Source organism: Trematomus bernacchii, unplaced genomic scaffold, assembly GCF_902827165.1.
Source record: "Trematomus bernacchii unplaced genomic scaffold, fTreBer1.1, whole genome shotgun sequence".
Classification (NCBI taxonomy): Eukaryota; Metazoa; Chordata; class Actinopteri; order Perciformes; family Nototheniidae; genus Trematomus; species Trematomus bernacchii.
The window spans coordinates 4,813,080-4,946,217 of NW_022987698.1; the positions used below are offsets into that span (position 1 = coordinate 4,813,080).

The 133,138-nt window shown below is 40.5% G+C and overlaps 3 protein-coding genes across 6 annotated transcripts; all 3 read left to right on the forward strand.

The window, feature by feature from the left end:
• The first annotated feature begins 982 nt into the window (after nucleotides 1-982).
• LOC117489390 (sodium-coupled neutral amino acid transporter 3-like) lies at nucleotides 983-33,107 on the forward strand. Of its 4 annotated transcripts, none has more exons than XM_034138616.1 (17): nucleotides 983-1,294; nucleotides 14,293-14,526; nucleotides 15,227-15,259; nucleotides 15,391-15,484; nucleotides 15,591-15,706; nucleotides 20,138-20,211; nucleotides 21,132-21,224; nucleotides 21,340-21,421; nucleotides 24,176-24,258; nucleotides 25,557-25,615; nucleotides 26,002-26,148; nucleotides 26,967-27,046; nucleotides 27,486-27,586; nucleotides 28,128-28,252; nucleotides 28,352-28,496; nucleotides 29,476-29,579; nucleotides 30,170-33,107. In XM_034138616.1, exons 2-17 carry the CDS (start codon nucleotides 14,396-14,398, stop codon nucleotides 30,272-30,274), a joined length of 1,572 nt encoding a protein of 523 aa, XP_033994507.1. In that variant the 5' UTR covers nucleotides 983-1,294; nucleotides 14,293-14,395; the 3' UTR covers nucleotides 30,275-33,107. The 4 variants fall into 4 exon arrangements, with proteins under 4 accessions (XP_033994507.1, XP_033994508.1, XP_033994510.1 ...); XM_034138617.1 differs by having other exon boundaries at nucleotides 15,400-15,484; nucleotides 30,170-30,274; XM_034138619.1 differs by lacking the exon at nucleotides 15,227-15,259 and having other exon boundaries at nucleotides 30,170-30,274.
• Nucleotides 33,108-34,241: 1,134 nt separating this feature from the next.
• On the forward strand, nucleotides 34,242-86,250 carry LOC117489391 (guanine nucleotide-binding protein G(i) subunit alpha-2). The gene is made up of 9 exons (XM_034138621.1): nucleotides 34,242-34,969; nucleotides 72,104-72,146; nucleotides 76,483-76,624; nucleotides 79,095-79,255; nucleotides 81,726-81,854; nucleotides 83,755-83,884; nucleotides 84,039-84,192; nucleotides 85,021-85,237; nucleotides 85,326-86,250. The coding sequence occupies exons 1-8, from the start codon at nucleotides 34,852-34,854 to the stop codon at nucleotides 85,209-85,211; spliced, it is 1,068 nt and encodes a 355-aa protein (XP_033994512.1). The 5' UTR covers nucleotides 34,242-34,851; the 3' UTR covers nucleotides 85,212-85,237; nucleotides 85,326-86,250.
• A 5,225-nt stretch (nucleotides 86,251-91,475) lies between these two features.
• Nucleotides 91,476-94,323, forward strand: LOC117489359 (PAK4-inhibitor inka1-like). Its single transcript, XM_034138575.1, has 3 exons — nucleotides 91,476-91,601; nucleotides 91,721-91,754; nucleotides 93,238-94,323. The coding sequence occupies exons 2-3, from the start codon at nucleotides 91,737-91,739 to the stop codon at nucleotides 94,204-94,206; spliced, it is 987 nt and encodes a 328-aa protein (XP_033994466.1). The 5' UTR covers nucleotides 91,476-91,601; nucleotides 91,721-91,736; the 3' UTR covers nucleotides 94,207-94,323.
• The last annotated feature ends 38,815 nt before the right edge of the window (nucleotides 94,324-133,138 follow it).

Below are 133,138 nucleotides of genomic sequence, written 5' to 3' on the forward strand. Positions count from 1 at the left end.
AATGAAGCCTGGATTAAAGCACATGCACTTCCTTAGAGTCTCTCTTTGAACTATAGCATACATCTGTTGAGCTGCTCTGCTGACCTCCAGGACGCACCAGCCACTTTCTCAGCATCTCTGGCCCTTTCCTCGATGGGTAGCCATTCCCCACTGGGTCAACCTCAGAGCAGATGCTGCGCTTATATGTCCCCAAGGTTAAATGTCCTTAGTTTTCCACAAGTTCAGGTTTACTGCCACAGCTTCAAAGGAAATGGTGGTTGCTGGGTCATTCTGGGGTGAGATGACAGTATGGTATTTGTGGGAGAAAGTGCAGGATGTATCAGCATTGACGTAAAAAGACAAGGCACGTTTTAAAAAAGTACATGTATTATGTGCGTGTTTGTGTGCATGCCATATAAATGAGTCCTTTTCTTATGGAAAATGTGTTTGGCTCTACCTGCCCCCCATGAAGATGAAAGTTCACAGGATTAGGGGACCTGTTCGTATTTGACTGCAGGTTTGTGTGTCATCCTCTCGTGATCGTGGGCTAGAAGAGAGAGAAAAGAGACCCCGAGCGTAGTGACATCAAAACGCGCTCCCGCTCATGACCTAGAAATGGAGCGTGCGTATCCTTTGTGCGTAAGCAAACAGTGAGCTTTTGTGGCACATGGGTCAGGCAGCTGTTTACGTTGTTGACGTTGATGCTTGCCAAAAATATAAATTAAATTGATTTTTCAAGAGAGCCCGGGTACGTTTTTTTTCTTGGAACCAATTAAACGGGAGACAATCGAGTAGATGAAATAAATGCTAGTGTGTGTGGTCTCCTCGCGACCACTCAATGTCTCATAATGCGCGCTCAAGCACGACGATAAACCCGTCAACAAGAAATGCACACGACCCCCTTCACCGTGTGAAAAATAACATGTTAAGAGCAGCGGGCACGAGCCTTTGAACGACCGACGATATCAACGCAGCTTGGGTCCTAATTTTCAAACGATTTAAACGGGCGCATGCCAAATAGTAGGGCTCTCGTGACCCTGTGCGCTGGCTTCGCCACAACACACACACATTGGGGGGTCGTTGTGCGTGCGGTAGGCGGAACCTGGGCACTCTTCACATCCCACTTTTGAGAAGATTACGAGGACAATTGTAGTGGGAAACACATTACATTTACGCAGTTTGGAGGGAAGGTGGACGGACGTAGCGGGACAGAGGCAGGACGAAACGCCACGGGAGGAGGCAGACCCAGCAGCGAGCAGAGGATAGATCTGTGTGGAGATATTTGGAGTTGGAGGAGGACACTGGCACTTCACTGGTAAGGCACTGAATGCTGCTCGTTGACGAGAATAGCACCCACAATGTCTGAAACTTATCAATGAGCATGTTTTTCACAGAGACAGGGACCTTAAAATAAAAAACATTAGAAAAAAAACGTTCCTTCGTATGTGCAGCATCAGCCTGCTTGCTTAGTCCGACTGTGACATTTAGCCTACTACACGGGAGTAAAAGTAAGGTCAAGATAACGTTGTTTAGGGTTGTTTCATTCAGGCAAGGTCCTTCGTCGTCAGATAACCATCCATAGAGAGATGCAATATTACTAAGCTCGCTGCACTTGATCTTCATTTGTCTTTTGAGATTCCCTTTGCACTCCAAAGATCTCCTTTGTAAGTGATTTCTTCATTCGGGCTTATTTTATCAGCTGGAATAATTTGATACACAACTAAATAAATGTTCACTCTGCCCAGAGTGCATCCTCTGATTTGAACAGTGATTCCAGTCATTCCCTCTCACTGCCATGAATGACAGTAGTAGCTCAGTGATCACATTTGTGTTTCAAATGACCACTACGCTTTGTAATTTGAACAGTTGTAAGGCACTCAAGACTATAATGACAGCATGAGGCATCGTGTGCCCGGATTGCTACCAAATGCTCATGCAGGTACATTGCATTACACTTCACTTTTGGATTGTCTCTCGTGTTTTTAAGGATTTGCCTGAAGCATCCACAGCTGGCTCACACCACGTCACAGCTAGGCTACAGGTGCTATCAAGTCTGAAGCACAAAATCAGGCTTTTGGTAGGATATGTCCAACTATGCAAAAGAAGCCCTCAAATTAAATACATCTAGGCTTTGTGCACAACATGCCATAGACTGGATAAAACTCCTAACAGTGGCATGCTTTCTGGAGACACCTTCAGTCAGCAAGGTCCAGTTATTAACTCCTCCACGATGAGTCACCTCAAGGGCTTGTGAGCAGCAGGTGAGACAGTGGCAGATTTGACGGTTTGGAGCTGGTGAGAGCTCGTGTCAAGCCCACATGGCCTCTTTCGTTATAATTGAGTGACACACCTCTCTGCTCATCGCTGGCCTGTGTGCAGCCTCTCTACAAACTCCATCCCACAATGAAATCACATGTGTAACAGACTTATCCAGCCTCAGCTTTGAGGCGTGCTGAGTTTTTGATCTGCTGTGAGATTAACGCCTGCATTTGTGTGTTTCAGACTGTATCCTTGCACACGTGTATGAGAGGGAAAGCAAATGTACATGTTTTTGATCAGGCACATGCGTACACAGCTGGTTATTTGAGTGGAGAATGAAAGGTGTTATTTCACAAATGTCATCTTATGGCAGGTTGATAACAAAATTGATCGATTGACAAGAAATTAGTAGTGAGCGCTATGCAACAAAGGTCATAGCCATCATTCACATCACTATAGTGGTTCATGGCCAGCAGAGAATAAGCAAATATATTCCTTAGTATTTGTTTCTTCTCTTTAAATCTGCAGTTAGTGGATGAGAAGTGTTCATGACTCCTCCTGCTGACTCCCTTTTATCCACCAATGGCATTGACACAGACAGAGATACTCAGTAAGTTCCTATTTGATTTGATCAAAGCCCTATTTCTATTTTAGATATCCTGTAGCAGTATCATCACCCCTTGCCAAAAATACCAACAAACTATGTGCAATACAGTATGTGCAATATATACATGCCGTTAATAACTGTGTAATATATACCTGGCTGCTAAATCCTTAGAACTGTTACAAGGTGTGTATTTTGTATTTTGTAAATTGTGTAACTTGCTGCTGTTAAATACCAACCACCTATGTGCAATATGTGCTAGATGTGCAATATATATAGATGCCGTTAATAACTGTGTAATATATACCTGGCTGCTAAATCCTAAGAACTGTTACAGGATGTGTATTTCTTTTAAATGATGTAACTTTTTATTTTTTATTATATTTTTTATTATATCATAACTTAGTACTTTTTTTTAAATGCATGTCACATTTAACATATGCAACATTAAGCTGTCTGTGGCTCTTTTTCCTGCTGTAACTACGCACATTTCCCCTCCGTGGGACTAATAAAGGTATTCTGATTCTGATTCTGATTCTGTATTGATTTACATCTGTAGGAATGAAAAGAAAACATGAAGGGATTGTTCAGCCATGGAGTGCAATGTAGTTCACTGTGAGAAGAAAGGAACACCCTGCTGTGACTTTGTTGATTGTATTAATCTATGAAAGGCCATGATTTTTCTGTCTGGAGTTGAGGTTTCAAAAGGGATTTAATAAAAGCAAACTGAAGACATCCCTTAACCCTCTCCTCTCACTGGTTACAAAAAGCAGTAGTTGTAGTTGTATTGGCACAGTAAAGCGGATGGATTAGAAAGTCTAGGCCTACAGTAAGGTAAATCTATACTTTTGGCTCAAGTCTTTTCACAGTATTTCTACATTTTGAAGAAGAATTGCGGATTAGGTCACACCACTTAGAGTTCATCTGACCATTGGCTGGCATATACGTAGAAAATGATTTTACCCTCAACACTTTGCTCAATCTACTGCTGATAACTGGACAGCAGAGTCTTACATCACCGTCTTACAGAAACAACTGCTTCATGTAATTGAAACTGCATAATGGCCGAAACAATTTTGAAATGGATCCTCACAGTGTCCATGTCTATGACATGTGAGCTGTTTAAATCAATAGTAATTGTTGAGCTTGATTGATTGATCAGCCACAATACTTAACAACTGTGAACCACTTTTATAGGGCATTTCTTTTTCATTTCTTCTCCTCATAAGAAAGTCAGAGTAAAGGGTTGGTGTGTGAGGTTCTTGTTGGTCTCGATTTATTTGCCAAAGACATTTCAGTAGGACGGAAAGTGTTAAGTCTTACCATTGGGTCAAAATTAAACTGCCCAAAAGCTGAAAACAATCTTCTGAGTCTCAGCTATACTTGTATTTTTGCTCATTATCCATCGTTGGCTTATTGTACTCAGCACAATTCCTAGTTCTATAAGGGATTTGATGCTTAAGCCTTACATTGATCTGCTTACAGTCGGTGCCCGCTCTGATTGGGATTTGGACGTCCGTGGTGCTGCGGCATGTGACACAGTCAGCAGTGCAACATCCAACAGGGTGGTCAAACACTGCGTGAGTTGTACTTCCAGCTCAATGAATGCATTCGCCCCCATGATGTACTCTCTTTCTTTTGCTCTCCTCCCATGTGATCAGGAGGAAACAGGAGTGAGCCGAGTGGCAGATGCCAGGAGAGATGGTACTTTGTTTGAGGGCGCATGATTGAGGGAAGACAGAGCTGGCTTTGAAAAGTGTGGTGTTGACAGAGGACGTCTGAATGAAAGGCTGGTTAGCTGAGTGCTTCCTGCTGTATTGTTTCTAACCAATACACAACTGGCATACGCTTTCCTCAATGAGGTGATGTCCTTGACTGTGCCACTGCTGAGCTTTATGTTTGGTCCTTAGTCAATCTGCCTGTGAAGCCACAGTGCGAACAAAATCACAGCTGACCATCTGAGGAAGAAAAAAGTAATTTGCTTTTATATCAATTCAACATTGCCTGGTTAAACAGGCGGATCTGCAATAATTAGTCGATTTATTGATCAAAATAAAATGACATTTCTTGAATATTCATTGATTTTTTTCAAATCAGCATATGCTACTTTTATAGGTCTTGCATTATGGTTTATTTAATATTTGTTTTTTTTACTGTTAGTTGGACAAACCAAGACATTTCATCACCTCACCACTTGTGCTATAAGATAATGTGATTTTCTGATGTTCAAGAGACCGATCAATGAAGCCATGAATTGAGAACAATTCACTGATACAGATACAAAATAACTGTTAATTAAAGCTCTATAAACTGGCTCTTTCTAAAGCTAGAAGAAGTACAGAAATGTAATATATGTTTTGAAACAGTCCCCATTTCATAGTTTGTTGAGACTAGTGACAAATATACATATATTTTTGGTGTATACTGTATGTATTGTCACATTTGTATAAAAAAGAAAGGGAATAATATTTAAAACCATATAAATATATGATCAATTACGTATAGAAAATTGTATTGTCCACTGTTCTTTAAAGATACCTCAAAATTAGATCTAAGAGAAGTGTTTTATCTGTTAAATAGGAGTTTTTCAACTCCTACCAAAATATTTGTGTTTACAAATGACCTTTGCTACATTAGTATATCCGTTCAGCTGCCAAGATTTTCCAAATTAAACTGATTTGGTATTGTCATCCCGAAACTGGTTGGCAGGCAAAACACAGTAGTCTGCTGGCCAGCTTTTAACACTTTTAAAATGTGTGCACACACCTGCAGTATGCAGCAACATTGTGATAACTTATTCATATACAGTATATTCATATAGCTAAACTAAAAACATCTTGTTTTAAAGAAGTACATCTTTACTATTTTGTTTACCCTGACTTGCAGTCTTATTCATCTGGCAGTGAGTTTACTGGCCTTTGCTTTCAGGGCTGTATTTGGCAGCTGTCTGATGAGAACTGGGCACATTTGATTTGCCATAACCCTGTCAGCATTGTGTTACTACCCAGGCCAGTTCTTACCAGCCTTACTGTACCACTCAGATACAATGAATGGGGTGCATGTGTTGAAACATTTTCTCTTTTTCTTAGAAAACAAAAAAGCATTTGATCCCAGTCATTTACTGCTTTGGCAATAAGCCTTAATCTAATCACATGATTAAATCGATGTCATCACTTTTTTTATACATTTGTATAAATGTATCAATACCTAACATTGAATATACACCATATTGGGTATCATTTTCCCCCCAATTCCCATTATTTCCTTCTGCAAACAATGTGAACACAACATCACTTTGTAATTTTGCAATGAGTACAGCCCAAAATGTTAGCACCACACTATCTGGCATCTTGTAATAAAATGCGTGTTAGAAAAGTTTTAGTGCACTGTATGTGACAAAAGGTGCTTGTTAACAGTTTATTTGCAGTTTTGCACAGCATAGTGTTATAGTGTTTGTACAGAGGAGATGATGGCAGCTCGTCAGCCTGAGAGCTGCAGGGCTGAGATCACTTTCCAGTCAAGTGAATCATTTGTTCTACATTCACAGTATGTTGTTGAAACAGATGTGGGACTATACAGATTCTGCATAACCTATCATTTATTTTGAAGCAGCTGATCACCTCAAGAGCAACATGGCATAAACACCCTCGCTGTAAACTGTTTTTTTGTGATATGTTGAAAGATATCCCCTTTCTTGCCTTTTCAATCTTGATTGGGGTTTTCTCATTCTGTTTAGACACACTTTACTGCGTTTTGGTTTTCTTTTAGATGCCATACCCAACTTAAGTTTACAGTGATTTAATTTGACTATGCTTTCAGTGCATTATAGCTGCCTTCTGCACCTGGAACAGTGTGTGTGTATACAACGCCTCAAACATGCACAGCAGGATGGAGCTGCAGATTGATTGTCATCTCAAGCTAATGCAGAATATGCTGTATTGTATAACCTTCACACAATTTGCAAGAACCAGTTAAAAAAAAATATATATCTCCAAAAGATTGCACTGGAAACTGAAATATATAAGAAACTACGCAAACGTATAAATAAATAAATACATGCAGAAATAAACGGCAGTAGTAATATATAAACCCTGTATTTTATTATTTAATAGCACAAAACAAAAAGACAACTTTCACTTGGCTAATGCTCTGAATGCAATGTTTTATTGATAAGGCTCAGCTCCTAGCTAATTAATGAACATAAATCCAGCCCATACAGTCTACTTGTTCTTACGTGTTACCTGTCCCCCTTTGTCTTGTCATACAGGATATTACTTTTGTCCCCAAGCCCATCCCAGGCTGTTTGTATCGTAATCTGTCCTGTCTGCAATCTTTAAAAGAAGTCTCAGGACTTTTATGTGGGGTTACATTGCTCCCTTCCTGTCTGTGGGGTTTCCAGAGTCAGAGTTGAGCCAAAGTGACGGAAAGTGTTGTTGGATTCTATAAATAAATCACAATTTGAGTGAGTCACCAGGCTGGTGCTCCTATGCAGGGTTGTCACAAGACACTAAAGATGATCCTCACTGCCTCACTTTCCATCTAATCCCTCATCTTGTTCGGGGTCCAGACCCACGTAGTATCGCAAACACCTGTCATCTTCCAACTACAGCCTGCCAGTCAGACCTGCAGACAATACAGTACACCGTTGGCCTCTGTGAGTGAGTGAGTGAGTGAGTGAGTGAGTGAGTGAGTGAGTGAGTGAGTGAGTGAGTGAGTGAGTGAGTGAGTGAGTGAGTGAGTGAGTGAGTGAGTGAGTGAGTGAGGTGAGTGAGTGAGTGAGTGAGTGAGTGAGTGAGTGAGTGAGTGAGTGAGTGAGTGAGTGAGTGAGTGAGTGAGTGAGTGAGTGAGTGAGTGAGTGAGTGAGTGAGTGAGTGAGTGAGTGAGTGAAACAAGCAACTACATTTCTTGGAAGGGAATTGCTTCTTTCTCTCCATGGCCATGAGAATGTTCTGTGTCCTTGTGTGTCATTCGTTGCAAGTTCATACACAACGGACAAGGGTAACCACAGGGTGTAGCTATGCCTTGCATTAGTCTGGTTGATATTGATAAAATATTGTATTTTCAGGGTTTAAAACTGAGAACAGAACACAACCCATACGTTATTAAGGGCTGTGCTGAACTCCAGCTGTTTATGTTCCCTGTCAAAGCTTTCTCTTTTTATCACTGTTATTTATCACCTTATTTGGAAGGTGGAGAAATTGAGGGACATGACACCAGATTTCCACGCGCTCAAATTGCACCATTTGAGTTAACAGACCCCTAACTGGAATAATTAAGAATGTGTTGACCCCCCTGACTATTGGATAGTGAGTGATAGAACTCTGTAAATAACAGCCAATCAGATCGGTTGACACTGCTGGCGGTGGGGTGATGGAGGGTCAAGTGGCTGGAATGACAGCAGAGAGAGACAAAATAGGAAATATATCTACAGCTAAGATGATCGTAGGGTGATAGACAGAAGTGAAAACAATGTACACTAGTTAAGAAGTGGCACTCGGATGTGATGTTAAATCTGATTTACATGTTTTTTCTGCATATACTTTTCAAAAAGCTATATTAAATTTAAATAAAGAATTGGATGTGGAGTACAGAAAATCTAATAAATGTTTGGTAAAAAAAAGTGCGCAGCCATTTGTGGAACAAATATCACCAACAAACTTAAAGGACATAAAACTGCCCCCCCAAAAAAACATCCCCTACCCACAACCCTGTTCACGCCAACGTATTCAACAGCCTTGTTTTTATGTGCATATATACTTTTTTATGTGTGCCATGCCGGTCTTTACAGTACTTACACACGTCAGCATCCATCCCTTATGAAGAAATTCTGGGTTAGTAAATCATAAAAGGAGATTTGAAAGAGATATTATTGCCAAGAAATGTTTCTCTCTGCTTTGAAAATTCAGAATAATCCCGATTATAGGCTCTGTCTGAAACACTTGATTTACTGTGGGATAATACCTTCCACATGATAGTGAATATTTAAATGCACTGCCAAGCAGAGACCACTTCCTGCATCCTTTCACAGTCTCTGGCGTGTGTTTCTCACTGTAGCTTATAGGAGTCGTGATGATGAGGAGCATCTCAGAAACAGACAAATCTCTTAGTCAGACGTTAATCTCCTATTCTCCCTGTTGGTTTATCACAGTGGTCTGTAGCAGGGAGAGAGATGGCCGATCAACAGAGGGAACACACGCCATAAGGCACTGCCTATGTTCTGTTTAATGAAAGACTCGGAACATGCAGTTTCAATATAATCCTTCTCAATTTGTGGTGAATCTAATGATTTTTTTTTAAATTTACTTACTGGAGGTCAAGTAAAACTCTCAGACATTCTTTGTAGACTTTTTTTATAGATTTTGTGAGAGGCATTTTTCAGGTAAAAGGACGAGCAACAAAAGCATGCCTAAAATCCCTATAGGTTAGCAGGGAGCTCCCGCTTGTATCATTCATTACATTCATCTCCCATTTTTCCCTTTAAACTGTGAGGTTTCTCTGGAAGTTTGTCCTTGTACGATGTGAGGGTCTAAGGACAGAGGTCGTATTGTCATACTGATATTCTGTACAAACTGTGAAGTCCACTGAGACAAATGTAACATTTGTGATATTGGGCTATATAAATAAACATTGATTGATTGATTGATTGATTCATTTATTGTACATAGAGACCAGTATTCTCACCTAAATACCAGCATAGCTCTGGCCAGATGAGCAGAGCCCTACTTAGCAAGAATGATTGAAAACACTGGTGTGGTTCTGCATAGCCTTAAATAATATCTTAAAAGTTCCTCAACACAAAATAACTCCTTAGCCAGATAAAAATGTATATATATATTGTGGGCATCAGTTTTGAAAATGTCAAATCTACATTCACTTTTCATTTTTTGGTATCACAAATACTAAGCTTCCCATGAACCTGAATCTGCATTACTTTGGAGAAGAGGATTGTCCAAGATGCAACTCAGAGTTTTAGACAAAAATGCTTAGCTGTTTGGTTTGGGTGTGAGCAAAACATTGCAGTGTAGTCAATACCTACATTTCACCCAAATCACTAATTGAAGCGATTTTAGCACCATGTAAAATAAAAAGTTGCATGTCCATGGTGTCGTAGGTAAGCAGGATATGTCAGATATGGTAAACAATACAGAGATGTGTGACTCTACACTGTTCTGTAGCTGTTTCATGTGTTTCATTCATCCAACAACAGCATACCCTTGTTCTGTAATTCCACTGCATATGTCTTTGTAAGTGTGTTTGGCTTCATTTGTATTTATGTTCACTCTCGTGTGAAGAACCAGAATACAGGCAGATGGTTGTTGGATGCGTTTCCTGAGCGTTTGCTGTTTATTTCAGGCAGCTGCAGTGCTCAGTGGAGCATGCAGTTAAACACAGCTTTAAGTGTGACATGACATGGGGGCTACAGTGTGGGTATTCACTCCTTCAGAGCTATTTCTATACAGATGCAAGAGCATATAGAGTAACCTGATCAGTTTGATCCTGATTTCCTGCTTGAGAGAGAGAGAGGGACCCTAATGTGATCAACTCTAATATCCTGCTGTCAGAGGTTCCAAGTTTAAACTCACTGTTTTCCCATCAAATGTTCCCCGATAGATCTATTAGCTGCTCATCAGTGAAATTGTTGGCATGTGTAATCTTTTAATCTACTGTAAATCTCTTCCTGTTCATGGACAGAAAGGGAGGATGAGGAATTAGCTTTAGATGATAGAACCATGAAAAATCCTGCTGAAAATGAGTTTTATTTTTCAATTTAATTTCATTGCATGCGGTGAGAGAGTTTTGATTTCTTTAAAAAGTCACTTAAAACAGTTCAGCTCTGCTATTAGCATATGCATAGACCTGGCTGTGAGAACAAATTGGAAAAAGCAGTCAATGATTGTCCATATGCACTTGAGCAGATTAAGAGTCTCTGAGAAATACATTGGACACTCAATTAAGAAAGCTTTTTGGCCCAGATGACTGTGAGAATCAAGTAGTGACAGTATTACACTGTGAGATTACTCGTTGCATAAACTGCACACGCACACATAAACACACATGTAATCATTCCTAGAATTACAACGACACAAATGAAAAGCAAGTAGTGAGGATGAATCAGCATGCAGTGTGTCATTTGGTCCAGGTATCAGTTAAGGAATAACAATGAGTGGAAGCGCCTGGCTCCGTTTGCCTGCCTGTGCGATGATGACGTCTCTGAGCAGAGCTGCTTACGTCGGAGCCACTCGCTGTGTGTTGGCACACTGAAGTGATGTTTTGGATGAGGGCTTGAATAAACATAGCCTCTGCTGTTGCTGTGAAAAGACTCACTTACTCCCACCAAAAGCATTACAATGTGGCATTAACTCTTGCAAAGGATTCGGACGTTTGGATCATTGAGGGAGCATTGGATTTCTAATGATAATCTTTATTCCTTCCGGTCCTTCTGTTGTTGATTCTTATTCTTATTTCTCCTATACAACTAATTTAGTTTTAGATGTTATACATTTACATTTGGAAAGACATGTGGTTTATTCCAGGGCACTACGGTGACAATCAAACTGATTAATTAAGAAGATAAATTATCACCCTGTCAGCGTCTAGATAGAATCGGAGGGATGAAACGCATGCAGAGCACACAGCACACACAGTGAAATGTGTTCTCTGCTTTTAACCCATCCTAGTACCTGGAGTCTAGTACTAGGAGCAGTGGGCAGCTATTGTGCAATGTGTCATGGTGCAATTAGGAAAATGGGCACATCAAATAAACCAGCATTATTTATGTGGAGCTCTTAAGATGTCTTGTGCGTCTGTTTTTCTTTTGGATAAGACATGCTTGGGGTTAAGCTGCATGTGTTATTGGATGACATAGAGTCTGCAGACTACAGAGCATTACAGTGAGCATTTCCTCGTGGACATACAACCCTCCTCTGTTTCATACCACAATGGTGCTATGGTAACTGGTGTTCAAGCCTGTGGGGCTCAACTCAATGGCTGGTACTAATTTCTCTCCATTTTTTTATTTTAATATTTAGTGGTGGCTTGTCACAAAATAAATCCCTATACACCACAGCTTTGTATGTATTATTTATATTCAAGTGTGACTATGCAATGCAAAAACATGTAAGTCTAGGTTCAATATTTTTCCTTTAAAGGATTTATCTAATTGCAATCTTATCCCCATCCCAAACTGCGTCTGTCATTTCTGTCTACAAATGTCTTTATTTTGCAAATAATACATGATATCAGAATTAGTATTTATTTTGTCAGAAACCTTGTCCTACTTGTAAAGGACACTTTTTTTCCCCACAGCAATTCAGCTACCTCCCTTTCACCCTCCTTTGCTTTAAACTTGGAGAGGACTGGAGACCAAACTTCCTAAAAATAAAAGCTCTGCCTTATTTAGCGTGATTTCACTCAGCTTCTTCCAAGGATGTCATGTACTGCTTTTGTCATTGAATATATTGATCGTCAAGAGCCACAACTCTGCCATCAGGTCTTCTGTATTAAGCTTCACTGCTTGAGTCCATTGAAGAGGCACCCTTGTAGCCGGACAACCCATCATGTATTGGCCTTGAATGGCTCCCCCCAACCTCCGTGTGATTTGTAGAATTTCTGAGTGGCAGTGTGGTTCTGTGCAGTGATTTGTCCCACTAGAGGGGCCCTGCCTCTGCCATCGCTACCGTCAGCAACTCTTCTACAACTGTGCATGCATACAGGATACTGGCATTTGCTGAATCCAAGGTGGCGTCTTTTCAACCAGAACGCAGTGAAATACCTTTTCAGCCCCTCGAGTGGTCTGGCGAACTACGGCCAAGGGGGCCCCAGCAGTATAATGATGCCTGGCACAATAGTTCCACTGTTCTCCAACCCGTTCCCAGGAAACCGCACAACATGTGCCATTGTGCACTGTGCTTTGCTGCCCAACCACGTTGCCCGGCTTTAGCCAGAGACACCGAGAGTCCTGGCTGTGCAGGGCAGCTCACAGCAACGTGGTTGGTAAGACAGGTTCAGAAGACTTCTAGACGAAGACGAAGGGTTTATTCACCTCGCACTGCACTTTGATCTGTTAAAATAATATTGTATAAAGCTACATTTAAAAGGCCAGGCTGTGAAGCGGAAGAGGCCTGAGGGAAAAAGGACAGCTGAGTGGTTGCCAGGAATGGTAGTACAGACAGCCCTGAGCATTGTTGTTATGTTGAACCCTGCTCAATAAAAGAGGAAACCAAGAGAAAAGTGACAAGCAGAAAAATGGTGGCACAAAGACGGCTAGAACTGGTTCGTAGCTGGTCCTAGCTGGTTCCTCTCCTTTTATCTGATACTCGGGATTCAACCGTTTGTGTTCCTCCTCTATGGCCCCTGACGTGCTCTCCATTAAAGCCTCCACTATGCAGCAGAGCAAAGGAGATCTTTCAGGGCCGGCCAGATAGGGGTCTTTAGTCAACTGCATCCAGGAGATACATGTCACGAGGGCCTTTCTGGGCCCCACAAGCCAGCTGGTCACCTAAGACACCACGACGGGATATCCAGGAAAAAGAGGCCTGATGCAAAGCCCAGTGTGTCACAGTTAACTGAAAGCTCCTCTGAGCGTAGACATGTCAGTTGATGTGTCAATTATTCACAGGATTTGCCAAAACATCACTTTATTGTCAACTCAGTGTTAAAGGGATGTGTTTTTGCTTTAAGTTACAAGTGAACATGTTTATAAGCCTTACTATAATTCTGAGCTTGTTTTTTTTTTATCCATTTCAATTTTCAGACTCTTTAGAAGTTTTAGAATCTAAATCTCCAATGTGTTGTGGCGTGTTCTTAATGGGAACATTTGATCAGAGTCTTCATTCGTCACCAGTCCCATTAAGCTACAACTACAATATTGAATTCAGTTGCTTATTTAAATAAGACTGAATGAAATGTTGTGATGTTGCTCCATCTTGACCTTTGTCACCCTCTAATAGTGATTTGGAGTTCAGTCCTGTCACTGTTGGCCCTTATGGAAGATAAAGACTCACTCACATGCCCTCAGGGTGGCCTCCTTTATCTCCCCACGTGTCTCTTATTGCTGGAAACTAGGAATGAAAGCATTGATAGTGCCAATACACTCCATGTCAACTTTCAATTGAGTTGGACTTCCTATTATAGTTCATGAAACATTATCTCAAATAACAAGCAACAGTTACATATTGTTGCTGTCCAATGAAAACTATTCATAAGGGATATTTTTTATACTTCTGTTTTATAAGTGTTGGAGCTGTAATTTGGATTAAGTTGAGTCAAAACACCTGTGTGGGTTTGCATTGCCATTAATGTAGTGATGTGGTCTGTTAACAAGTTTTCAATTTAAAATATATATTCAATATGCCTAGAAAATGTAAGTTTATAGTGTATATCATTGGTGTCCAGTGATTTTGAATGTTCAGGTTGTGTTGCTAATTGCCCCTATCTTTTTCCCCCTACAGATCCCAGGAAGAAAATAGAAACTTCAGTCTCAGAGCACTTTTCAAACATTCACACGTTTGAACAGACGTGTTATTGCATACTAAATAAAGCACCAGAGCAAATATGAGTGAAGATAAACCAGCCGATACCGCGGAAACTGCTCCGGCTGAGGTGAACGCAATTCCTAATGGGAAAGGCCATGATCCAGGGGAGGAGATCTCAGCCAAAACACCACCTGCAGAGGGCGGAGGGAAGTGAGTACAATCCTCCTTAACACAGATGTATTTGTTATATTTTTTGTTTAACACAGCTGACAGATAAATAACTAGGATTTTCTACTGTCAACACTATTTACGGCAGGCGATTGAAGTCACAGGATGCTTTTAATCGTCAGCTTAACATGCCACTTACTGAAGGTCTCAAATGTCTTCTCTTATAGCAGAACATCAAGAGAATTAAGTGTTGGGTGTCATTTGTCTGTGCCTGTTCATTGACTCATCATCAGGGTGACTTCAGCACAAGAACTGCCTGCCCTCACCTAGAGAGAAAGAAATGACATGCAATATTTGTATGAATTGGCCAGAGGCATTACAAAACGTATTACTCAAATGAAAGGTCTCAATGCTCACATTACGTTATGGGGGAGATACAAAATTGCACATTCGCTGTGACAGCCTGGTGTCATTTACCTCCTACTTGCTCCTACTGTCATTTGTGCTGGAAAATGGAGTGAGTTAAATGCCTCAGTATTATATGACTGTTTGTCTTGCAATATTTTTTTAATACCCTCTCATTTTGTATAAATAGTTTAATTAAAATGTCCCCCTCAGATGATGATCCATGCATGGTCTGTTCTGCCGCATTTTTGACTGATTATGTTGTAACTGAGGGTGTTGTGTTTCCACTTTGTGCTCTCGTTGGGTGATGGATGGCCTCTCTCTACGCTGCTTGTAGGGAAACTGTACCCAATAGTACCCAGAATGCTAGGTATGTATGTTATGATAAGAAACAGAGAATTCAGTGTGCTATCTGAATTTAGTGATAGAAATTAGCACAGAGCATGGTAAAAAAAGAACATGTATCATTTCTGATGAATCTTGAGTATTTATTTCCTTTAGTCCCCACAGAACTGAGAATGCAGAGGCCAACCTCCCAGAGGGCCAGGAGTTTTTATCAGGCGTGGACGACAAGAAGACCACTCACTTTACAGATGTAAGTTCAAACACTTCCAATCAACAGTTCTCAATGGTATCATTATATATATTTACTATCAGATTATCTAACATGTTTGATCTTATCTGTCTTGCATGGGTTATAGTTTGAGGGGAAAACCTCGTTTGGGATGTCCGTCTTCAACCTGGGCAATGCGATCATGGGAAGTGGAATCCTGGGACTGGCGTACGCCATGGCCAACACCGGGGTCGTCCTGTTTCTGTAAGATATTCAACTGCTTTTGATACACTACATTTGTATCTCTATGATTACTGATTGGAAGAATGACGTACGGTTAACACATAAATAGCACCTACTTGTTATTCTCTTCTCTGAACCGAGCAGCAGTCGCTGAAGCAGATGACACAGGGCACATTTGTTTGATAAATAAAGGCCCCAATTAATAGCGTTTTGGCAACCATTTACGTGTTCTATAAATGACTGCAATTAGGGGTGAAGAAGATTACCACATTGTTTCTGCGTGGTTGATTTTCTGCCATGAACCAGTGGGTGTATATACTGCATGTGGCTTAACATATATAAGCCTCTGGAGAATTGTGTGTCAGGATACTGACGTCAGAGGCGACTGCAGCTTTCAGGTTGAATATTAATGTTTTCACGCAGATGCTTTTCTACCTTTTTTAAATTCACTGGACGTCTTCTGACCTATGAGCTGTAAGTGAGTGCTCACAGTTGTTTTGTTATTTTACAGTATTTATTGACAATACATATTTTTTAAATATCTATAGCCATTAATGCTTGTCAACTAGCTTGTAGCTTGCTTTCAGCTAATTTGACTGGATTCACCACTTCATTACATGCTTGTCACACAGTGTGGTAAGGGATTACATCATCAGTTTTCTTGTGGGAAAGTAGATCTATTCTGCCAGATATTACTCAAGTATCTCCCCAACATTTCAGCTGGTTGGATTTACAGTTGCTGGATTCTGCATTTACATGCAAACATGAAGCTCTAGGGTGGAATCTAATTTATACATAGTGGTTGTATGATATTGGACTAATGGGCTATTGAAGCTTAACATGCTCATGTCAAGGTCTTGCATGTGTGTTATCCCCTTCCTTCATGATGTTTTCAGCTGTAAGGTTGAACAGTTTGGTTGCATGCTTCTCAAAAGTAATCAGGGTGGTGTTTCCAGAATGTGATCTCACCAGATAGCGCTGAAAGAAATCAACACTTTCCCCATCTTGTCCCCCCGTGGGCTGTTTTGACACCTCTTCCTGATGGCGCTAGATGTGTCTGGTGTTGAAACAGGCTGAGTTAAGTATTTTTCTGTGAACATGCCCTGATGTAAGCCCCTCAGTATTAAGTTTCTTACATTTCAAGCACTGCTGTTTAACTAAGCATTACATTATGGAAATGACAATGCAGAGCTCCAGTGAGAGATGAAGCAATGTTTGATATGTCTGTTTAACTCTTGGCTTGTTTTAAGTGGATGTGCAATGGTGGAAAAACTAGATTCTCTCTCCCCTTTGTAGGCAAGACGCATTTTTCACATCTACAACAGAAAGCTAATAGCATATTAATGTTAGCTTTCAAGATTCAAATTAATAAGGGAGACATTTGAAGCCTTCCTCAAATATTATTCAAGGTTATTTTCGAGGCAGTAATGTCTTGAGGATTTTTTTTCTCGTGTTAAAGAAAGCTTCTTATTTTGAGCTGAGTTGTGTGACTGTGGTTTTTCAAGCTGTTTGAGGTCTTGCCTGGCTGAACCCTTTGTCAAGGAACACCAATGTATTTGAGACCTTTAGAAAGGAGCTGAAATCAACTCTAGTCCATTATATTATTATATATCATGAAAATATCTAATTGCATGTGAATTAAGAGTATGTGACAGAAATGTTGTACGAACAATAGAAGAGCTACTGAGAAATAAAGGCAGGGTCAGGGACATATTTGGCACAGAAATGCAGGCATTATTTATTCCCATTTGACTCCAGGCTGGTGATCGCCTGAAATTATTTTTTATCATTTCTCCTAGCACAGTGTCATTGGGACCTTAGGTTCTGCTCCTTAAGGGGACAGAAGACCTAAAAATGAGAAAACCATGTATGCTCAAACACATAGACATGAACCAATACAAAAATAAATGCTACTTGTTGCTATTTTGGTTAAATACGTCATTTTAATGTTTCTTCTCTGACTGGGTCCCTTGCTGGAGACATCTTTTATACATTCAACCTTGAAGGATAATAATTCATTATTCACTTTAACCTGAACACTGTGGTTCGGCCAGATGCATTAGTACACTCCACATACAGTATGTAAACATATGCCAACATTTGAGCATAATTGCAGATGACTTTTGATTGATAACTACATAACTATGAATATCAACAGTGATGTCGTTGGGTTATTATCAGAGTCCAGTTTATTGCCAGGTACGTTTACACAAAGAAGGAATTTGCTTTGGTATCTGGTGGTGCGTACATAAACAATCTAAAAAAATATATGAGGATAATAAAAAACAAGTTTTAAGAAACAATTTAGCATTAAAGAATGCTAAAGACAAGTATTTACACCAAATTTAAATTTAAATATACAAATAACCATAAAAGCTAAAAAACAAAAACACTTAGGACAATGCGTATATATGGCGTGAGCTGAACAATTTATGGTTAAATGTCAATCAGTACATCCTGTATCTGATCCTATTTCAGGTTGCAGGGTTCAGGCAGTTGTGAGGACATCTCTTATGTAAGGACAGTTTTAGGACTACAGTAAGAAACACAATTTGACTCATGCTCTTAAACTAGATAATCGTTTCAGAATGTCCCTTGTTTCACTTTGCCTAATGGCCTGATGTATCACACAGACTTTTGTTGGCTGGTGCAGAGGCTTCAGCAGGTCAGTGGCCCGGCTGGGGAGGAATGCAGCGGGGGGGGAAAGCTGTGAACAGAGCTACAGGGACCCAAGTGTGTCAGTCTGTCTGACTGTCAGCAGATCGGTCCTCCCACCAAACTGGACTTCCCAAATCCTCCACCGCAAGTCAGCCAAGCATTCTTTCACATAGTCCGAAAAAAACAACAACGACAAAAAAACCTGTTAACTGGCCAAGAGTTGAAGACCAGTTGAAAGACGTGATGGCTGGCTTTTCCAAACAGTGAGAGTAATGGAGAGAGTGTGTGTGAGAGAGAAAGTTAATGTCGCCACAAGCAACAATAAAAGAAGAAAAAAAAGGGAATAGTTGGAACGAGGATGATTGGGTCAGTCAATAGATCAGCGACCCATTCACAAAACGTCCTCATGCTTTGCATTTTGACAAATGTTTTAGAGGCAACATGTTTCTTAAAAATCTCCTTTATTTATTAAATATTAGTAAAAAATATAAGTCTTATATAAGCAAATTATTGAGTGTAGTAGTTTTTTTTAAATTGGTAGTTCTCTCATATTTAGTCAGTGTCTTGAACAGCGCTGTCATTTCAATGCCATTTCAATCTCCTTCAAATAAAAACGATACATTTTGAGTTATATAAACATGTTTTTCTGCAAAACACTTTAAAATTAAGAGAGCCAAAGTGTTAAAATGAACGTTGCACAACAAACAGTCACACAGGCAGCCTCATATTACTGACAGTATCAGAATCCATAATAATACCTTAATATGTTTGTGGTTCATTTTTGGTGTGTGCATTCAGGAAAACGACGGAACATGTTGGGCCATGTAATGAGCTCTCAGATCCTTTCTAGAATGTTTGTGCATTTATGTCCCCAGGTTTCTTATCCGATGTCACTCTGATTCTCATCTGGGATTATTTTAATGAAAGCCAAATAGAGTATGCTTTTCGGAAAACATTGAAAATCATCCATCAACAAAACAGAGAAATCTAATGATTGAATGGGAGAAATATGAGTCAGTGGAGAGTCGATTCCTTCTCAAGGAGACGTCTGTATTACTGAATATGGAAAGGATGCCTGTTGTTGGGACTGAATTGGGTTATTTCACTGCTAAGAAGCAAAAAGCAGAAGATTAATCTTTATAAAGGATTTTCCTCATCCTGTCAGTCTCAGCAGTAGAAAACACTTTCTATTAAAACTGTCCATCTGGTGTGTGTGTGTGTGTGTGTGTGTGTGTGTGTGTGTGTGTGTGTGTGTGTGTGTGTGTGTGTGTGTGTGTGTGTGTGTGTGTGTGTGTGTGTGTGTGTGTGTGTGTGTGTGTGTGTGTGTGTGTGTGTGTGTGTGTGTGTGTGTGTGTGTGTGTGTGTGTGTGTGTGTGTGTGTGTGTGTGTGTGTGTGTGTGTGTGTGTGTGTGTGTGTGTGTGTGTGTGTGTGTGTGTGTGTGTGTGTGTGTGTGTGTGTGTGTGTGTGTGCGTGCGTGCGTGCGTGCGTGCGTGCGCTTACGCTTACTTACTGTGTCAGAGGGCAGAGGGGCTGACAGCGCAGCCTCCTTACAATCCAGGGTAAAGCAGAGCCACAGGGACTATTGTTCTTCTACAATAATCTATGTAACCGCATCCAGACAATGTATGCCTGTGCTGCAGCTGTATAAATAGCCTACAGCCGAATGCACAGTGTATAACTGTAACATAGAATGTTTTCAAATGAGAACTTTTGGTATTAGTTACTGATACAAATTGTGTTTTCGCTGGTAAAAATATAAAATATTCATGTCTGTATTTGCTTGTCTGTTTCAGGGTACTTCTAACAGTGGTGGCAGTCCTCTCATCTTATTCCATCCATATACTACTGAAGTTATCTGGTATCGTAGGTATGTATGTATCCTGACAATATGCATCTTCTAATTCAAAACCTTAGGGAAAGGTCACATATATATTTCCATACAATAAAACTATTTATGTAAGTTTCAAAGTATACACAGCCTGCAGTGAAACAAATCTGTGTTGCATTATAAACAAGTACGAAAAATAGGTAGATTTGAAAATATAAAAAGAAAACAAAAAGAGTGGCTACAGTACCTGCCCCTTCGTTTTGCAGAAAATGAAACAATCATATTGCCTCCAAAATGAGTGGTGTGTAACTCAACGCCACAATATCGCTTACCTGATGGTATCAGTGAAAATAAGTGATGTGAGAGGTTTCTCTGATAATGGGATATCTTCTGTTCCTGCCCCTGCTCTCATAGCTATGGCTGATTGCTTGATAGGTGCTTCAGGTCAGATATCAGTTATGTTACTAAACACTATTAAACCTCCTGTAAATCACTTTCAATAGTGGACTGATATACATTGAAGAACATCTAAGAAACGTTAGCGTTATCCTGTGGATGTGCACATTTTAGTATGCAGTATGCGTTTCAAATTTAATACCAATTAAAAGTGAGAGAAAATCTTTATGCTTGAGTAATTAAACAACATCCAATGCTAGACAGAAACACCCTTAGTGTCGGAGGTCCTATTCTTTGTAAAATCAATAATCACTTGGTTTTGCACACATTGACAAAAAGGTTTTTCACAGTGCACCACAGGGAAAGCTCTCTCACCTCTATCCTGTAGGACTGTTCTTTGTCGTCCTTTATCAGGGCAAATAAAACAAACCAATATAATACCCTCTGATTGTACTCTATAAACTACGACACAACAAGTTGAGTTTATTTAGATCTAATGTCTCTTTGTTAGTAATTGTTAGTAAGGATTTCTAATATATTCTTACTTTGTTTTTGTGGCCCAGGTATTCGTGCGTATGAGCAGCTGGGCTACAGGGCCTTTGGGACCGCCGGGAAGATGGCGGCAGGTATTGCCATCACGCTGCAGAACATTGGAGGTGAGGTGACACTGCCATCTGTCCTCACACTTACATATACTCACATTTGTCATGTTCCCAGAGGTTTCTGGGGTTTTGGATTAACACTGTATGTGTTCCTATCTCCTTTCCACAGCCATGTCCAGTTACCTGTACATAGTCAAGTATGAGTTTCCTTTGGTCATCCAGGCCTTTCTGAGGGTGGATAAACCTGCAGGGTGAGTGGCCATAAAAGTTGTAATTCACACAATGCAGTAACATAAGTGACCTCAGGTCCAGGGAACACATACTGTGTTTTATAGGAAGGAGTACATGACTTAAATTAAGCTTAATCTAGATGTTATAATTTAGTAATTATATATTTATTTACAAATACTCGTATTTTTCACTTAACTTCACTCAAAAGAACATGGTTAAAGTTGTTGCGATTGGCAACACCCATGGTCACTTGTAATAAGATTGAAATACCCCTTGTACACATTTGTACAAACTGCCATGCCTCCTAAAGGTAAAAAATGTGCCTGTTCATGTCAGAAAGTAGTATGATATCTCGTCACTTCTCTGAGGGACCTCATGCAGCCGTGCTCTTCTCAGAGCAGAGGTGTCAGGCTGTGCCAGTTGGCGGCTTGGTGCGGCTCTGGATGTGCTGAGCAGCTGGCCTGAGAACAGCTGTGATAGTGACCCTGGAGGAGGAGAGCCTTGAAACACTCACATCAAAACACAGCTAGACTCCACGGATGAAAACGTAAACCATGGGATATCACTGGCCGGTGCAGGTGGCCTCAGAAACAAATAATTGGGAGTGGGATGTTCCCCCCTTACACGTCAACCCTTACCCCAGTTAGATCCTCTCCTGACATATTCTTTGGGTTTGAGAAATGTTTGTTATAGGGGTATACTATATTAGTATATATTACTGCTGTGCTGGTTTCCACCTTTATTGAGAAAAATGGATGCTCTGCAACACGCTTTGCTTATAAATGTTGAGATGAATGTGTCCCGCTACATTCAGTCACCATTCACCATACTGTAGAAGTGATATACTGTGACAACATGTCCTCCATGTTGTCTCTCTTGCTTTGTGAAGCAGTGCTGTGGGCAATGGTCAACGATCACAGTTTATTTGAAATGACAGACTAGATTGACCCAGTGACATTTTATGTGTGTTTATATTGTTAAACTGTAGGGGACATAAATAACACCTCACAAGCCAATGCAATAGAGTTAAATAGCTTTATAACTAATACTACTTTTATAATAGAACGGAATAACACTGTAATGATAAAGCTTATAACATATATGAATTACAGCTTAGCGTTTTCAGTTTTAGTCGACTGCATCTATGGATAATCATACTATATACATATTTACATTTTTATAAGACGCAAATATCCGAGTTATCCCATGTTTATTTGAAAGGTTGAAAATGTCCATTTTGAAGAAATAATTATAAATATATTTGTTCCAGTTGAATCTTTAAAGCATCTTTTCACATGCAAGCATTTCCATTCTTTGTTTTATCTACATTTGCAGTGTAGGGATTTGAGTCTACATGTGTGTTGTGGACACTGGTCAATGAACACCTGAGGCTGTCTCTTTGTGTGTGTTAGTTTAACTTTAACTAGCTTATCAGGGTATTTGCTACATTTATATTTTCTTATCAACTCACTGTTTGTGATGATTAGTGATTGTGAGCGTGTGTGTATCAGTGTTGGTGAGACTGCTCCAGATGGCCGGAGGGCAGGACGACTACAGGATAGATGTGCTCTTGTTCTTTCTGCGTGTGTGTGTGTGTGTGTGTGTGTGTGTGTGTGTGTGTGTGTGTGTGTGTGTGTGTGTGTGTGTGTGTGTGTGTGTGTGTGTGTGTGTGTGTGTGTGTGTGTGTGTGTGTGTGTGTGTGTGTGTGTGTGTGTGTGTGTGTGTGTGTGTGTGCGTGTGCGTGTGCGTGTTCAACAGCATCTCTGCTAAGCCTCCCACCTGATAGAAATCATGAAATCAATCACCCCTACTGTGTCAGTCTATAAATAGCTCACAGAGGTATATTACTTAGGCGTGGCTGTGCATGAGACAGTAACATGTGGAAGGTTGTGTCATCGGAGTCATGTTTTTTTGCCAAACATCTATTACTCATGTCCTACACTTAGTAACAATGTTTATACTTCGAATGTGAGTATCCACTTGACTCTGTGTCAGTCAGTGGAAACCAAAATAAATAGCCTCAAGGGGCATAACTAGTAAATGATATTCACTTTGGTTTAGCCAAAACCAGGAATTCCTTTCTGGTTAATATTTCCCTTTAATGGGTTCTCTCTTGATGTTCTTCTGTAAATTGATTGCTTTGCAACACATAATGATATACTGTATTAATCATGCTGTTAAACTGTGTATGGCTAGTGCAATTAATAAGTAAATAAAAATACACTCGCAGTTAGCCAGCCTCGCCATTATGAAACCACTCAATCATACCCTAGAGTAGTGTGATGGTGTAATTAAGTTCTCAACAGGGCTGTATCTAAGACTTTTTACACACTGAGGTCATAGGTCGGTATCCCCCATCGCAACACCACACCTCTTATCCATTTTTTATTAGCCCTAAAAAAAGATATTGTAAATATGTTGATAATTACTTTTACATCTCAAATGTGAACCTTTAAACACTGTTTCAAAGCCTTCTCCACACAACACAGGATCATAATTCTGGTGGACGCATGTTTGGCCTCCTTATTGTGTTTGAATCATTTTTGTAGTCAACATAAAAATAAAAAAAACTCATTAGTTAAATCCGTTTTCCACAATGTAAGCCTTATTTGTGTGTACCTGATTTTCTAGCTGTTCACCCACTTTACCCCTGTGTCTTCCAAATCAATATCTGATGCAGTGCAAATGCTCAAGAGGATTAATTGAGAGGGGTGTTTAAGCGGAGTACTTCCTAATCGATGGGTTGTATTCTTTGTGTCTTTCTGTCTCTGCAGTGAATGGTACCTGAACGGGAACTACCTTGTGATGATTGTATCTGTTGCAGTAATATTTCCACTGGCTCTCATGAAACAGCTAGGTGAGTATATAATATCACATCCTTCCTTTAGTGGGATGCTCAATAATGTTTCACTCAGGGATTCCTTGTAAATCTGCTGTTGTGTTACATTTTGTACTACTATATAACATTTAGCTAAAATGCTAAGCTATTATGACAGCAGCACAAGGCAAGGCACGTTTATTTAGGTAGCACCTATAAGGTAGTGTGGTGGTCGTCTAACAATTGGGAGCACAACATGTCCATGTATCATTGGGAAAGAGACATAACCCCATATTGCTCCAGACACCCAATAGTGCATGAATGTGTGTGCATTTGTATTACCTTGAGCAGGTGACACCTTGCATGGTGGCCCAACGCAAGGTGCCACCTGTGACTTGTATATGTTAAGCGCTTTGAGGGGTTATAAAGACTGGAAAAGAGGTATATAAATGCAGTCCATTTACCGTTAGCCACCAAAGGCAAGCAGCAAAACTTTTGAGGACAAATATGAGTAGTATCTGATATTAATTTCCCAATATCCTGCAGGGCTCGATGCAGAAAAGGTTTATTCAGCGACCTTCTCAGTAACAATTTAGAACCATGCATGGATGTGTTAGTTTTCTATTTAAGGGCTTGCTCATTTACATGTTAGAGCTAAACTTTGCCTTATTTGATGTATCTTTCCTGGAAGAGTCTTTCTCCTCCCTCTCTTCTTCTTTCCGTGACCAATTCCACTGTTGTCCTCCTGAGATGTCCCTTGGTACATGGCTTATGCCCCTGCTTCTTTAAGTCACACCTGAATTCATTGAGTAGCCATGCCGGATAATTGGCAGCAAGGTGCTAGACCGCCAAGGATTTCCTCCCTTAAAAATAATAAGCCTGCGTTGCACTTGTGACACACTGAAATGTGTTTTTGTGAGGTTGGTTGAGTGTCATGTGGCCGGTCTGTGTGACAGCGCTTCATATGAGCAAGTTCATGAGACAACACAGACGGAAAGTCGAAGAAAAGCAGAGAGAGAGCCAGTTTGGAAGTGAGAATAAGAAGGCGTACTGGCTGACCTCTTTTAAGAAGTCTGTCTCCTGCCGAGACATCACGAACAACAGCCAGTCGGTGCAGGTAGTGTCCAGTTATGAGCTCCGACACCAAGAACAGTAAATCAGTGTAGTTCACCATGAGGCTTGAAGAACATACAGCAGGAGATATAGTTCAGCAGAAATATTTTCCTCACTGGTGATTAGTTAATAGAGTTACTCTGCATGTTCTTCATATATCTGAGAATAAGCATAACCATGTTATCCTGAAGAAGAGACATGCTAATGAAGCGTTTGTGTTTTAGGATACCTGGGATACACCAGTGGTTTCTCCCTGAGCTGCATGGTTTTCTTCCTCATTTCGGTACGTCCTCTGCCTCTTGGTATACCTGCATGTTAACTAGACATGATGTCTTTCTTCTTGTTTCAATTCTGTTGGCAGAAACACCAAGGCAGCATATTCAGATGCAATGGGATCTGTTACAAGAATTCTTTCACCATCCCATCATCTCTTTAGTATTCCCCACTCTCTCCTCTCATTGCCATGGACTAGTGTTTGCACGCTGCAGTTCCAGCCTGTGTCGGTTCTCTGACCTAGATTTGGCTGTGCAGGCTGTAATCCATGAATCTCTCTCTCTCTCCCAACCCCTCTCTCTCTTTTTTTCTGTGCCATATTTTCTGCCTGTCTTTATGCTAGCCGTGTCTTAGAGCCTTTGTTTCTTCTTAACGCCTCTCGTCTGCCTTGCACAGGTCATCTACAAGAAGTTCAATACCCCGTGTCCATTTTCGGACTTTGCATTCAATAGCACTGCCAGTATGCTGAATGTCAGTGCCATGGATCCTGGTGGAGATCCGGATCCTTCCTGTATTCCAAAAATGGCCAACCTCAACTCACAAGTAGGTTTAACGCATGTCACTCAGTCTGAAAGTGCAAATCCACCTCCACTGCCATGACCACTGACAGCCACCAACTTATGTTTGAGTCATCTTCAGCATGTTGCCAGTGACAGTTCACAATGCAAGCATGGAAATCGCATCTGGTTTGAAGCACTCAGTTGAACTCAGGAGGAGATTGGGGCTTTTATCAAGCTGTTAATGGTCGACATTAGTCTGTGATTAATGCAAGGCTCAAAAAACGTACGGTGACCCCTGAGCTGTCTGCTCCTGCAGAGGAATATAAATTGCTTTGGCATTCTGTACTAACAGTGAGATCATCAAGTTTGCCCTTTGTTGACCATAAAGATGGGTAATGAATGAAGTGGGAATTACTTGACATTTCTCTAAGTACCCTTAATTGTAACACTTAGCACTTACCTTCACAACAGGAGTGGACTGTAGAAGGTCTCTCATAGCTAGATCCTTCCATTTGTTCCATTGTATCATAACATTACTTAAATTGAAACTATTGTACTTTTCAGAGCATAAACAAAAACGTATTGCTCCTATCAAGTCTTTATTAGCATCCCTTAAAGATGTGTGAGGCTTACTTAACCCGGGCTAGTGCGACCAATCCCAGCTGCTTAGCAGCTTACGAGTAAGGCATTCTTAAAAAGGCTAAAGCTGGTCCTCAGCCAGGCCCAAGTTAATCACAGGGAAACAATTAGCTCTCTGTGATGTGTCCGAGGGAGTAATGGGCTGTAAAGCGCGAGGTTGGTGGTAAGACGTCTGGGATGGTGCTGCTGTATCTATGGTGACCTGTTGGGGTTCATTTTCAGACGGCCTACACCATCCCCATCCTGGCGTTCGCCTTTGTGTGCCACCCCGAGGTCCTGCCCATCTACACAGAGCTGCGCAAGTATGTTCTCATGATGGGAAACCCCTGATACATTTTGGACAAGAAATCAGTTGCATAACAAAGATGAAAGCCACTGTTTCTGTTTTGTGCTTAGCTGATCATATTCTAGTCACATGCACTGCTTTGTTTTGAAATGTGTTGGCACTGCTTGTACAATGTAGCATGTTTTTTTAAATGTAATTTCAAATGTATCATCCTGCTTTGAACCACTGTTGCTTGTTTTCCTAAGATTAAAAGGGATGTGTTATTGAGTAATTTTCCTGCATCTAATGTAGCCTGCAGCTGAAGATGGTATTGTATTAGTAACTCGGCTAAATGCTTTCTATAAGGGCATATACAGTATTTTTTCTGTGAATGCGTGTTTGTGGGTTTGTGCGTGCGTGTGTGTTGGTTTATGTTTGCGTGTGTGACATCACATTGCAATATCTTCTGATTTCAGTCCCACCAAGAAAAAGATGCAGCATGTGGCCAACATCTCCATTGCAGTCATGTACTGCATGTACTTCCTCGCTGCTCTTTTTGGATACCTAACTTTCTATGGTGAGGCCTTGTCCTCCTCCAAATGCAGAATATCCTGTCTCTATCTACCTTATACACATCCTCATTTGCTTCTGATTTTTATTTATTTATTCTTGTGATTTGCTTTCAAAAGAGGATACAAGGATATTAGCACATTATTATAATATATATATATACAGTATATATGATAAGATACAGTAAGTCCTTGCAGAACAGTAGTCCTGAAGACTGAAAAGCATCATGATGCCTCTACCCCCTCTAGTGGTCATGTGGTAGATCTTAATGTAATCTATTGCATAAAAAAGTGCATCATGAAATAATGTAGGTTTTATTTGATATATAAGAATAGTAGTTTATTTTAACCTTTATTTTTGATGTGATTAAAGTCCAAGTTCTACATTGTTCTTATTGCTATACAGATTTAAACATACCAGTTAATATTCATATTATACTTACATACTTATATATCTTTATGAATTAATATGTATTCAGTACAAATGATGTTTTACCAGCTGTTCTTAGAAGAACCTATTCTATGTTCCTCCTCTCTGATCTCTTTCAGGTGAAGTGGAGGCAGAGCTGCTTCACACCTACAGTCGTATCGATCCGTATGACACTTTGATTTTGTGCGTGCGCGTGGCTGTGCTCACGGCTGTCACACTCACTGTGCCCATTGTGCTCTTTCCTGTAAGTACAGCTTCAGTGTTCACACTCACTTTTGGAAAAACCTTAAAGCAGTTATTTTTTCCTCATCCAATGACAATCGCCTTTTTTCGTTTTCACAAGGTACGGAGAGCAATAAATCAAATGGCGTTTCCCAACAAAACCTTCAACTGGCCACGTCACATTGCCATTGCAGTTGTTCTGCTCACTTTCATCAACCTGCTGGTCATCTTTGCCCCCAACATCTTGGGCATCTTTGGGATCATCGGTAGGTTAGACGAACCCTGGGAGATGGGTGGTTTTGATGCATTAAAACACAAACATTCAGACAGACCAAGTTACTAGTAGAGGGTGTCCAGTGATCTCCAAAGATATATTATGGAACATTTCTGCATTAAAATATATACAAATGACTAAACTATCATATATATTTTTTCGAGGTTGTGTACTTACATTATCACAAATGTTTCTAACAAACCTAGAGAAGTTACTCATTTTAAACAAGATAACTGTCCATTTCATTTGGTGGCCTCTAATGCCGTTGCGTTAGCATTGTGGTTGTCTGCCAGAAGCTGTCATGCATCTACTTTCTATCCAGTTTTAAGTCACATTTTTATAGTATCTTTTTTTTTTTTTATGTTGATTTTAACCATATAGTCATGGGATGTCTTGATCTTTAGTTATGAAAGAAACGGGACGAGCAAAAGCAGCCGAAGAGCTTGGGAGAAACACTGATTTTAGAAGTGATTTATTCAGTGGTTGGACCAGTTTCACTAAGTGGGTTCTCATGTTTTTGAGAAGAAACAAATCCATGCAGAAAATTAGACTCCCAGTAAAACTATCCTGAAGGATGAACCCTAAAGTAATCTTAATCGGAAGAAGCTGACTGTAATGTCAAACTCAAGGACACCGGCACTTGTCTTTGTTTTGATTTAGAGACCCTATTGACAACATAGATCATATTTACATTCTCCTTTATATTTTCACATACATATCAAACCTCTTTCTGTATGTTCCAGAAACAGTCTGTTTTTAATATTTTTCTCATCATTTCCAACTCAAAGAGCAGAATGCTTCCACAACAGTTGCATGCAAATAAACACATTTAATTCCCCCTTCATACTAATTTCCATATCATCACACAGTGCTGTTCGACTTGCAGCAGCAATTAATGAGAACTGAAGGGACAGAGAATTTATCGAGAATGAGTTTCATGAATAATTTTGGGCTTTTTGTCGATTTTCCAGGTGCCACATCTGCCCCTTGTCTCATCTTCATATTCCCTGCTGTCTTCTACCTTCGTATCGTACCCAAAGAAGAGGAGCCAATGACCTCATTTCCCAAAGTCATGGTAAGCATATCTTTAGAATGCCAGGAAATTAAGTTCAGTTGTATTTCTTTTAGGGTTAGCTTCAGTATTCTGTAGATGCTATGTTTAAGATGCTCTGCAGTGAATGGGAACAAAATAGACATGTAATGTGCTGAATGATCAGAATCAGCTTTAGTGGCAAAGTATTTTTAAACATACAAGGAATATAACAGTTTAGCATTAGTCTCAATGCATATACACAGAAATACACATATATTAAAAAAACATGTAACTATAACTGCTATTTACAGATATACATAAATATAAAAAATGTATAGTATATAAAATAACGGAATATGCCATTTATTTATATAATTTAGGCCTACTGTATAAGACAGTATATAGTACAACATGCTTACAGTTGTAATGATATTTATATGTTAAACACTGTACATCTATTTCTATTTAATAATGTAAGATTTTATTAAAATGCTTACACAGGTATTCAATGGTTTACTATGGACGTCACTGTAAATATTGTTATATTAGGAAAAGGATGCATCCGGTGTACTTAATGATCTCTCCATCCTGTTGTCACTGTCTTTAACTCGACCCCTCCTCCTCTCTTCTAGGCCGTTTGTTTTGCTACGATAGGCGTCCTGTTTATGATCATGAGCCTGAGCTTTATCATCTTGGATTGGACATCTGGCTCCAGCAATGCCAGCAGTGGTCACTAGGCACCACTCTCCATGTTTTTCTTTCAGGTTCTATATTGTTGATTTAGATCTATGTTGTAATGTTACAGTTTTTACTTTGAATGATGTTCAACGTTGAAGATGCCCTATCTCCTCCATTAGAGAATTTCGGCCACAGAGAAGGAGTCTAGAGTTCAGGAAGGCTCTCAATTTCTCCACAAAAGCTCTCACCCTAATGACATTACACTGTACTGTACATCCTGCCAAACAGTGACTGCCGATCCATTCCAGTAGACTTTCCTGGAAAGTTGATAATAGGTTGTTGACATTTGGAGGCTGTGCCTTGATAGGTGAATAGAAATAGGTGGATGTAAGAGAATATAAAGCAACACTTTACAAAGCTGCTGTCTTTATATGCCTTCCCCTGTGATGTTGGTTGTGAGCATATGCCGCCTCTTACCAACTCTGTGTTGTCCCTAACATGATCTCTGATCTGAAAACTGCTATTCGACACATAATACACAACCTGAGGCCCCTCCATTTTAACTGTAGATTGACAAAAATATATTGAATGATAGACAATTATTTTATGATGTTTAATTATCTATGATGTCTATTATTGTTATTAAGTTATTTCAACAACTACATGTTTGCCACACTGCAACTGCAGAGAAAAGTGAAAATGTATTTCACAGATTAGTGAATACTTTTCTTGCAGAGAAAATTCTTAACACTAGCTGCTTAGCTTAGCATAAATACCGGAAAGTGTTGAGCTGCTTCTTTTAAGTGTGCAGCCTTTAGCTCACTTCACTAAGTTGTGCTGCTGGTGGTTATTTTAAGGTTTGGAGGTGTTATCATTACCACCTCTGACAGAGCAGGGTGTACAACCACTGAAAGTATGTGGTATATAGCACATTTATTCTAACATTCCAATATGATCAAGATGTATATTTTCTTATTATTATAAAGCACTTGATGAAAACCTCAGATGATGCAGTATGGACTGATAATCCTCAGCTTGGTCTTTCTGAGGCGATCAATATGAGAGAGGCAGGTTTCAGGTTATGACCGTTGTTTAATGGTTCTTGGCTCTCTAGATCACTACATAAAACACTGCCTAGATGTACACAGTTTTCTCCAAGTATTACTGTGTAAATTAAAGTGATAAAATGGTACTGAAAACCTTATCAGGTGGATTGTATAAGTGATATATGAGAAGAAGAGAAATTACCGCTCAGTGTTCTTAATGATCGAGAAGGGAGCATTTTTACCTGTATGATGAACATGTACTGGAAGTGATCAGAGATAACAAAATAAAAACAGGGTCACTTAATTAAGTCGTTAGCAACAGTTTGGTGTCTGCAAATATTTTAGTGTCTAGCACAAGCTTGATCCCTAACACAAATGACACAGACATGGGACTTCTGTCTCGTTAACAATCTTGTTGGCTAGCAAAAGGACTTTCCGTTTGATAAGCACAACTTCTTGTAGCCATTAACAAGTTGAACAAAGCAAATGTGAGGAATTCACATATTAGTCAGATGTGATTTAAGGGCATGTATCTTTTGTAAACCGAAATCTTTGGTGAAGTAATCAATCTAATGTAGATTACGAGAAAATTAGCAAATGTTTTGATGGTATAATATGGATGTCTTCTCAAACATTACTTGAAATAACATTAAGGTTAGTGCACCTGTGAGCCCCTGCCATCATTATGTTCCCCCTTTGGTCCTTCTGTAGATACAAATAATTAATTGGATGTACTGTTGGAGGTGTTCAAGTGTCCGTGTTGTTAATAAAAGAAAACATGGCTCCAATGTAATTGAACTATAGTACCTACGTATATGCATTAGTGTTGTTAAACCTGGACATATACTCTGATCAGAAGTATAATTTAAGTGTTTGTCTCCCTCTATTGATAGTTTCGCTGTTGTTTTAAACGTTATGTTTAATGTTTATTCGATTGAATCTGACCAGTGATGAAATACAAACCTGTCAAATTATTGATTTCATGTTTTTTTAGTCAGTGGCGTATGATCAGTGGTATAGTTTGGGTCGTTTCTGACTTCCTTGCTGCTTCTTGGCAGACAGAAACCTACTAACTCGGATTTGATAGTGAGTTGGTTTACTTGTCTGAATATCAATATATTTTAATAATAAACTCCATTACACCAGAGTACAGTGAGTGCTGAAAAGCTATGTGAGTATTGTCCAGTCAATTTGCTACACAACAAACTTTTTGTTAATCCCTCGTTTACCATCTAGATATTGTCTTTATGTATTTGTATGCGGAGTGAATCATGCAAATCAGCCACTGGGGCATAACATATTGTGTGGCGTTGTTTAACCAATGCAATACTTATATTTATCCCCAACTTCCTGTTCCTAATTTGACCTTTGTGAGTTTTTCAATGATGCAAACATAAACACCCTTCTAAACCTCACAAGACACACACAAAAATGAAATTAACTTCAGGCAGCAAAGTTAGGGGATACACTGTGTTGGTGGCTGATATGATCTCTGAGGACCTCTATTTAGATGTCAGTGTTATAAGTCTCCGTCTTTGTGTGATTTATTGAAATGTGTATGATTGAAAAGTAACATAATAAGTATTGACATTGGCCAGCATTTATAAATAATGTATATAAATGTATACCCTTTATATTCTATATGCATATCTAGTTTGTACAATGTAAATAGCAATTAAAGATTTAGTCCAATTAAAATGTTAAATGTAATCATTTTCAAAGTGCTTTTAAACCTTTTTGTCCTTGGATTCATGTCGATTTTCTTGTATCTCTATATATTTTAATATGTTGCTGGCAGTTGTTGTACTGTAAACAATGTTGCAATAAAGATAATGAGGTAACAAAACTTTGATCTCTCCTCTTCTGTCAGATGTGGCGAACCAGAAACAGGAGATTGAATATTGTCTGACTGTTCTTTACATTTGAAACAATTAGGTAATTCAACAACTTTTCAGCCCCTTGTCGAGATTACTGATATTAGTGAGACAATTGGACATTTTAGCATTAGATTTGAGTATGCAATACATTGAGTATGAAAATGCAATAATACCATCGTCTGTCTTTGGCATAAATATGCACATAATTGGATTTTAATAAGACTGTGGTAGATAAATTGTGTAATAAAAGTGGCCAGTCCACTAGGTGACACTATGGAGCTGTTGTAGGCATCAGCTGTGCATGGCGTTATGACCATCAAGCAATGTAACAATGTTGGGTTTTTATTACTGTTTTTTTTAAAGAACAGATGCTTAAACTATTACATATATTTTAAGTATGATATCTTTATAAGTGTCAGTTGTACCTTTATACAGTCAGAAGTATATATTTTAACCCAACTACATTTACTCAAAGGCTTCAGTTAAATAACTCTTCAGGATAGGATATTTTTTAAGTTCAAACATTGAAATAGACAAATAGTTTTGTGTAATATATGAAGTACTATTACAGATTCAACAATAGGCTATTTATATTGGTATTTGGTAGTAGTTGAAATGGCTCTGTCTTGCTGCTGCTACTACTTGGTCTACAACATTACACTTAGATTGCATTAGTAATATCAACAACTCTTCCTTTCGTTAATTCAACAACATAGCAGAGAATGGTTTGTAGCTACTAGTCTACTTTGATACAAGAAAACAAACTTCAGTATTTTCCTATTTCTGTATTTGGTCAATATGAAAAAAGAACAGTAGGCTAACCTAGGTTGAGAAAGTGTAGCCTACTGGTTAATAGAGCTAGCTGTTCACCAATGTGTAGGATTTAAAAAAACTAAAAACACCTGTTATCTCTTCTTTTGGGAATCACATAAACCCTTGACGCTTGGGGCACTGGAGGCTTTTTCTAATAGGCCTACCTTTTGATGAACACAGTCATCAAAAGGTAGGCCTTTGACTACATTTCCCATGAAGCACTGGGAGTGGGCGTTTCTTCCTGGTAAAGGTTGGCCCTGCTGCTGCTGAGCTGGGAGGTGACGGGCTGTCTCTCTGTTAGTCGGACAGAGGGGAACTTCACGGCGGCTACGGGTGTGGCTTCAAACGTGATACATCTCAACGCGGGGGAAGAATGCTTAACGGCACTAGGGATTAAAGCAAAAAAACATACAGAGCAGTGAAGAGAAATATCATCTGAAAAGTGTGTGGTGTGTGTGCGGTATCCTCACTGGCAGCAGGAATCCGTGTGTGCTCGGGTTTTCAACAGCTGGAATACTTTTTATTTTTGCTCAACTCCTGTTTTCGTGTGTTTTAACCTGCTCTCTTGTTTGACTGTACGAACTACCGTTTTATCTAAAAGTGAAACGTTAGAAAAAAGTTCCTTGAGTCGCTGGACAACTTCTCAACTCTGACAAGAAACCACAAATGCTGGTGAAGTGACTGAACAACCAAGTGTGTTTTGGGGAATTGTTAGAAATCCAAGTTCACATTGCAGGAGGAAATCTATGTTTCTAGTCCCCTGTCGCCTCTCACCAAAAAGAGAAGTCGCCTTACCCAACTTCAGCCCTTAAATAAGGGTTTTTCGGACTCAGCCGATACATTATTTCTCAGGTGATATTTCCCCACTAAGCAGCAGTCCTGAAGCGCGCACTAGGAACCATGGGTTGTACGGTTAGTCAGGAAGATAAAGCCGCGGCCGAGAGGTCTAAAATGATTGATAAAAACCTCCGAGACGATGGGGAGAAGGCGGCGAGAGAAGTGAAACTGCTGCTGCTGGGTGAGTACTGTGTCACAACACTTGTACTGTCTTGCAAAAGTGCCTCATTAATGGCCACAGATGAATTGTGCAATAGCATGGAACACTTGACCATTTGTACACACATGACATAGGAGAATAACAGACACATAACAGACACAAAGCCCACGAGTAAGTTACTTTTTTAGCTTTTAATGTTCCCTTTTAAAGTGTGGCCTTCATTCATATCATTCGCACTGTTGAAGTGTTTTTACAGCTACACCAGAACTCTATTGGTTAGAGTTGAGTGTAAACCCTCTGGAGACACACATGAGGCAATGTGCAGTCCTGTGAACTAGCCCTCCCCACTGCCATAGTGTGTATGTTAATTATAAGTTGAATGTCCTGTCCTGCCCTTTGCCTTTATTCTAGGCTCTGCTTACTGTAAACATGTGGGCTTTATTTGGGATGTTTGGAGTTGAAACATCATTCAGGATCACGTGTCTTGCAATTGATGGTGTTAAATGCTAAACTCTGGATGTTGAGTGAGAGGCAGAGTGTCTGATTTCTTTTGACAAGGTAGCCAAATAGGCAGTCTTATATTTGCAGAGGTTTCCTCCCACCAGGACTGAACTGAGGGGTCAGACAAGCCAAGGTCTGGTTGATAATGAGTGGGCGGCTGCTGTTTGGACTGAGGGTCAACAGCCCTGAATGTTCCCAGCACTCACACACACACGTATAAACAACTGATTCATAGTAGTGCTTGGTAGCAAAGAGAGAATGAGGCTTTCCCAGGCTTTTAATAGTCTCCTTGCTTCCTTTGACTTATAGCTTACTGGACACATTGCTTTGTTCTGCTTTGATATTGAAGACACTGACATCTTGTTTTACTTCCAACCAGCCTTATCATTTGAGATGGTCCTTTATGGCATGGGGCATTATGAAAATGAATGTCAATATTATCCTGCTAATCCTTAAAATATGCTCTAAATGTAAAATGAAATCACTTTAATCATACAGTCTCAACTAAGGTATCAATAAATCATAATGTTCCCATGCATAAATACCAGATAAATGTTCTTTCTTGCATGATCATTCTTGTCTAGTTTTTTTGATCAGGCTTTATATTGTGAGTCATTAAATAGCTATTTTTCATCCGTGATAAAATCCTACATCTCATCACTTTTCCAATACCTATTCTTTTTTTTTTTCAAGCAAGTATCCTCTAAGAAAGAAAACCTTACTAGATATGCAGCTCAGACAAGCACAACAAATTGGCTGCTTCAACAATAATTTGTATGATGAAAGGTTCAAATCAGTAAATTCAAGCATCGATGATGTGTTTAATTTCATTTCCATTGATTCACATTCCAGAAGTTACTCCTGTTATTGCCTCAAGATAGTCAATGCAATTTTGAGTCAGCCACTCATAGAATTGTATTGAAAACGCCATGCTGAACATATGCTCTGGTTAATATTGATCCTGTGTGCAGAGAAATATGGGTCAACTTGAATCATATTTGAAAAAAACGATTTCATATTCTCATTCTACACCACGCTCAAGCATACTATAGCTTGCATAAATCAGAAGTAGTTGGAGGCATTTTGTAACAGGTTGGCGGTCACACAACATTGATTTGTCTTCCTCTTCCTGACAGAAAACAGTACATTCTGTAAATTGATAGAGACCGCATACTGTGTTTCTCTCTCTTGGGTCATTAAAGAGATGTCTGGTCGTTAACTTGTGCCACTGGTTAGAAGTCTAATTACATACTCTGCTGTACAGCAGGTTTCATATCAGTAATTACCATCCAGAGCAGTGTGTGGGGGAATTATAGGAAAGGTCTGAATCTGAACCCTGGGTTTGTGAATGTATGGACAAAGGACTTTTCCCCTTCACTTGTGCATTTGGAAAAAATCTTGTCACGGTGTGCAAAGACTATTGGATATAAACCTGCAATATCTTTTGTAGGATTTCCAGTCTCTGAAAAGTGAACTTTAAGTTCTAGATCTGGAAAGGGTAAATGCAGTTGCGCATTAATAATACCTTCAAGATTTAAGGTGCATTTTGTCAGTTAGAATAATGCTCCGTTACAGTGTCTCCATGTTGTGTTTTTTAGTTGTAGTTGAAATCATATAATCTATTAAGTATGTGTGATAGAGGTGTGACATCCTTCCAGAGGTGCAACATCACACCTCCAGGTACGCTTTTCAGCACTCCCATCTGTTGCCATGGAATCTGTTGGAACAGCTGAGAAAAGAATGCCTGCCTCCTTCACCAGTAAACAGTCTGTGCTGTCAATGTCCTTCTCAGAGCAAACTCGTGAGACTCTTAATGTGAGCTGTTGGGGTCTAATGGTGAATGATTCCTCGTACCACAATGATGAATCTCTCTTTGAATCAATTCTGAATCACAGAGGGAAACCACAGAATGTATAATACAAATCTTAACTTCCCCATTTATATTTCTTACAGTGTCATGCAATAAGGAGTTTCCATTATAAATACTTTTCCTGTTGGCATGCCTTACCTAAAGCAAGGCTGTGTTAGATTGTTTTGCTGTCCCCAGAGAAAGCCATTAGTTAATGTAGCAGCGGGGACTTCATACCATTGAGGCTTAAGTTTTCATTAACAGGAAGCACTCATTCACAGGCTTCCCTGCTGATTCTGATCTTTGATTGACATGTAATCCTCCTCCCCGTTCACAACAAAGATTTCTCTGCTCACTTTAGTTGATTCACTCTATCCTTTGGCTTACTAAACTTTGTTTTCCAGCTCAACACAAATGAAAATGTATTTTGGCTGCATGCCACGCTTAAACTGTGAGAACTGCAGTCTAGTAGTAGGACATATTTCTGCATGAGGCAAACACACACACACACACACACACACACACACTGTTAATTGTAATAAACACATTGGCCTAGATTAGCGGCTTGATAGGCTATACTGTTATGTAATGTGCTGGCTCGACAGCCTCCTTTTATTGTAGCAATATACAGACTTATGGACGTCGCACTAAAAACGTCTTCGTTGTGTGTGAACATTAAAGAGGCGTGAAGCACGTGTGAAAACTCCCTTTTCCCCGCACAGCTGTCAGCTCGACAGGGTAGAGTTGATAAATGAATACAAAATAAAAAGGGGGCTGCGGTGAAAAAATGCTGATCTTGGAAGGAAAACAACTCGGTCTATTTTAGGTCTTAAAAAATAACTGATATGGCAGCGCTGTTTTTCCTTTCCATCGGGGATAGTGGACGTGTTGTTAAATGACATGATATAAGGCATGCTCTGCAGTACACATACAGTCGGTTTACGGTTGGTGCTTCCATGTGAAATTGACTTGGATTCCATTACATAGCGCTAGTGGTCACTGCAGTGAGGCTGCCATGTAACAATGTAAGGCTGACGTACTGTTCAGCCTGCAGCTGGTTTTATTCCTGATCAAAGCATTAAACGGTTAACCTAAATGAAAGCGGAAGCCACTTTGCATTTCTCATGCCACAGGATGGTGAATTCGTAGTTAATGTTTTCAGGCTAGGAATATATTAACTGCGTGTGGAGAGGGGATGCAAAGAAAAATCTTGTATAACTAACACGGCAACCATGTCTTTACACAAGGTTGTCATTATTATAAACCAGCATTAAAATGTTTTAACCACAGACAAAAAGAAAGAACACATGATGTGAAACCAGTCGTTTTCTCTTCCTCTTTTTAAATGTGCTCTCTGCAGTGTGCGTGAGGATGCTCGCTCGATAATCTGCATACTTTGCTAAAGCCTTGGTCAGGAAGTCGGGAAATAGCCTCACAGTGAACACTGAAGCAGATATTGGATGAAGTGAGCTCCAATGACAAAATGAGGCTAGATAGGCTACACTTAGTCGCCTGGACTTGCTCCTTCTTAGATTTCTTTCAGGCAAATGTGTGGAAAGTTCAGCTGAGTTTCCAAGCAACGAAAAAATGGGTTAGAGTTAAACCCTTCAGACCACTGAATCAACACTAGCACATAACAGGACATCCCTGCATGACATCCATTTTTTTAAATTACAGCTGATCAACCCACCTACAATGAGTAGGTATATCCGCTGTGGAAAATAAAAAACTATAAAAGCACCTGGTACAAAAAGTGAGTCAAGTCGAACCAATGCCAGTCAGTGAAAATGCGGTTTAACCTAGTGGCTATTTTCTTAGCTCAAAAACAACGAAACCCATCAAACCTATCAAGGAAATCAAGTTATACTGTACACTATTCAAAACAACAACCCCAGAGTCTGTATCTGTAACGGTACAAACTGTCTTTTATTTCCTCGTTGCAATAGAGAGCCACAGCCAAACACTTCAGGGTGACATTTAAGCTCATGTAATTTTATTAGGTCGTAACCACTGTCACACATCTTCACAGTTCACAGTTTCCTCCTGTGGGTTCCAGCAGACTAAACTGTTACATTCATTCCTCTTAACAGCTTTGATCAGGTAACTTTCTGGAGGCTTAGCGATGCAGACATAGTATTGATCACAAAGAGAGGGCCTCTATCGACTAGCCCAGCCACTGCTCGATTTGTGAAAGCCATCAATGTGAGCAGGGTTGAGCTGGGAAACCTGAGCTATTGGTTAGAGAGGCAGGGAGATCAGAGGCCTGTACTACGAAGCTGGATTTTCGCTTAGCCGGCTAACTTCAGGGAAATCTCGGGCTTTCCGGTCCTACGACGCTGGTTCTCTTTTTAGCAGGCTAGATTTCCATGGTAACTTATGCTGAGTGGCAAACCTGCTCCGGAGCAGGTAAGGTGGCAGGCTAAGAGATCAACTCAGTGAAAGCACTGCCTGCTGACCAATCAGAGCTCCGTGTGCGGAGTTTAAAGCGATCAATTCATATTACAGGATAGAGGAAATACAGAAAAACTGCCGTTGCAGGAAAGACGGCCGGCCAAAATCAACTGACTGTGTGAACGTGAAAATTAATAGAATATCCCCTCCCATCTTCAGAGCAATCTGACTATTATAATATTAGCGCTAAGAAAGCTTACTTAAATATCTGCCATGACATAAGTAACCGGATCAGAGTAACATTAAGTACAGTCCGCGGCACTGTGAGTGCAGACGTCGATGTGTCCCATTATCATTCATATCACATCATATCACATCATAATGTATCATATATTTCCTTATTTGAGTCAGCTTCTTGAGCCGTATCTGGCCGTGCAACACTCACAGTGTCACATACTGTATGCAGAAGTATTATTTTAAGCAACACATTAAGTTGATGAAACACTCGAGTCAAATTCTCCTAATTAAAGTCAGATCCACTCGTGTCTTGGACGGGGCAGTGATTTCATAAACCTGTTAATGTACGCATTCAAACACTTTTTCTTTTACCAGCTGTATTGTAGCTGTATATACTATGTGGCTTTTATCCTGGATAAAGTGTTTAAGTCATGGATGTTTAAATTTTAACTTCTTCATATTTGACTAATATTAAAGTTCACTTTTCATTCAGGAAGTATGACGCGCTGCGCTGTCAGTACGCTTGTCCGTGTTTGTTATTGGTCGAATGCTCCAAATACCACCCCTTTCATGTGAACGCGCACCTAACTAGATAGGACACGGCTGGCTTGAGCGATCCACTTGATAACCAGCGTCGTAGTACAGTTTAGCCAGAGCGCGTATGTTTTGGATTGGGCCAACCGGCTAACTCAAACATATCCAGGTTATGTTGAACCGGCTTCGTAGTACAGGCCTCTGGACTCTCTGAACTGATCCTGTTATTTTATCTTAACCTCTTGGTGATTATAGTGTTTGACTGTTCTGCAAAACTCTATAAAGCTGCTCCCAAATTCCTTCTCCATTTTCACCTCCACAGGAGTGTGATCAGAAACAATCCCAAGAAGTCAAACATAACAGGGTACCATATTTATCCAAGAAGCATCAACAGCAGCACATTAAGTCTCCAGTGCAGGCACATATTTACTGTAGACAGTTGTGTTTGATGACAACACAAGGTGACATATTCTCCTGCTGGTCAGCCCATGTGGTCAGCGCTGCATAGACACTGGGTTCCTCCCTCTTATTAAAGTCAGTGTCTGAGATTCAGTGGGTGTCAGGTGTAATTACAGTTGGCTGATTATAGGGACCTTGGTTTCTCTGGAGAAAGCCAGTCAGACTGACCTGTTCCACAGCTCCATGTCTCCGAGTGCCTTCTCCGGAACACTTCCACAGCTCCCCAACAAATCCCCTCTGAAACTCAGCTTGCTTTGTTACTGACGTCTACAATGAGCACTTTTGGCAAATATGTGCCGATTCTGTGAGATTTATCATATGAGCTGCTGCCCTATTTTCTTCGGGTGACCGTGTTTACTCAACAGTCTGCACCACAGTGCTGCCCAATTAGCTGTATGACGCACTGGATAGCAGATCTGTGAGTGTGTGTGTGTGTGTGTGTGAAGGGGCAGAATATCCTGCAATTACAGGGAGAGCTAGGATAAAGCCAGCTCCTGCAGACTGTGTGTCTCAGTGCAAGTCCACAGGGACAGCGCTTTACCATCCTCTCTCCTCAGGAAATACTCATAGCTTAAAAGATCCCCCACCGCTGCCTCAAATATAGACCTCTGCTCTATACCTGCATTATTCCTGCTGCTTAAATATTTTAGTGAGGAAAGGGGGTTTGTGATTTTCTGTGCCTTTCTGTTATTGAGCACAGCATCCAGAGTTCACCTTGATCACCACAGGGTGTGAAGATATTTGACACAGGACCAGATCACAAGCATTATTCTCTGTGCAAGGACTTAACCTCCGATGATGTGTGTAGGAGGAGGAAGTAGATACTGCAGACAGCACTTCACACAGGAACGGTTGCAAAATGCAAAGCTCTATTATTGAGAGCCTTGGATATAGGCAGATACAGAAACAGCTTTAAAATAACGTATTGTTTTGATATCTTTCTTTAAAGGGTCAGTTCAACCAAGTCTCAGAAAGCAGTTATTCACGCGGGTATCCAGCCGTGCAGATATCATTTCATTTGACTAAACTGCTTTCAGATATTCTCCACCACTTCTACTTCCAGCCAAGTACAATGAATGCATCCTTATTGCTTCTCAAAATACTAAAACATCATTTGTTTGCCAGAGTTTCTAACAATACGCCTAATTCTGTTCATGTTGGTTAACCGGCTATTTTCTCCCAAAGATAAAAAATGCTGGAAACGTTTGAGTGTAGACAAGGGCCTGAAGAGAAGAGATCTGCAGATGATCCTGAGTAACTGGGACAATGTTTGTGGTTCAACGTGCTGCTTAAATGTTATCTCTAATCAGTGTGAGCACAACAAACAAAGTCATTCACCTGCACTGTACGGTGTGTTACAGAACTGTCTCTAATGGAGCTCTGAAAACCAGGGGGATTACATCTGACTTGTATGCATCACTTGATACCCCGTTAGTTCTTTGAATGAACTGGCCTGCTCATGCACATCTCTGAGTGTTCTGGCATGTTCCCATATGTTGCTGCAGGGCTACAAAAACCTTTAGTTCCCTGTTTCAACCCAAACCTGATAGACAGTATTCTATAGAGTCATTACTGTGCTCCCTGCAGTGCTGCTTATTTTGCCAGTGTCCTGAGAATACACAATTCACTCCTCAAAATCATGCCCCCCCCCCCCCCCAATAGAATCACCAGAAATGTCAAAGGTCCCCACTTTATTTTGCTTATTTTTCCAAGTGCCCTTAGGGGCTTGGGAGTGGGAGTGGGGGCTTTCTTTGTCTAACCAAGCCATTATCCCCTCTCTCCCCTCCCACAATCCATTTCCCTTCTTCTTGCCATTATAGGAAATGAGCTCACTTCACTTCCCTTCCATCCGCACGGGTCATCCTGTCATTTTTCTGCACTGGAGGGTCTGGTACTCCTGGGTTTCCCCCGGGGGGGGGGGCCGTCCTGCACTCAGCTTTTGAGACTGTGTGTATGAACAGCTAAATGTCAAAGTGTTAGCCCCAGAAAGAAAATAGCTTCAATGGAGGAGGACTTCTTTGTACATGTTATCCTAACAATCTTGGAAGAGAAGTAAAGTGAAGATGACAAACTAAGAAAGAGTGGATTCATTGAACTGGAAGAGCTCATGAGAGAAACAGTAAGGATGGAAGCAGAGGGTGGGCCACAGTTCATGTTTAACCAAGTGGAAGACAGAGCATGTCTCTATGATCAGCAGGGGAGGCTTCACTTATATCACTGCTGTACTTCTCCACAATCCGCTCAGTTTCTTCATCTATTATTTAGTTCAGCTGCTGTTCAAATGTGTTCTAGGTGGTAGAGAAAACAAATTGGATGGCTGTACACATTTAGGCAGACTATGTCTTTTAGGAGGGTTTGCCACAAAAGAGATTTTATCATGAGAAAGGTTTTCATCAACCTGTCCCTGTGTTTCGTACCGAGTGACAGTGTGTCGCCACGGAGATGTGAAATGATGATGGAGTGAAGCTGTCAGAAAGCAGACAGAGGAAAAGGGGGGGGGGGGGGGGTGCAGGAAGCCACAGTGTACCCTTTCGGTCTGCTAAGTTATCAGATTTAGTTTCACCTTGGCATTTTCTTGATCTGTCAATCAGCTGGCTTTCAGCTGATTCTGGCTTCTGTTGGTGCTCATCTGAACAGAGAGAGAGAGCATCAAGTGAGGTGCCTAGCATAACTTAAGCAGCAGGGGCCCATGCAAAGGTGATAGATGGAGGGAATAGTTTAGATGTCACACTGGGTGAGGGTATGTTTTTTTTCTCCAGGGGCCTCAGGGTGATGTTGAGACAGCTGCACAGAGAAGGCTGTGCATTGAGGGGTCAGTGTATTGCTGTAGTATCGCCGCCTGTCTTCAGCTCTTCAATATCTGACAACTAAACTGATACAACCCTTAAACTTCATTACTATCTTTTATCTGGGTTATATTCTTTACCAACTCGTTTGCTGCTTTCAGTGTAATGCTACACAACACATTTACACTACATTAAATTCAAAGCTGTATGAAGTAGTTAATGAAGGAAATGTATTTCTTTATGATAAATGATTGTACGTTATAAAAAAGTGTGTTCACCTTCCAAAACCAATTAGAGCTTCCTGCTGATTCTACAAATGATGATCCTCTGAGGACAAGCCATGTAATGGAAATTGACACTATAACCACCTTCTCTTTAGCTAATTTTATTATTTTATTACCTCATATTCCCATTTTTCTAATTAAATACGTTGATTAGTTTTGTTGTACTTTAAATCAATTAAAATAACCTCTCTTTTCTGATATCAAATGGTTATGCTTGGGACTTCACTGAAAGCAGCCTTCTTTTTTATGCTTTTCCGTTAAGATCTCAGTCTATTTCCTCTTTCTTTTACAATTTTGGATCATAGTTGTTGCAGATAGAATTGATGTCATTTCCTGTTACAGCCTGTCACCCCCTCCATCTGTCACTTCCTCTTTCAGCTGGCTGCATGTACAAGAGAAGTAGATGTGAGTCTTTTGTTCAGCTGGTGGAGGAAACCAGCACACCCATCCTGTGTCAGTAGCCTGGTTCTGATCCTCAGACTGTAGTCTCCACTTTTTTAAAACAGACTGTTTGAAACATAACAATGAAGCCCTCAAACCAGTCTGATTCAAAGCTTTTATTCATTTGAAAATCCTGTGCTTGTTGAAAAGAAATGAAAGCGGCAACCTTTTCTTTCCCCTTTTTTCTTTTGTCTTTGAAATATCAGCAGTATTAACAATACTCGTGTGTCAGTGTGTTTTCACAATGCAAGTGGCAAACCTAACAGGAGGATGAACTGGTGAACACACACCCCTGTGTCTGCTCACAATGAGTGGAGTTTAAAAAGTGTTAGCAATGATACTTTAGGACTGTTATAACTCATCTTTTGGACATAATAATACCCAGTCACCAGGGTTATTTGTCTGAACACACCCTTCTAGCTAAAGATTTTTAGGAAGGAATGTACCAGTGCCATAAAATATGTTTTGGTGTATTGTTTTGTTTTCCACCCTTAAATCAAAAACAAACAAAAATCAGCAGGGCACAGTGGAGAAAATGTGTGTGTGTAACTTTAAGAAATATCCTTGGCAACACAGGCTGGTTTGTGCCACTTGTAATTTGTGTGATTCTTTTAGTGTCAGTGCGTGTGTGTGTGTTTTTCGAGGGCTTTCGTGTGGTGTATAATTTTGGCATGTGAAAGGCAGGCTGACATCCTCTGAAAAACAAAACTAGTTTTCATCTTAAAAAACCTTCCCATGAGCCAAATATGATTTGAGAGGCGAGACTTGAGAGTTTAAAATGATAAGCACATATTCAAATATAAAGTTAAGACGACAACAAAAGAGACACTTAGTAATAGATTATGCTATCTGTTGTTGTGACAGTTGAAGTACTTCTGTGATGAAAATAGGATTCATTAGTTTTGCAGAAAATATGCATGTATTTGTAAACAAACAGTAGCTGGTGTATGTAAGCCATGGGCATTTGAATGTGTGGTGCATTACTGTAATACCATAACAAATTACATTAAGTGTTAAAATATGTGCAGAACTTTGTCAGCACACATTTGGATGAAATATGAAGTGCTTTGTATGATGTTCAGTGTAACAGAAATATTGTCAACAGCAACACAAACTAGCACATCTGTTCACAAGCAACACCTGGCTATTTATGGTCCAATTTGGCTGAGGCAAGATAGGGTGAAGGTTTAAGAGGAAAGACATCTAGCTTTTATCACCTGAACTTTTCCCTCTTCAAGGAAATGGGTGGAGGACGCTGACTCAGCTCATGCCTTTCATTGGCTCCCTCATTGACGGGGATGATGTCCTCCAGGAAGACTTTAATCAGACCTGCTGGCAACCTGGGAGCTGCTTTCACTTTCGTGGTGTGTGTGTGTGTGTGTGTGTGTGTGTGTGTGTGTGTGTGTGTGTGTGTGTGTGTGTGTGTGTGTGTGTGTGTGTGTGTGTGTGTGTGTGTGTGTGTGTGTGTGTGTGGTGTGTGTGTGTGTGTGTGTGTGTGTGTGTGTGTGTGTGTGTGTGTGTGTGTGTGTGTGTGTGTGTGTGTGTGTGTGTGGTGTGTGTGTGTGTGTGTGTGTGTGTGTGATGTGTGTGTGTGTGTGTGTGTGTGTGTGTGTGTGTGTGTGTGTGGTGTGTGTGTGTGTGTGTGTGTGTGTGTGTGTGTGTGTGTGTGTGTGTGTGTGTGTGTGTGTGTGTGTGTGTGTGTGTGTGTGTGTGTGTGTGTGTGTGTGTGTGTGTGTGTGTGTGTGTGTGTGTGTGTGTGTGTGTGTGTGTGTGTGTGTGTGTGTGTGTGTGTGTGTGTGTGTGTGTGTGTGTGGGCCAGTGTAGGCCAGAGCCGCAGCCTTTTTACGGTCACAGCAGTGTTTGTGCAGGCATGTGTTATACTGACACTGCATTTGTGTGTGTTTATAGATGGGAAAAAAGCTCCTTATTGCACTGATGGGGAAAATAGGTACATCCAATGGCTGCGTGGCATCCACCCCCCTGTGATTGTTGTGCTGTTTAATGTTTAGCTGCAAACTAATGCTCTAACATTAGCAGTAACTTGGAGACATAACTGGGAAATTCCCTGTGAAAATAAGTTTATTGCCTTACCGATTGTGAGAGCGTTAAAATGCCAACTGAAAAAAGACTCCCTCACTTATAATATACCAACATGCATCAAGGAGCTTACAAATGTAAATATTAAAATAAGATGATATGCTTTGGTCTGTAAATCCGTTTTAAAATGTCCAACTGTTCCTCAATCCTCACTTCTCCCATCATTCTTTCTAAATCCTATTTTATACTAGTTTAGCACTTAAATAACTCAAATTGCAACAACTGTGCCAATGTTTCACGGAGCTGTGTGCCTTCCATTTGTAGCTCGAATGTTAGGGAGCCGGAGGTTAGGAAAACTAATAAGTAGAGCATATGATGGTCTCATCCACATTATTAAGAATTCCTTCCCACGCAGAGAGGATTTCATTTTCGTGTTGATGCGTGTGTCGTAGTAATCACAGTTACGCTCTGACAAAATGAAAACAGCCATGGAGATATCCGTGAGCATGTGCCCTACATTTGGTGATTGTTGCAGAGAAAAGAGAGAGAGAACGGAAAGTGTTTGACGGAGCCACACTTCTCCCAGTCTGAAACATAAACATAAACAATCGCAATGGCTGACTTATCAGGAATACCTGAGATAACTCGGCAGCTATGGCTCATGTCATCATCCCCGTCATAAAAATCACAATGGCATTGAACGCCCTTTTTTACGACACTTTTATTTCCATTTTCAACCTTTGAGCCCTTGGAACGAGCGTTATCCACAGTTATCCACAGTAGTTAGAGAATGGATCATATTGTGGGACAGTGAAAGCATAAAGGAGAAAATGGAAGTAGAAGGATTTCACTGAGGTAGTTGATTGTCCAATAAACTCACGTTATCTAACATTGTGAAGGATCGGTCTCCTCTTTAGTGTCTGCTGTCTTTTCCCTTAATTATTCTACGTTCAATATTTGAAGGCTACTGTCACTTTGCCTTTAATTCCACGGCATTTCTGAGGGAACTATTGTGCATTTTATTAGATTATTAGCCACTATTAGATTAATAGTAAAACATAAAACAAGAGTCAAAACGTCCTATGAGTAGATTCAAAGATATGTATTAGCTTTTCCTGTTATAAACAACAACCTTCAAAGACTTCTAACATGTTAATAACAAGAGTAATGTGAAACTAGTAGTTCAATGAAATTGTCAAGGAAGTTTCAAATGATGACGCAGTATTTTCTCATGCTGGTAATAGTACCTATGAAACTTTATTGTTTTAATGCACCTTGGGGAATAAGTGGAGTCTAACACCCAATGTTTGCATCACCTCCAAACACAAATGTAACACTGTATTTATTTGCAGTCCGGTAAATCTGTCTACTTGTGTTGTTTTTCTGTCTGTATCACTGCAGCTTCATTTATTAATGTTGTGCTAAGACTACAAATTGAAGTGTGTTACACCTTTTCATTTGGAGCAACGGTTTCTCTTTCATTGCGTTCTTCTCACATTAACCTGCATGGCAGTTGAAGCAAGTAATTCTCTTTTAAAGGGACCTAAGGTCGTCCTGTATAAATTACTGAATCATTATTACAGTTTAATTCACTAGAGAGATATTCCCCTTTCTCTTGAATACGGTTGAATGATTGGCTTACATTAGTTCTGTTTGCTCCGACCTGGAGCTTAGACTCTGTATGAGACTGTAAGAGGCTTCTATTGCTGAGGCACAAATCCTCGGCTAATGAGAGCATATTTCTGTTCGGTGTTCACTCAGAAAGTAAACATATACCCTGTCACAGTGGTGCTGGTACTGTGCATCGAAACAATAGCTTATTTACCTGGAATTATTGTATGAGCTTGTGTGCGTAACTGTGGTAGAGTTATAGCAGTTCTCCACAAATGTATATTTTATTTTTAAGACAATTTACTGATCCCCCTAGTGGATTCCATCAGATGCAAACGAAAAAAGAGATGGACAAAGAGGACTCGGGGAAGTAAGATGAATAGTGGGGACAAGAGAAAGAGAGAGGGGTGAGGTGGAAGGAGGGCATGGGTTAGAGAACTGAAAGAAAGTAGTGAGGGAAGGGGGGGGGGGGGGGGGGGGGGGTGCTGTGTAGCTGTAAGCAAAAGCCTGGAAGTGGAGCAGAGCAGGGTGCAGCTGAGCCTCTGGCAACGACACATCACTGAGGGCTTTATTGTGATTTGTAATTATGTGGTTTTCTGTGGGGCCTCAGTTCGGTGCGCTCCCACACTGAGGCTCTTTTTAGCAAAGGAATACTGAGTAGGAGAACAGAGAGAGGGTGGGGCCGGGGGGTCACTGTTAACTATTTCTGTTGGTAAGTATGAGCAGACATGGCTCGGGCTGCACTGGAGTGAATCAGGTTTTTATTAAAAAGTATACTTAGCTTGTTGGAATAGGGATAACTTTTCTCTTTTGCTATCCTTATTTCCTTCAATATGTGTGTGGTTAGTAAGATGTTTGAACAGTACAATTGTGCAATTGCTAAAAAGAAGCAATATGTGTGTTTGCTCCATGGTTCAAGATGAACTGATCGGCATGTATATCTTGTTCAGTTACTAAAAACTGAGAGGAAAGTGAAGATTATTTTGTTCCATGCTAAATGCTTGTAGCACTTTGGGATCTGAACTCAGATATGAAGTGCGTTATAAATTAAACCCATTATTATTATTATTATTATTATTAGATGTATGTGTGGAAATGGGCACAGCAATAAAGTGCTCCACAATAAGCCCTCAGGTTTTAAAGCTGTACTCATCTATTATCAGCTGACTGATACTGTGTTGTTTATTATAATAACCCACTCACATAGTTCAATTATATCAATTGCTAGACTGAAAATGACTAGGTCAGGACCTAACATTGTTCCTACTTCGCAGTGTTATACATTTCCCCAAACTCTGTCTTGTTTTTGCTTCTGTTTCATTGGGATGTGTAACCATTCATCTGATTACACCATAGCAGCGTGTGCTACACAAGTAAGTCACTGTAAATGATGGTGGGCAGTTCTTTGTGATGTGTTGTTTGACTGTGAGATTAAAACAAACTGGGAGACTTTTGAAGGCTGTCGAGCAGTTGTGTGTTTTTGCACGAGAGATGTTGTCTCAGCTTCCTGAAGTCGTGTGCTGATTGAGAACTGGATCTTTATTCCTGGGAGCCTCCGGAGACCGACAGAGGATCCCTTTATATACATGTGGAAGAAAGGACAAATGGGCTGTAGTGTTTGGAACAGACCAAACAAATATAGATAAAAAGGAAAGACATAAATCTAGATGTCTTTCAACTGAATGTGAAAGGAGTGATGGACAGGAGTGTTAGGGAAAGAGCTTGAGATGATAACAAAGTGTTGGAGTGTTGAATGGCTGTGCTGCATGCTCTGCTGTCAGTCAGAGTCTTGTGTGCCAGTTAAGTTGAGGAGAGCAGACAGCTGTACTGAGGTGGTTTGAAAACAGAGCAAAGGAGCGCAGCTTGTTATGCCCGAATGCCACTTTAATTGTAGTGCCTGCAGAGCCAGACATTCAATACTCCAGGCTGCATATCTGACATAGCCCATACGGTGTTTGTTGTGACTTGTTCTATATTGATCTGGGGTTGAAAGTTACATGTTTTCAACAGTAAATATTATTTTTAAACTTTAAAGTCCAACATACTGTGTAATAGACGGTGACTCAGAGACTGTCATTGTTTGCTCTAATCCTTCAGTCTTCTCTGAGTCTGCCCTTTAAAGCAGGCTGATCCAAAAACAGAAGGCCATGTTGTTGACTCAAACCTTCCCACAAAGCTGCCGGTTGCAGCAGGTTGATTTCCTGTTTTTCTGCTGTCCTTCTTTTCTGTCACTGAACACATGTAGGCATGTGACTCTGTGTATCCACTTGTGATCAAATATCACGTTCATTCTTAAGGATTTGCTTCTGTTTGGGTTTATTCGATTCACACATTGTCACATCATCTGTTAAAGTAGATCCCCATTCTTTAGCAATTGTAATGGCAGGCTTATGCTAAGGCCTGTGGCGAAAAATGGCCCACCCTTTCCAGTAAAGTGTGATTAAAGACTGTGGGGAAATAAGGCAGTGAGACAGTATAGGACTCTTGGCTGCTGCAGCATGGGGGAGGGTCTCCATGCTTTAGTAGACCCTAAATACAGCTTGTTTTGTCTCCACAGGAGGACCGTTTTGTTAATATTGTTTCTTCTCAATTACAGCCCATCTCAGCTCGGGCACATGTGTAATCCTCATGTTTTCCAACTCCTCAGTGTTTTCATTGGCTCAGTCTCATGTTTTAGTTCAGGATTAAAGACAAGGTAGGTTGGGTTTAAGTGTGAGAATCGCAAGGCAGACCAGTGCTCCTTATGAGCTGTAAAATCTTCAGTTTCAATGTTTTCTTTGAACGTTTTTACAGTCTTAAAGTGTATGTTGCAGATACCCTGCAATGTGAAATGATCCAGTGTGATGTTCACACAATAGTCACCTGGTTGAGTTGATAGTGTTTCCATAAAGAGAGGAAGAACCGGCCATCAACCAGAGCAAACAGTACCATACATGAACACAGGCAGAGGCTACAGGAAGGGCAGGGCTGGGGCTATGCAGCGTGTTTCCTGTGAGGCAGGAAGTGAGCAGGGTCAGACCACAGAAGCACTACGACGTATTGCTCTAAGCTGCTGCTGCTGCTGCTGCTGCCAAAACCCTAAATAAACAATCCACTGGTGCCTCACTCTTCCTTCTGATTTCATACTTTATTCTGATCAGACCACTGAGAGACTTGTTCCTTTACAGAAACACACTATAGAGTTTTTTCTCACCCTTACAGATTTTGAAAATGCAAGGTACACAGGCCTCCGATCCCTTCACCTGGAGACGGTGTGATCAGGTTGCTCTCGTCACAGAAGGTTTCTGAAGGTTACTGTGCAAAAGAAAATAGCTAATCATGTCTCCTAATGCAGTCTGAGGGAGGATAGGGACTCCACATTTGTCTGAGGATCAACCATGACCTTTTACATGAAGAGAAAGAAGGATGAAGGAGCAGAGAAACAGATGACTCGGCTGTTTGGGTCTAGTTTGTTTATGCTGACATTAATACTGGATTGCATAATGCTTTTCTGCTCCCTTTTTTGTTTTGTATTCACAGAGACATACACAGACCGTCATTACCACAGAGTATACTGGGGAAAAAAACATCATACTGTCATGCAACAATATTTTACTTTTCGGATCAGTTATTTACTAAGAATAAGATCTGCCTGCATGAAAAAGCATGCAACAAATGTTAGGAGACCACCTTTTTCGTTATCATCACACCTGGAGACAGCTAACATTGTTAAAGATTTGCATGACGTTCCTTATACTATGCTTGGTCTCATTTCCAGTTTTTTTAAATGTGGTGCGCTAGTAGACTTTGGTAGTCGACGCATTTTTAAAGGTTGTCTTTAAAAATAAATATCTAGGTGTTGTGATACCTAGATACTAGCTGGCGTACACTAATCCTACAGACAAGTGAAAAACTGGTTATGCTACAAAGTGCTTTGTTAAAAAATCACAAAACAAATAGAGTTTTACAGTGTTATTTTCTGATATTTTTGAAATTGCACCTTCATCCCAAGAATCAAAATCAAATTGTGCCAGCATTGAGTACTTTCCCTAGTCATAAATGACTGACCATTACACAAACCTTTGTACACCACAGTTGGTTTTATTACACCGTGCAGTATATCCCTGCTATCCTGCTCGCACAGTGCAGCTTTATTCTGACACTCCTAAATCTATCTCCAAGGTTTTGTGATTAACGTGATGTGTAGCAGCTATAGCCTGACCGATATGTCTCTTACATTGAGATCATGAGTTAAACACATATTGACTACGCAGACTAGCAGCTCCTATTGTTGGCAGCTAGCCATGGGTCGGATGTTGTATACAAAGTGTTGTATTGATGCATTAAATATTGGACATTAAACGACCTACTAGATTTCCTCAGTGCATTCTGTTTGAAAGGGGCAGTGATTTATTTTTAATTTGACCAGAAAACAGCTAAGTACGCAGCCTAAAGTAATGGAAAACGTGGCATGACAGAAGCAGAAAGTGTTAAACCCAGACAAACCACTGCATGAACAAAAATAAAATGACCCTATATGGTTATAGAAAAGAGGATGGAAGACTTATTTTGGGAAGAGAGGATGAAATATCACCTTCCTCTTCTGTAAAGTCTGCTGTGCAGCAGACAGGAATAAAGACCAAATATTTGTGGCACACTTTGTTCATTTGCAACCATGCAATCAATACATACTCTCTATTCTTAATGCAGTTGCCATGATAATGCTTATCAGAGTGAGAACAAAGGAAAAATATATAAAAGGTCCCTTATCCGCAGAATGTATTATTTGACGACACAAGTGTTCATATCAGTGCAAGAAACTGAGTGACAGCTGGGCTCAATCTGCCCCAGTTACTGCCTTAAAGTGCTCCTAAGGCTCTGACTACTGTTCGGAAGTCACCACAAGGATCCATATTGAACATTCTGCTTATTTTTGCTGGTACATTTGATCTGTCTATGTCAGTGTCAGATTGAATTATCTACAATATTTTTTTACAGCAGAAGCTAAACAGTAAAGTATAATCTCTAGAGTTCTGCTATATTTGGACTAACAGGAAGATCCTTATCATATAACCCAAAGTGGCATGAAAACACTGCATTCAAGTATGTGACAGAAAGTTTGTAGAGAATAAGAGCAGAAAAACAAATCCATCGAAGGTAAATCTGACACAGGAGAGAGAGAAAAAAGCTTTTGAGAAACAACATAAATGAGACCAGAAGGAAAACCAAGCGAGGAAAACCCTCTTGAAGAAAGTGACAGAGAACATGAATCCCACTATATTTCAAAAACAATGACAACAAATGCACACTTTTTTTTAGCACCTCCCCCCTGCACACACACCCCACAATCGTTTCCTTCAAACCCTGCAGTACTTTTGATGTCTTCAATCCAGATTACCTTCTGATCTGACGTTGCTCTCATTTACATGGTAGTTATGGCAGGCTTTGCAAAGCTTTAATGTAAAACGTTGTCGATGATAAAACCTTGATCAAGGATGATGAAATCATCTCGGGAATGTAATAAAAATATGTACACAAACCCGTGAAGCGCTGTCTTTGGGCCTCAGCTTGAACTCAAGGGCAACTTCTGCTGCATCTGCTCTGACTTCCTGTCCTAAGACTCAGAGTCAGAGAGAGAAGGGAGTTCAGCATTTCATAGCAAAGAAGTCTTTCTATTTCTTTCTTTTCCTGTAACACCAACTTCCTCTTCAGCTCAAGGATAGTGTCCAGGTTAATGTTGATTATATAGAAAAACCTTGCTGTAATGGTAATGCTCATTACAGCCTCACTGTTGGGCTTTGATAGAAAGCTTTGGGCTAAAATGAGCTTTTGATCGAAATGTAATAAATCTAATAGGAAGTGAAAGAGCAGATCTTGCATTTAGCTTATTACCACTGTGACCCTTTGAGCCAGACAGTGGTCTTTCCATCAGACTGCGGTTGTACTCGGCAGTTTCCAAAACAAAAGAGCCTTCATGTTCAGTGAATCTTCCTAAATACCATATAATGTGATAAATACAGGTAAAAAAAACAGCTATAAGCACTCGGCAAAGAGACCTTATCTCCACCTTTCCTTTCTGCCATCTACCAGATGAGGCCTGAGGGCCCTGTCGCCAGGCAGCGTTGCTAAGGGAATGAGTTGTTGAGAGTGGACTCTCATTGTAACAGTGGTAATGAATTCAATCGGCTTCTTCTCGTCATCCCTGACCTAATGTTTGATTGCTTGAACACGTCTGCTTCAGTGAACTGTAACTGTTAATGTGTGAAAAGGTCCGGATAGCTTTGGGTTTCAGTTCTCTGGTGGTTACTATGGCGATAATCACTGGAACAGGGTGTGTTTTGAAAGCAAACAGGTCTGTTTTGGCACCATGACGGGCTGGGAGGATGTCACTGGGAGCAGCCGAGGTGACTGTGCCTGCATGACTGTTTTCAAAGGAACACTTCTAATCTGGGTCCTTTTTTTTCATAGTCTCCAACATCAGTTCTGTCTGTTATGATAATGAAGGGGCTGTGACATAAGTTTATGATGTTTTACAAACTTTGCACACTTTAAATACTCATGAACACTGGATATCTTCAAGAGCAGCATTTCCATTTAATCCCACGTCGGAACAGAAGCACAATTGGACATTAATGTTAAGGCTGGGTTGATCAAAAACGAGTCAATTATCCTAACAGATTAGATTGTATCTTGCTCTTTCAAGTAAAACATGACCTTCGTTGGACATATTTTATCGTGTGCAGAAACGTTCGTCATTATCTCTTTCACAGTTTATGTGTCTGTGATCAAGGATAGCTGCATATGATTGATAGAAGTTCTGTTAGGAGAGCTCATCTGGTAGTTTTACAATTACCACGGCCCTGTCTAAACAGGATTTACTTTACACAGCACTTGTCTGTTTGCCTGGTGTCTGTTTATCTCCCGCTTTCTCTCAGCGAGTCTCTCTCGCTCCCTGATTCGGAGTCCGGGGACGGGGCCGCTGCTTTGGTCAGCTGCAGAGAGAGGAACCTGAAAGGAAGTGGAATAAACAAAAGGAGAGCAAGCCAAACAAAGCTGCAATGAGGCTTTGGGTGGACATGCCGGTTCAGTGGCAATGTGCGCACACAAAGAGCCCTCTGTGCGAGAGCTGGTGCTCCGTATTCCTGTGGAGTCCTCACTCAGTCACACACGCATTACAATCAGACACACATCAACGCAGAGAAACTTGACTTAAACCTCCCATACTGCTAACTGTTTTTCACCTTGACACTGTCCAAGATGCTTTATGAATAACTTGTATTATACTAAGATCTACTCTTAACTATGAAAGGCAATTCTCATTAAAAGTGTTGTCCAATTTTTCCCCGCATGTGTACAGTGGTCTATATAGCATGTTAGAAAAAGGATGAGTGGACTGCCTTGGCATCTGAGTGGTTACAGGGCCGTTATTGCATTTCATGCTCATCTCCCCGCATTTCTAAACATTTCTTCTATCAAAATGAGGCAAACTTTCAACAAGAAGAGAAGAAAAGAGTAAGGGATCAGTAGCAGCAGTGTTTAGGGTAGGTTGGACGATAGCCTGTAATCTGCTGATTTATTGGGTTATTTGCCTAAATGCATAACTAAATTCCAGCATGGTCATTCATGCAAGTCAAGTAATAATATGAATACTGAGCACAAAAGCAGTGACAGCGAAGGTTTTCTTATTAATGAACATATGTAAAAGAAAACATATCTCTATCAAAATGAAATATTATTCTAAATGACCCAGCAGTAAGCTTTTCAAATAATGCTGTGCAGCCATCAGCCATCTCTTGTTGCAAAATGACAGTATAATAACCAATAGTAGGCGATGCACATCACTCTATGTTGATTAAGCATGCATTTCTCATATGTAGTCTGTCCATTGTTATTGCACAGTAAAGCATGACTTAAATGAACCGTGATGAAGCAGAGTGACAGTAACGGCCTGGAAAGGTCAGTTATTATGGCAGTCATAGAACAGAGAGAATTCATGAGGCTGTAAAGTAGCAAAGTGTACAGGAGGTTGGGCTGACGTTGTAAAGCAGTATCTGTAGCACATGAGTATAATAAACTGTGTGTTCAGGAAAGTATATGCAGAGGAAACAGGTTAACAGTCGTAGCATAATGAGCGCTGAAACGAGGTTATTGTGGGTCAGTGTTCAAATGTCAATGAAATGAAAAATGAAATTACATTAGTCCTTCCATAAAGAGGTCAATGTGCAGAGTTACGCCCTAGAGTTTTTTTTTTAAATGCCAGATAAAAAAAAAAGAAAAGACATTAAAAAAATATTCGCTCAAATTCAAATTCAACACTTAATTGTCCAAGAAATCCTGTAACTAGAAACCTAGCTGACACCAAGGAGCATGCACTTTTTAAAATACAAAGCAACACAAATGTATGCACTTTTATTTCAAAGTTTTACAGGACTTTCTGTTACAGTTTCTTTTTTTTTTATTACCAAGGATTTGGAAGCAAGTCTGATGGAATTATGGAAATCAAGTATCTGTTCGACATTTGAAACTAAAATAATCGCAACCGAACTGTCAGAGAGAATTGGTAGAAGAAAAGTGCAACTGTCTATCAGCTACTGGGTTTGAATGATTGAAAGAGCAGAGCACCTTAACGAATCAGGAGAGACCTGGTTAGGGTCTGTGTAGACGGAGACAACAGATATCCTCCCTGCTGATCGTCTCTCATGGTGTCATGCAGGGTCTTGATAGTGTTCAGCTGACAGGTGATATTCTGCTGACTGGTGACTGAGGATGAGTCAAGGTGGTTCTTTTGGGGATATATTCTCACTAGCTGCAGGTAGGACATCCTCTATAGTTGGTGTGCAGGAAGTTTCATTGAGGCTCACTTCATGACAGTGAAGTGATGTCCTCACATGCATGTTTGGGTTAGTGCACATAGCCCAGAAAATCACCAAGGTCCAGACCAGGATGCAACAAACTTGAGCAGTCAGGAGGTGCATTTATTTTAAGAATTAGTACAGCTTTTATTAATAACTAGAGTCTTACTGTGAAGTAAGTAGACTTGGGTGGATAGACAGATGTTGCTGTTCAGCCCAAATTGGGAAACGGTTGAACTTAGATCTGAGTTAGTTTGACAAATATACTTGAACTAATATGGTATGTTGAAATGAAAACATGTCCATATCAAGGTTTATTCCTGTGCCTGAACAGTGAGTCACCGAGAACACTTTTTAGATCATGGACTGAATATCATCTCTTTTAGGATCCAAACCTTTTCATGATTAGAATTTTGAAAAAAAACCATCTTGATAAGCTTCTTTAATGTTTCACATACTGATATAGTATCTCAAGGTGCTTGCAGACATCTCGCAGCTCATTGGTACGCTCAGGGCTGTTTGCCAACCAGGGATGTTCAGTTTCCTCCTCTCTTTGACCACAGAGTATCATATCTACCAGAGAAACACATGGAGGGAAGAGAGGAGGAATCACTTTTTTCCAAAGATCTCGACAAAATGACCAGATCTTTCAGGCACTATAAATTGTGACTAGAAGGCCAACCAGTCAAAACCTAGTATATCAACAGCACTCTACTGTTCAACGGAGCTTTAATCATAATGGGCGATCTGTAACAACCACAAATGAAGAAGTTATGTTTACCAGCTACTTTCTAACTTTTCTATTCATCCAGTTCAAATTCAGATTGGTGTGAAGTTGAGAAAATGAACTTCCTTAACATGTTCATGAAGTATTTATTTCAGTGAAAGGTGTCAGTGAAGCAAGTTTCAGCTTGTACTGTATGCTGTGAGGGAAATGTGTGTGAACGGTTGAGAAACCTCCCATTTCCCCCCCCCCTCTTTTCATTTCCTGTGCTTTTTTTTAGGTTGCTATAGCAACACGGAGATGAAATAAACTTCCTGTCTGTTTCCCCGGGGTAATTGCGGCATCTTTTGGCACTTTTTATTTTCCTCTTCAATCTATCGCACACTTCAGATTTGTTGATTTCACAGCATTCATCAGTTCATGTAGATACTTATAAGATAAACAGGACTCTCAGTTTGCTTGATGAGCAAAGGGCATTTCAGAGTCTTGCTTTTAATGTGGATCCGTCAGGAGTTTTATTAATTAACCTTTCAAGACTTGAAACAAAAAAAGCACAACTTTTTTAAAACCGTTTGAGAGGGATTGCTTTGTAACAGAACTTGCTTCCTCTTACTATTAGTATCATGCGGCACAGCAGTTGAAGAATATTAGTTTCTTTGTTTAACTAATCTTTAAGTCTTTATCTTCCTAACCAGCTGTCACAATGATTTTTTTAAACTCATATCTCAACACTAAATGCACCAACACACAGTTGTATTTTACCTTGGTTGGTTATTGGCTAATGGTCTTTTTTCCTGAAACTTTCAGAATCTCTTTACACAGAGGGGGACACATGTTTATGTATGAAAGACATGAACAAGTGGATTTGGCATAATAGGTGACCTTTAAGATGTATGAAAGGTGTTGACACAGTGGGTCTAATATTGAAAAATATAACCTCAAATGTTTAAGTTCAATCATAAAAACATTCACTCCCTTTCCTTAAAACCTTAGATCATAGTGATTCTTCTTAAATGCTATGCCAATGTCAGTCCGGTTCAAAATTAGATTTAAGTTCTGCAAATTACACAAAATAAACATAAACAAATAGTTGGGAAAGTATTTAAAAATGGTGTGAGTATACTTATCCTTAGGATGTTACTGGTTAATGACGTCTAAGCTTCAGCTCAAGAGAAACACCTGGGCTTTGCTTATACTGCCAAATATAATGGGAATGGTAATTGCAAAACTTTAAAATATTTGTATATAGCTGCTGTATTCATTATTTGGCTTCAAGGTAAGTCTTTAAAGAAAACAAGTTATATCTGAAAGTTAGAATTGGATTCAAAGTGTGTCATTAAAGCTTGAGTTAAAATGCTGAGCCGGATGTTTGCCGTGGCGACGTCAGGTGCATCGCTCTGCTCGGGCCTTTCATGTCTGCCGGCTTCAAGGCCAAAACAGCCTCTGATTTTCAGAGCTGCGAGAAGGCCATTCGTCTCCGGCAACCTTGGTCGCCTCGCTTGTTCTTTGATCGATGGCCTTTCAGTCTGGAGTAATTATCCCAGAGCAGACTGGGAGTCTGGTGACTTTGTGGACTGCCATGTCCACAAAAAGTTGCATCAACCAAGACAAATCTGGTCACATAAATGAATGCATCCACACCAAAGGTTTCAAATTTATTTTCCAAAGGTGTGTTGCCCTTACTGAAATGCCAATGAATGCCAATTTCAAAATTGTGGATAACAGTGTAATATGAAAGTGTCTCTGCAAGTTTATAGTGTTGTTTCACCTCATATGCTAGGGCTGTGCGATTATGGCAAAAATCATAATCACGATTATTTGGGTCAATAATTGATATCACGATTATTAAAAGCGATTATCCATTTACTTTGAAAACATCCATTTATTGAAAAAAAAAATGTGAACAGTTTGTTTTTAACAGTTGATTACCCTGAACTTTAAGTATAATTCAACTGAAAAACCAATAAAAAAAATAATTATGAAAAAAAATAATTACATTTTTTTTTTTTTTTTTAATAAAAGATAATAATCGTTTTATTTCGATTACGTTGTTTTCGTAATCGTTGCAAGCCAAAATCGTAATCGAGATTAATATACGATTAATTGCACAGCCCTATCATATGCTATGCTTTTTTATATTGTGCTTCAACATACTAAACATTTTAATGTTCTGTTTCTATTGAAACACAATCCTGAATCCTGAAGAAATATAAAAACAGCTATTTAATCGAACAAAAACACATTTTTCACACAGCATTTGTTTTACCACTGTTGTTAGGAGGTCTAAAGAAACAAGGAAACAAAACCTGTAGCACAAAGTTGTTTCTTTACATTACACTAACTGTCAGAAGGAATACAACATTGTTTAAGAAAAACATTACTACTTCCGCACTACAAGTCAAAATAGGCCTTTTTTTATTAGACGTTGTAAAAAGACATGGATAAGATTGCCATTTTGCGCTCCCTGTTTTTTTCAGCATATGTCATATATATGGAAAGTCCACCGTAGCATAGCAATGCCACTTGAATTGAAGCTAGAAACAACTTTTGTTTGGCCTTTTTGCCATAATACAGTTCAATTATCAAAACAGTTGTCGATTAACTAATAAGTAATCGACGTATCATTGCAGCTTTACTCTGATTTACCTCCAGGTTTTGACCTTGAATACGGTAATGCATTAGAAGGACGTATAAGAAACCTCTGCTTTTACTGTCTGGCCTTATTTCATGTTTTCATCAGGATGTCTATACCACGCCTTTTCCTCATCTCATTGCTTAATTGGTGATGCACCGATCCATAATTCATTGAAACCTTTCCCTCCATCCTTCTGTCTATGTGCCCGGACATGTGATTGTGGAAGTGCATGTCTAAGTACAAAGGTTAGTGCAGGAGGCTGGTAATGGAAACATGTATAATGCATCAGCAGTGCATTTCCAGTCGCCCATAGCCCATGATGCAACAGACGCCTCCAGTTAGAGACCACCACACTCTTTCACACGTTCGCCTTAATATTGCCAGTAAATAGTGAGAAAGTGAGCAAAAATGTGTCCTGCTGTGCTGTACCTAGGGTCAGTATAACAGTGACTGGATATTCTAACAATCCTGAGCCTGGTTCATTTATCACTGGGAGGCTGCAGCTGCTGTGGCTGCTAATGAGACTTTGGTTCTCTGCTGTAAGTAAGACTGCTCAAAGATAATTGTGTAGAGAGGCTCCTCTGTGGGTGTAGTGTGACTGGAGTGGCTTGCTTGTTGACACAAAGTATAAGGAATATACATCACTGTAGTCTATTCATCTTCTTGTATACAAACATCCATAGTTGTCTGTTTATGTGCATCGAAATCCTAGACATAAAACATAACTGTTGATACACTTTGAATTCAGGTTTGTTTTTCTCAGGGTGTCGCTAAGAGAGGGGGAAACTGAATGATGGGGGCCAAGAGCTGGGAAAAGAGTGTGAAATATGCCAGCTATGAAAGATATTCCTCCGAGCTGCTGCTCAGCTGTTTGCAGGGCTGAGTTAGTGGCCTTGATCTTATCATGTGTTGACACACGTGTGGTGAGGGGGGCTTGCAGCTCTGGATGAGGTATTTCATTCTTCTCAATTCTTTATGCCAGATCCAAACGATTAGCACATTTTTGTCGTTTCAACGTGACCAAACATTTTCACATTTATTTAAGTTCTCCCAGAGCAACCTTTTAAAAAGAGATTAACACCAAGTTATAATCTCTTTAGCATTAAATATAGACATGCAAAGCGCTGAACACACACAGAGTGATTAAAAAAAAAAAGAGTCAGGAATGTGACGCAAAAATGAAGGAAATGAGACAGAAACTTAATGACGTAAAAAGCACAGGAAGTCGTGTTTAGAAACAGTCTAAGGCGTCTTTCTGAGCAGTGAACAAAGCTATGTCCTGCTTTATTCTTCGAAATACACGTCTTAGCCTAATTTGTGTTCAGTACAGCACATTGAATATCTGTATGAGATATTAAATTGATGTCTGACTCTTGTTCTGGACCATGGTGCTGCTTAAGGGGAGGCATAACACGCGTGTGTTTGTGGTTTGTGTATGTGTGTTTGTTTATGCAAAAGGGTCAAGTAAGGATAAAGGATGCCTGGACAAAGAACCACGGCTTCCAACAGATTTATAAATCTTGTTGTCTAATTTGGACAGATGTGTGTTCTTACCAGTTTATTATTTTCCGAGTTATTCACAAGAAATGTGAATATTTCTTAAATAATTGTTGGCACAGATATCTGTTATTGATATAAGAGCTGTCACAATGTCAGATTTTCACTCTAACGATAATTTTGGCAAAAAGAATTCAGTCAGCACACAAGGACAACCATTACATTACGTTTTCTTCAGAGGACATGTCAGTAGTAGTGTTGGTGTAAATCCATCCTTTATTGGGAACCATGCTTGAGTATCTGCTTTACAGAAGCACCATGGGCTAAGGACGCCTGCTTCAGATGTTACGCCACATTACAAAAGAGCTCACTGGGCTGCAGACGTTCAGCACCCCTGTACCCGATGCTCCTTCATCCCAGCAAACCGTTCGAAAATCGCCATCAATTATGAATTCTTTCCATCTGGTGGGCTGCGATTACAGCCCCTGCCACTGCAGCGGGGCTGTGAGCTGCGCCTGCTCTCAGCTTTCTCAAATCATTTCACTGCTGCCATTCAGAGTCGATGAAATGAGGCAGGAGAGGAACTTGGGCCAAATCCAAGAAATAAATGAGGGGGAGCGACCTCACCTATTTTATGAGGTCTACTTTTATTCGTCATCAGTCCATTTTAAAGAGCATAAACATCGACCCAGTCAGATTTGAGCTTCCCTGTTAAGTGAGTGTTTTTCTGAATTGGATTTGTATACACACTTCTACTCCTGGCTGTGGTAGATTTCAGGCTGTATCCATCATGGGCAATGACCTGGCAGTTGATTTGGCACCCTCACTCTCATGTCCCATCAGGGTCTCTGCAGACCAACTCTGTCTTCTACTCCTTTCCCTCTACTCTGTTGATCCTCTCTGCTGTCTGCTACGATTAATGGTTTGCTGTCCCACTCTTCTCAGTCTCCCATCAGCCTCTTTGCTTTTCTTGACCCCCTATGGCTTTGTCTTACCTCTGTTTTTCAACCTCCAAAGAGCACTTCACCTTCACATAGAACCTCTGAAAGCCGGTGGGTTAGAGATATTACCTGCTCTACATCCCATTTCCCATCTGATCTGCTTGTGTGTCTGTGTGCTCACTTGCATGCTGCATGTGTAAAAAGGCCTTTAAGGGAGAAACTGTTGCCAGGGGAGTTGAGAATGATGCTTTTTGACGGATAGATCAGTGAAAAGGGCACGATGTGAACGTGCCTTAAAGGGTGAAAACCAACCATGGGTATTTTTTACTCTGTAAATAAATGTCATGTTTTTCTACTGCTTCTTTGTATAATTAAACCTGAGGAGGGCTGTCACTATGTTACGATGATCCTCACATCATAAGCTTATCGTGCTATAAAAAACATTACGGGATTTTTGCCATAAAAGCTGAATAACCGTAATAACGAAATTGTATTCTCTTTATTTTTGACCATAAGAAAGTAGAAAGGCAGTTGGAGGCTTGTCGTAATGTGGGTCCTGAGGTGTGGAAGTGTAGAGATCACCAGCAGGGAAGTGTCCGGCTATCAGCTGCTGTTCCCTTTTTGATCTTCTTCTCTGTTTTTGCTCTCCATATCCCACGGTGGGAGCAAGAAGACGGGACATTGTGTTCCCGATGTCCCAGTAACCTGTCGAAACATCTCACCCCTTACACGTTTAAGAGTGACAGAAACCTGAGTACCTGTGAGCCTCATAATTGACTTTTCACACGTTTCAACATGATCGTGATCGATTCAACAACATGCTACATTGTTATTACCCCCTCTTTTATTTGCAGTTCCTCCCTCAGAAGCCCTCAATGTTTCTGTGACGGATGAAGGATGTCTGTGCAGCATCCTTAGCTTAAGACAAATATGGCTAACCTCTATATGCTTATTTGATAGGCTTATGGCCTGAAATCTGATTTAAAGGAGACCTATCATGCTATATTTGAATAATATATTGTAGGGCCATACCTATATAAGGTATATTTATACGTTTTCTTTTTCAAAATACCAAACAGATCATGCATTTTAGCCATGCCTCATTTCGCTCTATTTTGCTCTCCTCCACCCCTGTCTTTGCATGAGCTGCAGCTGACCACGCCCCCCTGCAAAGGAGGGGGCCGAGTTACGAGCGTCGTGTTATCATGCTGTTACCATGCTGTTACCATGCCACGGCAACCTCTCATTCCCCTGATAGGTGGAGAGTTGGCCATATAGGCGGAGCTCCTCGTCACTGACGTCAGACTATTTTCAAATCTGGATCAGTCTGTATCAGATCCGTTGCAGCCCCGTTTTTAGAGATTTTGGGTATGGAGGAAAAGAGAGAGGGTTGTGTTTTCTGACACTTGGTGAGTTCCCTGACACACCGGGGACACATATTCATGTATAAAAGACGTACAAAAGTGCATTTTGCATGATAGGTCCCCTTTAAGAAACAGTATGATACAGACTGGAACAACATAATATTTGTAGCACCTTTGACACTTTCTCACTTAATTGACTTCACATTGGATTATTAATATTTTATCAATGATTCCCCATCTCTGACTAATATAAAGTCTGTATTTGTGTTTAATCTTTACACCATCTAATTGCTCTAGAGGTGTGTCTTCAATGCGGTCCTCTTCTGATCTGATAACCTTTACAGGAGATTAACCACACACCGCCTAAAGCTCCATTGATTCATTTTTGTCCTTTTTACAGTCCCACAAGAAATGCCGGACCCCTTTATTTCTCATGCCTCTAATTGGTGATGTTACTGATCAATTGATTATAATCATTATCTGAGCCCGGCTGATGGCAGGGGTTTTCCACACAAAGTAAAACATGTTCTCTGAAACTCACCAATGCAGCTCTTCATCTAACTAACCGCATAATTATGGCTGCTTTTCCATCAAAGTAAGACGCACGGCTTTAATGGTTATTAATACATTATTGATTGTCTCTGTGGCTGCAGACTTGTTGAGATCATTTGCAGAAATGTCATTTAAATGTGTCTTTCTACACTCTCTTACATCCAGTCAATCTACATAGAAGAAGTAGATCCTCTAGTCTCTGATCCCTCTCCTCTTTGGCAGCAGTTGTCACATTGCGGTCCAGACTTGTTCTCTGCCCGGGGCACGGTAGCCATCTGTCGGAGGAAACCAAATGTCTCCGTCCCTGTCTTTCAAACGGACAGATATGCCCGACTGTGTGTGCACATGTTTTTCTTTTGCGTTCTCGAGTGTACACACGTTTATGCAAGCTGCTTCCATTTCCTTCTTGATTGGATCTGAGAATAGGAAGTGGGACATGTTTCTCTCCGAGGGCCTCTGGTCTCCAGTCTGCATGGGCACATTTTCTCAACTCGTAGCTGAGAAGAACAGGCGGCGTCGGGTCGCCTCACGGCTGGTGTGTAGGCGGCCGAGGACATTGGGAGGATCCCTTTAAGAAATGATGGAAATTGAAATTCTATAATTACATTATAGAATAAATAGAGAGTGAAGCCTTGGGGAGATTGGGAGATGGAGAAGTGATGAGGCAATGTTTTTGCGTAAGAGACGTATGTCATTATGGTGAGGCTGAATTGTCTTACTGGATCCCTCTAGTGTGAAATTGCCCCCTCAGCGTTTATTCTTTTATTTGTTTTTATCCCCTTTTTTCTACGTCTGTTTCCTTCTCCTTACTGCCTTCATTTATTTAGTAACTAATCTTGGCATCATCACCCGCTGCCTCATCACTTTCCCCTGTATGCTTAGTTTAATGTTTAATTGGGAGATTGTGTGAATTCAGGCATCTCATTGTTTAGTTTTTTAAGTCGTAGTGAGTCACAGGGTGCTGAGATTGAGAAAAGAGAATACGTGAAGTCTCAAATCGGAGAGAAGTCTAACACTGTCTTTATCAGTACACTAAGGAAGCAGGAGAAATAACATTTAAGTGATCTTAAAAGCGTTAGGTCCCATTTCTCTAAGTGCATATTGATTTCAAGCCTCATAACATCCAATATTGGCCTCTAATGTCTCCAGATTCCAGCTTCAAAGCCAGTGCATGTTTGGTATCCATTGGTCAGCCCGTCACTAAAGGGTCAGGTATTGATTTATTCAACAGATTTGCTCTGAAGTGTGGACAGGAAGGACCCGAGGGCCAGACCATTATAGATTTAGTGGACTTCAAAGAAATATCCTTGTGCTCTTTCCAATGTTTTATTCAACTTTCTCTTTGTTTTACCTAACTTTCTCTAAATTCACAGTGGCAGAATAAGAATCAGTTAAATAATCGTCTCATTAAAGAGTGCAGCTTTGATTTTTCACTCACTAAGTCACAACCAACTACTGCGTAATGTGGTCAGATATCATTAACACCTACAGTATGCAGTTTAGTGCAATGCAGTACTATCGCCCGTTAGTAATACTGACTTTGTGCGACGTTTAATGTTCAATTGGATTATATTTTATCCCAATTATGTGTGGGTTATTACGCCCCTACTCTGTTTGAGACCAGTGTAATTCTCATTTGGCCACACTGTTACCGAGCACTTCATGTCTGATAGAAGATAGAAAAAGTCTACATTTAAATGAAAAACGCATCTTTGTACATTATATTAATTTACATTAAAATGTGTCTTTCATAATACACATGATCATTTAAATGATCTTTCTCTAATCCAAACGCCTTTTCTCACATGTCCCAATAAGAAATGGGGCTTCGATGGTACATTACTTAAAGTTTTGTATTGCCCGAAAGCAATTTCATATGTGAGGAATTCAGGGGTACTTCTGGCACCAAAAGTGTGTGTGTGTGTGTGTGTGTGTGTGTGTGTGTGTGTGTGTGTGTGTGTGTGTGGTGGTTGTGTGTGTGTGTGTGTGTGTGTGTGTGTGTGTGTGTGTGTGTGTGTGTGTGTGTGTGTGTGTGTGTGGTGTGTGTGTGTGTGTGTGTGTGTGTGTGTGTGTGTGTGTGTGTGGTGTGTGTGTGTGTGTGTGTGTGTGTGTGTGTGTGTGTGGTGTGTGTGTGTGTGTGGTGTGTGTGTGTGTGTGTGGTGTGTGTGTGTGTGTGTGTGGTGTGTGTGTGTGTGTGTGTGTGTGTGTGTGTGTGTGTGTGTGTGTGTGTGTGTGTGTGTGTGTGTGCTAAAGCGCTGATTGGTAGGGTCCAGGCCTAAACATCAACAGCGTGCTCTGTTCTGATCTAGCAGGGGTTCACACTGCTGCCTTTGTGTGGTCGCAGGCCCACCAGGATGGGTCACATTTGCACAAAACACATGCACACATTTATTCACACACAGAGTAAAACACCATAGGAGGCAGACCTTTTAAAACAGTTAGCATGTTATGAGGCTGTGGCTGCTGGATGCTGCAACACATGGCATGGCACTGCACGATGAAGACATAGGTTGATCATTGACAGCTGTTGATCCTCAGTCTTGACACAGAACACAGGTGCTACCTTTCGTTCTCTCCTCCTTTTATGTTCGCACTTGTCAGTTTATTGCGCTTCACTGAATAACGAAACTAGAGAGACGGTTCAGGCATGCCAGGATTCCTCACAGAGGAGCTGTCTGGCACACTTCTTCTTCCTGTCAAGTTTCATCCCTGGTCAGAGTCAATAAAGGCTTTGTCATTTCTTTACTCAGATCCTTTTTCTGCAAAAGAAAACTCAAATTCCTTTTTAGGACATATCTCTGACATTTAAACAGAACAAATGAGTTTAAAGCCTTCAGCAAATGTCCAGGGGATTTGAGCTTAGTGATGATCCTTAGTGCTGATGGCTTCTGCTTATTTTAAAATTCATGACACCTAAAGACCAAATGAAGTCTATCTGTATGATGAAGTACATACTACATACAGAGGGCATTGGAGAAAGTTCAGCAAACAGTGAATTGAAACACTGCGGGCGTCTGTGTCTATAATACTGTAATCAGGACAAGAGAAACAATATATTTTCTCTTTAGAAAAGCCTTTGAGCGCCTTTTTATGCTCTTCTTTCAATTAAGAAACTTGTATTCAATATGCTTTATTGGCATTAACTTAACAAAAACACATCCAGTTCTGTTATAGCCGGTGCTATTGCAAGGAGCTGCCTTTCCTTGTTGAGACAGGACCTATAATCCCTCACAGGACACTGACCCACTTTGTTTTCGGAAACAAACACATTACTTTGAGTTGACGAGAGGGATTTTTGGGGGATCTTGTGGTTCTACATTTCGTGATCTCTGGACCTACAGATATGCTGAATAATGATGCAACAGCTGGACCCCTGTTCATCCTGCATGCTCCCTCCCACAGGTTCCCCTGCCACCTATAATGGTGTTTGATCCGTCTGTCTGCCAGTCACTTTATTACTTATAAAGATTTTCCTTTAGACTTGCTGGGAGATTAAAAATTCCCTTCTGCTTTCTCCTAGTACTACATATTTTCATGCTAGCAACCCTTCTTCCCAAACACACGCAGACAGAGGAAATGTAAGAATGGAAACACACGCAGACAGAGGAAATGTAAGAATGGAAACACTCACATCCATCCTCCTTTTTTCTATTTTCTATAACTTTTGCAGTCCTATTCAAATAAAATGTCAGACTGAACTGGCAGTCCTCTATTTTTCCCCCCTCTGCCTTTTTTTCTCCTAATTTACTACCATGAGTCAAAGACAACCACAACTGGCCGACATGTTGCCCAGTTGCTAGGCAGTGGGCACTATTTATTTTCCTGCGAGCTGCATTAGTGTGTTTTTCAGTTCATCCTCATGTCAGTTCAGTTTGTTTTTAAAAGCAAAGCTCAGTTAGGTTATATTTAGTACAGGTTGAAGCTTTAGTTTTGAAGTGGTTTTTTAAATTATACTGTTTGTGAGGAAAGAACATAGAATCAAAGGGAAGACTTTGTTGGTTTGTTCACACTGTGAGATGTTGGTGTGTTCAAGCAGCTGCAGTCTTGAGCCTCCTCAGTCCAAATGAAGATATGATCATATGTAGCATTAGCCACAGATCAGGCTAAATGTGTTGTGTAATAGTGACAGTATCAGTGGTATCAGTCTGTCGTCAGGCCGTTGGTTTTTGCCAAAGCTTTTCCCCACAGAACCACCTGCAACATTGCTCATTGCCCCGATCTAGTGACAGCCCAGCCTTTTATCCCTCAGCAGTCCCAGCTGGCCTACCAAGTGTGTGAGTTTCATTCAATTCATCTACCAGTGAAACGGAAGTTAGAGCATCTTAAGCTTCTGAACTGTGAAATATTCTCCACTCAAATTGAACATTCAAGCAATGTACTGTAACAAGAATGAAATGTGGGCTGATTTAGAATTTAGCATGATTGGTTGGTACTAGCCTACGTTTGCGATATTTTGTTAAACAGGTGCACAATATGAGCTGGGATGTGATTTCAAAACGATTAAAAAGGCCTTTTAAGAAGATTGTATTCAGTCCTGTAGAAATTCTGCAAACCGTTTTATTAAAGTACAAGTGCTTGTTCAGTTGCTGGCAGCCTTTCACTGCCAGCTGGCAGCTGCACTATTACAGTGAAACAGTGCAGTGCAGGACACCATTTGCCTGCATATATGCATGGGAATTGAGGTCTTTCAAGTACTCATAATATGGATTTCTGTAGCAGCAGTTTATTGTTCTTTATTAATCCTTTTTTGGGTGGAAAATACTGTAAAACCTCACTTTATTCTCCAATTTGTTTGTTCCTAAAGTAATATTTATTATTTTTGTGTGTTTTTGTGTGTGTGTGAAACAGAAAGGGTATCTAGCAGTAGATCCAATAAACTAAACCTATTCCACATGCACAGGCTTGATAACTGGAAATATACAAAACGTGCCAGGAGTTCTTGTGTGTGTGTGTGTGTGTGTTGTACAGTAAGGTGAGCTGCTACCTATTTGTTTATCAAAGCAGCAGTGGCACCAAGGTATTCACCGCCTCTATCGACTGTACGCAGCTTCAGTTTCACAGGGCCAACTCCAAAGAGTGTGTGTGTGTGTGTGTGTGTGTGTGTGTGTGTGTGTGTGTGTGTGTGTGTGTGTGTGTGTGTGTGTGTGTGTGTGTGTGTGTGTGTGTGTGTGTGTGTGTGTGTGTGTGTGTGTGTGTGTGTGTGTGTGTGTGTGTGTGTGTGTGTGTGTGTGTGTGTGTGTGTGTGTGTGTGTGTGTGTGTGTGTGTGTGTGTGTGTGTGTGTGTGTGTGTGTGTGTGTGTGTGTGTGTGTGTGTGTGTGTGTGTGTGTGTGTGTGTGTGTGTGTGTGTGTGTGTGTGTGTGTGTGTGTGTGTGTGTGTGTGTGTGTGTGTGTGTGTGTGTGTGTGTGTGTGTGTGTGTGTGTGTGTGTGTGTGTGTGTGTGTGTGTGTGTGTGTGTGTGTGTGTGTGTGTGTGTGTGTGTGTGTGTGTGTGTGTGTGTGTGTGTGGCTTAAGAGAAATGCATGGTAGCTTGTCCCTGGTCAGGTCTAGAAAGTGTGTTTTGGTAGTTTTGTCTACAGACTCACATATTTTCAACTGTGCCACAGAGGCTGCAAGGTCAAACTCTCCTGTGTTTTGCACAATTATAAAACAAAATCACTAATGCTTATCCCTTCGTTGTTGTATGAAGGATACTTAAACAGCGTTGGTGTGTGGATGCTCAATTGAAGGAGACGTTTTGATGGTCTTTTGGCTTGAAACCAATATTGTGGCTTGAATCCAACAAAAGCTTGTCAGTTATGCAACATTTTCCGTCTGAATTCAGACTTGATTATTATGAAAGCACACTTCCCATTTCCATTGAATAAGTCTCCATCATAGTTATTTCCCATTTTCTTCAGCATCGAATATGTTTACACTTTTTAATTCAAGGTACTCAGTGAGCAAGAGAGCATTCCTTCTGCTCAACAATATGGTCCACAGCCTGTACAGCAGATGGATGAGAGCTTCATCGCAATAACATTTGTAAAATTGTCTGGTGGGAAGAAAGGGGACATTAGAACCAAGAGGTGGATGTAAGATGGAGAATGTCACACAACTTTCAACAGAAAATCCCTTTCACACAGACCACGGAGGCTAACATCCTTTTGGTTTTGATACATTTGGTCAGCCTAGGTTCACTCTAATAAATGTGATGCACACCTTTTAGACGGTTGGGTATTTTATTTCAAGGCAAAGTGCACATTCTACAGTCTGAGCTCATATAGCATGGAGCTGTAGGAGCTGACAGCTGTCCGGGAAGCTATCTTAGCCCATTCCTACCCAGAGGCTTTGCTGTGCATGTGCGTGCCGCATGCTGTGTAGTAGTGTATTTTAAGGGTCATCCCAGAAAGACTTCCCCCCAGGCGAGTACGAATGGAGAGTGCACTGACAGGCACCCCTGGGTGTGTATATGTGAGTGTGTGTGTGTAGTGTTGGATTCCTTGTGGCAGATGAGCTCTCTCTGGTCGCTTCAGGCTATTTGAATAAACACAGCAGTGGATAAGAAAAACCCATATCCTGTCAGTGCCAGACATTTCCATTAAAATGTTCACCACGATAAAGTGACCTGTCTTAATATGGAAAGGAGGGAATATGAAAGGTGGATTGTGTCCCTTTTAAGGTTCAGAGAGGTCGGGATGTTGGATGAATTTAAGCCCTGTGTTTCACCATTTGAGTCAGACTACAGATAGAAGTGAGTTTCAGAGTCCCTGTAGAGCAGGGGTGTCCAAACGTATTTATACGAGGGCCACATACAGAAAAATATACGAAGGGCTTGGCCGCTCACTAGAGGTGAGGTTTGCCTTATCAGTTAAGTTATAAGTTAGCAAAGTCAATCAAATGTAGGTCAATTATGCTTGATCCTTGAAAAAAAACAGCTTAAATCTCAGCTCTCCATATGGTTGAATTAATTTTGTTGGCTGTTCATTCCTTAAAATGGAAGCCTTAGATTGCTTATAATAAGAGGAAATAGGAAGGGTCTATTTCAAACTTGTTATGTAAATAAGTTATTGGGCTTTTTTCTTATCAACTTAGATTTGTTAGAAAATGTTTAGTTTTTTTTATTAAAACATGAATACTGTGTAATATATTTGTACATGTATATTTAAGAAGTACAAAATAAAACAAGCACAAGGCTGATTTGTGGGCCAGATTTCATTATACTTTTTGAATTTGCTGAGGGCCAATTCAAAATGGCCTGCGGTCCGCATTTGGCCCCCGGGGCAACATTTGGACACCCCTTGCTGTAGGTGTAATGTAAGAGAGAACAGGAGGCAGGTCCAGGATGAAACTGAGTTCTGCTGCTGAAGGCAAGACTGGGAGGCGAAGGGAGGGGAGTGAGACGAGGGTCCAGATGTGAGGCGGCCTCGCTGGCTGCCTGTTTACATTTCTCAGCTAACGGGAGTGTATTTTTAACCTCTGCTTGTTTTTGTTCTCTCTGCAGGTGCTGGAGAGTCGGGGAAGAGCACCATTGTGAAGCAGATGAAGTGAGTAACTTCTCATTGTTTTGCTTTTCCTCCCATATTCTCAGACAAATTAATTTATGGTTTAACAGCACAATTACATGCATTTGGCATATTTACACAAAGGTGGATTTACAACACTTATTTAAGGATCAGTATGTTCTGTAAAGCTGTTAGAATAATTAGAGCAGCACATTCATTTGTGGATGTTAAAGAAAGTGGGAAGAAGAAGTATCACCTTACAACCAACTGTGCTGGCTTCAAATCTAAGCCCTGTTCCTTTTCTACGTGGCGCTTTGTAGAAAATAATACCATGTTCTCGGCGGCCCCCATGTTCCAATGACTCATGTTTTTAATTTCCACTTAAAAGAAAACCTGAATAGAAACGAAAATTGAAAAAAAAGAAAATATACAAAAATGTTAATAGGTTTCCCCGACAGCCATCTTCTGAATGATTAAAAGGCACCCTTTGACATCAAAATCCTAAAAGTCGCATAACAAAAGTGGATGTAAGCACTTTGTGTTGTTCATTTGCTGATGGTTTTGTGGTAAAACTGTGTGCTTGATGTGACTCTCATGCGATCCTAGTATACAACTTGATGCACCACGTTCTGACAACATACAGCCACATACAGCCTAGGTCAGATAAGACACTTTTTTTTGCTGTGATAGTACAAGAGAAAAGTTAATGTAATTCGTAATCAAGAATAATCGTCTTGTGTTTCATTGTAATACCCCATGTCAGAGATCAAATCTGGGTTTTCGGAAATTCTGAAATTGTCAAGTCAGGCAGAAGCGTTTAATTACAACATGTAATTGTTGTTTCACTGAACATCAAGAGAAATACCAGAGAAAGTCTGAAGGAAGCAGAATGCATTAGTCCATAAGTGTCTTCCAGTGTAGTTTCTAATAGACACACACACACACACACACACACACACACACACACACACACACACACACACACACACACACACACACACACACACGCAGACACACACACCAGGTATATCTTATTCTGCTCTACAGCTCATGTTATATGCAGGGGTGTGCCTCCTTCGATAAATGCAATCTTCTGAATGCTGAAATGGTGAGAGCTGCTTTGGGTTTGGCACCGTTAGCATGGCATTCTTGGTTTAGAGCTAACAGGCTTGAAATAGGCCATTAACCCACATTGAACCATGAATAATTTTGTACCAGCGTCATGGAGGAGAGAAACATTTGTTAAGTGATTAATCAAATCTAGCGGGGAGTCCAGTCACTGCGCAGAATACAGATATCTGTATGTGTTCTGCACTCTCTATACGTGGACCACATCAGGTACCAAGGTACATCTAATTATTCCAGTCTAAATGCTTCCAGTCAGTTTTGCATGTGTACAATCTAGATGTAGTCTGGTGAAGAAGGCCCACCATTGTTGTTGCTGCACTGATTGTTATCTGACAAGGCTTTGGTAAGCATTTGCTAAGGATATCATTTTAGTCGGGTTGTACAAAAGATGATTGGCAGTGCTCTATGACACTGAAGCATCAGCATGGACACTTCTTCACTATATTTTCTTCCACTCAATGGACTGTCTGTCAAAAATATGGACCCTGGAATTGTATATACCAAGATAGGCTTCAGAATACATTTAAGGCAAGACATAGAACATACATTTGCTTTGTTATGGCTAATTTTATTTCACATTTTTAATGCTACAGTAAAAGGACACAACATTTTAGAGTGAGTCATGTTGATTTCTCCTGCTTTTATCTGTAGGGTTAAACTAGGTCTTAAAGGATGTTTTTAAAACTGAAAGACCAGGGAAACTATAGCCTAATAGCCTCACAAAGTGAAGAACAAGTGAGCTACTTAAGTTTGGGAGAAAGTGAGTCAAGTTATTATGTAAAACACGTCACTTGATTTGCTGATTGTTCCTGCTTTTAGGCACAGGGTTTAACGGATCTGAAAGGCTGCTTTTAAAGGCGGTAAGACCGTAACTTGAAACTTTCTGAGGGAAATCCATAATTCTCAAAGTTTCAAACGTGTTCATTGAAGAAAAGGCTTGATATGTTCAAACTAACATGACATGTCTCAAAGATATGTGAAAAGACTTGAGCAAAAAGGAAGACACACATTAGTCGTATGTGTCTTTATAGCCTAAGCTTTTATTTCTGTGTGATGAAGCACAAATGAAAGGCTGGGGTCATGTTCGAGGATCACTCTTGTCAGTCTTTCTTAAAACGCATGTGCAATCTCTAATTACCAAAGTTATTTCTCTTTATACATTTTTTGATCTTTAATGTTTGTAATCCTCTCACTGAGATCACGTTAAACCCACTAACTGTATATAGACTTGTTTCACATGTTGACTCGCCATAGCATGAAAAAGACATTATTGATGCATACACTAAACCAGGGCTGTTGCAAATGTTCCCTGTGAAAAAGATCTAGCTATGCCTTTGACTGACGGAAGATGGAAGTAGAAAGAGCACAACACCGCAGTCTTTTCTTACATTCAGAGGAGTAGGAGTGACTTCTTTCGTTTACCTAAAAATAGAGAACAAGCATAACTCAGTCAAGAGGAACCCCTCAGTCCCACACTAGATCCAGACTTATATGAGCAACGTTTCTCTCTGGTTGTCTCTTTTTATGTAAGATGGACAAATAATGGATTTCAGAGCCTCTCTCTGACAGTCACAGGAAACTGCAGTACTAATGATGGGGTTTATTTGTATCTACTTCTTAGGAAGAGATCAGAAAAGTTCCCTCCTGTTTCCACTACACCTACATGTTGCGACTTAAAGGATAATTCTGCTTACAAAAGTATAACAGTCAAAATAAATGAAAGCATTATTGATGGGATTCCTATGTAATCCAGTGTTATTGTATCCTGCTGAAATCCTCCCTGAATGAAACACGACTTGCGAGTTATTCTTAACACAAAAGTATTGAATTATTTAAAAAGGGGAAGGATGCAGCTGAGGTCCACACGATATCACTACAATGTTGTGGTGTGGTGTGAAGAGCGCCTTCATCTGGTCATTTCAAATCCCTCTTTGGTTTTGTTTATCGTATATCATCAACTATAGTTTGTTTAGGTCCTTTTTGGGGTTCTTTGGTTCGGCTCAACAATAAATCTAAATGTTTTTGGAATCGAAATTTGATATCATAATTGAAATTACAATATGTTTTAAAGCCAACATATAATATAATAATATTCTTAGTTAAATTGAGATGTTGCAGTTTACTAATCTTATTGTATAGCTTAACTTAAGAAAAAAATGTAGAAACTTGTTAAAACTTTGTACAGATCTTCACAAAAACTCACAATTTTTTATGATTATTTTCAGTGAAAATGAGATAAATCATCCAATGTCCACATCTTTCTAATGTTGGATAGAGATTAAAATACCTACTTAAAAAGCCGCTTCTAAAACAAACTGTGCAAAGTGCTTCATGATCATGTCATCAACTATTAGAAGTAATGTTTGAATGAGGGAGAACAGAGTGGGCTTTGAGTCTCTTGGCTGGGCCTCACAGTGTTCGGAGCGAGCTCACTTGCATTTTAATGAGCTCCCATTCAGCACATCACACAACCAATGAGCATCCTGGCTGTGGTCTCTGGTCTCATGGCAGACAAGAGGAGATGGTTCTGTTTGGTTTCAGTCTGAGAGCTTTTTTCAACAGCATGCCTCTCTCTCTATGTAACCCATCCACAAGCCCCACAAGCAAGAACGTTTGATTCTTCTCAAATCTTTGGCAGTTAATTTGCGTCTTTTCTCTCAACACGTTTCTTGCGACCCTGTTGACTATTTATAACAAACGTTGGAAGGTTTTGTGATCACGAAAAATGTGACTTTTCAGAGTCAGTTAAATCTATTTTTTGGCCCATTTCGCCTGAGGAAAAGAAGTTGCCTAATAATTATTCACACCTTCATTTAGGGTGTTGATCTCCTTAGGCTACACCCTCCCTCATTACACAAATAGACATCCCCTGATATGCTAAAATCCAATAAGCATTCAAGTTTATACAGCTTGGAGTTGGAAAATATGCATACAAATGATGATATGGTCAAAATACTCACTTGCCTTATCATTGTGTACTCAGTGTATGATGTCATACATGCAGGACTATATACTCTTTGATGGATCTAATTAAGTGATAATTATAAAACCTTAACTTAAGTTATTGTAAACGACAACCGTTTCCAAATGAGATTAAATATTCAGTGAGATCTGGGGCAAAAAGCCAGCAAACACTATTTAACACCATTTTATGGATATGCATGTTATGTTTCATTGTCACATTGTGATTTCATCTACATTGACATGCCATTTGTCTCCCTTTTCCTCCCTTCCTCTGCTCTGTTCTCAGGATTATCCATGAGGATGGGTACTCAGAAGATGAGTGTAAGCAGTACAGAGCCGTTGTCTACAGCAACACAATCCAGTCCGTTATGGCCATCATCAAAGCTATGGCCAACCTTAAGATCGACTATGAGGAACCTACAAGAGCGGTAGGTATCTGACACTAAAGTTGAAGGTTTTTACACACCATCATCCTCTGCAGCAGCAAGACCAAGGACAATGTTTGAATTGTTTTGGAAAATATTATGCGGCTGCTAGCTTAAGCCATTACAACACTCAAAAGACCAATGTTCTTTTAAGGATTTAAGTAGAAGTCCAATTGTTCCCGTGTTTGAGGTAGTGACAGAAGTAACTGATAACCTGTTAAAGTATAGTGTAATATATCTGTTATATCATCTCTACTAATCACCTCCAAAGCCTCCACCGCCTCCTTCCTCACCGCCTTGAGGATTTGAGGCAGCAGGAATTATGCAGCTAAAGAATTTCTCTCGAGTGCAGTGTGACAGTCTCTACTCGGAAATCAACTCTGGGTAGCAGATGCTTAAGATGGACTCCTACAGTGCCATGTATTTTCAGTTTATAACTGTGTGTTTTGAAACAGTAAATCATCTCCACCCGGGGAGATAAGGTGACAGAAATAAAATGCTGGCATTACTCATGAGAGTAGAAAATGCCATCATCTCATGAATGTGATTCATATATTCTATTTTCACAGATCATTTGAAAGATCATTTCTAGTATAAGATAAGTAAGTATCTGGAGAAGAGTCTCCATAGTTCCTTTTGATTAATCAATTTGTCAACTCCTACATCGAAGTGAACCTAAAAAGATTGTGTTTGAATTGATTACATGGGGAGAGAAGGAGACAGCTTTTATTCCCTTAGCACAGTCCAACATTTCATACCAATTACACATATTTCAACTCATATCTTATACTTCTATAAAAGTCGATGTATGTTTCTAAAAGCATGTGAATACCACATAGGAAATTGTAACCCACCTGATCCCCAGACTTGAATTGGAATAAGTATTAAAGCAGATGTGCGTCATGTAGTGGATACAGTTCTGTGCTTGGTGGCTCTACACTAAAACATGCCTTCATGCAGGCAATTCAATTTAGACCTGTTTGTAAAAACCATTACTTTGCAGTTTCTCTAAATCTTTGATGCTTTTGTTGTCTCCAAATGTCCCTCTCCTGCGTGACCTTCAGTTGGAATTGGATAAATATGGGGTTTTTTTGTATGGAAAAAGCTTTTTGACTACTTGGCATATGTGAGGATCCGCTCTGCCAAGGGAGCTAACTCAGCATGACAGGTTCTGCTGGACAGAGTGAATTAGTTTATTTGAGTTTATTTGAGAAACACCGTCCACCACTGCTATGACCTACAGAGAGGACAGACTAATCTGGAACATTTCACAGTTTTCAATGAAAAAGACAATATTCGTCTCACCGTGAGAGAAAACGTTCAGCATTCAGCATTATTCTGAAATCAGCATGTGACCTAATGGGTTTGTTTGATCTCTTCATGTAAACACAAGCAACACGCTGCTTTCACTGTTTGCCAAATGTGACAATTCCTGCAGACTATTGGTAACCAAGTAGTATTTGATACAGCGCACACATCACTCATTGCTTGGAGTTTTCTTAACTAGTTTTCCAAGATGTGCTGCTTACAGATTTGCAGAAGTTGCAAACATTATTCATGACAGGGTCATAAGACTATTTCAGGTCGAATAAGCTAATTATTAACTAATCCATGGAAGTTTGCTCTTAATACCTAACATCAGAAGTTTACTTAAGCCTTCAAACGCAGCGGGTCAGAGGGGTGCGGTGGAGGTGATGTAATCTGTGGGCGATGCCCTTCTCAGAGTCCCAGTGAGTGCAAACTAAGTACAGTTGCAAAATGTCATTGCTCACTTATTATGTGTCTCAGGGTAACAAAGGCAAGTACATGCCATTACTTTTAATATTAATGTCCTGCCTGCCATTCGATGCATCTGCTTTTCCAGGCCACTTAACTTTAATAGACGGATTCATTACCGTGCAGAGTTTATGGCAGGTGACTGTGAGACGACACCATGCCAAGTAAGCCACTGATCGATCCTTCATTTCTGGTTCTTTACTCTTCTGTTTACTTTTACTGTGTCTTCACTTCCTTCAATATCATTTGTTGTGAAAGTTTACAGTTTGACATTAGACATGTCTGATTCTATGGAGTGCAGAGGGCTGCAGGAAACTTCAAATGATATAACATTTGGTCGGAGCTCTTATCTGCAGTGTCTAAGTAAAGTTGTTTTTAAAAAGCACCAATTACCACAGGCACATAATGTTTTCCCTCGCTACTTCCAGCTGAAATCTGAGGAGTCTGTGCTGCTGACGTATGGTAGTTTTCATCACAATTCTAAACTCGTTGTAATACTAACATGCATCCATGCCCACCATTACTGGGCCCTGCAGGAAGTGGGATATTATTAGCCATGTGAAAAAGATGTCCTAAATCAACTCTGCAGTGCTTATCAGCTTTGTCCATTGAAAAAGAAAAACAAGTGACACTAGACTTTGTATCTTTCTGTGAAATCGGCTCTATCTAATGTGTTGTGTGTGTCTCTTCATGTCAGGACGATGCCCGCCAGCTGTTTGCTCTGTCCGCAGCAGCAGAGGAGCAGGGCATCCTGCCAGAAGATCTGTCCAACGTCATCCAGCGGCTGTGGGCTGACGGTGGCGTGCAGGGCTGCTTCACACGGGCCCGAGAGTACCAGCTCAATGACTCCGCAGCATAGTGAGTGCCTTAATGACATAAAATAACATCAGAGAGCAGCTGCAGTTATTAATAATGAAGGCCTTGCTGTTTTGTTTAACCCAGGGCTTTCACTTTCAAACACCAGTTGTGTCGCTAATCCACAACAACATGGCAACCTCAGCCTCTCTCCGCAGGTCTTAATTACTTTAATGAATCTAATTTCTGAGCACTCAGTGTTTTTGACAGCGTTGTTATAATGTACCAGTATAATAAACAGGGAGAACACGAGGTAATTGTGAGAGGCTGCTGGTAAGAGGTGAGAGGTTATCACTCGTACCCTGTGGGATGAAATCAGAGAGCCTGAGTCTTGTCGCAAGCTGCAGCAGGAATTAGCTGATTTCTGTTTAATACACTCAGCCTTTGATAACACCATGACACTGCCAGAATGTGCGCTGAACTGTCAGGGGAGTGTTAACTCTTTCACAAGTGATTGCTTTGCAGTAACGGCTGTATTATCTTCCACGGGGAGCGATATTGTTCTCTGTTTGTGTTGGCTGGTATTAGCATAGCTTCACCTTCTCTGCCTCACTGCTCTTGTTAAAGCTGAGGGGACCTGGAAGCTAACAGGCTAACATTTAGCAGCTGGGAGATTGGACAATGTACCGTCATGGCTTTGTCGAGCTCTGAGAGAGTTGGTTGCTTTAAGAGGGAACTAAATGAGTCTGGCAGTAGAGAATAATCCATGTCCGAGCACCTGCTGAGAGCCAGAGAAAGGAAGGGAAGGATAAAGCGAGAGAGATGGCACGGCTCTCATTAACTGAACCTCTCTGCGATGACTGGTTTGAGAGAGAGGGACGTGTCATTTACACTCAAATAAAAAATGAATCCAGCTGCCATTATTTTAGGAAAAACATCTTTCCACATTTCTGGGAGTATCAACATGAAACAGTCTCTCCTAACGCTTTAATGATTCTGTGTGAATGAATATAAAGTATATTAGGGTTCCACACTAGGTCACTCATAACTGTTTACTTCACGGGTGAAAAAAAAACATGTTGAAATGGTTTTAATTGTTCTTGTAAAACCTTTTAAAATGACCATTATTTTACCTTTGACAATTATTCTGTCACATTACATTTGAATGCCTTTTATGTATTAAAGTGTAGGCAGGCCAAATTAAATTACTCTTAAAGGCTTATAAACGCAATGGCTAAATCAAGCTGTGCTACAGTATCTGATGTGTGGACTACAAAAGCATCCTAACCCTCTGCCCGTGTGGAGCAGGATTATGATTAAACTGTCGTGGCATGAAATAGTGGTGCAGAGGCTCTAATATCTACAGCCGGGCTGAATGGGATAACATCCAGCACCAACACTTTGTTTTATAACATCGTTTTTTCAAGCTAGTTAAATATTGTGCTGAAAGAATGACGTATAAATGTACTTTTGGACTTTTATTTGTCTACCAGGGTAACTTTATAGTTGTGAAAGTGGATTGTGGTCTTATAGTTAGTGTTTTATCAGGCTTTAGGTATGCTGAACAGTGTGAATGCTTTATTGTCCATTTTTGAACACATACAAGTTTTTCTTGAGACAAACAGAGCATCGTGTCAAGATATTACATTGACATAGGTTTGTACATACAAGTCATTATGTATTGTGTGCATGTGGATATGAACAGATCTCATTGCAGGATTCAGTGTATGCATTGCTTAACCATACTACATGATTTTGTGATTGCTAACAAAGGAAAATGTAATCAGGAAACAGAAATCTGCTACCAGAGCTTTTCCTTACCATGATCCACATCATTTGCTTACCTTGCAGTGGATGCTTTCCCATGGCTGGGATAGTGCAGAGTATGTGATATAATATACATCTTTACAATGTCTGTATTCAATAGCATGGTCACAGACAATATATTGTATGCTCCTGTCACTAATGGACATGTTGCATATCTTTTCAGGCATTCAAAAAGTCAGCAGATATTCAGTTTCGGAAATAATTTGTTATCTTTACACTTTCATATCAAGACCCTGAATACTGGGTGCTTGATCATTCATGTCAATGATAAAAAAGAGACTAGGACAGCACGTCAATTTGGCTTTTAAATATTACCACACGAATGTTAATCCTACTCGTGTGTATTGCATACATGCTGAAAAAGGACGTCTTGCCCCATTTTTTAAGGGTTTATTTTGTGTGTTGTCCTAGTTTCCCTTTCCTTTTCTTACTGTAATGTACATTATATAACATGAATGTTCATGGCTGTGTGATCTGGTATAGCAGGGCGCAGCAGCCTTGTACAGCTCTCATCACTGTCACTTAGTACCTGGCTGTGCTGAGACGACACAGAGCTGCTAGCGGGCCTTCTCATGTCTGTGAGAAGGAACAGATGAGACCTTTCACCTGAAACAACCCAAACCCTTAACATCTTAAGGTCCCTTTTATTTCTGCGAGGTTACTGCACAGTGTTAATATATATGGTGTGTGTCCTTGTTCCCGACAGCTATCTAAATGACCTGGAGAGGATAGGCAAGCCAGATTACATCCCCACACAGCAGGACGTGCTGCGGACCCGAGTGAAGACCACAGGCATCGTGGAGACGCATTTCACCTTCAAGGATCTGCACTTCAAGTAAGACACTCCCTCCTTTCACAGTTCTTACTTAAATCTTCATTTTGTAAGATGCTGATGAAGTATTAAAAGTCTAAAATAATCACTTTATATTGTACAGCTAAATATTTCATTTGCAAAAGAGACGCATCATATTCGTTTACATAAAAACTGTCCCTGCTAATATACAGTGGGGATGTTTTAGAACACGTCATCACTTATATTTAATGGCTGTTTATTTTAGAGCATCAAATGGTAACCACACTAATCAGAGGGCGACATGCCTTCAGGACTCGGGCTCAGCAGGGGACAGTCATTATTAAATGAGGCTCATGCTCACCACCTGAAGTAGCTCCACACATTAGTTATGAGCTGTGCTGGAAATATCTTGCATGTTTCGAAATGTATCAGAAAAAATAATCATTACAAAAGCAGAAACTCATTTGATCTTTAAGATATTCTCAGTGAATCACTGTGTGTTAGTTGATGACAATAACAGACTTTAAACGCAATGAGAAAGCCATTTAAAAGTCATATCTTATCAGAAAATCAACTGTTGTCACAGAGTACTTTGTTCTGACAATTATGAATCGCTAGTGACTGACACATTTTGCCAACTGAGGTAATTGATTTTATGAGTCATGAGTTTCGGTTTGTGTCTGCCACAACACAATGCTTCCCTTTTTTGGAAAGTCAATACATTTTGCAAGAAGAAAAACATTTATTTACCGATTTGTCAAGTTGCTGATTGATTTCAGCAGCTGAGATAAATATGTCTTTAACCAAAGCAGCGTGTCCCTCTAGACACAGAGAGAAACCGAGGGGAACCTTCAGAACGGTGACATATCCCACACACAAAAGATGTAGACATGTGTGGGATGTTAGTCTGTATCACAGCAGGATATTAGAGAGGAAGGAAGTTATTTCTGAATACAAACACATTACTAGCCCTTAAGTGTCTTTGAATGCTTGTTTTTTGCCATGCTTCTCAGAAATGTACTTATTTTGACAATGTAAATATGTTCTTCTTGCCTATATGTTCTGAAAACATACTGTTTTCCCCATTTGTATTTTAATATCTGAAGTCAGCTCTCAATCCATACACAAACATGCTCTCATACATAGCTAATGCAGACTTTAGTCACTATATTGGCTTTTGAAACAACACAGAAAACTGGTTGTGAATATTCAAAATCACCTCCAGTCAGACTTCATTTTAGCTCATTTGAAGCTGCAGTGGAAATGAACCGCCTTCTGTGGTGCGTATATAATATTTAAGACTCATATTTATGTCTTGATTTCATTTATTACTCTTTGGAAGACATAAACCAAATCCAGCCAGCATATGTTTACCTCCAGCACCTCTTCAGTGCTGCACTGCCGTGATATATTTAGCTATGTAAGCAGCACTGGAGAGGAGCACACTGTTGAGGTAAACAGTTTAATGTGTGTCACTGTTATAATGAGCTCCGCTTACTCAGCGTTAAGCTCGCCCTCCCTGGGTGTCAAAGTTCTGCTGTAATGAAACAAATCCTGCAAAGTGAAAACTGCTTAGCAGGAAGAATAAGTGTGTCTCTCTGCGATGCTACGATGGCTACACTCTGCCTCTAGCTGCCAGCTGAAAAGCCTCCTCTCCATGTTAGACGGAGAAAGTCTTAAGTGTTGCAACGTCCAGACGAACATCCTCCATCATCCATCTAGGTACCCTTCATCTTCATGAATAACTCAGGATCCCAGTAAAAAAAACCTTCTGCTGCCTTGCCTCATCCTGCCTTAAGGCTGCCTGTTACCACAGCAACTGCACTGAACACTGAACAAAAATGACGAGGCCTGTGCAGAGTGTTGTTTCTTCTCCGGCATTATACTGTATATTTATACTGTGTGTGTGTGTGTGTGTGTGTGTGTGTGTGCGTGTGTGTAGGATGTTTGATGTTGGAGGCCAGCGTTCAGAAAGGAAGAAGTGGATCCACTGCTTTGAGGGAGTCACAGCCATCATCTTCTGTGTCGCCATGAGCGCCTACGACCTGGTCCTGGCTGAGGACGAGGAGATGGTGAGTTAGGCTTATCCTCAAAAATGTTTAAAAGCTTTGCACGAGGAGGTGATTCCCAGGAAAATGGAGAGGAGAGGTTGGGTTGTCAGGGAACGTTTTTTTTAATAATGATAACGATCTCTTTATCTCCACATGTGTACCCCTCCCCATCCAGAACCGGATGCATGAGAGCATGAAGCTGTTTGACTCTATCTGCAACAACAAGTGGTTCACAGAGACCTCCATCATCCTGTTCCTCAACAAGAAGGACCTGTTCGAGGAGAAGATCGCCCACAGCCCCCTGACCATCTGCTTCCCCGAATACTCTGGTACGGTGGGACCGCCTCGATACAAACACAGGACAGGACCAAACGATAGACCACAATTTAATTTTTTTAAGCAGTTCTTTACTTTAACAAGTTAAATATTTTGTAAATAGGGTGTAATAATTACTCTTGTACTTAGGGTTAGAGTCTGCCTCTGTATAGAACCATTAAACCAGGCTAAATCTAGACTCACTTTTTGCCTCTTATGTGTCACTATCACATTGAAGTTAAAAATCCGTAAAGACTCTTCTTACCATACAGATGAAAACATAATCTGATATGATAAAGATATTATACCTATTTCTTTATTTGCGACTATATTTACCAGTCCAGATAACCAGAAAATATCTTTCCCCTTTTCATATGACAGAAAGAAATATCAATGGATCATATTATTTTGAAAATGTTAAATAATAGAAAATATCTAAACAAAGACTAATCGTGGTAAATTGTTAACATTTTGTTTCAGATTGTTTAAAATCAGCTAAACCATTTGTTATTTAGACGTCCAATCTTTGTTTGGATTTGGAAAAGATCTGAGCCGATTATATATGTTTTGCAGATGGTTAGAAGGGTCTTTCTGGATACTGAAAATATCTCCTGACTAGGAAAGAGTGTTTAAACAACACGTTGGATTTTCAAACATTGCCGGGTGGTCAGAGATACAAACCGATGATGTGACTCTAATTTAATGATAATACCAAAGAGGCAAAAATGGAGGGATTGGCAAAATCATTCCAGATGAATTGAACAAGAGAACAGAAAAAGACCCTTCAGAGAGTGTGTTCTCCTCAGCGACTCAGCCTCTCCTCTCTCACTCTGTCTCCTCAGGCCCTAACAAGTACGAGGAGGCCCAGGCTTACATCCAGACCAAATTTGAGGACCTGAACAAGAAGAAGGACACCAAGGAAATCTACACCCACTTCACATGCGCTACCGACACCAAGAACGTGCAGTTTGTGTTCGACGCTGTCACTGACGTCATCATCAAGAACAACCTGAAGGACTGTGGCCTCTTCTAAAAAAACAAATCTGAGAGAGAGTCAAGGTGAGTTCAGAGAGAGAAACCTGGCAGGTCAACGGCTGAAGCCTGTCAGAAATAATGACTGATAGGTGTGTTTGTTTTTGTTTTTCAGATTACTTGAAGAGTTCCAATGACCATGAAGAAAGGGGGAGTAAACACACCATGAATGACTGCACTGGCCAACCACGATTTCTGCTTTGATCTGCTTTTTATAAAGACACCTAAGAGACTAAAAACCCGACGAGACTCGCAGAATTTCATCAAATGCTGATCCAGTCGCTCGTATTGTTAACTCTTTGGGCTATGACCACAAAATCAACATTTATAATTGTATTTTTGTTCTATTTTTTTTTTTCTTCTTTATTTTCAATTACTAAAGGAGGTAAAGGAAAACTTTTTTATATAAATGCATTTATTTTACTTTTAGAAATTCTGATGTGCAATTATTCAACTTTTAATCACAGGAAGCTTATTTTTTAAAAGATGAAGCATGGACATAAAATATGACTGATAAAGGAAAGTGCTTTTCTTTTTAATAATGTTTACATAAGTTCATCATTCATAGCCAAACCGTATATTGTTCTGTATGACTCAACATGGCAAACATTGGCTCTGTAATCTGCATAAATGATCTAACATTCCTACGAAAACAAAAATAAAAAATGTTAAATTGCTGAAAAAGAAAAAAAAAATGCTTCACATGCTGGGGGAAATTATGACAAAATTCTAACTGATATTTAAAGTATGTGTGTAACTAACATTCTCTCACTTTTTATAGTACCATTTCCATGTCTGTCGTGGTATGTGTGTGCCTTGACTTCTGTTTACAACCAATTCCTAGATATGCTTTCAATACTGTTTGACCTACTGTGCGCCCATATTTTTCTTGTGTTTTCTGCCTAGCACCTATGAATATATAGTGATTATTAATGAGACAAAAATCTAATTCAGCAAAAGGTTAGTGTTTTTTGGTAAATATTAAAATGCTTTTAAAGTCCTATATGATTTAATTTAAATAAAAGTAGAGATCACCTGAACCGTGCACGTTTTTTTCCCCTCTTGTTACTTCTGTTATATTGCAACACATTGTGTGGGTAACTTCACAGTTGTTTGTCATTTCTTTACACAAAAGGGTTAAAAACAAACAAGGATACATAAAACTGAAGTATTGGTGTTTAGAATAGTTACTTTCCACAAAAGTGAGACTTTGTAGCTGAAAAGAAGACATGGTGGCTATAAATGACAAATAAGGAATGATAGTAAATGCTTAAATGTAGTGGAATAGCAACACAGTTATAGAACACTATAACTGGATGTCTCTGTAGTAAAGTTATGTTGGTATTAAGTCTAGTTGTATATCTAAAGTTTGCTAACATTAAACAATGTATTCTGATTATACCAGACCAAGTGAGGCTACATTGACAAGTCTTGAGTATGACATTTAGCTATGGTGTATTCTTTTGTAAGGGGAGGTTTTATTTCTTCTATCAAAAGTTACATAATCTCGCTTCAAGCCCTTTTGTATATCCCTGGCCTTTTTGAAAATGTCAACATCCCTGTACATATTGGGTATAATTATTCTGTTTATACCGACAACACACAGGCTGACCGAACCACAACTTCCTGCTGAAATTAAACTGGCCGAGGGCTCCATCTAGTGGACAATTAATGTAAGGATATCAATTCTTACAAACATCAGTGTCTCACAAAATGTTCTCTAATCAAGTCAAATCAAGTTTTATTTATAATTCACATTTAAAAACGATTTTTGGTCGAGCCAAAGTGCTGTACATGTAATAAAAGCACACTACAATAACATAATGATTATGATGATTATATACTAAGTATTAAGTATGATTACCTTATTAACAAGGACATAATACTCCACTGTTAGGAGATCTAGTTACTTATTTACCAGATGAAGAGGTGAATATTAAGGGGAAGTTTGTTTTATAAAATATTGCTTGTCGATGAGTTTGAGAGACACGTGGCTAATAGTGGTTTCTACTTCCACCACAGTGGTTTCAGAAACCCCTGTAATATAAATGACAGAAAGAAAATCGAAAAGAAAATAAGAGCCAGGCATAAGGTGACAATGGGGGAGTAAGATGATTTAATTATTTTATGAATACATTCAAAATGTCATGAATAAAGTTAAACAGTATTAGTTCAATGAGAAAAATAAATCAAAGGAGGGAGATTTTATTTATTCAGAAAAATAAATACTGCTAATGCCTAGCGCTCACATTCTTCCGTAGACCATCTAAGAGAAGAAATACGAGGACAGACAATGACCAGTGTTTTGTGGAAACCATTATTTATTGTCAAATCATTATTCAAGTTTTTAAAGGGCCTCGTTTGACACATTTACGATATGCTTCAACCTATTTTATATGTCTGGATTTAACTTAATATAAAATGATTAGGAAGCTGTTCAGGGTGTGATCCATATTACATGGATAACATGGCTAATTAATGACGCTCATATTAGCTTAATGACCCTCTACTCATCCTGCCAATCCTCTCCAAATGCCCTCCCCAATAGTAATACTCATTTTTCAGACCGATGAAGATCAAGCAACAGCAAATGGTGAAATTGGCAGCATTATATGTTACAGATATGGTCTAAATCTGAGGGCAAAGCCATCAATCACTGGAGCTTAAAGGTTCTCTCGATCATGGACTGTAATTTCTGCAATAAAAACAAGAAAATCTGTTGATAAAAATTCACTAATAGAAAAAAAGTGCAGGTACTGGCCCAGTTTTAATGTGGTGCCGCTGTGGTTAAGGAACTTGCTGTAAAGGACCAAACATTATTTTAAAGGTTGAGACAAGTCTGTGGACCTAGTGCTTCTGGGGGAACACTCTCCAGTAATGACTCAGAGGAAGACTGATGAGTGTATGTGTTATAGCACATAACATATATCTTGAATGTGTTTATATGCATGTAGATGAGATTATGGTAAGGTGCTCAGAAGGTCTTTCAGTATAGCCATTGATTTCTCAACCAAATCAGTGAGTCACTGTGACCAGTTTACTGCCCAGTGTTACACAGACAAAATCCTGCTCATTTTAAATCCAATTTAAAATGATCACATAGTTTACAGGAATACGCTAATGAAAATGAACAGTGCTGCTAACCAATAATCAAGGACATATAGAAAAGCAATATGATATAGCCTAAATATATTTAACAAATAACCAATACAACAATTACAACTACTATCATCCTTACTGAGTGTGGAAAAGATAAAGATGTCCTTTTTTACTACCTCTGTAAAGCGACTCTGAGCACCTGTAAAAGCGCTTACAAAATACATTTATTATTATTATTATTATAAAACTGCACATTACTTTTTTTAATTCAGTTGTATAAACCTTCTGCAGTTTTTCCCTAGAGGGCACTGCCGTTCTACATCTCAAAGACTCTACCATTCACCCTGCCTCGAGACACAACACATCTGTCTACTAACCAGAGTAACGTTTACATGTTTTTCACAAACAACAGTAAAAATGTTATCTTGAATTCTTTTTTTTTTGGGTATCTTTCAAAGTAAAATTCAATATTTTTAAAGCAAGCATATTTGTTTTTGAACCCAATTTTGAATCAAACATTTGTGTCAAAACATGTTGCTTTGAATTTATTGGTTTTATTAGTCTTGCATTTAAGCTATGAGCCATGGCATCAATAATATCTGGTCAAATTAATTATTTTCATCTGTAGCCAGAAATTACATGCAGAGACAACCCTAAGGGGGGGGGGCTAAAATACTTATTTCTGATGGTGTGTGACCTGCCTTGAACAAAAATACTGATTGTTTAGGGTTGTGTTTAGGGGTTTAGACTTAATGGACATCACCACTGCCATATGAATGTTCTGAAAAATAAAAAAACACCAGCATGATGTTAAAATCCAGTTTCATAAAGGGAAGTAAACCATTAATGTGTTCAAGTACCAACTCATTTAATGATTATAGCCATTAGGGATTCCTAAAAGCAGAGAGACTCAGAATAAAGGTCAGTTTGTATAGAAAATTGAAATAATCACAGTTCCATTACCAGGCATGGGTAATTACATAATGGATAGTGTAAGGGCTGGGGGCTTTTAGGGTGGTTTGCTTTTTCTTAGAAACGTTATCTCGTTTAAAAGTGAAAGCCTGGCGTTAACAAAAACATGCACTCTGTGAAAATAATATTTTCAATGTAAGTGTGTACTGTAGCTTGTCCTGTATATTGAAGCTTAGTGTGAAAATGTGTGTTAGAATATGAGCATTTGACAGAATTCACTGAAGAAAAGTCTGAAAAAGAGACAGTTTTCAGTATTAAAGTGCTTAAAATCTCCCTAAAGTAGTCAAATAAGAACCGAGCAGGGTCTAGTCGGTTAACCAGGTCTGGACATGCTGCAAGTACCTGTATGCTAATGTTGTCCTTGCTGTGGAGAGAAATCTGCACCCGAACAGCAGGCCATCAGATCTGGATTTACCCACAACAGTAATGAACAGATGCATTCCTCTCAGATTTGCATAAACATCCATTTAGTGAATAGTGTGAATTGAATGTCGAGGGCCCAACGACTGTCAGGGTTACAGGCTCAATGCCCAATGAGTGCAGGATTATCACATTAACATGGAGGTATTTAAACACTCTGATCCCGTGATTAACATTAACATTAAGCAGGACAAGCTTCTTTTATTCTACCAGATGACAAGCAGCCCAAGAAAAGGGTTTGGTTGCTTACATTGTTTTTGCTATATGCAACTTTAAAACAATCATGCATGTGAAAGAAAAAGGAGTGATAGGACATAATTGCCTGCATTTAATGTTGAGTAACACACTTACATGCCTCAGAACTGAATTCAAAGCACTCAATTAATTATATTGAATGGCTGAAGAAGAAATGAAACCACAGATTCAAACGATTTAAACCAACCTACAGCCGTTATGCACATTACAAAAAAGGGCTATAAGAGTTATCAATAATGTTGGATATCTTGAACACACTAATGTATTATTTTTGAAGTCACACATATTGAAGTTCACTGATCTGGTTAAATTTAAAACGGCACAAATCATGTACAGAGCCAGACATAATCTACTTCCTAGGAAATTAAAAACATTGTTCATAGACAGAGAGGGTGGGTATAATTTGAGAGGAAATCTACATTTTAAACAACTCAAGGTCAGAACAACTCTGAGAAGTATGAGTATAACAATCTGTGGGGTGATTTTATGGAATGGTTTGGAGCAGGAGTTAAAACAAAGCACAAGCATAATTCAGTTTAAAAGGATGTACAGAAACACTTTTTGGGAAAACTATGAGAATGAAGAGAGGTGACTGAAGATGAGAAATTATTGTATATGTATGTATAAATGTAAATGTAAGTAGGAATAACTTGCATAATGACTTAAAGGACAATCATTGATCAAGTAAGGGGTGGGAATTAATAAGCATTTGCTTCCTCCTACTCCCTTTCGGACACATATGATTTTTTTAAATTATTATTATCATTAATTAATTATCATTTTTTGTTGTTGAATATATAAATATTATCGTGAATGTGGATAAATACTGTATTTTAACAATACGGTATTCTGTTTTTCACATTTGTTATTTATTTTTTAATTTTTTAATCTGTTCGAAATAAAGATTGAAATGAAAAATGAAATGAAATGAAACGTCTCAAATGTGAATATGTGATGGTCTACAAATTATTCTAGAATAGTAAACAAAATATATCTTCATGGGATTTTGTCTACATTGTCTACAAAAATTCACAGTAGCCTATATCAAATGCTAAGGGGGGAAGAAGACAGATCATAATGCAACAAACTAAATCATGGGCACATAAAGTTACAGAGAAGCATCAAAACATCCCATTCATTCAAAAATAATCTAATTCTACGAGTAGGTTCCTAAACCAACTCAAAGCCTTAAGCATGATGTCATTTTAGGATCAAAAACATATATATGTGAAGTTTAAAAATAATCATAGTCTTATCTAGGAGACGGTTCCTGAAACTACAATATCAAGTATACAATTAGGAATTGTTTTCCTATATTGATCTAAGATCCAATTTATGGGACTTATTTATCCTATCCTTATATATACAGTCTATGCTCCTATCTTGCAGCTCTTACAGCTGGTTAGGATCTGTGCTGTGTGTGCGTCCTGCGCTCTGATTGGCTCATTCAGACACGATGCACAGTGACTGGCAGCAGGGCGCGGAGCTGTAAAAGGAGGCGAGCAGGGCTGAAGAGTCACTCAGATCATACACCTCTGTTCAGGAGGCATCTGCAGACACTGTAACACTTTCTGAAAGAACCGGGACGCTTAACTCTGTTTATGGGATATATTACTTACTTTGGACATAGAGTGCCATATTAGAAGTGAGTGTGTGCTTGTGTTGCCTACTTTTTACACGCTGTTGTGATTTCTTACGGAATTATTAGCCTACGTGTGTGTGGGTATGTTTTTCTAAAACTGGTTCTTTTCTTTTTTTTTGCAGAATCTGAGTTTTACAAATGAGAGGAGAAGAAATGGTGAGTTCGTTTTCTGTTCGAAATCAGTTTTGTACTTTATTGTTTGACATTATAACCGAGCTGCCTTTACGCACTAGCCTATACATTGCTTACCTTGAGTAATATTAGCCCTAGCAACTATATTTAGTATATTATGATCAATATATGGAGTAAACATCTGCCAGTGCAGCAGACGGCTGAACGGTCAGTGATGCTCAGATGCCTCCACAGTGTGAGTTCATGATCTAAACACAGCAGCATTGTTGGAGTAAATAATGACAGTTATGGCAGCATATGGAGTTGTTTAACGGACACTCACTGATTTTGAAGAGTAGTTTATAATATGAATTGATTGTTTAGTTATACGGATAGTGCATGCCCTGCTTTTTTTGTTCCAGCTAGCTTTGGGTACTTTCTCAAGTTCTTGCAACATCTCACAGAGTTATGATGAAAACCAAATGGGGGCAGAAGGTCTTGCAGCAGGGTCAAATACTGAAACGGATTGTGTAGATTCAGGGTAGAGAGGTCATTACAGGTTCAGAGGTTAGTGCTGGCATTGAGTCAAGTACCTTGTGTTGGATGTGACCTCTATGGCCACATATGAACCTGTTTCCTGTGGTTCCTCTGACTTTTGGTGTGTATATATCTCATACTTATATATAAAAGAAACACTATTCAGTAGCCCAGTCTGCCCAGATATACTATGGTATGAATCCAGGCTCAGTTAAGAGACCAGAATAGCTAGACTTGGTTTACAAAGAATATGGGACCTCATCTTTGTTCACGTTTACCCTTAAAGACTCACACACACAGTCACATGGTCTCTTATGCCCTGTTTGTGTTTGAGAGTGAGCCATCGCTGCTCACTGGCTGATTCTGACCAATCAGCACAGGAGTCAGAGAGGAAACACAAGTATTATATTCCTTAGTGTGTCACTGGTGAATTTCATAGTCAGGCAACCTTAAAGAGGCAGGACCCCTGCAGCTAAATCTGGATCCAGCAGACCCCAGTTATTCCTTGATATACTGCAGATGTTGTTTCAGTGTGCAGTGAAATAGCTGAGGGGAGACATTTTAGTACAACTCCCTCTTATAACTTCTGTCTGGGTTTTCAGTTGAATCACACCTGACACAATAAGAACAGGGCGTTCCCTAAGTTGTTGGTGTGGTTGAGTAAATTAATGGACAGATGGATTTGCTTTGTTTTGAAAATCTGTCTATTGTGCGTTCTTTGATCAGCAGGTCGGCTGACCTTCATGATTACAATAACAGAAAATGAGTTTCTTTTTAATAGCTTCAAACCCACTTTGAGCAAGTCTGAGTGTGCCAAAGAACTGTGAATTTAGTCAACTCTTATTATTATTATTAGAGCCATTCTTCAACACCTCCTCAATTAGGCTGAGTAATGTGCTATTGTCAGCATGGCTCTATCAACAGATCTGCCATGGTGTGGGATTTATTGACACTTTGTCTGACTCTCCCTCTCTCTCTTTTGTCTCCTCAGCTGTGCCTGCCTGACTCAGGCGACTGCTTACGGGAGCAGATGCAGTACATGATGAGGTCACTGCAGGACCTGAAACAGCTCCGGAGGACCTGCCCTGCAGCCAGACGCCCCCTCAGCACCCAGCTCCCAGCGTTGGTGTGCCACTCTGCGGTGGCTCGGGCCTGTCAGCAGCGAGCGTTTCAGCGAGAGCAGCGCACACGCCTGAGGATATCTGACGCCAGCACAGCCAGCACGGCCAGCACATACGACTCGGCCTGCTGCCTGGCGAGTCCTCTGGAGGAGGACGAGGACGACTCCAGCCTGAGCCTCAGACTGGGCTCTCCCAGCAGTCACAAAAGCTTGGAGTTTGATTCAGGCTACTCTGAGGCGTCCTGGCAGGATGAAGCGGTGGTTCTCAGGAGGACGAGGAACGTGCGGGTGTCCTCTTCAGCCTGCCTCCGTACAAACAGAGCTCCAAGTGGACGCATCCGTCCCAAATCCACGTCTGACGCCTGTCTAGAGACGTGGACATCGTTTGATGCAAACCAAGAGGACTGGACGAACTCTTTACTGACCAGGGGACGCAACCGCCAACCTCTAGTTCTGGGCGACAACAGCTTTGCAGACCTCGTACAGAACTGGATGGACTTGCCAGATTGTCCTGAACCCACTGAGCTGAAGCCGAATGTAGGAAATAGAGTGGGGAGGGGTTTCTTTGTCAACATGAGGAAGAAACTGGTTGGGTTTTCTAAAAGTGTAGAGGACAGAGTGAGGATGAGATCCACAGACTCTGCGCACGTTGACAGAACTGCGAATGCTGCAAAACGTCTGTCCTGTCCAGTAGCGGTATCTCAGTCCAAAGTCCCTTTTTTCCACCAGTCTCACTCAGGCCTCAATGAGATGGACCCAGACTTTTACAACTTTGCAGCCCTCATGAAATCACGCTGCAGACAGCCGTTAATCTGCAACAATATCATTGGCTACGTCTGACACAGAGCCATGTATAGACTGGACAACCCTCGGAGTCACTTTATATTTGATATGACTGTTTCCCACTTTTTATATGCTGTGACTGCTAAATGAAATAAAGATTGTCTCATAATTTAAACTTTACATAATTTCTTCTCTTTCTCTTTTTGTATCATTCACATATTGCATGCGACGCAGGATATATGGTTGGTTAATATAATTTTGCATTAACAGAAGGCATCCGAATCCATTTGATTTATTTCGCCATGGTCATCTGATTTTCATTAGCTCATTATAGTGACAATGATTCCTTGTTGATTAAAAGGGGCTTTAACTCTCTCTACACTGTCTGCAAATGAATGAAGGTTCATTTTGTTTTCATCAGAAATATAATACTCGGGGCAGGGTGATGGAGTAAGTTAATGTATGGCTTAATATAATTGGTGTATAATAGAAAAGATACATTGAAAACATGATAATATCTCAGATTTGCAGATTTTCCAGCCCACATAAGGCATTCAGTACATTTTCAAGCATATTTTAGAGCACAATTGTTAAGACACCAAGGACATTATGTTCTCAATAAAAGTTCTCTTCTTACTCAACAAAAAGTTGAATTCTTCAGAGAGGTTTCTAACGGGGCAACGGAGCTATTTACAGGCAAGAAACACGCTGTATCAACACAGAGCGCTGTGTGGCTGATGAGGTCATTCCCCAAGTGTCCGAGCAGAAAGAGGTGAAGAGAAGCGAAGCAGCTGGTCGCAGATGGAGCAGAAGTTTACTCTCCCTTTGCTTTATGAAGCAGAACGCCTCACTAACAGCCCCCTGCTTCATTTAACTTGGTCTCTGCTATCATTGTGGTCCAGCCTCACAGGTGGTACCAACTCATCCACACACATTGGTTAATGGTCCTATTAGTTCTGGGTCCTCTGAGGAAAGAACACACTGATGCAAAGAGTGACACATCCACCAAGATAAGCTAATGATCACTTCACCTTCACCTTTACATATTCTCTTTGACCATATACATTTGGAGGAAAAATAGCTCCAGACATTTGAAAGATAAAGGACTTCCCCCAAAAAGCGATTTCCCATGCTCCCTGCAGCCAGTCTCACCAATCATGTCTGTTATTCCAGGCCACAGGAGGTTACAGGAGAGAGATTGTTCTGGTTGGGTGCCGTTTGTCTTAGCCTCTTTATCTGGGTCTCCTGGTGGTTTGTCACTGCTGCACACTGTTGAGCGCTCAGCTGGGGAATAATGAACTCTTATCAGGACACATTCATAATGACGTGGAAGTTTGGAACAGTGTGTGACAACCCAGGAAAAAAATGTTGCAGAGAGAACTTTTCAACTCCAGGTTTTTCTGGCTGATTTTCCCCTTTTTTAGCACATGCTTGTTCCCAGTGGTGTGCATCTGCTAAAGTGCATCAATACATCACCTTCCCAGCTGACTGAGAATCATTCAGAGAAAGGGGATTGCAGGAGACGAGAGAGGAAGCAATGGATCCAAGCCATTGCTCATCTCTACAGCACATAGTCTCTAGATCTATGTTTGTCTGTGAGTAAGAGACCTGTCATGTACATTGTGAATTATGTAAAGCTTTATTAATTCAACACCCCAATTAGATTAAACACTACAGATCTTAAGGCTGCAACAGACACAACTGTGTCATATATTGTGGTAATTAAGTCTAGAATGAATCACATTATTTCCAGTGAAAAGCCAGAGAACAGAATCATATAAATAGAGACTCGCTTTGCTCCTGTTGGACAGATTGGTTTAGCACATTGTACAGGCTTCTCTCTTAACTTCTTTGAGGACTGCCAGAAAACGTTCAGGTGACTTCATCCCACAAATTAGATTTGTTTTTTGCTTCTCAATGTCTGGATTCTGCTTCTGGTTCTTGCATGGTTTATCTGGGGTCCACCTACATGCCTAATATTTCAAATGAAAGCATGCCCCAAAAGAAATCAAGCTATTATTCAGCAGAAGTGCATTATCAAGCCAACATTTATTTGTTAAAGGATCTTAAACAACCTTAAGAGGGAAACTTTTAGGTAGACACATAATGTATAGGTAAGGAAGATGATCAACTGTGCCCACCATCATCGATTATTAAAATGACTTACCTTTCAAACTTTGAAGCATCAGCCATGGTTGCCACCCACAGTTTGATTATAGTAAGTGAGACTCTCTGGCAGATATTAGCACCAGTTGCCATAAACACAAGATGATCCAAAGCAGATCTGCTGAGGCGTCGCATGCTTTCAGGGTGGCCCAGTCTGATGTAGTGGACACACAACAAACGTTCTGTTAATTACTGTAAAAGCAGTGGATTTTCTTCTCCCTGGTCCTCACTGATAGTCCATGGCTACCGCTGTGAGCATGAACCCATCCACACTAATCCCTCACTCCCATCACCCATGTTGTAATAATCCCTTCAGTAAACAGAAAGAGAAGATGGGCCATGTGTTTGGCAAAATCCCCATCCCTGTGATTCCTGTGTGTTGATAGAAACACGCTCTAATTAGAGCTGCTACCTGAAGTCTCTGCTGAGACTTCATAATTATTGCAATAAAAAAGGGACCTTACATTAATCTCACTTGACAGTTACCGGCATTTTGAGGGGCTGTTTCTCTAACCATCAAAAAAAGACCACTCCTTACTTCCAAACCCAATGTTAGGTGTCACACATCAGCATGTAACTGAATTATGTCAAAAAGGATCTTTTTACTAATGACAAATCAGTTTCATAGTGTTGTTTTACATTACAAAAAAAATTGCTATTTTGTGCAGAGTGGAAATGTTAGCAAATGTTTAAAAAAGCTTTTGTTTTGCTCAGTTATTTGAAAACGCCTTGTCTGCATTACGCATAATGCTTATAACTTCCTTTCTAATGCTCAATGGAGTTTTCACACCTGAATAAGTTATCAAAAGAAATACCAAATTATTCAAATACTGTGCTTACTTACTTAAGAAGCCAATTCAGTTCACAAAAATGTTTCCTCCCAGAAGAACAATTCAAATCCTTCACTGCACAATGCTCTAAATATGTAAAAGGCTTAATTGCGCAGAGTAACAGAGCTACAGAGTCAATCAGGAAAAACAAAGAGTGGCAGAAAGTAGTCAGAAGTGGTTTATTGATAATAAATGTTGACGATTCATCAGTTTTTTCAACCAGACTCCTGAGTGTAACTGCTGCATATTAGACTTAGATGGAGGGATGAGTCTAGAAAGAAATCTAGAAATCTACAAAAGTGCAATGTTTGTTTCAGATGCCAGATACATCTGGTCACAACAACTTGTGATTTTCATTTAATTTGATTTAGAAGAAGGGAGCCATTGTTTTTAGTTTCTACAGATTTACAGTTACAGGAGGATGCTGACTCTGATCACATAGATCTGCCTCAGAGAAAACGTTTACTTGGAAATGAGAGAGAAATGACATCATGTGAACATCTTGCTGGAGGCAACTTGGCATGATGCGAAGCACTCAGAGAAAGCAGGTTTCCATCTGAGAAAGTCTACAAAAATTCTGCTGCAGTTAAACCATGATGCCTGGATACTGAGATATTGGCTAATAGATAACCACATGAATGCGTTTGAATTACTTTGGGTTCTGAGTTAATTCCAGTGAACTGATTCACAACGTTTTTTGCGTTACTCAGAATTTCAGGTTCTCATGTTGTAGTGAAAGCAGAATATCATATTCAGTTGTGTCGTTTAGTGAAACAGGAAGAGAAGGTGTACATTGTGAGATGGTGTTTAAAGGCTTTATCAAACACAGTGTCTATGAAGCTGAAGAGTTTAAAATACTATGTTGGACAGATGCCTAGCAGTGTTTGGCTTATATATATATGACTACGGTTAAAAGCCAAAGTTCAGTGATGGAGAATAAACGTATCTCATTAGGTTACTATAGAGAGACTTCTCACATGCACGCACGCACGCACGCACGCCCACACACATACAAAAGCTTTTCCTATCAACCTATGAGCCAGCAGAGAGGGGAACAGGAAGTGAAGTGTGGGGGGTGTTTAGCCTGCAGTCTGGCAAAGAATCAATGTGATTAATGGTCTTTTTTGTTTTTTTGTCTTCCTTTTTTTGGCTACGAAATGGCTGGTAGAAACTCCCCCATAATAACCTGGCCAGAATTAAAAAATCATTTCCTGACTCATTAATTCATTGCTGTTCCTGTTCTTATATATCTTAATAAAGCACAGACTTCCACCCTGGCCCCGTAGTAGCTTTCTGGCTAGGAAGTAATGAATATACAAAAATAATGAAAATACAATTCTATCATTATGGAGGTTCACTGTACATTTCCTTTATGTACATATACTGTATAAGGTATATTTGGTTGTGACAAGATTTGGAGAACCAGGGAGTCATCACCAGCTCTATTTAAAATCACACAGCTGCTTTCTTCCTTTGCTTACTAAAGTCCGGTCTGTGGTTCATGGGAATCATAACAGACAAGATGACACAGGGCGAAATATCCCAGAGGACTTTGCTTTGGTTCTCATGGCCAAACAGGGCCTCTTAGGTCAGACCCTGCTTCCTCTGTTTAGTACAACACACTGCTTTACAAGCAAACCCACATTTCCATAGTATAAATAAAACAGCCTCAAAGAGTAAAATAGAGATCGTTTTGCTTATCTCACTAATTAGTTGAATTGTTTGCCAGTGAGAAGCTGTTTCAGTGTATATTCCAGTCCTCACACAGTCATTACATCATACTCGCTCTCTGCAAAAACAGATATGGATTTCCTCACTGCAGAAAATCAATGATCATTACGGCAGTTATTATGTCATCACTGCTTTCTATGATCCACTGTGTGCAATCCATAAATATATAATATGCATAATAGCATTACTGTTAGTCCAAGCCAAGCTTTTTTCTTCCTGCATTGATGCTATTTTTCAATTTCTTTAATATTACGAAGAGTCATTCTCTGCCGTCGTGCAGATTTTCAAACTTTAATAAACAACCACCTCTGGAATGTAGTTCTATTATTTGCTATCTATTATTAAATCTGTGTATCTGCCTGTGAGTCGGGACGTGCCTGAGCCTATGCCGTGTCACATCCCAGTTCACACACATTTGGCTCAGTTAGTGCCACGGCCTCTGCAGGGCCTGCGGCCATCTCTTACAAAGAGCATTGGCTGCAGCCGTAATGTGTCCACACTCTACTGTGGAAAACTGAAAAACACCACAGTAAAGAGAACGGAAAAAACATTAGCTTCTCTGGAGACAATTAATGTTTTTTCTATTTTTTGCAGAGCCTTGTGTTTTATCTCTCCCATAAAGCAGCAGTTTCCCACTCTTTGTCTAAAAAAAGATAGAGCCCACAAGGGAAAGGCAATTGTTTGTGAGGTTTGTTTTTTGTTTATACAGATAAAGAAGATTTAACATCATGCAGCCTTCACATTGCAGAGCTAAAACTGGATATGTTAGAAAAACGGTTGCAATAAATACCACAAAGTCACAGAAGTCTTTCCAAACAAACCCTACAGAAGATGCCAAAGCCACATATTGTGACAAACTCTCTAAATGACTTGTTGTGAAAGGACTCTTTGGGCATTCAGAGTCCATTTACAACCACATGGTCCGATGTGTGCTAGTCACAAAGGCAAAGGCATCACCTCCAACAGCACTGCTAAGTCAAACACACGCTTTCACTGCCAAACACAAATATGTCACACTCTCACACACACACACACACACACACATTGCCACATAGTTTACCTTGATACAATAGACAAAGAAGGCTACAGTCAATAAACCAGAATATTGCCTGCACCCAGAAATCAGGAAGCAAATACGCAGTCTTTCAAGACGCTCTTAAGATCGCACAAGTACCCATAATGTCAGATTTTAGGGCAATTATTCATATTTAGTTGTTGTTTTTGGCCTGGTGTTTTTTTCCATCTTTCTTGGCTGAAAGATACTCATGTGGCTGATATAGAAAGCACAGAGAAGTAACCTCTGTCTTGCCAAAATATTGCAGACACAGGAACCATCCCAGAGTTCAGTGGTGTGGGAGAGTGCAGCCTGCCTGGCTCATAGTCAGATGAACTCAAGGTGGGGAGAGATAAGAAGGAGTAGAGGAGACATCAATCCTGCGCTGCGAGGAGGAGAGGGAAAGGAAGGAGTGATGAGGAATAAAACATCAAATGGAGATTAATGAAAGAGCAATGTGAGTGAGAGCGTCTGGGTGGGAAATCAGTAATCTGAAAAGCCTGCAAGCTGCTCTGTCCCACAATTGGTGATTCTGGTGAGCAGGAAGCAGAGGTCAGCAGAGTGACCTTGATAAGTTGTCTTCCTGTGGTGCTCCTCAGCATGGTCGTGCCACTAACTGTCCCTCCGCAGCTTCAGACAGAAAACCCTCACTAGACGTCCGCACAATGGAGTCCTTCTTCAGTGTAAGACAGGCTTCACTGAGAGGACAGACAGAAAGCAGACATTGTCTCTTCCGAAAGATCTCTCAGGCTCCCGCTTCCTCCAGCTCGTTTTTCTCTCTGACATTTTCACTTCCTGCTGACTTCCTTCTGCATCTCATCTTCTCAATGGTATGACGTCCTTTCAATTCAGTGAAATAAAAATGATAAACTATTTGCATTTTAACTTTGTCCCACCAGAGCAGACCCCTGCAGTCATTTGTTAGTTTGTTTGTTTGTGCAGACTTTGCTTTACTGCGCTGTCGAACCAGTTGGTCATGGCTGACTTGCTCTCACACTGTCTGGCTATGGATAATAAGTTATGACGGGCGATCTTGTTTGGTGACCTCTCGTCCTGATACATGCCAGAGCAGGCTGAGAGTAAATAGAAATGTTGAGAAAATGAGAGAAATGTCCATGGAGGCCATAGAGTCACACACATTATAATCATAATGATACCCCACAGGTTGTTTGTTTACGTTTCTTGAGAGTTATTTCCAATCTGCTGGAGTCAAGAGAAACTGCAGTGTGATTCCAAATATTAACTTTACTGTTGGCCATCTTGGATCACTTTAACCAACATGGTTTCAATGTGGACTATTACAAACAGATGTGTATGCAGTCAGTGATTACACTTTAACAATTTCTTTGAAACTGCTCCACTGCTGTATGAAACATCTTTAATGAGTGAGTTCTTTCTTTAAAGAGCTGGCATCTTGCACAGAGCAAAAGTTTAAAAAGTCCCGTCCAACAAAAGCATTGTTGCGTGACCCAAAAGAAAATCATGTGTCATTGAGTTCAGCTGGGTTGATCGTGGGTACGGGAGCATGTCATCATGTGGGTAAAGAGGGGGTCAGAGGGTCAAGTTTTATGATCATGTGAGAGGCCATCCTCAACCAGATTCACTCATTATAATATTATTTGATGTGGGGAATAAGTGAGAGTGCAGGGAATGGTTAGCAATGTGGTTTATTCCCAATATTTCCAACAATGGATGATTCTTCTCACTCAACTAATTGGTCCAAAATGAAAAAAATAAAACATTCATCCTCTCTCATCAAAGTTATCAAGAAACGTTATATTCACAGTGTTTGGTGTAAACTAGAGTAGGTTAGATGTTTTTTTACTGACCAAATCTCCTCAGCGCAGCATTATTTCAGCAGATGAAGCTCCTGGCTGGCAGAGAGGCGTGTCCTGCTCGCGGCCCCTGAGTCAACACAGGGTCCGGTGAAGGTGGGCTACTGCAGGCACCAGATGGCCTCCTGCCGCACCTGGACTACTGTTGATTTTAAACACAGCTGTCCGTCCTAATGCAGAACGCCTGACTGAGTGGCCGCCTCTGTACGACTGATGGAGTCAAATATTAAACTGAGAGTTTAATAATTCAACCCCTTTCAGCTGACACACTGCACACATTTTCCTGTTTCTATAGATTTGAATCCATTCAAATGTTATGAATTGAGTACTGATCGCTGTGAACATAACTGTAGATTGGTGCTCGAGCATTTACAGTGCAAAATGATCTGTGATAAATATATTTTTTTTAAGGGTGCACATAAAATGTGATTTAAATTGTTGTCGATTAAATCTCAACTGACATATATTCTGCTATTTTTGAAGTCATATATTATTTTGACAAACTCCCAATTAATTTTTATTTTACGCAATAAAAGTTTGAAAGCCCATGTCTTATTAAACCCTTTGGATGATTACATTCTGGACAAAGTTTCACTTTCTATATTCATGATAAGTATATCTGTAAGTCATAGTGCCGCAACACCACAAAAATTGTCAGTTGACAACAACCAGTTTAACAGTTTCATAACCAGATCTTCAAGCATCCTTTGACTTAGGTTGTAATCAGTTTGCTGAGTCAACCAGAACTTGTGACAGGTTGGGTGACATGTGACACAACACTGTTTTAAATGAGCAATTTAAATATTATGGGCGGGATCATTTACTGTTACTAAACGATTGCATTCATTTTTACACAGTAGTCCACCCTTCTATTGATTACATGCTTACTTACGTTAAAGCAGTTACTTTAATGAGAATCACGCTTTGTGTAAGAGGGCAGACAGATGGGGGGACAGCAGCTCGCAGTCATGTGGTTACTTTTGTTGTTGGACCCTCTGATTGGTCTCATCTGACAGCAGTATTACAGAACTGATCAGCAGACTAATTCAATGGAGAGGTTAACCCTGCCTGTCCAGACTTGTTCACGCACATTCACACACACACACACACACACACACACACACACACACACACACACACACACACACACACACACACACACACACACACACACACACACAGACACACAGACACACATGCACACACACACACACACACACACACACACACACACACACACACACACACACACACACACACACACACACACACACACACACACACACACACACAAACACACATTTGATTGTGCCAATGCTTGGAACAAATTGAGTTTTGTGACCTTCATTAGATGTACCGAGAAGAACAAAGAGAATAGGAAACAAACATTAAAGGACCACAGCAAATACAATTATTCTGGAAAGTTGACATTAGTTGAATCTATTGGAGCAGTTCATTGCTCAGCAGTAGAAAGTTAAGTTGTAATACCCAGTCTCTATAGCGTAAATAGATGGAATTAAAACTTCCTTCAGGTGTCATTGAACCAAAAATACCCTGCTGTCCTTCCTCTACCTGCTGCCACGCCCTCTTTCCCGTAACAGGGATGTGAATGGAAGGATAAGAGAAGTTTTGGTTCGGACGATGAGTCAGGAAACGGGATGGATCACTTTTACACCCAAGGTAGTGCTATGTGGGAACTCTGTTCAGACTTTAGACCGGCTGAACCAGCTCCGAATGGAGGCTAAACGGCAAGCAGGATGCAGCCTGGGAAAAACACTTCTGATGTCACCGTCACTTCACTTATGCATGCCTGTTGACAGTTAAAAGTGACAATATGAAACTGATTTTCCAAGTATGCCAGCTGCATGGCTCTAGGGGCAATGCAGATTTGGTAGGATTTGGATGATATGTGGTTATTAATCAATTGTCCTCCAAATGTTATTTGAATGCTTTGGTTTGCAGATTGTTCAACTATATCATATATATCAGAGGTTTTCATAATAGGAGGCGGGCCTCCCCATTGGCTCCTTTTTCCAAATTTTGTCTGAACGGGATGCCTGGAATATTGCGTCTTTAAAAACCTCTGATAAAGATAGAAAGAGTCATATCCTTTAGAGCTGATTTAGCAAACAGCCAATTAGCAGAAAGTTAACAAATAACAAGTTTGAACAATTGTTTTAGTTATATTTAAAGCATGACTATAAAAAGGTCAGCCTCTTATATGTGAGGATTTGCTTTCCTTTGTCATTTATGTAATTTACCTTAATACCATAAAATGTTTTGGACTACAGTTTGAATATGTTTCTTTCACTTTTAAAATAAATGTTAAAGATAAAACGCTTAACGATTAACCGATAAAACTAATATTCAGATAACTCAATCATTCGAATAGAAGTACGCAAAGCACATAATGCTCAAATTAAACACAGAGACTTTGGGTAAGCAAAAAAGAAGCATCACAACAAACACCAATTGGTAACATTTAGCAGGGGTACACACACACACCCACACACACACCCACACCCACACCCACACACACACACACACACACACACACACACACACACACACACACACACACACACACACACACACACACACACACACACACACACACACACACACACACACACACACACACACACACAAACACTCGTGTAATGTCCAGCTCTTTATGAGCGTGGCGGCGGGGCTGACCCTTGGCACCGTGGCGTCTGTGGCTGCAGGGCCGAACAGTACAGCAGCTTTTTCCAACACAGACTGACCACTGTGCTGCTAATTACTCGGTCACCTCTGTGTCCCCCTGTGACTTGTCACCACCCCCCCCACCCACCACACACCCATCAACTGTCCCTCCCCCAAACAGAGTGCCCGACAGAAGTGAAAGTCTTTGATTTGACGAGAGAACCAAAACTCTATCTCAGACCTCATAATAAAATCAAAGACAATGCATGTGTAAATCCCTGACTGGCAGAATAAATGAAAGTTGTTGCAGAACCCATAAAGCAGCTTTAAGTTGCAATTGTAAAGTACAGTTCTGCAAAGCATGTCACCCTCTTTTTGAGGAAGGCCTGAAACTCGCTACTTGGTCGCTTGAAATTCGCTGCAAACCTAAATACTTTTAAGACAGTATTCAGATTGTGGTTAATCCAAGAACAAACCTTTACCATGTAATGTTTTTAATGTGCGTTTTATTTACAATTTGCTCTATATGTTCCTTTTACCTCACCTTTTACCTCTCTAAGCGTCATAAAAGCACTTATAGGGATAGGAGTTGAAAAAAAGCATCTGCTAAAAATATTATAATGCCTGTGTATAATTGACTGCGCAGTTCACAGTTTATCTATGTATATTTACTGTCCCTATCAAATAAAACATTAATAAATGAAACTTTATAATTGAGTGTCCCACTGGGGTCCTATCAGCACAATATCAGCTCAAATAACCGCCTTCACTCACCCCTGCAATCTTATCATCACTAATTATCACACAAACACTGTGTGATCTAATCAGGAGTCCATTTCTTCTCCATTTCTGTTATCTGCGCTGCCTTTTCACCCTCTGTATTTGAATACACATACATCAGCCAAACTAGAGAAAATAAACCCCATCATGCTTGTGTTTACTCAGTGAAGTCAGATCGTGCTCTTGGCTGGTTTTCAGCGATGTGTCGCTCTGCAAGGCTGAGTAATGCATGTCGCTCAGATCAAATACACTGGCTCAGCGGCAATTAACGTCCACATTCCTATTGAGAGTTTAACCCACAAGTATGCTGTGTTTGATGTTTTTACTGCAAGTTCAGCTGAATCAGGCCGGCGGTTGGTTTTGCTCAGGTTCCAGATGAGAAATGTTTTAAATGTCGGGATGTACCTACTGCTGCAGTTTAACAATGACATAAGTGTTTTTTTAAAGGAATAGATCGAGATGTATGAATATGCTAATCTTTATTTTTGCAGAGTAAGATGAGAAGGTTGATAAATATGAACCTACAGCAAGCAGCCACTGAGTTTATCATTAAGACTATAAACAAGGGAAAACAGCACAGATTAAAAGTGACCCAAAAAATGTGCTTTTGTACAAAATAAACAGTGATGGACTCTATTCCTCCTATTTTCCAGTTGTAATGTTAAGATAGGTAGCTGGCTGCTGGCTGTAGCCTCATATATTAAGCCTTAAATTATTATTATTTATATGTATCTCCAACAACTCTTCTTGTGTTGCTGACTGTTTTGAAAATAAATTCACATCAAACCTGCCATGCCTGTTATATAAGTGTGATGTGTAGTTGTATTTCCTTACTCGTATATTGTTGTTTTGTCTTGAACTCATATTGTATGTGCTAAGTCAGTCACACCATGTGACCCAAGCTGTGATAACCAGAGGTGTTGATTGAGATTGATCCTATTATTAAGATATCCACTGGGGAATTGTCATTAAAATTAGGTCAGCTAAATAACACATCTCTCTAGATAGTTTGATTTCCAGAGTAGGTTCAAATAATTTTTTTCCCAATCTAAATCCCATGAACTGAAACAGGGAGGATGCTGCTTATTTACTAGCAAACTTCCTCCATTAGGCAAATGAGAAACCACACAACCGTATAAGTGCACATCATCTGCACTGGAAGCAGTCTGAAGTGATGCCTTTGATTAGATGCTAATGTCATTATCACACTGGCATCTGGAACATTCTTCCATCAGACCAAAGAGGTGAACACTGGGCTTCTTTGTGTACGCTGTTTTTCTCCACATGCACTCTCTTAATAGGGTTGAAGTCATCGCATTAGCGCTCCCCACCCCCTGACTCTGCATGGGATGTGACCCTGCAAGTCGGACTTTTGGACGAGGAGAGCTTTCATGTAACATCATCAGACCAAACCAGACCTCTACATCCACACACACACACACACACACACACACACACACACACACACACACACACACACACACACACACACACACACACACACACACCACACACACACACACACACACACACACACACACAACACACACACACACACCACACACACACACACACACACACACACACACACACACACACACACACACTGTCTCTTTCTTCAGACCTCAGGGGACTCTGCACCCACAACAAACACAGAGCCGCCCCACAAAACGTCAGAAATCACCAAAATAAGTTTAAAATGAGCTGTGCATAAGGGTTCTGACAGCAAAATTATAGGATGAATGCCTGTTGTATGCTATACTTGTTCTAAGAATGTTGGTGGTGGAGTGGGGAAAACACCTTCCTGGTGCAGGATGCTTTTAGGTCTCAAAAGATATTATCCAATTAAGTATTGTTGACAAGGTTTTGACTCTGGTATGATTTTATAGACTGTATTTACCCCTGGCATTAGTTCCATTCATTGAGTTTTGCCAATTGTGCCAAGTACATTTTGACAATCTAATGCTACATACTGGGTCCAGATCACAGTGGTGGAAAAAAAAAGCAGTAATCTTTCATTTGAAATAACAGTACTTTGACAACGTGATAAAAATGTATTATCCCAATAAAACTAAAATTAAAAAACATCCCCCTTTTACTTCTGTTTTTTGAGTGTGGCAATAATGGCAACATGGTATGCTTTTCGTCATTGAGTAATTGTGGCAATATGACCTGCACTTATTTCATTTTAAAGAACGTTGAACACTTACAGTACATGAAGCATATATGTATTTTGCTTGTTTTTTGTTGTGTCTCATGAAATGTGTTAGTTATGTTTATGTATTTTGTCTGTCATTTTCCCCAGACAGTCAAACCCATGTTCCACAGGTTCGTCAAGTCCTCCAGAAGCTACTGGAAAACCACTTGTACGTCAAAGCCGAGAAGTGTGAGTTTCACGCAGCCACCGCTTCTTTTCTGGGACACATTGTAACCGCCAACCAGGTACAGATGGACCCTTCCAAGGTTAGTGCTGTGGCTAATTGGCCAACATTAACCAACAAGAAAAAGGTGCAACAGTTCATAGGGTTTGCAAACTTTTATAGAAAGTTTATCCGGAACTTTAGCTCTGTTGCCGCTCCCCTGCATAATCTCACTTCCTCCAAAGTCTCGTTTCAGTGGAGTCCCCAGGCCGAGACCGCCTTCAGGACTCTTAAGGAGAGATTTACCACGGCAACTGTTCTTACCGTCCCAGACCCCCAGCGACAATTCGTGGTGGAAGTGGATGCCTCCAATGTGGGAATAGGAGCAGTGTTGTCCCAGAGATCCACCAAGGACAACCGGATGCATCCCTGCGCCTACCTGTCCCGTAAGTTTTCTTCAGCTGAGCGGAACTACGACGTAGGTGACAAGGAGTTGCTAGCGGTCAAGGCAGCTTTAGAGGAGAGGAGACACTGGCTAGAGGGGGCGGAGCAACCTTTTATTGTTTGGACAGACCATAAGAACTTGGAGTACATCAGGAAAGCCAAGAGACTTAACTCACGTCAGTCCCATTGGTCTCTGTTTTTCAACAGATTCAACTTCACAATTTCCTTCCGACCGGGTACTCAGAATGGAAAACCAGACGCACTGTCACGACTCTATGAGCCAGAGCCTACTGCCAAGGAACCAGAGGCAATCCTTCCACTAAACTGTGTGGTTGGGGCGGTCTCCTGGCAGATAGAAAATGATGTGAAGCAGGCTAATGTTGTGAGCCCAGCACCTAGTGGGTGTCCGAATAATCGTCTGTTTGTCCCTGTGTCGTTACGCTCCAAGGTAATCCACTGGGCTCACACCTCTAAGCTCACATGTCATCCAGGTATCCGGCGAACGATGTTCACCATCAAACAGCGTTTCTGGTGGCCAGCCATGGTGAAGGAGGTGACGGAATACGTGGTTGCCTGTCCTGTGTGCGCCCGTAACAAGACCTCATCCCTGGCTCCGATGGGTCTTCTTCAGCCTCTGCCCGTGCCCCAACGCCCTTGGTCCCATATCTCGCTGGACTTCGTCACCGGACTACCGCCTTCTAAGGGTAACACTGCCGTCCTGACGGTAGTAGACCATTTCACCAAGATGGTTCATTTTATCCCTCTGCTTAAACTTCCCTCTTCCAAGGAAACGGCAGAGGTCATGCTAACCCATGTATTCAGGATTCATGGTTTCCCCAGTGATGTGGTGTCCGACCGAGGTCCCCAGTTCATCTCCGTCTTCTGGAGGGAATTCTGCCGGCTACCTTATGGGTAGCTCCCGCACTTATCATTGATAAGACTCTGATCAGGGACTTCCACGATCGTCGTCCTGATCAGCCTGGGCCCGCCAGGAGACATCCCTAGAGGGGGGGGGTACTGTTGTGTCTCCTAAAATGTGTTAGTTATGTTTATGTATTTTGTCTGTCATTTCCTGTTTTATTTTGTATTTACCTCTTATCTTTCATTTCAGGCCCTGTTTTCTTCCTCCCCCTGTGTGTTTTTCCCGCCATCATCAGTTTCTGCCCCGCCCCTGATTGTTTCCACCTGTTCCCACTCACCTCATGTTTAAATAGTCCTGTCTCTCCCCTGTCCTGTGTCAGTTCGTCTTGTTTGTTTCCCCGAATGGTCGTGCCAAGCCTCAGCTCTGAAAGGATCGCTTTTCACTCGTCAGGTTTTTTTTTTTTTGTTGGCTTAAGTTTTTATTAAGTCCTCTTTTTGTTATGCTTGTTTTTTCCTCCTTGTGAGCGCCTTTTGTTATTTCCACCACCTACTCTGTTAAGAGGGATTACCTGCACTGTTGAAAATAAATATACCTTTTTTATATTCAAGACTTTGTCTCTGGGTCGTGCATTTGGGTTCATCAGTTTGTGTCGAGGACCTGAAGTTTTTCCTTTTATATAAGTTTATGATATAGTGTCAACATAATTCTTCTAATGTAGATAAGGTTATTTAAATTAAAACCATAGCAGGAATGTCCTACGAGTACTTTATGTTGTCCGGTGACATCTAAACCTTATTCACGAGCCCATCAGTCTTTCATGCACTTTGTATGTTTCAGAGACAGGCTGCACGGAGGACTTTGTCAGGTGAAACATCTGGTTTAGGGTGATGCTCTTTGGTCTTTAATGGCCTCTGCGAGAGGCCACATCAATGGCAGGGATGATAAATCTGGACAATGAGAGAGCCAGTAAAGCAGTCAGCAGGGGTTCCACGGTGTAGGCTACAGGAAGTGTGGCTCCTCTTGACCCCTGAACCCTGAGGTGATGTGTGCCCTTCAGTCTGCTCTCTGATATCTGACACATATGTGCTATAGTTCAGATAAAAGACTGCACAGCATATAGCCATAGTGATCTAATATAATCCATATTCTATCAGCACTAAAGATTAGAAAAGTTGTCTCTTAATTGGGTTGGTACAACACATCTGACATGACAAATATTTCCTTTGCATTTCTTTTACAAAACTGTCATTATTAACTTTGAATTGGATAAGTAGGGAGGGGTTTTGATCTAACGCAGCATGAAAGCGAATTAGTGCCTTCCCAAAAAACGTCCCAATATTCCTTTAAGAATTTATTTAAATGTAGGAATTCAAAAATCTTGAAATGCTTATCTGGCAGATCAATTTAGTCATCCTAAAGAAAATATATGGCCCATTGATCATTTAGATTTTTCTGTCTTTTCTCTTGATTTCAGCCTGTAAACAACACAGACTTGTTAACGCCATTGAGAGAATTAGTTTTACAACAGTCTGGCACTATAGTGGCCGACAGTTGTACACATGAAACTCTCAATTAGTGCTGAGCAGATGTCACAGTAGTTGGAGAAGATCAATAGGGTCAGTGGTGACAGACTGGTCCTCAGTGTGGCCTTGCATTTTACAACACAGGCTTCTTCAGACAACTGAGGCTTTAGCTGCTAATAACATGAGAAGGAAGTGTGGCAAAATTAAGAGTACAAGAACAGAGGGACCCTCACAAAGACAAAAGGCTCCAATGCAGCTAAAAGGCTCGTACAGCCAGTGACCTCGGGGACCCTGAGAGCTGCCCTTACTCAGGAGGACCCGCTGTTCGCTGCTGCGGAGGAAACGAGATGCTGCAGCCCAACAAACTGATGATCTAGGTCTATATATGGAGAGAGCTGAAGAAGCACTAAGAACTGCTGAGTTTAAACGCCGGGTCCAACTTCTGCCAGTCCTTCTTATTGCCAGACGTTTACAGTCACTTGTCTAAACAATAAAGTGAGGCGGATGTGCAGAGGAAAGGTTTCACTTTATGTATCCAATACCATATTTGGATGAAGTGACAGCTGTGGCCTATCATGCTGTTCATGATTGAGTGTACCTGAGCAACCTTGAAGCAGATACTTTATATATCATGTGAAAAGTGCAAGAAGAACACTTTTTCCTAAAACCTTTGTGTATAGCAGCTTTTAAAACAATCAGACTTTTAAAATATTTGGCATTACGCTGCAGGAGGAAATACTTCCTGTTCCCAGACATTATTGAGTGGCTAACTCTGCTGCAAACACTTGTGTGCTTGTGCTGGCCCAAAATTAAATCTGGCCTCAACTTAATCATCTGCGTGTCCAGCGCTTTTCTTGAAGATGTAGGGACTGCCCTTCCAAGGAAATAACACATCCCGCATATTTGTTTCTACTGCAAAGCTCCTTGTTAAACCCAGTTCGGTGCACACATCAGGGAAATGAGAGTACTCTGCTTTTCCACTTTTGAAAATGGTGCAGCATTTTGTAAAGGAATTCAATTAGTCTGGCTGGGAAGAACACTAAAGTCTCATTTTCTTGAGTGAGTCTCAGCTGGACTACAACAAAGCCAAACTCTCTGTACCCACACCCCCGCCCCAGCTACCCATCTCTTATTTCAGGATATCTTGTGGTCCCACACCTGATGGTGTGTGGCGTTGGTGCTGGGATGTAATCACTTCGCACAGCAGGACCTGTCCAATCAGGATAATTGGCACCAGACTGCAAACTACAAAGTTAGTATTGGATTTTCCTTCTCTGCTCTCATATGTGTTTATTAGTGAATAATATAGACCTAGAAGAAAATGTACTGGCATCAGTTTTACCAATAATGTGCAACCCCACTTTTTCATAACTGTATCACTCTGTTGTTTTTGTTTTACAGCTTTCTACATGTTTCTGAAAAGTTTGGTAGGCATCTGCTGTGAACTGCTGTGACTCAAGAAATATACTGATGCAATACTACTTTAATTCACAGCTTTATTTGCTTTTTTAACTAAGAGTTAGGTGAGAAGATCGATACCATTTGGTAAAACCTTCAAAACCTTCACCTTATTGGGATAATAAGAGGAAGTAATTGCATCACTTAACATTTCCAGCATTGCTTTCCTTATTATATATCATATTTGTACTACAAAACAATTGATATAATACATATTTATTTGCAACATTTAGAGGTGTTGGTTAGCTTTTTATAAATGTTCTTTACATTTGGAAAGCGCCCACCTAGCTTTATTCCCCATCCTTTTTTTCAAAGGTTGAGCTAAGCTAACCTGTTGCTGACTTTGGCTTCATGTTTAGTGTAAAGACAAGCAGTATCAATTCACTCACACAACTCTCTATTAAGCGAGCAATTCCCAATATATATTTTCAGCTTCTGATAAGCTATAATATGTGTAGCAGATATAGATGTTATAGCCCTTCAGGTCCAGCGCTAATTTAATTCCAGCTGGTGAACAGGTCATTATAGCTGTTATAGGAGTGCTGCTCTGCACTGTGCAGCAGCCGCCCCTCCCCCGACACCCAGGTGTGAAAAGCTTTTGAATGCAGTGGGGGACTCAGACAAACACAATCACAACGGTACGCACTTTCAGGTTCACACAGGGATGACAGGCATGGACAAGATAAGGTTGATAACAAGATGGGAATATACGATAGAAAATATGCGGAATGAAAATAGGCAGTGCAGTATAAACATAAGGCGAAAGGTCTGCTTCTGTAGCTCAGCTGCTTCTGATTAAAATCGTTTTTTGCAGAACTGAAATGTTTTGCTTACATTTGCATTCCTATTTTAAACAGATGTATGTTATTTACAGAAGCCTCCTTATCTTGACAACGTATTTGTTCGTTATACCGTACTCGATACGAGACAATGAATTGCAAACTTTTCATTCTTAATCACGACAAAACAAATTCAGTATGAAATGTGAAACACTTTGCGTACAGCACTCCATAAGATAATAGTTCTCATCCAGCTGTGACCACAGGGCAGTTTGGGGATCCTGCTTGTGGTGAGAGAGCCAATCTGCTCTCTCTCTCTCTCTCTCTCTCTCTCTCTCTCTCTCTCTCTCTCTCTCTCTCTCTCTCTCTCTCTCTCTCTCTCTCTCTCTCTCTCTCTCTCTCTCTCTCTCTCTCTCAGTAATCACCAGGCCACGCCAAGGAAAACCTCCCGATCTGAACCCAGACCAAAGCTTCTGGTTCACCACAGCAGAGTTTCTTATGTTCAAATATAGACAAGAGCAGAGGCACAAAATGACACAGAGAGCACATTCTTTCCCAGCAGAAGCTCACAGCACACACCCTGCCTGAAGTATGTCCAAAAATCAACATGTTGTTTGGCAGCGAGGCACTCCCGTGAATAATATACGATGGAAGGTAAACCTCTCTCCCACTAACCCTGATTACAGCTCCCTGACTTCATGTTTAAGGCTTTGCGGACACACTCGCCCTCTGCAACAAGAGGAGCGTTTCCTTTCCCAGCAGATTCACCCTCTCTCCTCCTGCGGTTTATCCCTGTCCTCAGTTGGTTATTGTGCATGTGTGTATGCATTGCTGCATGGGATTGATTGTCAGGGTTGTGCCATAGTTAAAGCTTGAAGGCAGCTATGGCATCATGGGAAAAACACAGGATCAAACAAGAGAATTATTTTTATGATATACGCGTTGGTGATGGAGGGTGAACTGTGCACCCACATCTGCCTTGGCTTCCCAGGACGTAGCTCACTGGCATGTTGCTAGGATACTCATGGCTCATTGAAAACACCTGGAAGGTAAGATGAAGCCCGGGCCACCAGCACGGCAGGACAAAAGAAAATGAAGTCAGCCAAACAAGCTAACAGCAGGAGAGAAAGGGGATGAACTGAAAGCAAAGGATCCATACTGAGATGAGGATTAGTGATAAAGAAATACAACACCAAGAGAAAACGGTGGAAAATCCTCAAGGATGAACCACAGCAGCAACATTACAAAACCAAGTTATAGGTACAGGTATATTGCGAAATACATTTACCTTGGCGGCGATCTAAAAACATTCAACATTGTATGAACAGTACATACCGGTAAACTCTTGCCTGTAACGGTCATCCATTTATGTATAAATCCTTGGCCCAATTAATTTAAAGATGAGAAATTACCTGTACTGTAGATGCAGACAAATATAGATTGAGTTGAAAGGTTTATCATGTTCTTCCGTCCTAGTTTTAAAATGCAGCGGTCAAAAGGTGTCACAAATCTTACACAGCGATTAGGACAAGATTATAATAAACTTAAACCTCCCACATTGTAAAACATTGAGTTACTTCAATCAGATAAGAGTTAAAGAAGAGTTAATAATAGCTGCACTGTAGCTTAACGCTCTAAATGCAATGTTCTTCAATAATTTCCCACCAAAATAACTTGTGAGGTTACCTGTTAGAAGGCGTAGTGTTTTAGTTTGTATGCTGTTAGGTCTATTAGGCCACTTCAAAATGACATGAGGTAAACAATAGTCTCCTGAGACGTAACAGTGTGGCCCCTGGGGTCCCTGTCTGCAGTGTGGGGGGTCCCGCCCCCGGCACACTTCCCTTGACCTCAGGGTTATCACCATGGTAATCCCGGCTACAGCACCCATGAGGAATGGCTACTGGGTGATAGCTGGACAGCCTGAAGCAGCTGTTCTGGTGAGTCGGTCACTTACTGCATCAATATAGACATAACCATAACGACGATTCTCACAGTAAGGTGTATGTAATCATGTTTCGTGTAAGCAACAAAACCAGAGTGTATTAAAGAAACACACAAATGAGGGTTGAGAATAATATGTTCTCCTTGCTTTCAGATTGAAAAACACGTCGTAATCATTAACAGTCTGTCAGTGTTATATAAGAAAGTATGAATGTTCCTGCATGTGTGGCTCTACACGCAGCTTACAGCAGAGAGACTGTTTGGGTTGAGTCCAGGGTCAGTCGGTTTCTCCTGACAGTTTTATGTACCCAATAGATGACAGGCTGCTTGCACTGCCATGCTGAGATGTTAACTTCCTCTGTTTGAGGGTTTAAAAGTGTGCTGTGATGGTGTGTCGCATGCTGTATTTACGTTGAGGTCCTGGGCTCACATGGGCCCTCACTGCGCCGCTCAGGCTGGGGTAACTCCTCGGCCCGGGCAGGCTCCTGTGTGTTGACATTTGAAAAACCAAACAGCACTCAACACTGAAACACGAGCCCTCAGCGACGAGGAGAAGGCAGGAGCTTGGTGTGGAGACTGAAAGAAAGCGAGAGAGAGAAAATATGTGGTCGTAAAACTGAAAAAATAATGAAGGAAATACCCCACACCCTGTTAGATGAGGGAGATGAGTTTCAAAGCTGCCCCCCCTCGCCATCCCTTCCTCTTTTTTCTGCTTGCAGGCTGCAGCAGCTGAGAGTGGTTTTAGCCGGGCTTTGGCAAAAATCAACTGTCAGAGAAAATCTGTTTCCAATATGTGCGTTTCCTGTGAATGCAGGAAACAGCCCTCCACACAAAGCAGAGCCTGTGAGGAGTCACAGTGGAGCTCATGCACTCCTCTCTCTCACTTTCCACTCAGGAGCCTGCAGTACCTCTCAAACCCAAAGAACATAAACCTCCAAATGCAGATGGGGAATGGAAAATGTGAGTCCTAGGAAAATGTAATATATACAGAAGGTAATATTTGGATTCACATTATGTGAAGAATAATTGAATAGCAGATAAATGAATACGTTACTCTTTCTGTACAGACACCAGTGCACCAGGAGGTGTTGAGACAAATATTTGATAGCGCCTCAAACATCACTTTACACTAAATAAATCAGATTTAGTGTTATAATCTGTAAAGTACTTCAATCCATGCATCAGTGTATTATTCTGATTTAGTCCCCATATAACCTGCACATTTAAAAACAGGTGCGAGACAGACCGAACACGTCTGAAGTGCACTTAGCCATCGAAAGCCCTACAAGAGCGGGCCTAAGCTCAACTTCACCTTTTTCTTAAGTAGGCATAAATCTTTCTCACACATGGCTTATACTGTATATGCATTGTGGATTTGGTTGTATTGGATTCTATCATCTCCTTTTCCATTTGTCTTGATATTTTCTCTCAAATCCCCCTAATGATCTTGACCTACATTTGTGGTACATGCCATTGAAAAAATTTGGTTTCAATTAGTTGTTTTTCCTCACTCTTTCTTAACATCTCAACAAACCCTTGTATTTCATTGTGTCATTGTTTGCTATCATGTTTCATTTCATGTCAAAACATATTATTACTTATTTTGTACATTGAAGAACATTGTTCAAAAATACAAACTTGATTTTCGTTTTTTCATACAGCATTAAAAAAACAAGAAAAAAGAAACATTTCTTATGCTTTAAATTCGAAAGCAGTTTTCTCACGGGGATAAAAAGAAAAACACTAACCCATGTCATGTCAAAACCAGTCTATGGTCAAAACCAATAAAAACACTTCTCACCAGGAAATTGATATTAACTACAAACACAGGCCCACCAAAAGGAAGGAAATGAGTTAAGGAGTACAGTATTTAGTCTTTTATGTTCCAGCACATGTTGACAAGGATCATCATCCCAATGTGACATTAATAATCCCTTTAAAACCACTACCTTATCCACTGATCCAAAAACCCCTTGCACCAGAGTATCCTGAATCCCATGTCTGATCTAAAAACCAGCAGCGTAACACAATATTTCCCAGGGGAAAGACGGCCATCGCACCCACCGCATACCACAACAAGCTTCAAGGCTACGGGTTTAGCCCAGAGGATGTGACAGGAATCAAAGAGGCTTTTCCTGCTATTTAAATCAGCTGCTCCAATACTACATACTAGTGCAGACATTTAAAACTGCTTTGCTAGCCAGTATTAGCCTTCAGACAGTCATGGTCGGATTATTTTATTTGCAGATATAATAGGAATTTTATAAAACCTAAAGAAAGTAGTGTTCTGGATATTTAAATAGATCAATTAAATAACAGTTTTGTGTTTTTCCTGTGACAACTTATATGCCATTTTAATTCACGCTGACTTCAAAATGTACTGTAACATTAGAGTATAATTTAAGATCTTAAAGTTGCTTGTTTGGAGCTAATAGAACTGATTTCCCTCATCAGGCCACAGCTGGACAATGGTGGCAGTCATTGTGCGGTCTGACAGCTGGATGCCTCATCCTGTTGAAGATATGAGACAATGCAACAGGAGAGGAAGGGTGTTCGGCTGCGACACACTCTTCTTCGCTGTGCCAGTCCTGCCTACACAATACGTGCTGCTCATTAATGGTCCTTTTCTCTCACGTTTAGCTTTATGACTTACAGCACTTTGCTGAGTAGTTAACCCTGAGGTCAGGCCCCCCGAGGGCCAACATGACCTGGTTCAATCCAGCCACATGTTATAAATCCAGTGTGTTTTGTCACTGTGCGCACAGATTGCTTGTGTGTTCCACTCCTCTCTGCCATTGGAATTTCATTTAAACAAACTTTTAGAAGTGACTTGAAAATGAAAGACATGTTCCAGGTAATAGAAAATACTCTGCTTTGAATAATAAAGTGTTTTCCCACAAACAAGGTTTATTTAGATAAACCAAATCTGATTTGAGGTGAGCACTGAACACTTTCCACTTGTGGCATGAATGTGAAAACAATCTTTTAGTGTAGAACTCAGTGTTATTTTGCAGGCAAAATAACAAAAACACAATTTTAGGTGGAAGTCTACAAAGTCTACTGCTAAATAACCATCATACATAAAAAATACAGCCATATCATTTAAACTCAGCTACTTTATGGGAAAACAGAAGACGATAAACTCTCTTTGACACTATGTGAGCACTAGTGACCCATTGAGTCTGGGCACAGGATCAGATACAGTCAGTGAACATGAACACATGGTGTGTTTTTCTTAATGGTTCAGGTCTGTCTACAGTATGCACACACACATGCACATGCCTGTCACTGTGGCCTCTTTTAGTTAGAAGTTTAGTTATGACATCAGCCATGCAGTGAGCCATCATTCCTCTCTGCTCTGTTGTCCTAATCAGTGTACTGTTGGGATAGGTTGGGGTGGGTAGGTGACAAAATGAGGGGGGTGAGGGTGATGTTTAATATACTTGGGATGGGTGATTTTAACGCAGGTCATTGCATGGGTGTAAACTGAGAGTGCTGTTAGAGTGTAATGGTCCTGTGAGGGCTGTTGTTTTACTTTTTGGATCATTAAGCTCATGGACCTGAGCCAGGTTAGACTTTGAGAGAGGGAGCAATCACTTTACGCTGAGATGCTGAGCAGAATAACTTTACATAGAGTAGCAGGTGAGAGTGCACCTCGGGACATGCTCTATCAGTGAGTGTAGGGCCTCATTAACATCCGGCTGATATCACATGCACCCCTTATTCCCATAAATCACGCTGCACATTTCAGAAGCACTTTCCAGAATGGAAAAACGAGGACCAGTGGGATCTTTCACTAGCCATGTTTTCCAATGCAGCTGATATGCTTAGCGCACAGATGCATGGATGTGCAGTGCTTGCATGTAACAGAGATCCTCATGACCATTCCTATTCATGAGTCCATGCCTCCATCTGGATCCTGCTCTCAGAACACATGTCAGGTAAATCAGAGCCGAGTAACAGAATACAGGCACAGATGATGAGCTCTTACACAGAGCTAACCTGTCACTTATCTGAGTCTCCACACCAGGTCAAGGGAATGAAGCACTGAGGTTATACACACATAGGCTTCCTGGTGATGCTCGAAGAGGGAAAAAACAGCCTGCCACATGTATTAAGTTACAAATAACATTAAGGGTTTCTCAACATTTTGCAATTTATGTTAGAGATTAGAAGAATAAACCCCATCTTGGACCTTTCAGTCTGACTTTGCATAATATATAATGAGGGCTAATTATGTGAGAAGTGTTTTTATTGATAATGAAAACCAGGTGAGTATAAATCAGGGGCTCGGGTCCCGACAGAGGGTCAAAAGAGGTTGGAGAGAGAGGTCACTCTACCTCAGGGGGCTGAAACTCCGCGAGTCGGTTTTCAATTAAGTCACTGCTCAAAGTGTCACAAGGATATATGGACAGCCCACTGGATTTCCGTTAGATGAAACTCCTTATCCATCTTCCCATTTAAAGCTCAAAGAAGCCAAAGCACATGTCTGTATCCAACATGACCGTGACTCTGTGGTTCCCCTATCAATCACACTTTATCGCTCTGAGACATGTGTGCCCCCGTGTGACTCTTCATCTCTGATCACTTAAGGATGTAGCCTGATCTGTGCTTTACCTCAAAAATCTCTCATATGGTTCATAAAAGCTGAATGCACGATCGTAGCTTCATCACATATTTCATCCCATTGTTAAATTAACATTGAAGTCATGCAGTGTGTGAGGAATGTATTCTTACTCTGGTTTGTTGGTAACCCTAGGAAATGGACCTTCCCCCTCAGTAGCTGTTCTACATTAAATGTACTTGTTTTATCTCTCTGCATTTTATCTGTATATGTATGAATGACAGAGGAAAAGCATAGACAGAAACCCAGACACTGACAGAGATAATAGAATACAGGAAAGAGAGAGCAAACATTCAGCAGACCTCAATCTCACTGATGGATGGCTCCATCTTGGAAACTCAGACATGTAAACCAGATGTCGGGCAGGCTCTGAAAAAGGACTCTGCTGATGACAAGGGCTGACAGAAAGGTTCACATTAATACTAAGGCACCCCCTCTTATTAGATCATTTGATGATTGCAGGGTTTTAAACAAAAGCTTTTTAGACTGTTTTGTGTGTCTGCTTTTTTTTAATGTTTTTTAGTGAGAAAGCAGTATTTATTCAATTTCTGGCATTAGCATTCACCAAATGCTCTTAGGATATGAAGAGGCCCCTCTGCATCACTACATTACTGTGCAATTACTTTCCTCCGACTCTAGGTTTCAATTAGATCAATTGAACAATTAGTTAAAGAACCCTGTGACCATCAGTCAGCTGAACTGTGGTGGAAGAATCCTGAGATTTGTATTTGAGTAAAAGTAGCAGTACTGCAGTGTTGAAATACCCTTATAAGTAGGTATAACGTATAAACTGAATCAGAGTTAAATTAAGTTTAAAGTAAAAGTGTTTATTTTGCAGAATGTTAGATTTCACAGCACTGCTTATTTCATTAAATTGTTGTATTATAATGATTGGGTGCATTGTGTACATCACTTTAATGTTGCAGTAAGTGAAGGTGTTTTTTTTTTTAGTTACGTTATAATGCTGTGTAACTTGTTCGTTTCTCCCTGATGATAACATCTTGTCTTATCTTAACTTATAATTAGAGCTAAAGGTTTATTTGTTGATTATTTGTATTATTGATCTGAATCTGTAAAGTGGTAACTAATGTTATAAGATAAGTGTAGTAAAGTAAAATAAAAATGTTTGCCTCTGAAGTCAAAAGAAGCATACAATAGAGCTCAAGTACCTACAAATGTCACGTATCACTGTACTAGAATACATGAACTGATATCTTTACTGGAGGCTGCCCTAATGTACAGGTTGCGACTTCAGTCAGTCTTAATGGTCAATTTATTGTTCACAGGACTAAACGGTGTCACCTCAGTTGTCCGCTTGTTTTAATGTGGTTTTGCAGCCACTCTCATTATTGGAGGTTATAGTTTGGATATACACGTAAACACAGTTTGAACCCCACTGCTGAGAAGTAATGAATGAACAAGTTTATAGATTTGTTTTCTTAAAGATAATTCCTCATGACCATTACATACAATACTAATATGCTTCATTGGTTACAGAAGACAAACAAAGACAATACTTTTATCCCAGTTTGATGAAAAGTCATTATAAGTGCCTCAGGCGTTTGGCACCTGAGTGAAACAGATACTTATAAGAAGAAGAGCCAGCTCCACATTAGCCGAGCTAAACATGACATTGATTAATCAACAGTTAACAGAGGGGCTCTTCTTTATCTAGTCTCAATAGACTTAATGCCTTGAGCAGAGGAGGAGGAATACGGGAAGGAGGAATACTGGAGGAAGTAAAAAGTCCCTTTTCTACATACTTTGTATAAAATAGACCGGCATGTACATTGTAAAATGGAGTGTCATGTTCCGAGAAAATGTGGAGAAAGAAAGTCTGGGAGAAAACTAGCCTGCAAAGTCGTTGGTAATGCTTTGTCATAGTTTTAGGGTTTTTTGCAGAAATGTATCTTAGCTCCACACAGGGCACATGGTTACTCTTGTCAGCAACGTACATTATTTCTAAATGTTGTAACCGTATTAATTTTCTTATTGTATGAAGCATTTTACAGATTGAAAGCTGAACTCTGCCCTGACTCCTGCCTTGTGAAAACCAGATTCTGCTGCAGGGCTCATGGCAGGTCTGAGTCTGGAGCGGGGGATGTGTGGAGGATGTGGGATGAGGGGGTTGGAGGGCGAACTGAAGACTGTACACACTGCAAAGAAATTAGACAGGTTGTCAGCTGAGTGTGCAGCAGGACTCTGGCGGCCAGCTCTCCTCTGGGATGTGGAGGAGAGGAGAGCAAGACTGGAGGAGCGTGCGAGCCGTGCACAAGGGGTTGAGAAACGGTTTCCTGTGTGTATTTCCTGTGTGTTTAATGTGGAGCTCAGGGCCAGGGCCTGTTTCCTGTGTGTGATGGGTGCCAGGCCCGGGACCCCGACACAAAGACAACACGCCACGAGACCCTGCACCAATGTCAGTAACAGGCCAGGCAGCCGGTACATACATCAGCAAAGCTTCACATGCTTCTATATACACACTCAGAGCTTCACAGTTTATAAAATGTCGCTTGTGAGAGGCAGAGCTTTCTGTCTGTTTGTATCTTAGTCTTAAAATGCATGGCTGTTTAAAACACAAGGCTGATGTTATTCTATATTTTCTTATATCATTTTCCTACTGCCAACAAATACCATTAAAATACTTAAATAATGTGTCTACGTTTATACTCTCATACCCGCGCTGTGATATTTAGCCCAAAGCCCATTTCGTTGACATTAATCCTTAAAAATGGGTCAAACATAAATATATATTTTTTAATGGCCTTATTTATTTCCCTAAAACAGCTGGGGCCTGCAGTTTTAAGCAAAAAGTACTTAAATATCAGAAGAAGTTGATTTTTGGGCAGGAATATTTTAAGCGGATTTATGCACATTTAGTGCACAAGTGAGTATTAACAGCAATAGGATGGTGGATATGGGAATGACCTTAAAAACACGACAGCACCAAGATTAATTCTGGTAAAGGAAAATGTCCCACAGTGAGCCGTTGTGTCTATATTTTGGACAACAATAAATACCTTTTCAATTAGCTGCTGGCTTCACCTGCTGTTTGGTGCTGGGCAGGTAGTGTGTGGTGGGGTGTTCTTTGCCCAATATGCAGCTAAATATGCAGCTAAACAGTGACAGAAAGCAGTGATAGTGAAGTAAAACTGAAGGGTCGCACAACTAAATAGTTGAGAGATGCTTAAAAAGCTAGGAAGAGGGGTCAATTCACTGAGTTCATCACTACAACCGAGTTCTTCCACACACAAGCCAAGTGATCCATTGTTACTCTAAGAATATTGAATATAGCCTCTTTTTGTCAGGACAAACACTGATTGTTTGAGGTGTTTGTTTGGACATGTGGTAGAGTATGTGTGAGGGTCAAGCCAGGAGCACAGACAAAGTGACAAAACCTCATTCAAGAAAACGGAGCATGTTTGCCCAGTAAGTGAAGCCTAAAACACACAAGCAGCGCAAACAAACTCCCTGAGGATTTGGGAGGACAGGCAGAGGGAGAAGACCGCACAGAGAAACCAAAAAGAGGGAGAGGAAGGCAGGGACTGAAAGTGGTAATTCACCTCAGACAAGCACAGACACACACACTGAAACTGTGACGCACCAATGGAGCTCACTGGAATGATCCACTTTATATGTGGAAGTGTGTGTGAGCTGCACGTGCATTACAGTCAGGTGTTTATGGTTGTGGTAATGTAATAACTGTCTAAGCTTACTGATTTGTTGATTTCTCAACAACAAAGCCTCGGGACAAAGTCATAAAGTTATTCACAAACACACAGTCAAAACAAACACACCCTGAGATGCACAATCAGTCATACACAGTAATGTGTGGGTGCATGTGGTGGTCAGCCAAGAGAGAGGATTATATGAGCCACACACACAGACAGGTGAGCGAGACTGCCTCCAGAGGGAAGGCCTCCGGACAGACAAAGGCTGCCAGAGCTCTTTCATCACATGGCAGGGCACTGCAGGCAGGAATAAATACAGGGAGGCTGCTCTTTATCTGTACTGTAAAATATCCGAACAAAGGTAAGAGGCAGTAGTTTTAATGGGAAGTAAAAGTCAGGGAGGATGAGTGGATGAAGTCCAGCTGCAGCAGCAGACGGTGTACTTTTCTTTCAAATGCTGTTGATCACATTTAAAACTTTATTCACACGCAGTTGAACATATTGTGTTCTCTACTGCTTCCTATGGCTTCATTGTGAACTCACACATTGTTACTTTATAACTGATTATATCATAACATGACAAAAGTCAATCATACAAGGCCTAAAGTGTTCACATTTTTCCCAACTTGGAAAAAGTACTTTTATGAATTGAAAAAAAAAACATCAACATTACACCCAAACAGGATTATACATTTGTGTGAGGCAAATCTTGAATATATTTACCATCACAATAACAGACTATAATAGACTGGTTCTTCAGGACACACCTCCCAAACATCTGAGTCAGCTGTGACACCTTGACTCCACATAGTGCGAGTAAGAGGGCATGAAAACGAGATGGTAAGTAATGAGCCCATTGTAGAAATGTCTTGAATGCTTTACTTCGAATTACAGTGTTTACTGTTAAGACCTTTTTTCGTATGAAAATCCATTTATCAATTTATATAAGCCTAATAAAAGTGTTAAATAAGTTTAAAAACTGGTCAAATGTACTTGACATATACAGTACAAGGTGATGCCGGTGAAGGGTGGCTTGATTTCTTATTGTATACTTCAGAAGAAAAGGCTGGAAATCAATGTTTTTACACTTTTCACATATATTTCATAAGACAGGTGCGCAGGAGAGGGACGACTGAATCAAAAGTTGCAAAAAAATGAATAACTGGAAAATGATATGCTTACTTTTTTGCAAGAGCTTATTTGAAACCAAATGAAAATCAGTCATTTCATTCAGTTTAGCAAATGTATACAAAGTGCAATAAGAAGCCCAAATGTATCTGAATATGAAAACACATATGCATTCTTAACAATGAGTGTGTATATGAACCAGGCAGAACGAGATGCATGTATGAGCTCTGATTGGCTGCCCCTTCACACAAAGGTCTGAAAAAAAACTCCCTAACATGTCCATAATCCCTAACCTGAGCAGGTATCAGAGCCATGACATGGACCTCATCAAAGACCCCAAAGCATCGATCATCTCAACTCTTTTATGTACATTTGACCACCCTGCAGTTAGCTGAATGGAGGAAAGCTGACATTCACTGAGATCTGTGTGTTTGTGTGGCTGTGTGTACATGTGTGTCCAACACGTCTGAAAGGATTGTTGGGGGAAGTGTGATTATGTAGAAAAAAGACCAGGCTGGAGTCTATTGAAAAGGCTCTTGAGGATAGAAAAGACCTCTCACCCATTACAAGGGATCCCAAAAGCCTTTTTTGCGTCGTTGTGTGCCATTTTCTGCAAAACTCATTTATCAGAGGAATAAAAGGAACACAGCTCGATGGGTGTGTGTATTATTAATCCGTTCAAGAAAATGGACATCTATTCATCCACTCTTAAACCATGTCTGACTGATAAAAGAGCAGCAGTGGCTTAGTTACCAGCTGTGTATGTCTGAAGCAAACTGAAGCATAATGATGCATCAATAACTCATTAAAACCCACACTGAATTACACAAAAACATTAGGATGGGCGGGAACAGGGATGGTTTAATCCATGGTTTCATTTTTGCTCCTCTTTCTGCAGCGTCACAAACTGACAGGTCTGAACATGACGGCGGCAACTCTGAACAAAAGCCAGAAGGGTGGAAAACAAATGATATTAAAAGCTATGAGTGTGTGGTTCAACAGTTGAAAACCTATTTTAAGATTTGGCAGCTGATTGTATAATCAATTTAATTGTAAACACTTTAAATTCTAGTAAATGCGTTGGTGGCCAAACGACGAGACAGCAGCACACTCATCCTCAGCTGATCGGAAAGATTAGTGATTCTGTTGGTTTTAAACTAAAGGTCAGGGAGACTTGGCTTTACTGTTGCCTTGTTGCAGAACAAAAGGGTGTCATTCTGCTTCAAGTATCTAAATCCTCTAAGTAAACTGAACTTTGACTTTTACACTCTGACTTTTCATCTGGACACTCTGCTTGTTGTTTTTCCTCATGTTATATGAGGTCATGTAACTACAAAGATATGATCAACAAAACCCTTTGTGAACCAAATCAGGAGATGATCTCAAATACGCTTGAAGTCTCAGGCTGAATCTCTGCTGCTCTCTGGGGACGATGTAGTTTAATGACATGTTAAATAGGAGCATGCTAACTTCTGGGTAAGTACTAGTCTTAGTATGTTATTCTTTTTATTTTCCTTAATTCCTTTTTGATTAATTTGCCCATTTTGCAATCTATATTTGTAAAAAATGTACTGCCAATAAAACGACTTTTGTTGCTTCAATTTCATTTAGTACAAATCTCTGAATAAAAAGTATCCAACAGCTGTTGTTTTTTGAACAAGCTGCTTTATAGCCAGTCACTCATAGTCAAGTATTCAGTGCAGTCTTCTCAATGTGAGTTTAAGCCTTTGTAATATATATATTATAAGACCCCAAAGCATCTCAATTTAATACCACAACAACCTCTGTCTCTGTCTGCATCCACATTATTTGGCAACAGGATTGCATAAATTAAAGCTTCACTAGATGTCCGTCCCACAGTTATGATGATACTCGACAGGAATACTTTTCTAGACACTTCAACTCTAATGTTTTTTTTAGTGATAGTGTATTACTGGAAGTATAACACACTTTCAATGTCCTGTGGTTCCCTCTACTGGTGATACAGTATATTACATTTTGTTTTTATTTTTAAAACACTGAACTCAGTGTAAACAGCTCATGTTAGCTCTTTATTATATATTGTTAATTATATCTCTCTACAGTTCAGACCATTATATTTAGAGTTTTCCACACTACACATGAATATTTTTCTAGCGTTGTAACACTGCCTCAGCTTTAAAAAGGGCCCGTCTGTTTTAACTACAGTCTGGTATTTACTTGTGCAATGGTGGTATCAATTCAATTAAATTCAAAACCTTTATTTATCCAGGTGAAATCCCATTGAGATCAATGATCTCTTTTTCAAGGGAGACCTGCAGCAGTAGGTTCCACATGAAGACATAACAGAACAACAAAAGGACATCATACAGCAAAAATGACAGGGATTACAATTTACATATCTATCCACATGTACAGGTACCAACAGCATCTGATTGTGTCTGTATCGGTTGGAATGCAACCTGCAAGCATAAGAGTGCAACCTCATCATTCACTTGTAATATGACTACAAGCCCTCACAAGCATCATGAATTAATTGAATCATAAATTGTGGTCATACACTTAAATTAAGTAAAATCAAGTTCTTACCTTTTATGTTTATGCCGATAAAAATACATGTGTTGGAACAATTTAGTAGTTAAGGTTAGATTGGTTTAGTTTTTTGGGTTTTTTGGTTAGTCTTAAGTTTTTGTTAGCTGGGGCCCTATTCTGAAGCCTCAAATAGCTTATTCAGGTGTCCTATTTCACAAACATGTATCTAAAACATTTCTTATGATTGTACTCATATTTGAATACAATAAATGAAATCTATTTGAATTGAACTGAACCAATGCATTCAGACTCAGTGACTCCCTCCACCGTTCCTGCAGGAGAGGTACGTTGATATCAGCACTCTCCACCAGGCTTTCTGTTTAAGAAATGCTGATTTAAAATGAATGTGTACTTCTAAACACTAGAGGACGTCAGAGAGTTGTTGTGTTTATGGCTCTAACCCAGTTATATTTAGATGAGACAGATGGGTTCCTTAAGGACCCCTGAAATGTTTGTTAACACAGTGAGAGGGTTTTCTTAGTCATCCGTCTGAAAAAGAAAGGAAGGGAATTTACAGTCATTACAGACATCCCTGAAGCTAAACCTCAAAATGTTTCCCCTCTGACTACCAACATTGATTTCCTTTGATGTTCCAAATTGGTGTAAAAAACAACTTTATATGAGCTTATTTGATTTAAGATCTCCAAATCTACCACGTTGATTTACTAAATATATGCGGAAATGTAACTTTTTCTTGTTTTCTTAACATCTGTCATCACTCAGACTAAAGGATACGGCTAATGATTTTTGTTCGTTTGATTTTATGTGTATGTCTTCTTAATAGTTACTACCACACACCATAAAACATACTTTTTATTTATTTCATGTGATTTGCAGTTACTGTTTGTGACATAAATAAAATAAATAAACTCTAGAATAAGGGTTTATGTGCATCTGCAGACACACAATCATAACTCTTGTAAGAAAGCAACACAGATTATCATTGTGGTTTCTGCAAGTCAACACAGACTTTAAAGCATCTGAACCCAGTTGTTATGGAGAGTTATGGGATGGCTTGAAAGGTAAAGTGTTATTTCACTTCTTATTCCTTTATTAAGGATGTGGAGGAGACTGTCCTATTCATATAATCCTGAGGTTTGGCTTTTAAATCTTTTTGAAAGCGTGTCAGATCTTCCAGCCAACAGTAACAACAATGCCCACCAGAGCTGTTACTGAGGAAGCAACCAAGCCAAACAGATGAATCATCAAAGACGGTACCATTGTCTACATGAGTGTGTTCAGACATGTTCTGTTATTAGAAAAGTTAGTATTAATATCACCTGCAGCTATCTGTCTGCCCCTCAGTGTTTCCACTTAAGTTAAATGAGAACATAGAGTTGTGAAGGTAAAGTTGGTACAGTAAATTACGTGCTACGAGTTGAAAAAAAAAGGTGTAATCTTGATCTTTTCATATGCTTACCATACAACCAGAGCGCACCCTCTCAGCTGTTTCTGGTTAGATATCTGAGATATGAAATATGAATTTTCTCTCTAGTGTCTTCTCTAGTGTCTTCTGTTCAACAAAATCAACATGTTGTGAAGTTATTAACCGACAAATCATTCTGCATTTTACAAAAAGGGAATGTTTAGCAAAACATTACCTACAGGCTTTTTAATGCATCTGTACAGATTTTGTAAGAGTAACTTTGACCTTAAAGGGGTAGGCCTAATGACTGATACCACTGAATATCTGTCCACCAGCAGCTGTCTGACTTAGCTTAGCATAAGCAAATGGTAAGCCTGGCTTTGTTCACAGGTACTAAACCTACCACCTAGAAAACCCACTTATTACCAAGTTGTATTTCATTTGTTTTAAACAACAATTCATATAGGAGCTGTTGTTTACTAGACTTATTTACTTTTGGCCAGGATCAGTACTACCTGGAGTCTCCACGGGTTGCTTGGCAACTGGCCTTGGCCTGACCTGAAGCACTTTGAGTTTTGTTTACTCGAATGAAAAGTGCGCTTATAAATAAAATTGATTATTATTATTAAGTCTAATAGTCTGTATTTCTTAAATGAATTACAACCCAGACATTAAAGGTAGGGTAGGTACGTTTGAGAAACCGGCTTGAGATACACTTTTTGTTATATTCCATGGAATGCTCTTAACATCCCGATAGCAATGAATACAGTATCTTAAGTGCTTTGACAAAAAATCCATAAAAACATTTCATCTGTGGAAGCCGTAGTACTGTAAAAAGCACGACCAATCATTTTAGCCGGCCCGGCTAAAGTAACTGGATGGCCTACCTGCCTGTCAGCCTTCCATCTGTGCACAAACTTATCTCGTGCCCTCATTGGTCATGTGCGCGTTTGTGTGTGTTGGAGGAGGGGCTCTATAAGGAAGTGGCAGATTTTCTCCGGTTGTGTATTTTCAAATTCTAGCGATCTCGAGCCGGTTTCTCAAATGTACCTACCCTACCCTACCTTTAATCCTAGCCCCAACGCTGATCTAGAGGTCAATGTTTACCCTAACTATGAGTGGTTAATCATTATATCTTTATTGGTATTGATGGTACATTTGTTTGTAAACATCCGACTTGGACCACCGGCAATTGTAACTATCAGTTTGTACTGATCTCTCTTTCATCACCACCATTTTGCCAACCTTTGAATTTTGATATGATATTAAATCCCCTCGACATATACATATTTAAAGAGGAACTTGCAGGTTTTTTTTTTTACTAGATTTATGCTTAACCTTGCCTGAAAATTACAATTAAAAAACTGCTTTTTTTTAAACAAAGGCTAATGTAGCCGGGCCGCTAACCGACTTACCAGCTTACCAAAACGTTTCCTTACACTGGGAGCCTCCTGCTCCCTCCATGTGCCACACACAACTGAGCAACTCTTACCCCTTTCACACCAACGCAACTCCGGTTCAAGCTCCGTGCTAGAGCTTTTCAGGTTCAGAACCGGTACTTCGGTTTAGCTCCGGCTCTTTTCACACCGCTCAGAGCCCGACTGGTGCGGCCGCTGCTGCGTCATGACGTCACAGTTTACGTCGCTGATTTTCTCCCCAACGGAGCTCACCTCACAACAACAACGGGCCGGGGACTGCGTTGCTTTTAATCATACGAAGCCAGATTAAATTAAATAACGACTTCTCCAACCTTATACTTTTCTCCAGAGTGCCGTGGTTCATTGTTTATTAATGTGTTTCAGCGGCATTTACCGACCGCTGCAGTGCTGCTGCTCTTCCACGAGTGTATTCTCCCGTTAGCTCCGGGTTAGCTCACACGGCTCTAAAGTATTCACTGTCTGACTGTCACACAAGCAGCTGTTACATATCCCCAGTTCCCTTTAAGTGAATGTGTGTCAGTCTGAATTGACGCTGTTTGGTGTCAGTCTGAATTGACGCTGTTTGGTGTCAGTCTGAATTGACGCTGTTTGGCATCACAACGCTGTTATGAAAGTTTCTCTGGTATAACATGGGTGATGTTAGCATAGCAACCGAAGCTAAACTGACTACTTGCTAAGCCGTTTTCTCCAGGCACTTTTTACCGACGTATTTTTCATTATGATTCTACTTGTGATAGTCGGACATGACAACCTGTGCAGCCCATGTATTGATTCCATCCGATAGCTGCTATAATAACAAACAAAACGTCTGCCTGCTCTCCACAATGATCAATAACAGCGAACGACGATGGTCAAAGTAAGGTACAAATAAACAGAATCACACGAAGCCTGGTTAGTGTTGCCTGACTTTATAAAGTGTGTTTTTTTTTAACAAGTGTGTGGTTGCGTTCTAGTCACTTTGCTCAGCACTACTGCTTGTTACAACTTTTATTTGCCGTACTCGCCTTAACTGTTAGCTCAGGTTAATCTCGCCCCCCTCCGACGTAAGCGTGACGTATGCGGTTCTTGCTTCTACACGGACAACTTTTTGGTGCTCGAAACGAACCGGATTCCGGAGCTTAGAGGCTGCTCCGCTGCGGTGTGAACAGGAAAACCTGGTGCTTTTCAAGCACCAGCACCGAACCGGCCCCGAAACACCGTTGGTGTGAATGGGGTATCTGTGTCCTTTGTCTCCCTTGAGGGAGTGATTAGCACCAGGTGTGAGGTCTCCACACCTGGTGCCAATACTGCTAATTGGAAGAGGGTGGAGCCACCTGTTGGGAATGTAGGTGCCTGCCTCTCAGCCCCTTACACACCCCCCCCTTCAGTTCTGGCCTAGGAGAGGCGACCATGGTCCACAGGGCATCTCTACGGGACAGGGCATCTGCATTCCCATGCTTGGCTCCGGCTCTGTGGACGATAGAAAAGTTATACTCCTGTAGTGAGACAAACCACCTTCCTACTTTAGCGTTTGTATCTTTTTTAATTGCCATCCAGATCAGTGGGGCATGATCAGTTACCAGAGTGAAGTGACGTCGCAAGAGGTAATAAGGGAGGCGCTCAAGCGCCCATTTTATTGCTAGTCCTTTTTTTTCCCCACAATAGCATACCCTTGTTCCCTTGTGTTCAGCTTCCGGCTGATGTACATGACGGGATGTTCCTCACCGTGAACCTCCTGGGATAGTACTGCTCCTATGCCCACCTCTGACTCATCCGTCTGCACAATCATCCCCCGGCTGAAGTCTGGGGTCACCAACACCGGCCGTGCACAGAGAGCCCTCTTCGGTCCCTCAAAGGCGTGTTCAGCCTCTCCTGTCCACTTAATCATTAGCGGCTGTGAGTCTCTGGTCAGGTCTGTAAGGGGAGAGGCTACTGTGGAGAAGTTTGGGATGAAACAGCAATAGTAGGACGTCAGACCCAAGAATGTTTTCACCTGTTTCTTTGTTGATGGCCGTGGCCAGTCCTGGATCGCCTGAACCTTCCTTTCTTGTGGTCTAACGTTGCCGCGCACAATGGTGAAGCCCAGGTATTCAGCTTCCTCCAGTCCAAGCTTGCATTTTCTTGGATTGGCTGTCAAGCCGCCCTGCGGAGAGATTCCAGCACTGCTGCAAGCCTTATGAGATGGCTATCCCATGAGTCACTGTGGATAACAACGTCATCTAAATAGGCAGCTGCATACTCACGATGTGGCCTCAGGACCTTGTCCATCAGTCTCTGGAACGTGGCTGGTGCTCCATGAAGCCCGAAGGGAAGCACAGTATACTGGTACAGCCCTGTGGGGGTGGCGAAGGCCGTCTTCTCTCTTGAGGCTGCTTCAAGTGGGACCTGCCAATACCCTTTCGTCAAGTCCAGAGTGCTGATATACCTGGCTTCCCCAAGCCGATCAATTAGCTCATCTATCCTGGGCATAGGATACGCATCAAACTTGGAGATTTCATTCACTTTTCTGAAATCATTACAGAACCTGTTGGTTTTGTCTGGCTTAGGAACCATAACGACAGGGTTGGTCCACTCACTGAGATTCTTCAATCACCCCCATAGCCAGCATTTTCTGCACTTCTTGCTCAATGGCCGCCCGTCTTGCCTCCGGCACCCGGTAGGGCCGCATCTTTACCTTTTGGCCCGGCTCTGTGTGGATTTGATGTTCCACCATCGTTGTGCGTCCAGGTCGTAGTGAGAACACATCCAAACTCTGCTGAACCAGTTCCTTGGTTTGCTGTAACTGAGCTTTGGATAGCCCTGGACCGTATTTAACTTCGGCCACCTCATTGTCTGGAGAAGAGGGGGACACAACCGGGGAAGAACAACACAGCATTGCCTCTCGGGCGTACCATTTCTTTAACAGGTTAACATGGTATATTTGGGATGGTTTGCGACGGCCAGGTTGGCGTACCTTGTAATTGACTGGTCCCACCTTCTCTGCCACTTCATAGGGACCTTGCCACGATGCCAGGAATTTGTGTTCTGTGGTGGGGACCAGGACAAGCACTTTATCCCCGGGCAGGAACTCACGCGGTTGGGCACCTCTGTTATACACTTTCCTCTGGGCTTCTTGGGCTTGAGCCATGTGCTCTCTCACCATGGGCCAAACATCTTTCATATGCGCCTGCATCGTCTCTACATGCTCAATCAGGCTCCGATGGGGGCGTGGTTGCTCCTCCCAGGCTTCCTTTGCGATGTCGATAAGTCCTCTGGGCTGTCGGCCATACAGCAGCTCGAAGGGGGAGAATCCGGTTGAAGCCTGTGGAACTTCCCTGATTGAAAACAGGATATAGGGCAGAAGCTGGTCCCAGTTACGACCATCCTTGTCAACAACCTTCTTTAACATGGATTTCAATGTCTTGTTAAAGCATTCTACCAACCCGTCTGTCTGAGGATGTTAGACAGATGTACGAAGCTGCTTTACCTTGAAGAGCCTGCAGAGATCCTTCATTATCTTGGACATGAAGGGAGTGCCTTGGTCTGTTAGCATCTCTTTAGGAATCCCAACTCGGCTGAACAGGTGAAGCAGCTCCCGTGCAATCACTCTTGTTGTCATGTTCCTCAAGGGAATGGCCTCCGGGTACCTGGTTGCATAGTCAAGGATCACAAGAATATACTGATGTCCCCTGGCAGACTTCACCAGCGGTCCCACTAAGTCCATGGCAATGCGAGAAAACTATACATCGATTATCGGTAGAGGTATTAGGGGATTTTTAAAGTGTGG

Bases quoted from the DNA above. Each gene is read 5' to 3' on its own strand.
- LOC117489390 (XM_034138616.1), top strand. From the start codon at position 14,396: ATGAGTGAAGATAAACCAGCCGATACCGCGGAAACTGCTCCGGCTGAG. The intron at 15,707-20,137 runs GTAAGATATTCA...TGTCTGTTTCAG, and splicing joins ACCGGGGTCGTCCTGTTTCT to GGTACTTCTAACAGTGGTGG. The intron at 26,149-26,966 runs GTAGGTTTAACG...GTTCATTTTCAG, and splicing joins TGGCCAACCTCAACTCACAA to ACGGCCTACACCATCCCCAT.
- LOC117489391 (XM_034138621.1), top strand. From the start codon at position 34,852: ATGGGTTGTACGGTTAGTCAGGAAGATAAAGCCGCGGCCGAGAGGTCT. The intron at 83,885-84,038 runs GTGAGTTAGGCT...CTCCCCATCCAG, and splicing joins TGGCTGAGGACGAGGAGATG to AACCGGATGCATGAGAGCAT. The intron at 84,193-85,020 runs GTACGGTGGGAC...CTGTCTCCTCAG, and splicing joins CTGCTTCCCCGAATACTCTG to GCCCTAACAAGTACGAGGAG.